Source organism: Protopterus annectens, chromosome 3.part0, assembly GCF_019279795.1.
Source record: "Protopterus annectens isolate FY-2018-M chromosome 3.part0, PAN1.0, whole genome shotgun sequence".
Lineage (NCBI taxonomy): Eukaryota > Metazoa > Chordata > Ceratodontiformes > Protopteridae > Protopterus > Protopterus annectens.
Window position 1 is genome coordinate 1,797,814,676 of NC_056731.1, and position 144,179 is coordinate 1,797,958,854.

Sequence of the window (144,179 nt, forward strand, 5' to 3'; positions counted from 1 at the left end):
ATTGGTGTGGTTCGGCACATAACGTGTTTGAGTGTGGCTGGCGCAGACCTACTGTGCACATGTCTACACAGTAAGCCTGTTCTACAGTAGCCATCGGTGATGTGCTGTGCACATATCATATCTGCACATTGTGTTGGTGTCTGTCTGTCCACGGGCCAGTGGTGGGACACACAGGGATATTGTTGAACATATATGCATGCAACCCTGTACTGCTGTACAGCTAGCTTCTCGGTGCTAATGTGTCATAGACATGCACACCGCATCTAACAGGTGGTAGTGGGTTGCCTCCTGTACCCATCTCCTCTTGTGGGTTGCTATCATCCAACACCCTCTTTGTATTGTATGTTCAGGCTATGCACCTGTGTGGGTCATGTGGGCATGCAATGCAGTACTACGTGCCTTTGCACCCATCGCAGAACATGTCACACAGGTACACTGGCAGCCGTACACTTCACAGCTTGATGACGGCACAACACATGTTGTACACACGTAACACATGTCCTGTGGGACATGGTCAAATGTACAGGCATGTCCAACAGTTACATGCCACTGCTACCCCTACATGACGGCTATGCAGGACATATGGCGGTACAGCAACTGTCACATGTACACGTGCAATGCCCCCCTACCTACATCACATGGTACTGCCTGTGGGGCATGTGCGTCTGCATCCATGCTATGGTCATAGATGACAGTTGTACATCGATATGTGCAACATACCTCATTGGGTGTTCTCATGTGTGCATGTTCAACATGTCTATGCATTGTTTGTGTCTGTCACACAGTCATTGTTGTGCATGGTTTACATGGCAGCCATGGCGTACTGTGTGTGATTCCAGGTACTTCATTGGGCTACCAGCATTGTACATTATCACGGCGTATTCCAGCCATCACGTAGCCATCCTAGTTGACACTGTTATCCAGCCAGTGGGAGGTGTTCTGCCATGTGCACATATGTCACACAGTACGAGGGTGGCTGACACCCATTCTTGGGACAGGGTTCTGACCGCTGTGGATGTGTGTGATGCTGTCGACGACCATGACTGCACCAGATGGTGACATCTGGATGTGTAACATTCACAACACACACCTACCTTCATGTAGCAACACATCATCCACAACAATGGACATTCCTGCCAGAACACTGTGTGCAGTATGTCTGTATGACCACTGCAGGCACCACTGGTGGCCACCAGCATGGCTGCCAACAGCACCAGTGTGTATCCTGTGTGACCATGGGTTACACCATTCACAACACACCTGTCTCAGATGACCCTGTTGTGGGTCACAGTGCAGTTCCACACATCATGTAACAGTATACATCATGCACCGATATGTTGCGGACGTGTGAACGGCTGTGCAACTCAACATATGCACACATGACACATCACCTGGTACAACATGTCTGTCTTACCACACGTCATTGTGACCACCCTGTGATGACATTGTACAGGCTACGTGGACTGGGACATGTGATGGCTCAAAGGTATATTCACCCTCCGGGTGTGTGTCTAGACAGGTGTACAGTAGGCAGTGGTCTGCACACGGGGATACTGTACATTGGCCTACTCTGTCACTGTGACTGTTGACTATGCTCATACTGTACTTATACAGGCATGTGGTATCTGTCCAGTATGACAGTCGTGGTCGACCACACTACTGTGGCACACATGACCTGCGGACATCTGCCTAGGGTGTGGAGCCCGCATGTACATCTTCACATGCTATGCTGCCTCTGTGGCGGTGTCACATGTCTGTCTCCAGCAGGGCTGTAACAGGCAGGCACGGCATGCAGTAATGTGTGACGATGCTTGCACCCTCCACTGTGCTGCACACAAGCACGGCACGCACAGTAGTGCACGCCTGACATTTATCTGCGGTGCCTGGGACCTGCCTCCATGCTCTGCACAGCACACCTGCCAGTCCAGATTGTACACAGATCATACCTCCCAGGAACATACCTGGACTGCAACACACACAGGTGAGGGGATCCCACATCACACAATGTTTTACACACATACTGTATATTTTCCGAACACAATGCATCATAGGTACTCCATGTTCGGATACCCATGTTTGTGACCGCTAGACACATTGTAACACGCAACAGAGAGTACACTGTACACCACAGGTTACATGCTGGCTGTGTTGTCATACTGTACATTGCACCTCGGACAGTTGCTACTGCCATGTGCTGACAGCAACCCACACTTCCCTAGTATGGACTCCCATGTACCCACACATGCTTGGCCATGCACTACACATAGCTGGGTGACACATTACACAACACATACCATACCTACACTACCCTCAGCATGCACCATACCTCCATGTGTCTGTGTGTTAAACCTAGGGATATCCCCCCTCTGGTAGATGAACATATATGCTTCGCGGCCCTGCTAGCCACACCCTGGACACACACCCATCGCAGCATACATGGTACATGTGCTCAACGGCCGGTACTACTGACGTCTGCTGACGGGGGTGGTTAATGGCATGGCACACCAGCAGCTGGACAGTGTACGTGACTATGCTGACACATATCACAGTGCACTTCCGCAACATGTACGCAATGGTAGGGACCATGCTATTCCACACAGAGACATGGCGCTACTGGCCTTTTCACAGACGCCACGGTGGTAGTCATGTTCCATGCACATCTGCTGTATGGGCACATGTGCAGGCTGTTGCACGGTGGGTATATTCACATGTGTGGGGTGCATCACTTGACAGTCATGGTGGGTCCTCGTGGTCCATCACATGCTCCAAAGCTAGCTACCTACACATGACTGCCGCACATTGCAGTGTGGGCCCTCAGGCAGTGTGGTGGTATGTCTGTGTTGTTTGGCTACATCCACATTCGATGTAGCATACAACAGTCACCCAGGCATTGCCGACTGAGATGTTGTTGGCAACATGCCAGCCAATGGGGTACATACCAACAATACATACTCTCACTCACTACAGGGTTCCAATCCATACATGGACATCGCAGTGTCCCTGTGGACACATACATGGTACTGCCATGCACACGTTATGTCCTAGGACACTGTCCCAATGTCACCTCCGATCTCCCTAGCTGTTATGTCCCGCCAACCTGTTTGGTATGTGTCTCCGCAGCAGCCCACTGAATTAACTGCTAGCCTGTTCATGGACGTTGTGTACCTTGACCACCACACTACCGCATCTATCACACTACACATGGGTGGTACTGCATTGCACATGTGGGACTGCATTCGTACACCCATGACTGGACCATTCAGTATGACACTGGGGCACATCCTCACATCCATGCTTCACACACTCATTGATGACCTCCATGCCTTTACTGGCACCCTTGTTGGGCCTCTGTGTGCCACAGCACGCCACATACACATGCTGGCCACCTGTCATACCATTGCATGGGTGGTTGGTGTGGTACGGAGGGTAACAGATCAGACATTGTCCCCACATTGCCCTTCAGCACCATTCCACATTCTGGTATTGGCAATGTACACATCCACCATCACATCATACCCTGTGTCTCAGGATGTTAGGCTATATGACTCCTGGACAGGACACACAGTGGTGCAAGCATATCATGCTACCTACTGCATGTCAGGTACATGTGGCATTACACAGTCCTCAGTCATGTGGCCCCTCATGTTCACTATTTGCTTACATACACAACATGCTGTCACAGAGTACTGTCCATGCCTAGATATCCCACATCTACATACCTGGCAGCATTGTAGCTCCACCAGCTCATACTGCTAACAACCGTACAGGTGTCGGTGTGGCAGATACATCGTGTAGATGTCATTGCGTCAGGATACATCACACATGGTGCATAGACATCACCTTTGCATAGCAACAGTCATCCACTGGGTATCACATGGATACTGTCCCCATACATGCATATCACATTGTACATGGTTGCTGTACACACACATGCCCCACATGGTGCTGTGGTTGCCATATTCCACTGTGGCGTGGGTACACATCTGCAGGGCCACACATATCTGTACTGTGTGTGTTGCTGGTACATAGGTAGCCTTTGTACCTGTGCCATACACACATCTACACACGGGCAGGGTTACAATAACACATTCGTGGTGTACCTTCCACAACGGCTACGACTTTACATGGCACGGCATAGTCATGCCGTTATGTATACCAGGCTCAGGCAGTTTACATATGCGGATGACAGACGGGGAACACATCTGTACTCATCTGCGTACCACTTACACAGGGGTGTCATCTACTCTGACATGGGCCATGTCCTCCGCATTAGTGATGCATGTAGTACTCCTACATGGCAATTGCAGTGGGCGGGGTGAATGAAGCACTCCTTCATATGTGCACACATGCCACATTGCATAGCCTGGGCTTCTGTGTTACTTCCGCAGACACGACACACACCATGCTGTGGAACGTAGGTCCTGTGCACATCCCACAGGGACACACTGTGGCACTGGCCATGTGATAGCTCCCTTGCTGATAGGGTGACACATAGTCATGGTACCACCACAGCAGCAGAACTGTGTAGACATGCAGTTGACATCCACCTCTGCTGTTCAGTGGACACTACCATGGGGAGGTGACACTACTGTGTACACTGCACATGTGTTTACACATGGACCTGCCGGACATCATTGTTGCACACATTGCACCTGCTACAGATCATTTGGACATGGTTACTTGGTGTTCCTTCCATTTCGGGTGGCTATTCTGCTACTACTCTGTCCCATATGTACAGGCCATACATATCCTGTTAGTGTACATAACACTAGGCCATACCTCCATTATGCATGCTATGCCTGTGATACTGTGTATGATGTCTGTCATATCCACCATGACAGCTTTACATTACACATTGACATAGTAACCCTACTGCGAGGCATACGTGCACGTCGTGCGCACATTACGTATGACATCGACGGTATATGCCCATACACATGTGTGCTGTGACAGTATACATACATGTCCTATCCCCTGCTGTGGCAATTCCTTGTTGGACATCCACTGCCAGTATCGGCGTGGGTGGTGGCATTGTTCTGTGTTTTGACCCCCTATGGCAGCCCTTGGGTTATCCCGCTGTGTACATGATGTCCCACTGCTGTGCACACGGTGTCCACAGTCGTTGGTATGCTCAGTGGGATAGCACTACATAACCACCTTTCACCACTCTCTCCTTACTTACAAACACCGTTCACATACAGTGCAGCTTCGTCATACATATCATGCGTTACACACCAGTACATCTCGTGGGTTCTACATACCTTTCCTGTGTTTACTTCCGTTTCCGCTCGAGTCTCGCTATATCGCTCACTCAGTCGAGCCGCTTTTAGTAGTGGTTCGGTATGAACATACAGTTTGAATATCCTAGGAGTCTTCCTTATATCCGTCGTCACCTGTGACATGTGGGTTCATCACACCAATAGCTGTTCCTCGGTGTGCACTTATGCGCATATCACCTGTGCATCTACTCCATTCGTACAGTACGCGTCGGAACTAGGGCATGGTTCATTCCTCGCCTGGGCGTTGGTTATTTGCACTACCTTCGTGGAGATGGTCTGTATTATGTTATGTTATGTTATGTGTGACTGCAGCTGCTATGTGTGGTGTCAGGTACATTTCGCAGTGGTGTTAGCCGTGGATTGTGTGTGTTGGGTATGGTATTATGTTCGACATGTGGGTGTCCCTGTCCTGGCGGCGTCTGTTGATGGCGTTTTGCATTCGGATGTGTAACATAGCTCTTGTATTCCTTTACACAACGGATGCAGGTATGCATCCGCTGCTGATACTGTTTCCCACGCGAGATGTTGCGGTTATGCCGCTGTCAATGACTGCCTGTATGTTTTTGCTGGCTTGTATCCCTTTGATATGTGCGATGGGGTATATCGGCAGTTGTGGGTGACGGGTACGGGTTGTGGGCCTTGCATTTCTACATACACGGTATGCTTGTGTGTGTGCTCCATCCCTGCCTGGGGAGCTGCAAGTTACCTGTCTGTTGTTCTGGGAGTGTAGGTTTTGTTGATGTCGTCTGGTGTCGGTATCGCCTGCATGTGTGCTTCCTGCATGTATTCCTCTGTCACATCGGTAGTATATCTGCAGCTGTTCGTACGTGCCGACTATCCCTTGGCATTTTGTCCCGGATATTTACGGCCATTGTGGTCCTGTACTTGGGACGGCCTGTATGCGACCGGTTGCCACCTATTCAGGTGGTGATTGCTTGTTTGACACTCGTAGAACACACAGCGGTGTTTACGGGCCAATACGTAGCCACGATTGGTGCCGGGGTAGCACATGCGTATTTCCGCGGTACATGACTATTGCTGTGTAACGTTGCCGATGTATCGTTTTGAAATTAACATATCGGTGCCATACATACGGTCATGGTTTGTACATACGTCCTTTGCATTTCATGTTGGCTATACTCCTGTGGTACATTCTGGGACATTTTCGCTTTGCATCGTTTTACGTCGCCACGCACCTAGCCAGGGAGGGGCTCTCAGTACTACTTTGGGGGTACTGCTGTACATACGCCTGTGGTTCCTATACTGTATGCCTACACATGTTATTCCACTCCGCCTGTCACATGTCACCTACATACACATTTTCCAGTGGCACACACATTACACTCGCACAGTGGAACACACGACACCCTCACCGCACACATACACATACTGCCGCTGTCACAGGGACGGTTGCACACAGTACCTACGTTGCCCGCATCACCAGCGGCGGTGTCTACCTCCGCCCTCATATCCTAATAATATTACCCGCACATGTCCTGTTACTGTACTGTGGCCTGGCGATCATCCCGACTCACGATTATGCATTTAGGTAGGTTGACCTTTCCATGGGTGGCGTTCCCTGTTCTGTCAACCCTCCTGGATACTCAGGTTGTCATTCACTATGTTTACTATGTAGAGATATCGCATCTTACTTCTCTGTCACCTTGCATCCCTCTGATTCCCTGTCTTACCAGTTGTACTTTATATCTGTGTATGTGTACATATATTTCTACGTGTGTAATGATATCCATCTCCATATCTGTGTATGCACATATGTACATATGTATACACCTTGCGGCGAACGTGGCAGCATACGGCAACGCCGTCTGCTGTAGGACCCGCATACGGTTGAGGTGTTGGCGTTCCATGCTCCACTGGCTGTTGGGTGTGCAGTGTTTGGGTGCTACCTATGTTGGAGTCACACATGGGACCACCCATACGGTACACATTACGGGCGGCCATGTTTGTGTGCCGTCCATTTCACTGTGTGTGCAGGTAGGGAGGTGTCAGTCCATGGGGCCTACGCTGTCAGAGTATGTGCTATACGTTCCCTCTTTGCCAAGGCATAGGCATATTGGGTACGCCTCCGTCTGCCTACTGGGGCTGGCACAGTGTGTTCATGGCACTGAACGCTCTGTGCCTGTGCTTGCCTTGGCAGTTGTGGCGGGCTTGGTGGCCCTTCACCATTATGTCCCTGCAGCAGCTGTTTCCGCAGGATCATATTATGTAGCATGGCACATACTATGAATATGTGGGCACATGTGCCTGGAGAGTACTGCAGTGCTCCACTGGATGTATCCAAGCACCGGAACCGTGATTTCAGCATCCCAAACACACGCTCTATGATTATTCTGGTTTGTGCGTGTGCCTCATTATGGCGTTCTTGCATGTGTGTGTGTGCATTTCTGATGGGTGTCATCATCCACGGCTCCAGTGCATAGCCAGAATCCCCCACAAGGTGGCCTTGTGTGATGTCCCCCCTGGCAAATACCTGATACAGCTGTGAGGCATGTCAGATATGGGAGTCGTGGTAGCTTCCAGGGCTGCCAGCACACACATCCATGATAATGCCCTGTGCATTGCACACGACCTGGCAATTGATGGAGGGGAATCCCTTGCAGTTTATGTAGTGTCTACCCTGCTCCTCGGGTGGTGACTTGATTTGTATGTGCGTACAGTCTATCACACCCAGTACCTCCGGGTATTGTGCCACATGGTGGAAGTGGCACATATTGCTAGCCAACTCCTCCTGAGATCTGGGGAAGTATATATACTCATGGGCATAAACAGAACATGGCATCCAGAAACTGGTGTAGTACCCTGGATGCTGATGCCTGTGAGATGCCCATTATATCCCCAGTTGGCCTTTGAAAGGTACCTGTAGCCAGTATTCGCAAGCTTACACATACCTTTGTGTCCACTGGGATGGGCTCCCCTCTGTTGTTTCTTGTTCTCAGGCATGGCCGGCACAGCTCCGCTATTTGCTGTAACGTGTCCCTGTCCACCCTGTAACACTCTACTATCTCCAGGTCTTGAAGCCCCTGGTAGGTTACCCTTGGTCTGAACACTCTCCTTCTCCTCTGAGGCCTACGGTAGTTGTCGGCACCCTCCTCCGCAACTCCGTCTGTCTCTGACACATGCTGATGTATCACAGCCACGGCGGCACCCAACATATACATTTTAAAAGTTCCTCGTGTGTTTACACCCTAAAGTGCGACGTTTGGGAATATGCGCTGTGTGTTGTGTGCATTCACACTTTATACTGTTGTGCTGTACACCCGGTGATGTCATTGGATGTGTCTGTGCAGCCGTATCTGTGGATTATCTTCCGTGTTTTACCGTTGGCACTGCAACGCTGTTGCCTTTGGTGTTACATTACACTTGCCTGCATTGGTTTAGCTTTAGACCTTACCTTACTGTTTCTGCACGTTGCACCTACTATTTCCTGGAGTGCATCCTGCAGGGACATGGCATATCATGCATTTTGTCTGCCGCTGCCGTTATGCTACCTCTCTACTTGGCTGTGCTGTATAGGTTCTTCGCTCTTTGCAATTCTGCTACATCCCCTACTTTCTTTGCATTCATATGCCTCCCTTTCCCGCTTTGGGATTCTGCATGCAGAGTTGTCAGCTGCCGCCAATTTCCCTTCGTGGGTTGATTGGTGTTGATTGCTCATTACGACTCCAATTACACTGCTTCCGCATTTCCTCATATTCTCCGCATCACCTTCCTGTATCCGTGGTTGTTGACGGCCAGGCCGTCACATGACTGAGTTGGGGAACGAGTCATCCTCGCACATGCATCTGTGCGCGCATTGTGTACTCTCAGCGCATCTATTTCCTCACACGCCGGTCCTGCTGCTGTGATGTGCATTGTACAGCCCATGTTTGCTGGGCTCCAATGTGCTTCCTCCTACAGTGGCACACCCCTCTGCGATTGACATGTATTCCCTCTGGGCCACTCCTTGGTGTATTACCGCTGCGCCGTTTGGTGCAGCCTTACGCCGGCGGGGTTTTGTGATTCAGTATTATCTGCCTCATTTGCATGGCATTGACTACTAATACATGGTTACGGCACCGAACACTGCCGCCACTCCTTGGCAACCCTTGAGCTGTGGTTGTGGCTTTCCATGCATACTATGGTGTATTGTGGCTGTGAAGATGATGTGTATTATACTGCTTTATGACATTGTCATATTATTTCATTGTTTCGCACCTTCCGCGGACATGTCCTGGGGTTCTGCTGTGGTTTCTGCGGACATACCATTTATGTCATTATTTACATTTTTGCATGTTTTCTTTTGACATTCTCGGTGTCTTTCGCCATTGGCATATTGCACCAGTATGATACCTGACGTTGACAGCCTTCCGTTACTCCTCTGTCATGTTTGGATATATATAAACCGTTTTTTTTTGGTTTACATTGCCGTGCCCTTATGCTACACCTGCGCCTCTTCGTGGATCGCTATATGCCTTCATTTGCATGGTGCAACACCGCACATGGGGTGTTTAACATACCTACGCCGGAGGCGGCGCAACTCAGGCACATGCCAGTAGTGCACGTGGAATTGGATCGTACCTGAATCGCTCGGCGGCCATGTCTGGCGTTGTGGCACCTACGCTATGCGTGCGACTGGCGCAAGGTTCATGAATCTCGGGGATACTCTATTTATTGACAAGTGTACACAAACAGATTAAGTAACACAAATTCTACCTGGTTCAGAGATTTATTTATTTATTTGTTTGAATTTGTTTACTGGGAAGCACTGATTAGTCCTGGCCAATTTCAAGTCTCAGCCCAGGGTCAATAAAATGACCAGTCATATAGTGTATAGAAGTAGAAAATAAAAATTATGTGACACTGTATTAAATACAGGGCTTTTGCTATGCTTAGAATACAAATGTGCACAAATATGTAAGGTGAGAGCAATAAAAATACACAGATAACAATACACAGTATGTACATAAACGTATAAGTCTCTAGCTTTGACTACATACCAGTAGAGAAATTAAAGTGTAGTAACTGAGCAAAGCCACAAGAAAAGCAGGTAGAGAGAGTGACTGCCCCATGTGCCAAATTGCAGGGGGCCATTGTACAATCTCACACTTGACATGCTGTCATTACGAGATTGTGATCACTATTGCTTAATGACAATTTATGAACTGTCAGACTGTTCATTTCTTTCAAAGGTAGCAATACATTATGAGTTACAAGATTGCTACAGAACTCACTGCTTTTTTTAAAAGTGTGTGACAGTGTACACACTGTCATTAAGTGACTACAACCTTTTAATGACAATTTGCAAACTGCCATACCATTCCTTTCTTTTAGGGTACTAATAAATTCTGTGGCTTTTACTTGATAACTTGTTACTGTATTTAAAAAAATCAATATGACAGTCTATAAGGTTTACACAATCACAGTTGCAATGACTTCTGTGTAGTAGGGGTAGCACAAATGGGTATGTTGCCAGAGACACTAAACTGCCTTGCTATATATCGGTATAATACTTGTTCGTACTTTGGTTACCTTACTTCAGCGGTATCTCAGGGTTCAGTAGTAGGCTTTATCCATTTCTATTTATTCATTAAGTCATGTATGCAGATTAGTTTCTCTTCTTTATTCATTCCCTCAAATGGAGCTCTGGAAGTTTGTATTCTAACATCCAATGGTTGCATCCTAAACCTTTAGACAAAATCAAATTATATCCTCATAGGTCAAGTATAAAGGGCAGACTGTTCAGCACAAACTAGGCCAGTATTCATAGTCAGTTATGCAAATGCGCTTAGGCTTTCCGAGTCATTTGTGAACATAGATGCCATTACACCAATGCGAGATGACCTTGAATGTGCTTATGCAAATGTTGAAATAATGAGATGGAAATAAGGAGTGATGTAAATCTTTTTCTGCTAATGAAGTATGCTTTTCACTGTTTGTGATTCATAGCGTTAAGGAAATTTAAAAATTAATGAAATAAATAATCAGTCTTGATAGAGTTTCGGGTCTATATTATCTTGTCGAAAGACGTGTTCAGCAAACACGTCTTCACTGACAAGTAAACAGTGAACCCTGTAATCATCGAATGGCCAAATCAGTGACTTTTTTCCCATGGGAAAAAAGCACTTGGCCTAATAAAAAAATCAAATGTTCAAACCCTACATAGTGGGGGGCTGTGCCCCCCACATTCCCCTAATTAAATATATGATCTCTGAGATCACACATCAGTGGGGAAAAGGGCAAATCCCCAAAGATGGCCAAGTGCTTTTTTCCCTGGGGAAAAAAGTTGCTGATTTGGCCGTTCAGCAATTACAGAGTTTGTTGTTTACATGTCAACAAAGACATATTCTGACAAGATAATATAAACCCAGAGTTTCAACATTTATTAGAAATCACACATGTGTGGGAGACAGAACCAGAGTCAGAAATGTCTCCCTGAACAAACATATCCAGGTATTTTTATAAGAAAGTACAAAGGAAAATAACAAGTGTTATCAGACCACTGCTAGTATCCAATAAAAAATTGTTTACTACCAAGATCTGTAAATGTAGTTATTCATTAGGACAGTACTAAATCTTTAAAATTAAATACGTCAATGTCCTAAAATAAAAAAAAATCAAAAAATAAATACCACCAAGCGGAGTGAATGCTCTACAAAAAGACAACAATAGGTAGAGAAACAAAATAAAAACAGACGTGTCTGTAGAGCAAAACAATGGAGGGTCCTCAGTCGGTGCAAATACTCGATGAAAGGCAAAAAAGAAGAACTGCAGGTCACCAAAAAATCCAAGTCTTCTTATTTGTACAAAAGGCAGTTTTAATTAAATAAAATTGGTAAGCGCTTTCACAAAAACAGCTTCATCAGACCATATAACATTTATCATTTAAACAGGAAGTTAATATATACTAAAAAAAGCGCCAAATTAAAATCATTTAAAACATATTTAAAGGTGTATTGTCACGATAATTCATTTTTAGAAGCATCTCAACAAATACATTAAAAACAACAACTCTCAAAAACATAAAAGCATATATACTGTAATGTTGAGTAACAAAATCTATAAAAGCTTCTAATATTTAATCTTAGGTCTCCTTGACTTCAATAAGGGGCGTAGTGGCACCTTGCCATTAATGCCCGGTGGTATGTCTGCTCTAAATCTAATTATCCAATTAATTTCTCTTGTTTCTGTGTGATTATCAATATCTCCCCTCCTGCATGTCCTCGAAATCTGTTCTAATATCCTAAACCTGAATTCATGACTAGAACCCAAGTCTCTCACATGTTTCGCAAGGGCATTATATAAATGTCCTTTTCGGATGTGATAAATATGTTCTCGCATCCTGTCCCTCAGCACACGGTTGGTCTTCCCTATATAATAAGCAGGGCATGCTGTGCAGGTTGCCAGATAAACCACATCTTTGGACATGCAGTTGCCAGTTACCTTAATAGTGTAACTACCTGTTCCATGGGGGTATTTAAACACAGGGTCAGTTAAAATATAAGAGCAGAAACTACACTTATTGCAGGCAGTCATATATGGTCCATCTAAATTTGAAACATTGATATGTTGTTTCGGATAGCATAACAGCTGTTTAATATTCTTCTTATTGCGGTAGATGAATCTAGGTTTATCACCAGTCAATTTCTTAATGGTAGGATCTACTGATAACACATGCCAGTGTTTCAGAAAAACATCCCTAAGTGTTGATATATCCCTGGTGTAAGAAATTGGAAAAATTACTTCACCATTATTCATAATGTCATCTTTTGATGAGTGTGTAGTTCCAAAACCAGAGTAGACATCTATTGCACCCTCAGAAAAATATGGAGTAGCCCTATCCTTTCTCAGCTTATCTATTGATTCCATTCCTCTATCAATATCTAATGTGCTATAACCTCGTTGCCTGAATCTAAAATCCAGGTCCTCCAGACCTGAATTGAATTCCTGATCTAAGGGTGTATATCTCGATAATCTCATGGATTGACCACGGACTATATTACGATACACATAGCCTGGGTGCATACTTGTACGGTGTAACAGGGTGTTCTTATGGGTGGATTTACGAAACAAACCTGTGTTAACTAACCCTCCTTGTAGCTTCTCAACAAAAATGTCAAGGAAAGGTAACCTGTTATCAGACCATTCCATTGTGAACTTGAGGAACCCCAGTGAACTATTAACATAATCAAAAAACACATTCAACTCAGTCAGAGTACCCTTCCAGACAAAGAAAAGGTCATCGACAAAACGCCGATAGAATGGCACAAGGGACTGGAACAAATGATGTTGAAAAAGATGTCGGTGTTCCCATTCCGCCATCACCAGGTTGGCGTAGCTATTGGCACATGAAGTGCCCATAGCCACGCCATCCTGCTGCAGAAAAACATGATCCTGGAAACTAAAGACATTGGACTCAAGTACCATACCCAATAAGGATAATGTCAACTCTTTATTCACTAAATGCATGGTGGTTATCCTGGATAAATATGAATCAATCATGGCTAGTCCCTCTGAATTGGGTATAACCGTGAACAAAGATTGAACGTCCATGGTTACCCAAAATATATCATCCACTTGACCACAATTGTTGATATATCCATAAAAGTCTAGCAAAAATTGTTTGGTATCCCTAAGAATGAAGGCATTAGCTTCAACATATGGGTGCAACTGAGCCTCAACATACAATGAAAGCGTTTCAGTTATCCATCCTCTCCCTGCTACGATTGGCCTCATGGGAGGGGCAACAGGGTCCTTATGAATCTTAGGGAGGCCCTGGATCGTTGGTAAAAGTGGGTACATGACATGTAAAAAATCATAGAGATCTTTATGCAAGACGCCCTTGTTGAATAAGTCAGACAAATATGTATGGACTTTTTCAATAATAGCATCTACCATCTGATTAGAAATTGGCAGATAGAACTTTTTATCCGCTAACAGACCCATCATGTCTCTATTATATCTGTCTGTATCAAAAACCACTATTCCACCACCTTTGTCAGCTGGACGTAATACAATATTATTATTATTACGTAAAGTCCTCAAAGCTTCCCTCTGTTTAAAATTTAAATTATGTCCATATTCATGAGTACTAGTGTGTGTAGAAGTCATCCTATAAATATCATCCTCCACTAATTTGCTGTATGCAGCAATTAGCGGATGTGTTGGAGGGATGAAAGTACTAGGTTTTTTAAAAATCATACCAGATTCCTGTGAAATTACGTCTTTAAAGAAAACTTTTAGGGAAAGATTCCTAATAAACAACTTGAAGTCTCTCAAGGTCTCTTCTAACCTACTAATCCTACTAGGAATAAAAGTGAGACCCCTTGAGAGTACTTCTGACTCATGTACACTCAATGAATAACTAGATAAATTAAGAACAGTATTTACTTCTTTTTCTCCCACATCCTCTTGATGCTTTGATTGGACTGTGTGTCCGGTGAGAGCTTTCTTTTGTGATGCTCCCTGCTGTTGGACCTTGTCCTCCCCTCCCTCAAGAATGTCTTTATGGGAAAAGGAAGTTTGTTGGAAGACAATGTGTGCTGCGTAGGCGGAGGGACAGTACTGCTTGTGCTACTATTAACATGGGTGTCATTCCCCCTTACTGTAATACCTGAAGTCTTCCTACGGACAACAGGTTCAGATGGTGAAGTGGTCATACTATTATTGCTGTCTGAGTGCAAAACAATATCAACACCCTCTGCTGTTGCATTGTCATTCCCCACCACCAACGAATTCACGTTAGTGGAAACAGTGGATACAGGGGTCTGAACATCACCAAGAGAAGTGTTGAAAACAATTCCTTTATCATTCATAGGATGACTTACATTGGGTCTAACCAAATCTGTATCATGTCTCACATTATTGTTAACAGTATTACTGCCCACTACATTAGTATTACTGCCAGTACCACTACCAATTACATTAATGTTGCTACCATTCACATTGGCATTATATCTCGGCCAAGTGAAGATATGACCAGAATTGAAATCGGAAATATCCCTCTGTAACTTCGCTCTCTTCTGATTCAAGAGGCGTTGTTCATATTGTGTAACATTGTCCAGAATACAACTAAAAGTTCTATCAACTGCAGACCCAGGAAACTCAGCATAAACATCAATTTGGCATTTCTTAATTTCGGTAGCAAGTGATTCCTCAATAGGCGAAAAAAAGTCATTCAACAACCTCATGTAACTGAGGCTTACCTCTATGTTTAATTGCTGCCAGTCATATAATAGTCCCGGGTATAGAGTGCCTGTGGTAGGCATTTTCAGCACTCTAAGACCCCTCGGTATAATCCGTCGTTGAAGGCAGACTTCAAAGTGCTGCCTTTGCGTCTGAAGACGCTTCAGTTTGTAGAGATTATGTTCCAGTCTTTCACTGGCTAGTCGCAGTCCTTCACGATCAAACACTAGCTCATTGGTCTCATTTATAGGGCTTTCTCCTTCACCAAAAGCTGCTAGCGGATTGTACTCCGTTCTCAGACAATCACTGAAGCGGTCGGAAACAGTGCGTGAGTTCAAAGGATGTTCCTTCGGTTTATTAGGTACGTACGGCAACTCTATCTGTTCAGGCTCCCCTCCGATCATGCCTCCGGTTGGAAGAATAGTACTGAAGTAATCAAAAAATAAATACCACCAAGCGGAGTGAATGCTCTACAAAAAGACAACAATAAGTAGAGAAACAAAATAAAAACAGACGTGTCTGTAGAGCAAAACAATGGAGGGTCCTCAGTCGGTGCAAATACTCGATGAAAGGCAAAAAAGAAGAACTGCAGGTCACCAAAAAATCCAAGTCTTCTTATTTGTACAAAAGGCAGTTTTAATTAAATAAAGTTGGTAAGCGCTTTCACAGAAACAGCTTCATCAGACCATATAACATTTATCATTTAAACAGGAAGTTAATATATACTAAAAAAAGCGCCAAATTAAAATCATTTAAAACATATTTAAAGGTGTATATGTGCTTATGCAAATGTTGAAATAATGAGATGGAAATAAGGAGTGATGTAAATCTTTTTCTGCTAATGAAATATGCTTTTCACTGTTTGTGATTCATAGCGTTAAGGAAATTTAAAAATTAATTAAATAAATAATCAGTCTTGATAGAGTTTCGGGTCTATATTATCTTGTCGAAAGACGTGTTCAGCAAACACGTCTTCACTGACAAGTAAACAGTGAACCCTGTAATCATCGAATGGCCAAATCAGTGACTTTTTCCCCACGGGAAAAAAGCACTTGGCCTAATAAAAAAATCAAATGTTCAATCCCTACATAGTGGGGGGCTGTGCCCCCCACATTCCCCTAACTAAATATATGATCTCTGAGATCACACTTCAGTGGGGAAAAGGGAAAATCCCCGAAGATGGCCAAGCGCTTTTTTCTCTGGGGAAAAAAGTTGCTGATTTGGCTGTTCGGCAATTACAGAGTTTGTTGTTTACATGTCAACAAAGACATATTCCGACAAGATAATATAAACCCAGAGTTTCAACATTTATTAGAAATCACACATGTGTGGGAGACAGAACCAGAGTCAGAAATGTCTCCCTGAACAAACATATCCAGGTATTTTTATAAGAAAGTACAAAGGAAAATAACAAGTGTTATCAGACCACTGCTAGTATCCAATAAAAAATTGTTTACTACCAAGATCTGTAAATGTAGTTATTCATTAGGACAGTACTAAATCTTTAAAATTAAATACGTCAATGTCCTAAAATAGGTTAGTTAAAACATCCTTTTCCCAACTCAACATTAGTAATGTTACAGTACAGTGACAAGCTTCAGAAATGCAGTCTTAAGCAGACAAGCTGATACATTGTAATCTGTTCACATGTTGCAGTTATCTAGCAGTTTCAGCAAAATATATAAACATGCGTAGACCATAATATGTATCGTTTACTGCTTAAAAGGATCTGCTGACATGTTTAAAGGTGCACCGACCACATAATCTTTCTTCTGACATGCTCAGTTCGTTCTACACTGTTTTAACTTTCTTCATATTTATTTATATTTACTTATTCCTCTACAATCCCCCCTTTGATGCTGTGAAAATATCACTTTTTAAACATTTTTGTTCTTTGCAAATACATTGTCATACATTTTCTCAAAATCTTTAAATACCAATTTATATTCCTGACACAAACTTTCTTTTAGTAGAACGTCAACATACAAACATTGCATTTCAGAGACTTTTCTTGCAGATGTAAGTTTTGTTATAAGCAGTTTAACTAAAAGCAATAATATGAAGGCTGCAAAAACAATGATAAAAACAAACATAATGAACTTTAAAATAGTTCCTTTCCATTTAGAAAATAAATCTGTTAACCATGACCACTGTGAACTATCAGCTTCTTTAGCATCTGCTAACTCGGACTTTTTTTTGTATTATGCTCAAATGACTTTGAATTATATTATCAGCATTCAGTTTTGACCAGAGCACAGGAAAACTATTTTTTTGTAGACAAAAAATGTTATGATACTTTTACCAAATCCTTTAAATACTGTTTTTTTTTCATCTTCATTTCTTGGTAACCATCATTAGCACATTTAGTAAATGGTATATTTTTTACACAGCAGCATGCATAGCACTCATTTTTACATTAATTTGACTGAGTCTCACGTGCAGGTAGTATACCTGCTCCAGAAATTACACCATGTGAGAAAGTCCTTTATAGGTGTTCGCTATACATCATGATGATGAGTCCAAGAAACATCAGCTTTTTCAACTGGATTGTTTACAGTTTGTGTATTTTATGCATTACAATTTTTATCTTTAGGCAAAGCTTGTCATATGGCTGGAAGAACTTTAGGAATGTTACAATATTCGCAGATGACTGCAAACTAGGAGCCATAATCGAAACTCCTAACAATGTGGACATCCTACAAAAGGTTTGAAACAAAACTGATAGCAGCCACAAATCACCAAACTTGCTATAAGCACTCAAAAAAGTGAAATCAAAGTGTGCAAAAACACAGCTTTATTTAATGCTTTCATCAGGATGTAACAAAGACTTCTTCAGAATCCTACAAAAGGGATTCAGTGAGACAGATGCCTGGTGTCAAAGGCATGGCCTCAAGCTCAGTGCCAAAAAGTGCATTGTCATCCCCTTTGGTAAAAACTCTGTACCCATGAACTACCACATAGGTGGTAGTCTACTTAACACAAAAAGTGTGATGAGACCTTGGGACTCAGGTGGACAGTAGTCTCTCCTTTGATAATCACATCACCACAGTAGTCAGGAAATCCTTCTACATGGCACACCTCATCACAAAAGGTTTCTCATCCAGGACCCTCTACTCATCACTCATTAGACCCATTATAGAGTACAACACCCTTTTGGTATGTACCTCACAAGACATCTACAACAACTGGAAAGGCCACGGATATACCTCACAAAGAGGATTACTGGCCTCAAATAAATGCTGTACGCAGACCGTCTAAAAAAACTCCAGCTTTGCTCCATCGCATATCGCCTACTCAGAGGCGATCTCTGCCTAACATACAAAGCTATGTCAAACCCAGAGCTGTTAGACATGCTCCATTTAAAGAAATCCCAATCCCTCTGAGCTACACGCTCTAGGGACTGAAACCTTGTCACCACAATAAACAGAACATGCTGGGGGGATAGATTCCTGTCCCAGAGACTTCCCATACTCTGGAACATACTACCTATCTATATCAAACAAAGCTCCTCATTAGCACTCTTCAAGAAAAACCTTGATGATTGGATGGGAAATAGGCAATTCACTTCGGAGATCACCCTTGTAGCTCTGCTCGACAGGGGCACAGGAAAATAATTTTCTTAGGTGACAAAAGCCAGGGTATCTTTTTGCTAGGTTTATATATGCCCTAGGGCCAATAGCCTAGTACCTACATATGAACCTATTAACAAGTCCCTGACCAATTTTCTGGCAGTCAGGGATAACATAATTGGCACAAATAAAATAATAGTCTTTAAACACAACCATGCCATTTACTGCAGGTCTACCATACATTTTGCTATGTCCAACTTTTACAGTTCAATTTTTAGCAAAGCAGGTATTGAAAAGTTATTTAAAATGAATGATGACAATCTTGTCTTGTCTTACCGATACTGCCGACTGCAGCTTCTGTGTTGGAGCCTAATTAAATGCAGATGTTTGTCAGATGTGCTAAATGCCTCATTGCCTTGTAGAAACAAAGTCTGGTTAATGCACATAGACTTTGCAAATTATAACTTTCTTAGCAGTATATTATTAACTTTCTTGCGTAGTACAGTACTTAATAACTTGTCTATATAACAGATGACACGTACAATACTGTACAGTTTGCAGGGTTTACTGTCTTCAAGTTTGCTAATCATACATCATGAAAGAGGTTCTCCATTAAGCAGATCTCACAAAAATTCAGATCTAAACCTCATACACTTTTAATGTCCTTTTTTATATCCTTTCTCATACCATTTGGATCTTGTCCATGAGAACAGTGTATTGTTTAATACCTTTGGAATTTGCAGTCTGTTACTTTGATATCCTCTGATGTCATACAGTTTGTTCTGTTTCAAGGTGAACAGGGAGTCTTTTTTCCTGTGAATGTTTCCGTATGAATGCAGCTTTCCCATACTCCTTGCATCTGTGTCTCAGGAAATTTCTTATCTGTCTCTTGAAGCTTATTACACACAACTGAATGCTTATTTTAAGGAGTTATCCTTATCAGCATTTTTCTCAAGCTGTACCAGAACCTGAACATTCATGTTACATTTACAGATTAATGCCATTTTTTATTTATTTGATTTTTAGCTGAGAACAGTTTAACCCTTTAATATATATATGCTAGCAAACAGAAATGTATGCATCTAACTGACTATATTATGTCTACATATATTATAGCAAACAGAAGTGCATATGCATCTAACCAGCAAACAGACGTACACATGCATTTATAAATCTCTAAATATATATTTAACAGGTATAACCTTTGACAACTACTGAAAGTTTTATTGCAATTTTACTAAATGTGTTACCATTATGTCAAGAAGATTCTCTGTATATGTAGCACAATTTCTGAAAATACTGTCCCCATTTCAGTTTCGGTAGCAAGGACTGGAAACAGCTCATAAATAGTTGTCATAAGTAAGACGTTGAACAGTATTTACAGTTTCAGCAGAGATCCATAAATGCAGGAGCATGAAAAGAATAATAAATGCAATCACTCCAGCAACAATCGGGCAAATTTGAAGTTGAAATGGATTAAAAAATTAATCTGTCTTGTGATCAATAATTTGCTTTGGTTGCTTGACTTCAGGGAAAATGTCCTTCTTTAGTTTTTGGTTCCATTCTCAGTTTTTCAGGAAAAATGTCCTCCTTAATTGTTGGTTTCATTTTCAGTCCCTCCAATTTTTAGTCTATTACATGTTTGTTGCCTGGCAAGTCAGTAGCTGGTGGGTTGTAGGGAAATGTGTTGGTCTCTGTCATTTGGCAGGACAGTTCTGATATTGGAAGCATGAGTCCAGGTAGTAGATCTCTCATGATGAACTGTAGTAAGCAAAACCAGGAAAGTTTGTCTTGAAAATGTTGTGACATATGAAATAATGTGGTGTATGGCTTTTGGATAGATGTGCTGAAGATATCTAGAAATTACAAGACTGCAAAACAGAAACATAAGTCTTTAAATATTGTTTATTGCCTACCTGCAGATCAATATTTGCTGGAAAGGAGGTAGCTGGCATCATACCTCTCAACCTCTTAGTGTAAGAAATCTGGGCAAAGCCTGACAAAATGGGGGGACAAAGGCCCAAAAGTAGGGTTAGATTTTAAATATTGCATTTATAAATTTAAAAGTTACTAAAGTAACAGGGTTTTTGTTAACATACATTTTTCTGAGGGATATGAAGTCTGAAACTCAAATGTATGTCATTATTTGGTGACTTCAGTCTTCAGATCATTTTAGTGATTTGCTAGAAAACCTCAAATTTTATGAGGAACAGACCAAAAATATGAGGCAAAAATCTGGACATTCTGCGAAAATCTGGACAGTTGAGAGGTATGGCTGGCATTCATGAGGGAAAAAAGTTTTAAGTACACATGTTGCACTTTTAATGGTAAATAAGAATAATGCATCTGGTCATTTAAGTCTTGTCTCAGCAATAAGTTTAGCTAGCTTAAATTTTTATGATCTAATTTATTTTCTTTACCTTTTCTGAAGATTATGATATATGTTGGCAGTAGCACTGAACAGCAGTAATCAAAAAGTTTATAAATCTGTTGAACAACAATTATAATTTTATTTTTAAAGAAAATGATGACTAGGTTCCTGTAGATGACGTTAACTTTATGCAATCAATACAGTGAAATAAACAATGTCTCGATAAATAGAAGTAGTTTACTGTATTAACTCTGATTGGTTAATGACAGTAGTCTGGTTGATAGTTGTTATTAATTCTGTTCTGAAACCTCTTATTAGACTGAAGGCAATATAGTACAACAGAAAGTATAAACTTGTAGGGAATTTCTTCGAAACAGTAATTGCATTGTTCTTGACACATGGGTATGCGTTAACCCATACAGACAGAAAAAATGTTAGTTAATATCAAAACATATTTAAACCTAGCACATACAAGTGTTGTTGTCTTTCGGCTTTTCCTGGTTAGGGGTCACCACAGTGGAACTCCGGTCTGCTAATGATTGGCAGTTGATTTTGACGAACGCCGAGGTGCCAGCTCGACGTTCAACCTTCACCGAAGGCACACCCATTTACACATGTCTTTTGAATGCCCACCCAACCGCGGGAAGGACATGCAGACTCCACACAGAAGGCACTCCCCGCACTCCAGCCGAGAATCGAACAGGAGAACCTCTTGCTGCGAGGCAACAATGCTACCGCTGCACCACTGCAGATGTAAACCTAGCACATACAAGTAACTTTACAAAATCTATCTGCACACAAGAAAAAAAAATCCTCAGGGTTTCTTGATATACTGTGCAGGGACATGTGCAGTTTTAGAAATATTATAAGACAAACAAATATAAGAGGTACTCACTCAGTGCTGAATAAATTCAGAAGTGTAAGGAGCATACCAATCCCTTAAAAGCTGTTTCAAGGCTGCATTTTTTCCTAGATAGGAAGGCAAATGATAAGCCTGTGCCAATTGAGATAGTAGTACTAAGTCTAGGGAGTGGCAGTATCTATCACAAATCTGCCTTACCTTTTGGAGTTGTCAGTTTGAAACAAAAAATTATTTGCAAAGAAACAAGTACATTATCAATTTAAAAGGTTACAAAAAGGAAACCTGAATAGGATTTAACTTTTTTTCACTGTCACAAAATTCAGTCACAGCAATACAGGAGGGTAGGAGCAAGGAGTCTGATAAAATAGTAGCAGACTGATTTTTAGTTAGTTTATAGGCTTTAGTAATACTTTAACTACTAATTCAGCAATTTGAGCTGAAATTTGTCCATGTAACTCCAGTCAGCAAAATTTAATTTTTAGCGCAGACAAAAAAACACTGCTAATAAGTAGTCCATTTTCATTTCTGATGCATGATTCATCAATAAATAAAATCAAATTCTCTAACAGATTGCCTTGTAGGTCTAGGAGAAAGCAAATGGTTAGTAATTAAAAGGCAGTCATGCATTTTTTCCCTCATTCTCATCTGCAGCATGAAATCTGCAAGGAAAAATTATTGTGTTTCAACAGTCTGGAAGGAGAAAGACACTGAGTTTTAATGGTTGTGGAATGTGGAACTCCAACAAAGTGGGTTTTGTTGCCATGAGAACCAGCTTGGCAATTATAACTACAGCTCTGAAGCATGGGGGAAGGGTGGCCGCCACTGAATTTAACTGTGTTTTAATATGCCATGGTCTGAATCCTTTATTATGCCTTTGGACTAGCAGTCCTAAAGCTCCTTTAACAGTACCACACTGACTTTGTGTACAAAAAATGCAGAGGTCTGAGAAAGTCATCCTTAGTTTTCTTTCAAACCTGCCAAAACAGGATAAAGAAATCCCTTTTTACTGGTCTGTACTACCTTTTAACTTCATTTGCCTGTTGCAACAGTTTTTATTAGCATCCTGTAACCCCTTTAATGCTGACTCCTTTTTTCTTTTAAGCACTTCAGTATACCAAGAATAAAATAGTGCCATTTGTTCCCCACGTCCATTATTTAATTTTTTAAATACCTTTCGATTTCATCAATTTATCATCATAAATTTCATTAAATGGAAATACCCGACAAGAGCAATTCTTAGTAAGCTGAAACCACTCAATTAAATACTTACACCTTTCTTTACCATAATTTGCAAAAAATATGCAGGTGTTCCCTTTTCAGGGATTTGATATTGCTTACTTATCGTTGTTCACATTTCTCTCTCTCTCTCTCTCTCTCTCTGCAGTCGTACATTACACAAACAACAAAGACATCAGTTGCACATTAAAGAAGTACAAAGCAACAGTAACAAGCAACTCAATCATTCAACAAACAGTAACACCATAAATGGGAAAAAAATAAAGGTTTTACTAAAGCCATTTTCCCATCTCTAGCCTAATATGTTTGTGCACCCTGAATATTTAACTATCTGATTTCTGACTATTTCATACAAAACAGTGTGGAGTTTACAGAATAACTTTTTTTTCTATTAACTTTAAAGCCTAATTAGCTAAGGTGGAAAGAATAAAAATAGCGTCTGACAAGCAGTCAAAGAATTAGAAACTAAAAGTAAAGGATCTACATACTGTATAGGTACAAAGCCACAGGGAAATTGTATTTTATCTCTCTTGTATTTCTCTAGAAAATAAAGTAGGAGACTCTGCATAACTCGGTGGTAAGTGTGTCTAAGTATATTGCTGCCCTCTATATGTGAAAGTGAACAAGTACTGGTTGGCTGTGTGATGCCCGTGCACTGGTCCAGTAATCAAGGAACCTCAATCCTCACCACTAGCACCAATGAGGGGCATCCACATTGGGAGGATAACAGGTACACACACAGTAAAGTACAGTATCCCTTAAGAGCACAGAGATCACAGTTTGGGACTGATTTCTCCATTTCTCTCCAGATCCCCAATAACACTGGCACAGCTATAGGGTTCAGATTTCAGCAGAGTGGACAAATCAAAACCTTCAGCACCCTCTCTGTCCAACCAGTGCTTTTTGTCCCTGCCCAAATATCTGACGCACACACACTTTGATATTTGAGTTATATACAAACACTGGGGAAGGCTGGCATAGGCCCTCCAGCTATGTCCCCTTCTGCCCAGACTATACGGTAGTACCGACTGCCACCAACCACTACTATCGGCTGCTATAAAGGCCTTTACGAAAGGGTGTCCAATTCTACTGTGCAATGTTATTGTTATTCAGTTGGTAAGTGTGACTGAGACTTAAAGGCTATTTATGAGTGGCTTATACCATATCAGCAAATTACATGCAAGTACTTTAAGAGCTTAAATTATCTCTTCATAAAATAGCCACGGTTAAAAGGTTTAAAAATATTTAATAATAAATAATAAAAACACAAGACAATACTCATTAATTCAACACAGTGACACTAGAAAGTTCAGAAATCACAGGAAATACTTTAAAACAACATTGTAGGACAGTCTGACATAAATATAGAAAACAGCTAGATTAATAAAAAGTAATTGTTAGAAAAATATGTATTAATGTGTGTATGCTTAATGCCAAATTAATAATCAAGTATTTTAATACGCTTTTCATTCTATTTTTCATGCACTGTGTTTTATACAAATTGAGTTTCATATGAGACTGAAAAAGATGCTTTTTGAAAACTGCAGTATGCTTTCTGAAACTTGCAAGTTGCCCTCTGACCTAGTAACTGCTAGCACAGCAATATTCTTGTTTATGCCTTGTGGAAATGTACTTGAGAAGCAGGTGTTTATCTGCTAGGTCAGAAGTGAATGAATGAACAATGCCTTATGTTATAAATGTAATGATTTCAGACAAACAGCTCTGTCCAGAGGATGGGAACCTCTGCAGCTGCAGTAATCTAGAGATAAAGTAGACAAAGGATTATTAGAGAAATGAACTGCTAGCATTGTGCTTGATTTAGCCGTAGTATCTTGAATGTAACATAACATGTATCTAACTGAGTGTAACCAAGGCCATGTTGTTTTCCTCAGGAAGTTTCACATAAAAATTGATAAATCAGCAGAAATTCATGGGAAAGATGGTCAGCAGATGATGATGAAAAAGGTGGTAATCTGTTACATCAGCATGGTAGGACATGATTAATTTAAGAATGTATAAAAATGAAAGTATTTCCTGTTTCTGGTTAGACAAACTCTGTATTAGCACGTTTTTGTCTCCTTGCTGCAAGATTAAAGTGCCTTAACCTGAGCCTACCATGTTTTGATCATTTTTAAAGTATATTTTTCCTTTGACAGATTGGTCCTTCGGACCGGAGAGTACCTCTCGCTCTAGGCCTAGGTCAGAATTGGGCCCGGTGGCATGCATCCGTATGGAGAAGAGGCCAAATCAGCTCTTCTGTTTTGAAATACCTCCGACTGAATTGTTGTTCGAAAGAGGCCAGCCACTGTTTCTGATCTGGGATTGGAGGACGAGTCAATGTCAACTCACGGAGGGTCAGGTAAGGAGGAATTACCTTATTTCTGTTTTAAGATCAGGGACTAAGTACAGAACTGTTTTTTGTCAGGAAGATTTGCATGTGCAGATCAGAGACAGAAAAAGGGGTTACTGTTTTTGTTATAGATCAGGGAAACAGAATAGGTAGGCAGTTATTCTAGATAAACTGTGAAAAGGTATAGTTTTGTGGTACCACGTGATAGAAAGGGTTACGTAACAATTTGCAGCTTAGCTAAGACAGCAATGGGAAATCAGTGCACAAAAAGTTCCCGGGACATGCCCCTAACTGAAGACACGAAGTATATGCAATTACAGCATGCCGATAATGTTAAGTACTACACCAAATGGGTTGATAAGTATAAATTCGAGGGTAACTTGCACTTATGAAACTTGTAAAACAGTTAAAAATAGACGTGAAAGGTCAACTAAAAAAGCAAAGACAATTAGGAATCCCTCAGGCGCATAGGTGGCTTGAGGAAGCAAATCACAGGGAGCAGAGAATTAAAAATTCAAAGACAATGTTCTTAGACAAAGAAGACAATAACTTGGTAATAGCAACAGCCCCTCCTTCGCCCCCTCCGCTTCCGTTACCAGAATATGAAGCGAGTGGACGAGCTGATCCACCTCCGCTATATCCAGCTGTCCCTGCAAAAGCACAACCGTTTGTCAGGGATCCTATCGAGACCAGGTCTCGAACACGCAACTTGAGGAGGGAGATTGAATTAAATGAATTAAATAGAAGATCACAGGCTATGAGTTAAAAGGAGATATGTCCGCTCATAGAAGTACCGAATCCTCAGGCAGGACAGGCAGGACAGGCAGGACAGGATCCGACTCTTTTAGTTTATAGACCGTGGACACCGGAAGATATCCGGAAAGCCACGGAGGGAATTCCCCACCCAAAAGTGAATTTTAGAAAATTTTTAGAAGACTTACAGAGTATGAGATTAAGTTACCATTTAAATGGAGAGGAAGTAGAAAAAGTAGTTAGACAAATTGTGGGTCCAGACTGGCACATGATCAGTGGCAACTGGAATCCTCATGATGCACAACTTAGACCACTCCCACATACTAATGCAGAACTGGATGGCAGAGTGAAAGGTCTGACAGACCGAATCTCTGAAAAGTGGAAGCCTGGGGCTGATTGGACTTGCATTAATCAATGCATTCAACAGGAAGGTGAAACAGTTGATAGATATTATGCTAGACTGTTAGAGTGTTTTAATAATCACTGCAGAATGCAGATACCAGAAAACCAGACACACGATTCCTCATATGAACAACAGTTAAAGAATGCATTCTTGAAGGGTAGTATAACTCCCATTAGTAGCTTTATTACAAAGCATATGGTAGATCATCGAACAAGTAGACTACATCCATTACTTGAATATGCTAGATATGCAGAAAGACATTTTAATAGTAAAAAGAAAAAGAAAACTCAAGTATTTTCGGCAGAAGATGGGTCAGAAGTATTTGTAGTACAAACTGGGAAAAAGGGTAAGAAAAATACCCAGGGAAATAAACAATCTGACAAATGATCAGAAGATTTCGAAGAAAGAAAGAAAAAGGGTAAATGTTTTAAGTGCGGGAAAAAAGGACATTTAGCGAGGGATTGTAGGTTAAACAAGAAGGCGACTACAGAAAATAAGGAGGATGATGAATGACTATATGATAGTCAGGAATCATTGGAAGGGAGTAAGCAGGGAAAAGCAAGTGCAAATATGATAGCAGGAGTAGAGGATGTGACACAAGGAGTAGAGGATGTATATGAATTCACAGACATAGAAGAAGATGAAATTTTAAACCTAGCTCTTTTGAGCTTAGAGCTTTACTTAGCAGACACAAAACTGGAAGTGACGCTTCTGGTAGGGGAGGGATGTTACATTTTTGTGTGACTCAGGGGCTTCACGGACCCTGATACACCCTTCCAAGTTACCGGAAGATACAGAATCACCAGATTATATACTAGTGAAAGCAGCCAATGGACAGCTGTATCGGGAGCCACTCTCCCATGACATAACAATAACAGACCCTGTTTCAGGAATGACCCAGAAAAGTAAAATTGTAGTTTCTGCAAAATGCCCAGTAAATCTTTTGGGTAGAGATTTGATACAGATATTTGGCATAGCCGTAGTTCCAACCATGCAGGATATGGAAGCACAGTGACAAATCGATACTTTTGTAGTGCGACCGGTGGGTGAAACATATTATTGGTACAGCCAGAACTTAGTTACGACTGGTCCAGGGGCAGTAACCAAAGAACTGATGAACATAGCCATCAGCAAGTCCCCCTCCCTCGACATTGACAAACAGCATTTGTTGCATTGTACTCTATATTACTGTAATAGACCAGGACCTGATAAAGATTATGAACAGGAATTGTTTCAGAACCATGCAAACAGGCTGATATTGCGAAATTTGTACTGGGATGCAGAGGGGAACAGTGTAGCAAGCTGTTCATTGCCCCAGGAATTTTTAGCACTTTACAAATCTAATCGACTGCCACATGTTAGTTTAACTAAAAATAAAACTTTAAAATGGGCAGACTTAGGTGAAAAAGTCACAAGGTGGGAAAAGCAGACAGAATTCGAGCTCTCCAAACAAGGAGTACAGAAACAGAAATTGAATTGGATTACACAGACACACCCAGCTGTACACTCACAGGCTAGTGAGAATAGCTGAGTATTACACTTATTGGATGAAGAGGAAAAAGCCTTGCGGGACATACCAGACATTCTCTGGTCAGCAGGGAAATCAGATGTAGGACTTATACGAACAGCAGGACCAGTTACCATAACGCCAAAGTTAGCATTTAGACCCCAGAAAAGACAGTATCCCTTGAGAAAGGATGCAGAGGTAGGAATCAAACCTATCATAGCAGCCTTACTTAAGGAAGGAGTCTTAATAGAATCTCCTGATTCACCATGTAACACACCTTTATTTCCTGTCAGGAAAGCAAACAGGGAATGGCGTATGGTCCAAGACTTACAAGCTGTAAATAACGCAGTTATATCCAGTGCACCAATGCTGCCAGATCCACACACCTTACTGAACGATTTAAAGGTAGAGCAAAAATATTTTTCAGTGGTAGACATTAGTAATGCATTTTGCTCGATACCGATACACCCTGACAGCCAATATTGGTTTGCATTTACATTTCAGGGAAAGCGGTACACATATACAAGATTACCACAGGGATATTGTGAAAGTCCAACAATATTTGCACAGGAAATGGCAAGCAACCTGGCGGGATTTATCCCACCGAAAGGTAGTCAGATTTTACTTTATGTAGACGACATTCTGCTGGCATCCCCCACCCAGCAAGAATGCAAAGAGGACACGATAGCTTTATTACAATTTTTAGCTACTCAAGGTCACAAAGTAAACAAAGACAAGCTACAGCTTTGGAAAAAACAAGTTAAGTACTTGGGATATGTAATATCCAAAGAAGGTAGAATATTAGATGAAGATAGAAAAACAGCAATTTTACAAGCACCTAGACCAACTACCAAGAAGGAAATGATGTCCTTCCTGGGAACTACTAATTTCTGTCGGAGATGGATACCGAACTATGCTTTGGAATCTGCTCCACTGGCCGATTTAATATTTAAAAAGCCGATGGCAGAACAGGATTTATTACAATGGACACGTGAAAGAAAACAAAAGCTGGATAAATGCCTGGTATACACCTCAAGCGAAAAAAAAGCAAAGACCAATGGTTAGATCACAGCTGAAGATAAAAATGGAATAATCCACGTCAGGAAATTTCCTGACATGGATTATTCCATTTTTATCTTCAGCTGTGTTCTAACCATTGGTCTTTCTTTTCGCTTGAGGTGTATACCAGGCGTTATCCAGCTTTTGTTCTTTCACGTGTTTCTTGGACTGTATTTAAAAGCTGGGACATGGCTGAAGGTAATGACAACAATAAGAATCAATGTGAACGACTAGTTGGACTACTACATATATACTCCAACCCCTTGATGCTAAACCCTATTTTTTCAGTGAATGAAAGAGAACAAGTGGACTATAATACGCATAAGAAGTTCACTGAACTGTATAGAGATCTGGAGAATAAGTTATATAGCTTTAAAAGGCTACAGTGGCAAAGGTTTCATCTAGAAGCATCATTAAAATATAAAATAGTGCCAAGAAGTCTCAGAGTATTAAATATGCCTACTTATGGTGAAACCTACCCTGAATTACTTCAAAAATGGCAGAACTTAAATTTACAGCTTAGCTATGATTATATGCATTTGCTTATAGAATTTTTTAAACCACAAGACAAAGAGCTAGCTGATGAGATAAAGAGGCTACAAGAACAACTGACTAATAATTTTCCTATAGAGGTACTAGGCAGTAAATTAGATGAACTTGCTGACAGTATACAGGGCTATGATAAGAGGTTGCAGAATACTAAAACTAAAAAATTGCAAAGGGACCTCAATGACTTTCAATGTAAAGAGGTCTTTTCGTGGCCAAGAAGAACAGCTGTGAGTACAGAAAATGTAGAAAAAATGACTACAGTACAGATTTCTGAAAATTCAAATATGCATAGTACTGCCCCTTTAAATCAGAATCCCTGTGAGAACAGTGATGTCAGCACAGAGAGAGTATGTATAGAACCTCCCACATTTGAAAATGGTGGAATGGCAAAAGAAACTTTCCAAATGGCTTGCACTAACAGAATGATGGACTCCAGTGTTAATTCTGATTCAGTAGCTTTTTTGGAGCAAAAGGAAGCTACACAAACCTCAATCCTTCCATTTGTGTTAAAGAAGGCACTGCCAATAAGGGACAGGTCGAGCAGCAGGAATCAAAGAGGGAGAATGCGATTACAGCAGAGAGAACGAGTGACTCCTGCATATATGAACACCAGGAGCAAGAACCAACAAAAAACTTGGTAATTAATATATCTAGCTTTTCTTTAACTGATGCACAAGCCTCGTTGTTAAATAGAGGCCTGAACTTTATTCCAGCACAGAAAACAGTATTAACTGATTTATTAAAAGAGCTGAAGTTATTTTCTCGTAACCTAACACATAAAACCATGTTTAAAAGAAATGTATTTGATAATATGTCTAAACAACCTAGTGCCTTTGTACCCAAGATACATCCCACAGTTGAAACTTTCACTAATGTGTGTGAACATGAAATTAGAGAGATGCATACTAAAAATCTTCCACCTAGATTTTATAACTTGAGTAAATCAGAAACTGAAGCACTGTCAGAACTAAAGGATTCTCACAGCATTGAAATTAGGCCTGCTGACAAGGGGGGCAGTGTAGTAGTAATGGATAAGGTTTTTTATTACAAGAAAATGATGGAACTTTTGAATGATACAGATACTTATGTTGAACTAAATGAGAGACAAGTACAAGGTATAATTGACAGGATATCTGTATATATTTTTGACTTATTGATTACTAATTATGTATCAGAGGAATTGTTTGACTACTTTCAGATAGAACATCCAACTATACCCATTATTTATGGTCTACCTAAAATTCACAAAGACATCACACAGCCCCCTATGAGACCTATTGTATCCAGTAAAGGATGGGCCACAGAAGCTATCTCAATTTATATTGAACAAAATTTACAAATAGTCCTAAAATCATGTAAGACTATACTAAGGGATACAAAGGCATTTCTGCGACTGTTATATAATAAGACCAGGAATATTAATAGAAATTATATGTTTGTGACAATGGATGTCACTTCACTGTTCACAGTGATACCGAATAAATGGGGTATTGAGAAAATATGTGATATTCTGACCTTGAAACAAGTTTTTCAAAGCACTAAGATTAATTTGATATGTGAGTTGCTCGATATTGTCCTAGAAAATAATGTCTTTATATTCAATGACAAGTTTTATCTGCAGAAAGTTGGTGTAGCAATGGGCACGGCTTGTGCTAACAGCTATGCCAACTTAGCATTGGCTGCATGGGAAAAAGAACATGTATTAAGTGTTAGCAATAAATATGCTGGCAAAATTGTATGGTATATACGTTTTGTAGATGACGTTTTCCTGTTATGGGATGGTACTAGTGAAGAGTTGCAAGAGATGGTGGAGTACTTACATATCACCACTGAATTTTTAAGATTCACTAGTCAACATTCCAGGGACTCTATTGAGTTCCTAGATGTTTTGTTTAAGAAGACAGCATTAGACAAACTTACAACAGGGATGTATAGAAAATCTACATGGAGAAATAGTATCTTACATAAGACTAGTATGCATCCAACATTTGTACACAAAAATGTAGTGAAAGGACAATATATGAGAATCAGCCGCTTACATAATACAGATGAAGGCTTTGTGAAGACAATGACTATATTAGAGAAAGACTTCTTAAACAGAGGTTATAGTAAGAAAGACATAAATGAAAGCTCTAAATATACCATTGAAAATAGGGATGGGAGATGTAAACCGCTCTTCTCAAATACTATAGAAGATGTTAAAAGCAAGGAAGGTCATGATTTTAAAGTTAGATTCCCTATAACTTATTCAAGTGACATCAGAAGGTTCTGTAATATTTTTGAGAAGAATTGGAATGTTTTATTGTCGGATCCTGACTTGAGAGAATTGTTAGAAGATAGACCCAGCTTTTCTTTTAGAAATAAGAGGTCCTTAAAAAGGCAACTATGTTACAAATCCAGTAACAATGATAGACAGGGGACTTTTCCTTGCAGAAATTGTACAGCATGTGACTATTTATATAATAAATCTACATATAAACATCCTACACTAGGATTTATAATTTATATACATTTTTATGCTGACTGCAGAACACAAAATTTGGTTTATTTCAGCTTCTGCACTGTCTGTCATACCTTTTATATAGGCAAAACCAATAGGTGTCTAAAGGAACGTATCCTTGAACACCTTAGAGATATAAGGAATAAAAAAGACACAAGTGCTTTAGCAAAACATGTGGAAGAAGAAGATAAGAAACATATTTTTAATTTCATGGTTTTAGAAATAATAAATAAAAGTAAGAGGGGAGGTGATATAAGGAATAAGGTAGAGGAAGCCGAACAAAGATGGATTTTACTACTTCAGGCAGATAGGTCTCCTGGATTGACCAATGCTGTTTCCTTGAAACCTTTTTTTAAAATCCAGACCACTAAGACATTAAGTAATATGGATTATTACATAAAATGTGTCTTTTATATGTATATTTTATTTCATCTTATGCAGAATATAAGGCAAATTAATGTACTGATGTATGCAATTTTAATAAGTCTATGTCATAGTTCCATATGTGTTTTCATTGGTTGAACCATATTTTAAATACCAATGTTTTAACTGTTTTTATGAGTCTGAAGAAGCGATCAACTGACTTAGATCGTGAAAGCTCTTACTCTTATTTAATAAAGTGGTGTGAAACTGCAAGTGAACCGTTTCCTACCTTGACTACTACATCTCAGTTACAACTTCTGGTTTTATAAAGGGCACTACTGTGAAGCTGCAAGTGATTTATTTCCTGACGTGGATTATTCCATTTTTATCTTCAGCTGTGGTCTAACCATTGGTCTTTTCTTTTTTTTTTTTTTTTTTTTATTGCAATGGACACCTGAAGCAGAAGCAGCTTTCTGTAAGCTGAAACAACTGATAACATCATCCTTAGTTCTAGGATTACCAAACTATCACAAGCAGTTTATTCAAACTGTAGATTGTAAGCAAGGTTATATGACATCAGTACTGACACAGCAACATGGGGACAAACAACACCCCATAGCTTACTATTCATCACAGTTAGACCCAGTGGCGCGATCCCTGCCCCACTGTGTACAAGCAGTAGTTGCAGCTGCAATGGCAGTGCAGGCTTCGGCCTCAGTAGTGCTATTCCACCCTCTCATGTTGAAAGTGCCACACGCAGTTGCAATTATCTTACTGCAAGAAAAAGTAGCATATCTTTCTCCAGCTAGGCATCTTTCCTGTATGACCATACTGTTGAGCCAACCTCATATGACAATTGAATGATGCACAACTTTGAATCCGTCAACTTTGCTTCCAACCCCTGCAGATGGCAAACCACACTGCTGCCTGCAGGAGATTGAGCAAAAGACATTACCTAGACAGGACCTTACGGATGTTCCCTTGAATGATGCCGAGGTGACATACTATGTGGACGGCTCATGCAGAAGGGGTCCTACAGGACAAAACCTAGTGGGGTATGCAGTCATTTCTGATACTGAAACTTTGGAGGCAAAATCTTTACCATACAACTTATCTGCACAAGCTGCAGAATTGATTGCCTTGACAAGGGCATGTACCTTAGCGAAAGGTAAGAAAGTGAACATTTATACTGACAGTCAGTATGCTTTTTTTACTGTACGTGTTTTTGCGCAACAGTGGAAAAATAGAGGAATGATAACATCTACTGGTAAACCGATTAATTATGCGCAATTTATTTTAGACTTTTTAGATTCAATTCAGTTACCTAAAAAAGTAGCTATTTGCAAATGTGTAGCTCATACGAAACAACAGGACAGGATTTCAAAAGGGAATGCACAGGCTGATACAGCTGCGAAGCCGGCAGCTTCAGCCTCAGAAACTTTTCTTTTGAGTGAGGAATTACAACCCTCAGAGACTTTAGATTTAGAAATGTTAAAAACAATGCAAACACTTACTACAAATATAGAAAAACAAAAGTGGATAAAACGAGGAGCAATCCTCGAAAAGGGACTGTACATCTCCAAAGAAAAGAAACCGATTTTGCCATCTAATTTGTTTAGATATGCAGCGTTGTTGAGCCATGGGCAGAGCCATGCCTCAACAGGGGGGATGGTACAGTTAGTGAATCGAGTATTTACAACCTATGGATTTACCAATTATACAAAAAATTTTTGTACAGCATGCCATGTTTGTAACAAGCATCATGCACAAGGGGCGTTGAAGCCTAAGCAAGAGAATTTTCCTACACCACCGTATCCGTTCCATTCTATTTGTATGGATTTCATAGAATTGAATAAATGTGAAAATAAGAAGTATTGCCTTGTTATTATAGACATGTTTTCCAAATGGGTAGAAGTGTTTCCAACTAAAAATCCAGATGCAGCTACTGTTGCAAAGGTCCTTGTTAAAGAAATTATACCCAGGTTTGGTATACCGGAAAAGATTTATAGTGATAACGGGACACATTTTGTGAACCAAATGATTCAGCAACTTAGTCGCTATTTTGGGATATCATTAAAGAACTACTGTGCTTATCACCCCCAGTCTGCAGGGTTAGTAGAGAGGCATAATGGGGTGTTGAAGAACAAACTTAGGAAGTTGATAGCAGAGACACAGAAAAACTGGGTGCACTGTTTGCCTTTAGCACTGTTGAGTATGAAAACTGTTCCAAATGTGAAGGGATTAATTCCTTTTGAAACTTTGCTTGGGAGGGCATATTATACACCTCAGTGGAAACCTCTCATGTCTACGGAGCAGGAGGCCGACAGTTCACTTGCAGGGTATATGAGGCGATTTTTGAATAACAAACTGTTGCAGTTAAATTCTGTTTCAGATAAAGAGCAACCGAAATCGGAATCACCAGTAGCCCCAGACACCTGGGTCTGGGTGAAGATTGTGAAGGGAAAGAATTGGAGTTCTCCGAAGTGGAAAGGTTCGTACCAAGTACTACTGTCGACACCCACTGCAGTCAAGATCGCAGAGCGAGCTTCCTGGATTCATTTGACGCACTGTAAACTGGTTAAAAACTTTGAACTGGACAAAAACTTTGTTACTGTTGCACAACAAGAACAAAATGGCCAGGTACAGAGTGAGTAGAGACATTGAGGAACCTCAGAAAACTTGTATGATCATTTTTATTGCAATATTAATCACACTGTCCTTTTTGTTGTGGCCACTCCTTTTTCCTGCAACAAAGGTTGAACTGATTAGATGTAATGAACCAAACATAGACTGGCATCTGAACTTTAACACTTATCAGGCAATTACACTTGTGTATGCAGAGACTTTTAATGTTTCAAACTGCTGGGTCTGTATGGCCATACCAACAGCATACGGGGGTTTATTAATGACTGCTATCCCTCTAGGGGTCAATGAGACCTGGGAAAATCTGTTTTTTGACACAGTTGCTATTAAAGCACATGATAAAGTAGCACTGTATTTGCCTGTGACACAAAAAGGAATTGTATGTTTCTATAAAAATGATACCATCCAAGTGGGATGGAGCAAGTGTAATGTTACAGTACAGTATAAATGTTATAGAAAACCAAATGATTTGAGTGGATCTTGTAGTACAGATTATGACTCATTTTTGAAATCTATGCATAAGACTCTTGATCAGGTACAACGCAATCCTGTACGTTTTAAACAGTTATCTGTAATAGATAGGAAAATGTTTCATGCAGGGCAGTCATTTCGTAACAAAGTGATAACTAAGGTAGAAGACTGTTATTTTGTGTGTGGTAAAAAAGCATATAAATGGTTCCTGAGAATTGGTCTGGCAGTTGTTTTTTGGGGTACCTGGTTCCGGCCATCCGACACACTGCAGCTCTGCCTCAGGGAAGTATTCGAAATACTCGAGACATAACCAAAAAGACTGTTAAGAAACCTGACAATCCAGTGGGATGAATTGAAGCAGGCTGGAAAGACCATCGTGATGTGGGAACCAAACTTGTGCACATGGACTTGAGTGATGCTGTTATATCCTGGGCAGGTATATCACCTATGTATGGCGGAGTTAAATCGATATGGGAACTGCAAAAACTGTCCAAACTTCTCGAAGTAATGAGTAATGCGACTTTTTCTGCTCTTGAACTGATAACTGATGAACTGAATGCCATGAGAACTATAGTGCTCCAAAACCGAATGGCTCTTGACTTCACCCTAGCGGCGAGAGGCGGAACTTGCGCTTTGATCAAAGAAGAATGCTGTGCATTTATTCCTGACCATCAGCATGAGATTAACGATCATCTCGAGGTGATTCAGCAAGTGTCAGCCATGACCAAGCCAGGCCCAAACCCTCTGACAGACTTTTTCCAGAATGCCTTTGGGGGGGTGGGGCTCCATTTTTATGAACATATTGATTGCTATTGGGGTAGGATTACTCCTAATAGGAGTTTGTATTTGTTGTGGAATCCCCTGCATGAAGAGATTAATTAAAGAATTCATAGATATATCCGTATCTGAGACTATGTATCAAAGTACTGAATTTGAAGAGCTGCTAGAATGCGAATCACTTTCATAAAAGTTTAAACTGAATGACTTTCTTAACTGCAAATCCTGAATGGAAGAGGTTAGGAAAAGAAGCAAGCTGTTTATTCTTTTTTGAAAATAGAATAAAAAAGTATTAACAGGAGGGAAATGTTAGAAAAATATGTATTAATGTGTGTATGCTTAATGCCAAATTAATAATCAAGTATTTTAATATGCTTTTCATTCTATTTTTCATGCACTGTGTTTTATACAAATTGAGTTTCATATGAGACTGAAAAAGATGCTTTTTGAAAACTGCAGTATGCTTTCTGAAACTTGCAAGTTGCCCTCTGACCTAGTAACTGCTAGCACAGCAATATTCTTGTTTATGCCTTGTAGAAATGTACTTGAGAAGCAGGTGTTTATCTGCTAGGTCAGAAGTGAATGAGTGAACAATGCCTTATGTTATAAATGTAATGATTTCAGACAAACAGCTCTGTCCAGTGGATGGGAACCTCTGCAGCTGTAGTAATTTAGAGATAAAGTAGACAAAGGATTATTAGAGAAATGAACTGCTAGCATTGTGCTTGATTTAGCCGTAGTATCATGAATGTAACATAACATGTATCTAACTGAGAGTAACCAAGGCCATGTTGTTTTCCTCAGGAAGTTTCACATAAAAATTGATAAATCAGCAGAAATTCATGGGAAAGATGGTCAGCAGATGATGATGAAAAAGGTGGTGATCTGTTACATCAGTATGGTAGGACATGATTAATTTGAGAATGTATAAAAATGAAAGTATTTCCTGTTTCTGGTTAGACAAACTCTGTATTAGCACATTTTTGTCTCCTTGCTGCAAGATTAAAGTGCCTTAACCTGAACCTACTGTGTTTTGATCATTTTTAAAGTATAGTTTTCCTTTGACAGTAATATATCCAGTAAAAATACTAAGATACACATCCCATCAAGCTAAACCTCAAAGGTTTATCAAACACCGACAGCTAACAAACTTTAATCCTGAAACTCAAATCTTTACTATCAAAAGTGAAGTGGAATCCCTTAAAACTACTCCCCTTGGATGAAGCTGTCCACTTTTTTAACTCCACTTTCCTTAGTATTTTAAATTCTCTGGCACCCCTTAGAACAGTCCGCATAAAGTCTAACATATCTCCATGGCTGACCGTAAACACACATGCAGTATTAAAAAAAAGACATAGCATGGAAAATTTGGACTAAAACTAATCAACCAGACCTCCAGAAATATAAAGAACTTAGAAATCTTGCCAAATGTCACATAAATAAAGATAAGAAATACTTCTATAATAATCCATCTTCTACCTTTAAATCCAACCCTAAAAAGTTCTGGCACTCTGTAAATCAAATACTACACCCAGGTACGCAAGCCTCCCCTAACCCTCATCCTGACAAAACACATGAGGAAACTACCTCCATATTTAACAACTACTTTATAGACTTAATATCCAAATTACTAAATCAAGACACAAACCATCCCACCAACAATAATAGACCTAATAGCTCAAACTCTTCCATCAGTAGTAACCTTACCACTACCTTCTCCCTCAAACCTGTTTCCACTAACTATATTAAAACTCTACTATCTAAATTAAAACCTTGCTCCACATCCGTAGACAACATTCCCTCCACATTCCTTCAGGCTGCTGCTGATGTTCTTGCTTTCCCAGTTTCTGTTTCTAATAAACCGCTCTATTACGGAATCCACAGTCCCTCCCATCTGGAAGCAATTTTACACCCTTCCAATACACAAAGGAGGAAACTCCACAGATATAACTAATTTTAGACCCATAGCCATACTCTCACCACTCTCCAAAATTCAGGAAAAATGTATACACAATCAAGTCTCACACTACCTTTTGCAAAAAAATCTACTCACACCTACCCAACATGGCGTTTGTCCCATGCACAGTACTACTACAGCTCTCCTGTCTTTCCTAAACTCTGTATCACTAGCTAGAGACAGTAACAAACTTACTTCCTGTCTCTTCATTGACCACTCTAAAGCCTTTTATACAGTCTCTCATAAACTTCTTCTCCTTAAACTAGCAAATTTACACTTCTCTCCATCCACCATATCTTGGTTTAACAGCTATCTCTCTGATAGACTCCAATCGGTCAAATGGCTCTCAGCTTTCTCCCCACTTCTTCCTGTTAAAACGGGTGTTCCACAAGGCTCCATCCTTGGGACACTTCTTTTTAACATCTTTACCAACCTTCTCTACTCTTCCTGTCCTGGATCCTCACTGATACAATACACAGATGATTCTACACTTATCACTATTGCTGAATCACCAACTCAACTAAAATCAGGCACACATTCTTCTTTTAACTCTGTAGAAAACTGGATATCTGAAAACCAACTTATCCTTAATCCAAAGAAAATAAAATTGCTACTCTTTCTCCCTAAAAGCCTTAACCACATAAAGTCTTCCTTCTCCATACTGTCACAAAATAATACCCAAATACAGGTGGACACCAGTACAAAACTCTTAGGTGTTACTATTGATGATAGACTAAAAAACACATCTCAAGCTAGGTCTCCTCTATAGAAACAAAAACTATCTTACCAAAACAGCAAAACTAACCCTTTCAAATGCCTACCTCTTACCCACTTTATTTTATAGCTCCCAAATTCTCACCAGCCTCAAAACTAGACTATTAAACAAGTTAGAAATGACTTATAACAGGATTCCCAGATTTGCTGCCCAAGCTTCTTACAAGTCCCATCACTGTCTCTCACTAAAAGAACTAAATTGGCTAGAATTATCTAACCTGCTTTGGTATAATCAGTTTCAGATTATTCATTCCATTCTCTAGAAACCCTCTTTCTATCCAACTATCTCATCTCTAATCTCTCATTACCTACCCACTAGATTACTCCTCAGTTCTGAACAAGGCCTATTAAAAATCTACAAACCAAGGACCAACATGGATCACCTAGTCTATAGCTTTAACCCTCCCAAGGCCTGGAATAGCCTACCACTAGATATAAGATTCCTTGAACATCCCAATCAATTTAAAACTGCTACAAAAAAAATACCTTCATGAAAAATGGACTTGCCAATGTAATTATCCCCTGTAAACATCCCCCTATAACCTTCTACTTCTCTTCTCTCTTCCTTCCCTTCAGTAAACAAACTTACTACTTTATCTTCTCCTCTTGGTACATCACTGTACAAATAGAACTAGTAAAACATTTCAGCTATGTAACTATTGCACTATTATGTATATAATATGTAATTATGAATGTATCCCTCTGATGAATGCATTTCTATGTATTTCACTTGTCACAGTTTAATGTATGACACTGTAATGCAATAATGTGTGGTACTGATGAATGTAATGTGTGGCACTGTAATGCAGTAATCTGTGGTACTGATGAATGTATTTCTATATGTATTCAATATGTAAAATTTCTATTTTCTGTTGGAGCTTTTCTCCTCGGGCCTCCGTTGAAAATGGGCATTTGTAGCCCAGTTGGACAAACCCGGTCAACCAATATAAAATAAATAATAAATAAATAATCTTACTATTTCTCTCTGTCTCTAAGAGAAATCACTGTTCTAAAGATCTTACTTGCAAGGCAAAATACTGCTGAGCTGAAGTGTTCAGGTTCAGACCCAAATACAAAATGCCATCTTTACTTTCTGAGATAGCCCTTAAATTGATAATACACATTACTGACGATGTATTTCAGATTACATCATTCTTGACACTTCTGCTTAAGTTTCCCAGGTTCACAGAACTTAAAATTTAACACTTATTTGCAATCTGCACCTGCCAAGAAGCCACAGCAATAAAAGGCAAGCACACGAGGATTATGGCTGACCAAGTTTGCAGACGACTGCAAACTAGGGGCTATAATTGACTCACCAACTGACACAGACATCCTCCAAAAGGGTCTCATTGAGACAGATACCTGGTGTCAAAACCATGGCCTCAAGCTAAATGCCAAAAAGTGCATAGTCATCCCCTTTGGAAAAAACAAAATACCCACAAACTACCACATAGGTGGTAGCTCCCTAAATATGGAAGACATAATAAGGGATCTGGGGACCCAAGTAGATAGTAATCTCTCATTTGATAATCACATTGCCAAAGTCGTTAGAAAATCCTTCTATGTGGCCCACCTAATCACAAAAGGATTTGCATCCAGATCAAAAGAGGTCATTGTGCCCCTCTATGCATCACTCATCAGACCCATCATAGAGTACAACGCCCCATTTGGGATGTACCTTACAAGACACCTGCAACAGCTGGAATGACCACAGAAGTACCTAACCAAGAGGATCACTGGCCTCAAACAGATGCTGTATGCAGCTCAATTGAAGAAACTCCAGCTGTGCTTGGTTGCATACCGCCTACTCAGAGGTGATCTCTGCCTGGCATACAAGGCCATGTCCAACACAGAAATGATGGACATGCTCCACCTAAAGAAAACCATATCCCCTCGAGCCACATGCTCTAGGGATCTAAACCTCACCACAACAATAAATAGGATGTGCTGGAGGGATACATTTATGTCCCAGAGACTCCCCATGCTCTGGAACAAGATTCCAATCTATATTAGGCAGAGCTCCTCACTAACACTCTTCAAGAGAAACCTGGACGAGTGGATGGGAAACAGAAAGTTTACCCCGGGGGTAACTTCAATGGCTCTGCTAGAAAGAGGCACAGGGAACCAATCTAAGGGGGTAGCAAAAGCCAACACATTCCGGCTAGGTTTATAAATTCCTTTGGGCAGATAGCCTAGTACCTACCTATGAACCTATGAACCTATATGTGAAACCCATTAATTATTTATGTCTTAAGACAACAGAAAAACATTTTAGCTGCAGACATCCTGTCTCCAAGCTTCAGATCACACACAGTCATAAATTCTTTACTTATCAGCATTTTGGCAACAGGGTGCACTGTGGTTACATTTTTGGAAGCTCAGACCATAACACAGTTTTCTTACATTTGTTACACAAGCCTGTGGATCATATTAATATTTACAATGACAGACTTATTTACAAAATTCTATCTAGCTGGGCTGGGAGCCCCTTAGTTTATCACAGGCTGGATGAAAGGGAATAGAGAAAGCTGAGGAAATTTTATAACCAAAAAGGTAGTGGCCGAAGGTGATATGGAGCTATGAATGGTAGAAAGTCTGGGGACAATAGGGAAAGAAGGTATAACTACTGAATTTACAACTTTAAGGTCTTGTACAAATCTATGTGTCTTTACTTAGTTTATTTACAGATAAAATAGGGGTATTATCTGGGCTTTTCTTGGGTATTATTATTCTTGCATTAGTAAAGCTGAAATGACTGATTTTATTGCAGACTCATCTAGGGTTACCACCTGTCCCACTTTGCGAGGGACAGTCCCTTTTTGGGCAGTTGTGTCCTGACCAACAATATTAAAATGGCAAATGTTCTGAGATTGTAGGAAATAATTATGTCCCATATTTCATGTAACAGTTGCATGAAATAGTTATTTCTGTATGTAAAATACCTAAATGTAACAAGAAACAGAATAAGCAACTAAACCGCTACAAGAATAAGCTTTCATTTAGGCAAAAAAGTAAAGTTCTATCGTTTTGTACTGACCGTGGGTATGTGTCGGCCTGTAAAATCTGATGTGTGTCCCGAAAATTTCCCACTTTGGCCATTTGAAAAGGTGGCAACCATAGACTCATCTACAGCAGAGAGGGGTACTGAGGTACAGCTGGGATACATTAGATTTTAAAGTTATTTGAACAGACAGTGTATTTTAATTAATACTACATCATTTTTTGAGTTGACCAGATGTGAGATGATACAGACCCCAAAGTTCTAATTCACTATTTTAATTTCTGTCAGTATTTTGGAAAAAGTATAGGGCAATTTTTCCACTAAAGTATCTGTGCTTAAGCAGAACTGTGTAAATGGAGATGTGACAGGAAGTTTCAAATATACTCTATAGCATATACTGCACTGTAGTTTGCAAAGCAAATGTATGCCTAAAAGATGTAAAGGTGCAGAAGTACAGACAAGGAAAGCATGATTTTCATTAAAGATCCTATCTGTATAGGGATATTTTCTGTTTCTTTATATTTTAAAAGGACTTTTGACACTTTCATAGCATGGATCTACTGGCACCTGTATCGATCAAAGATGGGACTTTACTATTATTTATTTTAATATCAACAAAGAGACCTTTTTGTTTTAAGGGAAATAGTTGAAATATTTTGTTAAATGCTATCTTATTTACTCTCTTTACAGGCAGAGGGTTGCCAAAAGGTATTCTAGACAGGTGGCTGTTGTTTATCCTCTGGTGAAGTTTACAACTGAACATGGCTCCTAAGTATTCTGGCATATTTCACAGGATTTGTTCTTACTGAAGGAAGGGAATCTAAGATACTCTGAAAATTCACTGCTGACCATGACCATACTATATTCAGCTGAGTTTTTAGTTTGCTGTATTGTGTTTTAAACTTTATACTATTAATATATATGTATGTTTTTTTAACGTGTCATGAGTTAAAAAGCTGACCAGCAGCTTGCAGGTACTTAACTACCTTTTTCTCTTAATCTCCTTTGGAGATTAGCTAAAAATGTCTTTATCAGAGCTTTCTGTACGGAGGAAAACTAGCTTTTCCTCATTTTCCGTTAATTTGTTTTACCTTTATAGATATTTGTAACTTTTCCTGTGGTAATGATGGAACATATATTTTGCTGGAGTGCTCTGTTTTGTTTCTTTTATAGTACAAGATTTTGCTCCCATTTTTAGAGAAATATGTAGATTTTAGAAAGCATTAGATGTTAGTTATTCACTTTCACACACAATAACTTTGTGTATTTTATTTGTAGAGTCCCACTCTCGTGCTTTTAGACATTCACATCAGTGTGCAGAATTCTTTCTTTTTCAAGACCCTCTCTTGTACCTCTAAAAACTACCTCTTGCAAAGTGAATTTTACAAGGAACCTGCTCACATTCCCATTCATACATTAGAGTTGCAAATTTCTTATTTGCAAAAAACCACTCTCATCCTCAACGATATATATTTTTTTCAAAAATAATTTCCTTCCCGCTCTCATTCTGTTAATTAATATAAAGACAGAGATGAAAATAAAAAAAAATGTACCTTTCAGGAGCTTGTTCTGTAGGGAAATAAAAAAAATTAGATTAGTTTATACAGCAGAAAGTCTGTCAAGACTAACACTGGTGCTGCTTCATGAATTAATACTATGGAGCAACCAGTAGACAGAAAACTGTCACAGGGCCCAAACTGTTTATCCACAGTACCAACCCCCGATTTACTTGGAATAATTGATACAAGTCACGGCACCACACTGTTAAGGAAATTTAAAAATTAATTAAATTAATTACATAAATAAATATACTTGATAGAGTTTCAACTTCTTCTTCTTTCGACTTTTCCCGGTTAGGGGTCGCCACAGCAGAACAACGGTCCGCAGAATGATTGGCAATGGAGTTTTATGGTGTCAAATTGCCACCCTAGTACCCAACCTTCCACAGAAGGCATGCTCACACTCATACCTAGGGCCAATTTAGAGTGTCCAATTCATTTACACCATGTCTTTGATATGTGGGAGGAAACTGGAGCACCCGGAGGAAACCCACGTGACTGCAGGGAGGACATGCAGACTCACACAGAAGGCACCCTAGCCAAGAATCAAACCATGGAACTTCTTGCTGTGAGGGGGCAATACTAACTGCTGCACCACCATGGCCACCCACTTGATAGAATTTCAACATTTATTAGAAATCACACATGTGTGGGAGACAGAACCAGAGTCAGTAATGTATCCCCAAACAAACATATCCAGGTATTTTTATAAGAAAATATAAGTGAAAATAACAAGTGTTATCTATCAGACCACTGTCAGCATCTGATAAAAAAATTGTTTACTACCAAGATCTGTAAATGCAGATATTCAGTAGAATAGTACTAATCATTTAAAATTAAATATGTCAGTGTCCTAAAAATAGGTTCGTTAAAACATCCTTTTCCCAACTCAACAATAGTAATGTTACACTACATTAACTTTTCTCATGACAAGCTTCAGGAATGCTGTCTTAAGCAGACTAGCTGATACATTTTAATCTGTTCACATGTTGTAGCTATCTAGCAGTTTCAGCAAAATACATAAACATGTGTAGACTATAATATGTATTGTTTATTGCTTAAAATAATCTGTTGACATGTTTAAAGGTACACCAACCACATAATCTATCTACTGACATGTTTGGTTCATTCTAGACTAAGTGTTTTAACTTTCTTCTTATTTATTTATTTATTTATTTACTTATTCCTTCACAATAGTCAATTTTTTGTTTCTTTGTGTTGTTGCAGATGCACTATATAAAGAGAAACCTTACCAAATGTATCAGAGTTGCAGTCGGTGAAAATGCTGCTACTTACTGTGAGCTTTGCTATTTCTAGGTCCGAGTTGCTTGCCTTGTGCCCAGTAGTGCTCACAAGTCAAGAAGGTGAAAATACAAGTGAAGGGTAATCATTGCAAATTGGGAAATCCTTGATAGTTTCAGAGTGGACAGGGACATTATTTATTTTTATTATTATTATTATTATTATTATTATTATAACGTCTTCGTGAGTATATTTGACCCTTACAGTGGCGCTGGAGGAATGGTTGGATTTCCTATCCCTGTGGATACAAAATTGTGAATAGCCCTCACTATACATGCTACAGGAACCTTCCAGAGATAGACTGGGGATCTCACAGGCTTCTGCCTAGAGGATACTGAAGCAGTTCCTAGATGTACTCTTGGCACATGCAGATCAGTACATCTATAATCCAGTGTTGCCTCAGGACCAGGCCAGGACTTTGTGTGCCTTTTATAGGCTGGCATGTTTCCCTGAGGTACTCAGTGTGATAGATTGTACTCATATTGCAATTAGGGCTCTTCCTGGTCCCCAGGAGGAGTGGTACCACAACAAAAAGGGCTACAATTCCATAAACTGTCAGGTAGTGTATGATGCATGGGGGGATACATTACCAAAGTCTCTGTTCAGCATCCTGGCAGTGCACATGATTCCCTATCTGGCACACTAACTCATTCTACTATCTCTTCCTGCATAGGAGGATGCTAAGTGGTCATTTTGTTGGTAAGTGGAAAAATATTTTTTATACTGTATTTAAGTAGCTGTTCATGTTAAACTGTATTGCTGAATACTCATTTTTTCTGTTTTGTCTGTCTGTCTCTCTGCCTCTCTTTTTTTATTTAATTTAATTAATTAATTTATTTATTTTATTTATTTACTGTGGTGAGGCTGGATATCCACTAGAGCCATGTCTCATGAGAAATCTAAGTGGAGCTATGGAGGAGACATATAATACATCCCTGCCCCAGACCCATATTGTCATTGAAAGGATCTTTGCCCTCCTGAAGAACTATTTCAGGTGCCTGGATGAGTTGGCAGGTGCCCTTCAGTAGGACCCAGCTACTGCGTGCAGGATGTTTACTACATGTTACATTTCGTATAACATAATCGTTTCTGGTCTGGTGGTGAAGTGAACCACACTGTCACTGCAGCTCCCAACTCCAGTCCCACTACAACTAACGATGACTGCCTGGCATCAGTAGTAAGGGACCCTATGTGGCAGGCTCGTGCATGGCATGCAGCTACACAGGTAAAGAGGCAGCATCTAGTCCACAACTATGGACCATGACATTCAGATTAGTGTTTCCTTTATTGCAAAAAATGATGCATGCAGTGATATACTGTGCGGTACATGTTCTGCCATCACTGTTCATCTGACACTCTCATCTTAAAATTTTTTTTATATTATCTGTTAGAATAATAGTGCCATGCCTGAGTGCTCACTGATTCCTGTTGATATTGAAAGGCATCAAATAGAAAATAAGTCACATTTTTGTCTGCTTTAAGGAATAACTTCTGCTTGAGTGACTACTTAATTATACAAAAGTAAGGAATGTTGACAACAGTGAAATATCTCCTGAGGTTATGCATTGCAAATGTATATATTGCTTTCTTTCTATATGCCATTTCTTTTTTAGATTATTCTGTTGTACTGCACATCAGATTAATTTTATGGTATCATACATGATAAATTCTGAATTTAGAAACTCATCATTTGTGCAGTGGAGAGGGTGTAGTGGTAGCAGTGGTAGCAGTGTCAGTTTACATTTCAGGATACTCATTTTATTGTGCCATTTGCTTATGATATACTTCTCCTGGAAATGTTTTTTCATTACTATTGTGATGTTTTAGGTACCTGCCACCTGTAGGAATGATAATCTATATAGCATTGCTTTATGTCAAATGTTTATTGATGGTGTATTTGATGAAATGCATACATATGCAAATCCACCCCCTCCGCATACCTATTAGCCTTTTTGCATAAGAAATCTGGACAAAGGTAAAAATAATGGGAGGACAAAGGCCCCAAAATAGGGACAGAGGTTAAATATTGTTCTTATAAATGAAGAAAGTTGCTAGGGTAACATGGTTTGTGTTAGCATGCACTTTCTGAAGGCTATAAAGTCTGAAACTCAAATGTCTGCCATTATTTGGTGATCTCAATTCTCAATGATTTTCCAGAACACACATTTTTAGGAGCAGAGAAAAATATGAGGCCAAAAAATCTGGACATTCTATGACAATCTGGACAGTTGAGCAGTATGGCCCCCACCCAAACCCCCATTTCAACTAAATAGAAATATATGTCAACAAAGCTGATTCACAGTAATTCAAGATCAAATGAGTCATATACATCCTCCATTGATAGGCTAGGTGATGGTACAACTGATTTAGATGAGGGGCTACCATGAGAACTGTAATGTATGTTAGTCTGATGTCATGACCTAAATGATATGGGTAATCCTGCTTTCACTGACCTGATATTGCTGTGTGACCATGATTGTGACCTCAACTGTAAGGTTCTGATATTTGTAGATGAATGTTGACATGGCCTGTGTGAAGTGTGTTGTGTTGTTCACTTTGACTACTGGCATTACTTTCTTGAGAAGCAGTGGTAGTATCATGTGATGTCCACCCACATGTCCTGACAATACTCTGTCCTCTTCTCCTTGCAAGACTGACTCCATGTCCTAACTAGTGTGTGAATGGAAGCGGTCATTAATGCTTTCTGTGCCACCATACTATGCATCAGTGTGATCATAGCATTACCCCTGCGCATTGCCATTTTGAAGTAGTACTGGAAACACATATCCTGATGTACTCTGATCATTTCCAGCTGAATCTCTGTGGCAATGTTCCTGAACCCTAACAATGGCATGGCACATTTCCTGTTGGTGAGCCAATGCTTTTCATGTTTCCTGTGTAGCTGTGAGAAATTTCTGTGTCTGGCTCCCCATTGTAAAGGTGTCACTGTGGACATTGTTACCTCTGAATTTCTGCCGTCATCCTTAAAATGTTCATATAGGTTTGGAGATACTGGTGTCGAGGTGCAGGTGTGGTCCTCAAGTACAACAGTGAATGGTATGTCAAGTTGTACTTTGAGTTGCTCTGTCACTTTCTGCAGTTACTAACATGCTGTGGGGTGAGAGAACCTGCCATTAAACTTGGGGACTGCCTGCCACTTATCTCAGCCTGCCTCATAAATATAACTATGTTATCATCCTCATCCTTATCATCAGCAGCAGCAACACCCATTCTGCTGCTGAGATCATCTAGATTTATTGGTATAGTTGAACTCTTTATTTCTTATGCTGAATCTAAAAAAATATTAGAAAACATTAATAATAATAATTATTAATAACAATAATGCAACAACATACAGTAAAGTATGCTTAAAAGGGGGTGAGTGGGACTCTACTTTAAACATTTCTTGTACATATTGTACTTTACTATTCATAGGGCTGGATTTACGAAAGCTTGCATGGAGTGTAAGAACAGTGTAAGACGGCAGACAAGCGATATGTCTGCCGAGTGATTCAGCAATAGCTGGCAGGGGCGTGCATGAGAGATTCTAAAGCTACTCTTGCATGGACAGTGTTATGGTATGCAAATTACCTCATTTGCTGCTGAAAGCTATGCAAATGAGGTAAATTTGTGATCCAGGAAACACTAACCTGTCCATGTAGGAGTAGTTGTATCTGCAGAAATGTACTCCGCTGGTAACGGAGTACTGTTCTACAAATAGCTAAATGGAGCTATGACAGCTCCAAATAAAGGATGCATCTAGTTGAGGAAGCATGCCAATGGCCAAATATGAGGCCATTGGCATATGCAAATGTTGTTAATCCTTAAAATCCCAATTTTTCCCCCGATCGCCGATGTCTAAGCGTAGCGCAGAGACGCACAAATATGCTGCACTTTAAATAAAATGAAAATAAGTGAAAAATAGCCACAAATATGCATTTTTGCTAAAAACCTTGTTCTACCATGCAGGTGAATGGCAGGCTGAAAACAACATGGCCACTGAGTAGTGGTTGCTAAGGGGGGAAGCTCAGTGTGAGAGATGTAACTAACATTAGTAGGCAATCCTATGCAAATGAGGATAAGGATAGAGAATCCAAATTTTTCCCGGCATATGAGCCATGTCCCTAGAGTGTAAGTGTAGGAGTAGGGTAGTAGTAGAGTAGAAGATAGGTGACATCATGAGGGGGTATGACTGAAAGACTGTAAGGTGATTGGAGCACAGTGGCTTGTGTTTGCCCTGAGTTGCTCAGGATTGCAAGAGGCATGTGCACAGTGCTACTAGCTGAAAGCAAGAAACCAAAAGTGTATACCATGGATATATATGAAATTACTTGCAAACGTCCACACAGCATGTGCACAGGTGTGAGCGCGTGTGCTCGTGTGTTCGCTGGTGTGCACTTGTTTGCGTGCCTTTGCCCCTTGTGGAAACAGAAAGGGAAAAACGAAGGAAAAGAAGTAGTAGGAAGTTAACCAAGGAGAACTAGCAGAGCTGCCAGGTGAAATATATCAGAATCAGCCAATTACACAGGCAGTAGACTAGCCCAGCCCAACCCAGCACTTTAAACTCTGCTAACAGCAGTCTACCCATTTTTTTTCACAAGAACTTTGCAACGCTGCAGTATACAAAGAGTGAAAACTTAAAAAGCTTAAGGCTGACAAAATGTTAGGGGCTGCTATAGCTATCATAAACGAACATGTGCAAGGTGCTGAGGGTAGTGATGTTGTGAATGCTGCTGAGCAACCCACAGTGAGGAGATGGAGAAGAGTGTACAGGCCCAGGGTAACCTACCAGGGGCTACATAAGCTAGAGATAGTGGAGCTCTATAGAGTGGACAGAGACCTCCTGCAGCAAATTGTTGAGCTGTGCCGGCCATGCCTCACACACAGAACCAACAGAGGGGAACCCATCCCAGTGGATACCAAGGTATGTGTTGGCCTACAAATACTAGCTACAGGTACCTTCCAGAGACCAACTGGTGATATGATGGGGTTTTCACAGGCATCAGCATTCAGGATACTGCACCAATTCCTGGATACCATGTCAGCACATGTCGGTGAGGATGTATATTTGCCCAATTCCAGTGAGGCATTGGCCAGCAATATGCATCTTTTCCATCAAATAGCAGAATACCCTGAGGTGGTGGGTGCAATAAACTGCATGCACATACACATTAAAGCACCACCTGGTGAGTGGGGTAGAGTCTACATCAACCACAAGGGCTTCCCCTCCATCAACTTCCCGGTTGTGTGCGATGCCCAGGGCATAATAATGAATGTGTGTGCTGGCTGCCCTGAAAGCTATCACAATTCCCACATCTGGCATCTGATGCAGCTGTACCAGAGATTTGCCAATGGGGTCATCCCTGATGGTCACTTAGTGGGGGATGCTGGATACGCACTGGAGCCATGGCTGATGACACCATTAGAAATGCACACACACCCAAACAAGAACTCCATAATGAGGCACACGCAAAAACAAGAAACATTATTGAGCATGTGTTTGGGATGCTCAAGTCACAGTTCCAGTGCCTGGACACATCTGGTGGAGCCTTGCAGTACTCACCAACTACATGTACCCAAATTGTCATGGTATGTGCCATGCTACACAATATGATCCTGCAAAAATAGCTGCAGCAGGAACAGCATGGGGCAGGGCCAAACAGACCCCCACCATTGCCAAGGCCTGCACAGGCACAGTGTGACTCAGAGGAGGAACAACCCGAGCCTGCTCCAGTTGGCAGAAGGAGGCGTGCCCAGTATGCTCTGGCCCTGGCAAAGAGGCAACGCATAGCACATACACTGACTCAGTAGGAACCCAGGAAAAGACACCTCTCTCTGACTCGCACATACAAGAAAAGGGATGCCAAACTTGACACTACCTGTTATCAAACATGTATAGGGAGTGTACCATGTGCATCTGACATAAGCAGCCTTGCAGCACCACCTGAGGCATGATTGCCCTATTTTAAGCAATATAAAGCAGTGCTAAGCACGTTTTACCACTATTTAGCATATTTAAGCACAATCGCGTGGAGCTGCATGCCGCGCAAACCAGTGCAACGTTGGGCAACATTGGGCAATGTCGAGCAAGGTCGAGCAAAGCCAGGTAAACACGCTCACACCTGCTTTACTGTTCCTTAAACAGTCAGGTCTGCCCATCAGGAAAATAAAAAGCAGTAACAGAGCTCTATAGTCACAGTACTGAACCACTAAGCCATGACAGCATTTCACTGGCACAGACACAGCAGGGCAATTGTAGACTAATGCAAACACAAATGCTGTATCATGCCCTCTGAACTTCCCCCCAGGCCTATGCAGACAGATAACAGCAGGCCAGGCAGTGTGATGTGGGTTGGGTAGGCTATGAAGTCACAAACTAATATATGTGAAATGGGAAGCTACGTTCTGTAGTACAGTAGTATGCCTCAGGCCAGTACGATAGGCAACAGTACAGACTGAAATGGAGTACCTGACATAGCAGTGCAGGCCTAGCAAATGTGTATAAGTGTCAGGTGAACCCCTCATCCTATGTACACCCACAGTAACAATCAGGTGTGCCCCCTGGTTAGAAATGTACAAATAATAACTGTCTGTCCCCCCTGTATGTAGAAATGTTGGAAGCCCTGCAGGCACAGCTTACTTCCTGTCGATGTACAGCACAAAGGTGAGCCCTGAAGTAAAAACCCACTTGATTTTTTACACACATATAGTATATATGTTCATACTGGGCATGCTCACACACTTCAACAAATATAGCAAATTTCAGTCAGCAACATACTGAAAGGTCATACTGGGCATGCTCACACACTTAAATAAACAAAGCAAATGTCAGTCAACAACATACTGAAAGGTCATACTGGGCATGCTCACACACTTAGGCCATGTCTGAGTACAGCGGTGGGCCACACATATCTGCCAGTTGCAGTTCATACCCCAGAAACTTGTCACTATTCACCAATCCTGCCTTGCGCACAGAGTTATATGAAAACAGACCCACATAATATATTGGAGTCCTGTCATAATCAAACTATGTATTACAAGCACTTAAGTTATTCAAAGAAAGTGGAAAGTCAAAGAAGATCAATAAATTTCTGATCAGTATCATCAATAAACAATGAGTACTCCTAACATTATCCAACCCATGTTCTGGCAAAAAATATTGTCAAAGAGTCCATAGAGAACCATGAAGCTTTCTTTCGCAATATCATATATATCAATGTAAACACATATATGTTCTGAGTCAGTGCAAACTGTAAAGGAATACATGTACATGACTGACACTGCCACCATCTTGTCAGACAGGTTCATACATATTTACCCCCCTCTCACTGACAAAAGGGCCCATTATCATACCTGGAGATTGTGAAAACACAGAAATCACATATACAATGGTTAAACAGCACTTTCCAAACCAAAAACAACCTAAAAATGGGATGACATGGTTTCCCTAGCTGTGTCATATGTGAACTCCAAAACAAACAGACCCTGCACCTGAACAGTCTGTTGAGACTCACCCTCTGTACAGGATATGAAACTGTTGAATGCGTTACAGCAAAATTTGGCACACTCCACAAGTGCTGTTGCACAACAGACCATAGAAACTATTGTCTTATAAGCCTATTAAGCCTGATATGCAAGGCCATGGAGTCCATCATGATGGAACTTATAAGAAGAGCTATTGTGAGCCTACAAACACCCAACCCTACCAATTCCGGTTTGGTCAGGGGCAGATCATGGTTCCCAAACCTGATAGACTGTTTTCAAGGCAGTCACCCAGGACATACATCAATGAAATGAGCTACACACGTCCCACATAGACCTTGAAAATCCCTTTTCCAACATCACAGACACATGTCGTATCCACAAAATCAACAACCAGTGCATAAATATGTATGTCATCTGATGGATTGCCAACTGGGGCACAGATAGATCCCACAAGGTAAGAATTGTGGTCTCCTGTTCAAGCTGGTAACAACCGCTGTCCCCCATGGCTCAGTCCCGGGACCACTCCTGTCTGGTGTATACTTTTCAGAAATACAGTCAAACACACGAGGACTATGTTTAGCAAGGTTTGTGGATGACTGCAAAAAAGTTGTCATAATCAATGTTTGGGACAACAGAGACATCCTTAATAAGGGTCTCAGTCAGACATATGTGGTGTAAAATTCATGGCCTTGAGCTACAGTCATACAATTACCACATAGGTGCAAACACCCTAAATATGTAGGTGATAATGAGGGATCTATGGACACATGTGGATAGTCATCTCCACTTCCAGAAACATATTCACAAAGTGGTTAGAAAATCATGCTATGTGTTCCCAGAAACTGCCAAAGTCTTTGCATGTAGGTCAAAGGAGGTTCCCTCCACACATCAGTCATCAGACCCGTAAGACAGTACCACAACACACTTGCGATGAATCTGACTATGCACCCTCAGCAGCTGGAAAGACCACTGAAGTACCTCAACAAGAAGATTACTGGCCTCAAACAGTTGCCCCATGCAACAAGACTGAATTTAACTCAATCTGTACTCTGTTGCATACTGTCTACTCATGAGATCTCTGCCCAACACACAGGTCCATGTCCAATGCAGAACTGATGTACACGTGCTATCTGAAGTAAACCCAAGCTCACTGTACCACATGCTCTAGAGATATCATCATCACAACATTAAATAGAACATGTTGGAGGGATACACTACTAACTCACTGACTTCTCTTGCTTTGGAACATGCTCCCAACCGAAATTAAGCTGAGACCCTCACTGACACTTCTAGAGGAGCCTTGATGAGTGTATGTGCAACTGAACTGTAACACCATGGATCACTTCATCATCTTTACTACACAGAGGCCTAGGGAACTAACTCCATGGGTGGTGATAGCTGCACACTCTGGCCATACTAATATATGCCTTCAGGCAGATAGCCTATTACCTACCTATGTACCTCTATATATATATGTAGGAGAACACAGTATAATAAGCCAAAGATGGATGGGCAGAGATGTGTGTAAGAGGGTGACCATGACAGGGAGCCATCCAGGAATGTCCCACCCAGCACACATCCCAATGGCATGAAAGACATGAGGTGCACATCTCTCCCACTGTACATAACAGCCACCAGTATCTGTAAGCATTACAGTGTATGTGGTCCATGTGCCTGCTGTACATCATGACTGTACAATGAAGTACACATCTACTATCTGTAGACATGTACCTGTCACAGAGGTTCATAGGTATGTAGTAGACTATCTCCACGAAGGCATATATCAGCCTACGCAAGTTGTGCAACTTCCACCACACCATTGAGTAGTCTCCCAAGGCCTAGTTCTAGTAGTTAGTACCCTAAGCCCCCTTCTAGTGGGGCTGCTGATGCGATGCCTGGCATGGATTGTCTGTTTTCCATCCACTCATCAAGGTTCCAATTGAAGAGTGTCAGTGAGGGGTTCTGTCTGATGTACATTGGGACTCTTTTCCACAGTAAGGCAAGTGTCTGGGATGGTACTCTATCCCACCAGCATGTTGTACTCATCATCCTGATGAGGTTCATATCCCTGGAATGAGTAGGGCGACTCAATGTTGTTATGTGTATATGGAGCATGTTCAACAGTTATGTGTTGGACATGGCTTTGTATATTAGACAGAGTGTGACTCTGAGAAGGCGGTACACAACGAAGAACAGATTTAGTTTTACCAGTTGTGTTGCATAACACAACTGTCTGAGGACAGTAATCCTCTTGGTGAGGTACATATGTGATCTCTACAGCTGCTGGATATGCTAAGTTGAGTGCATCCATAATGGTGCACTGTACTCAATGATGGGTCTGATGATGTAAGAGTAGAGTGCCAACACTACCTCTTTGGATCCTGATGCAAACCCTTTGTTGATTAGGTGGGCCACATAGGATCTCCCAATCACTTTGGCAACATGGTTGTCAAAGGAAAGATGACTATGTACATGTGTCCCCAGATCCCTTATCACCTTGTCATTTTCAAGGGGGTAACACCCATGTGGTGGTTTCTGGGTATTTTGTTTTTAACAAAGAGCATCACTATGCATTCCTCCACAGTGAGCTTGAGGCCATGATCCTGACACCACACATCTGTCTCACAGAGTGCCTTCTGGAGAATATGTCTGTCTTCCGGGGAATCTATTATGGCAAACACTTTACAGTTCCCAGCAAACTTAGTCAAACACAACTCTCCTGTGTTGGCATGTACATTTGAGAAGTCTATACCAAACAGGAGGGACCCCAGGACTGAACCCTGGGGGACACCAGTCATTACCGGTGTAGAGTCTGACATGTAGCCAGCAACTCGTAATGTGTGGGATCTATCTGTGAGCCAGTTTGCAATCCATCTTGTGATGTATGGATTCATGGCCAGGTTGGTGGGTTCATCTATGATACCTGACTGGGTAATGGTATCAAAGGCCTTAGCGAGGTATAGGCAGGCTGTGTGGAGCTCATTTCAATCATCTGTAGCCTGGCTAACTGTCAAACAAATCCTCCCAGTTCAGGAGGCGTGCTCTGCATTTGAAGAAGCCAAAATGGGTGTGCTCAACCGTGTGAAGGTTCTCAATCTCTGTATTGTTGACTTCCATTATGATTGGCTCCATTGCCTTACAGAACACACTCATCAGGCTCATAGAGCATGAATGCCAAGGGCTTTTTGTGGCCCCATACCTGTGGAGTGTGAAGAACGTTGCTGTGCAACATTCTATGGGCACATATCCTGTAGAGAGCATGTAGAGAGAGGTGTAGGTATCCCTGAGGAATATGGATACATCCTCACCCTATGTGCTATGATTCAGGATCTAATGCTGGAAGGTATGGAATGAGTAGTATCCTGGTAGTGATGGTGTGCTGTCTGGAGCCTTGAACTAGGTAACTGATACTGCACATATATCAATATTCTCCATAATGAGAAGTGCCTTGAGTGTGTGCATCTTGAGGCTGAGACTACTGGCAATGACTAGCATTTAGCTCACTTTGTGGTTATTTGTGTTGGTTACGGGGTTTGGTTTGTCTCGGGTGACCGGTGTTCCACACCTGACATCAGCGCCTCATTGGTCCCATCTGACCATAAGCTAATTACCCTACATATCCACATCCTGGACCCACATCCCCATTAAGGAAACCATGTTAAAAAATGTCTCCAAAGCCAACTTCATGCTTCTTAAGACAGAAGTGCTGAACTGCAGGACACCCATGCAGATGGACAATACAGTTACAACTACTGAATCCTTCACAATTGCACTTTATAAGCACTTACATGACTGCATGCATCGTACTATCCCAAATAGAACCAAGAAGCTATCCTCCAAGAAAAGCAAACCAATCTGGTGTTCCCCTGCCATAAACAAACTGCACAACAGAAGGAAAATACTGTTGCAAATGAGGGTACAATCCTATGAGGGGAGGAGCTCCATGGTCAACATCAGTAAGAAGCTGTGATCCATGATGAAATCCTCCAAAGCTGGTTCTGAAAACAAAATTGTCACTGCTGCTCTGAGTTACAGCACAATGGCACTGAATATACAGACCCAACTGATATTGCCAACATCCTGGCAGATAGGATCAGTGCTAACTTTATCCCCCTCTCACCCATGAAAGAGCACATCTCTATAACTGAAGACTGCAAAGTTGCTGTCATCACGGCTGCACAGGTAAAACACACTCTCCAAAGCCAGGAACACAGCATCCATGGGACCAGATAACATCACAGGCTGTGTTCTACACAAACTACAGAATGAACAGGCACCACACCTACGTACCATGTTAAGTCATAGCCTCACCTCAGGCTTTGTGCCTGCTGAATGGCGCACAGCGATGGTTATCCCACTACACAAGGGGGGAACCACCATGGACCCCAGGATCTAGTGCCCCATTAGCCTGATGAGCCTGCTCTTCAAGGCCATGGAATGTATCATCATATAACTTATAAAAAAAGACATTGGTAATCTCCAAACTCTGGACCACAACCATGTTGGGTTTGTAAAAGGCAGATCATGTCTCCTAAACCTGATAGATGTCATTGAAGCAGTCACCAGAACTGTAGACAAGGTTAAGGTGGTTCGCACAGCCTATGTAGATCTTGCCACGGCTTTCAACACCATCCCCCACTCTGGAATTATAGATAAGCCCACTAAACTAGGTATAAACTGCTATGTCACAAGATGGGTTGCCAACTGGCTAACTGACAGAACACACACTGTGAAAGTAGCAGACACCAAGTATGACTTTGGACCAGAGACAAGTGAAGTACCACAGGGTTCAGTCCTGGGTCCTTTCCTGTCTGGTATTTACTTCCCTGAAGTAAACTTTAACATGGAAGGTCTGTGGCTAATGATGTTTCCAGATGACTGCAAACTAGGAGCCATAATCAAAACTACTGAAGATGTGGACATCCTACAAAAGGGCCTCACTGATACAGATGCCTGGTGTCAAAGTCATGGCCTCAAGCTCAATGCCAAAATGTGCATTGTTATCCCCTTTGGTAAAAACTCTGTAGCCATGAACTATGACATAGGCGGTAGTATACTTAACACTGAAAGTGTAATAAGAGACCTTGGGTCACAGGTGGACAGTGGACACACCTGTGATAATCACATCCCCGCAGTAGTCAGAAATCTTTCTATGTGGCACACCTAATCACAAAATGTGTATCATGCAGAATAGATGAGGACATTGTTCCCCTCTACTCATCACTCACTAGATCCATAATAGAGTACAACGCCCCTTTTGCTATGTACCTCACAAGACATCTACAACAACCGGAAAGCCTGCAGAAATACCTCACAAATAGCCTGAAATACATGTCATACACAGACTGTCTCAAAATGCTCCAGCTGTACTCTCTTGCATATCACCTACTCAGAGGTGATCACTGCCTAACATGCAAAGCTATGTCAAACACAGATCTGTTGGACATAGTCCACGTAAAACACTCACAATCCCTCTGATCTTTGGCCCCAAAACCCAGAGTGAAATACAAAAGGAAGTGGTGTATCCATTTACCTTATGGATACCCACACCTTCAGGTTAGTGGCACAGCATGAGGCCTTGGAGACCATGCAAGTGCAACTAACATTGGGCAAAGCTGCTTATCAGATTGTAGCCTGTTACAGATAACCTACTTTGTCTCAGGAACCTCACTCAGTATTCCTGAGAACAGTGGAAAATATAAAGGTCCTACCAAACACCATTATATGAGGAGATTACAACTACCAAAACACTGACTGGGAGAATCACTCGTGTACAACGTCCTTTGCCCAATGCTTCCTAGAGTTTAAAAACTCAAACGCTCTGGAACAGCTGGCCAACACACCCACTAGAGGTGACAACATACTGGACCTGATCATCACCAACATGGGGTACCAGTGTTCCACAGCAGAGATAAACCCCTTGCTGATAATATCAGATCATAAAGTAATCACACTGGACATCCACATCACACCCCCCCCCCCCCACAGTCAAGGAAACCACTGTGAAGAAAGTTTCTAAAGCAAACAGCACTCTTCTCAAGACCAAAGTGAAAAGTTCAAAAGCACCCTTGCTATAGGATAATGCTATACAATCTGCAGAATCATTTACAAGTGCATTCTTTGAGCATCTACAGGGATGCATGGATCGAGACATGCCAACTAAAACCAAGATGCATTCCTCCAAAAATAGGAAACCAATCTGGTGGTCTTCACAGATAAATAAGCTAGACAACAGAAGGAGGGATAGAGCAAACTTCACAAAAGGAAAGGCATCACTGATCATTATTAGGAAGAAACAATGATTGCTCATAAAATAATCCAAGGCCAGTTTCTAAAGACAAATTGCCAAGGAATGTAAGAATAACAACCACAAAGCCTTTGTTAGCTATACCAAACATTTAGGTGGCAACTCTCAAATATGCTGTCAGCTACTGCAAAATGGAAAAAAGATACCCTCAACCAACCTACATTGCCCACATCCTGGAGAACAAGCTCAGTGCAAACTCCCCCCCATCACCCCCGAAAGGGCCTGTGTCCATCCCAGAAGAATAGAGAGCACCAGACTTCATGGACATGCAGGTCAAAACAGCCCTCTCCAAAGCTAAGAACAAAGCATCAATGGGACTGGATGGTGTCCCAGGCTGCAACTTACACCAGCCCCAAAAGGAACTACACCCTCACCTACATTCACTGTCCAGACTCAACCTTACCACAGGCTATGTACCCAGAGAATGGCATACAGCAACAGTCATCCAGCTCCACAAAGGGGGGTGCCGCAACAGAACCCGGAAACCATTGCCCTATAGGCCTACTCAGCCTGGTCTGCAAAGCTATGGAGCAAATAATCATGGAATCCACGGAGACGTTGAGGACCTCCAGACACTGGACTCTACCCAACTTGGCATTGTTAAAGGTAGATCCTGGCTCCTAAACCTAGTTGACTTATTTGAAACAGTTACCAAGGACATAGATGGATGTGAAAGTAGTCCACACAGACCACCTGGACCTCACTAAGGCCTTTCAACACCATTCCCCACTCTGGCATCATGGACAAGCTTACCAGCTTGAACATTAACAGCTATGTCACAGGATGGGTGGCCAACTGGCTCACAGAGCAAACACACATGTTCAGAGTTGCGGGTGCCATGTCCAACTCTAAAACAGTCACAAATGGCATCCCACAGGTATTGGTCCTGGGACCCCACTTGTTCAGTAGATACTGCTCAGAGGTACAGGCAAGCACTGGAGGAGTATGGCTGAACATGTTTGCAGATGACTGCTAACTGTGGTCCATAATCGACTCCACAGCTGACACAGACATCCTACAGAAGGGTCTTACAGAGACAGATACCTGGTGTCAAAACAATGCCCTCAGGCAGAATGTCAAAAAATGCATAGTCATCCCCTTTGGATAAAACAAAGTGCACACAAATGACCACATAGGTGTTAATCCAGTATGTACGGAGAATGTAATTATGGCCCTAAGGACCCAGGTAGATAGTAAACTCTCCTTTGAAGATCACATTGCCAAAATGTCTACATATTCCTTCTATGTAGCCCACCTAATGTCACCTAATGTAACCCACATTGTCTAGTCTGATGATGTCACCACCCTACAAATATACCTGCGGAAAGAAGAACTCACAGTAATGTGTATAGCGTGTCATGTAAATGCATACTGCTCTAGTATCATAAGGTAGTTAGGTAGGGGTTTGAATCCTACACTTGATGACTGTGTGTATCTCCTTGTAGAGGAGCAACCTTTTTGGAGACAACTACAACACCTTAAAAGTGGTATACTTATCTTTGTCAAGTCTGATGATGTCACCATCCTACAAATATACCTGTGGAAAGAGGAACTCCCAGTAATGTGTATAGTGTGTTGTGTAAATGCGTACCGCTCTAGTATCATAAAGTAGTTAGGTAGGGATTTGAATCCTGCACTTGGTGGGTGTATATGTGTGTGCATGACACAGTTGGTCACTGTGTTGTGGGTTTTGCTTTTACTACTGTATGACGTATCACAATGACAACAGCATGTGCATTGCACATCAGGTAGCTGTCGGCAAATATATATACGTACATGTGACCTCAATCATTTCATAGGTTGTAACCCTGCTTTCTACATGAACACATCTGTTATCTTTAGAATACAATATAACCACTGGAACAGTCTACTGATGAATAGCAATAAGCACAGTCAGTTCCAGTACTCAGCATCCGAAGCACCAGCACTCTGTATACACAAACCACAGATCACTTTTCGTGAACACCAAGAACAATTTAATGTATCATATAAAATATCATATAAAATTCCTGTTAAGCACTTTCATCTTTACATAAAGACTTCTTCAGAACAATAAAAACAGATCTCATCCAGTTTATATATACACACATGTGTTAATCACGTGTCGTATTCATTCCTAATACCTTTTTAAAGTGCCAGTGCTAAAATTCCAAACTCCCTCCAATACCTACAAAGAATACTAAATAATAGTTCTCAATTGTCATAAACCTTGTCTAAAACATGTTATTATAAATCTTGACAAAAATTAAAGAATAAAAATCTGACAAAATAAAATGATAAAATACGTCCCTTGTGTATGCCTTTTACTGTTTACCAAAAGGGTCAATATGAAGTTGAATATGAATTTAAAATCAACCTATTAACAATACTTCATAAGTTATTGCATATACATATACATATAATGCCCAACCACTAAAATTAGTATAACAGTCTACCTTTGATTTTCTAAAATGGGTTTAACTGATATATATTCATTAATTCCAGGATGGACTGATGCATTTAACATGATTTGCCACCTGGTTTCTTTTTCACCCACTGCCTTTTTCATGTCACCTCCTCTTATATTGTGCTTGACTATTTCAAGTATACCAAAAAGGAAAGTAGTACAAGCTTCATTGTCCTTTATATGCTTCCATAATGCATTATTTTCATCATGCTTCTTGATACTATAAAGGTGATTGGATATTCTGTAAACACCTGATAGTTTTCCCAACATAGAAACAAGCACAATGGGTACACTTTGCCAAATAAACCAAATTCTTGGACCTGGTTCTGCTGCCCTTCTGAAACCTAATAATGGTGCTATTGAAATTTTCCAGTGTGATACTTGAACAGTTGATAATATACTGACATTGTTGGCAAAACCCACACCTAGTTGTGCCCATATTCCCACCAGATAAATCTTTCTTGACAAATTTCTTTTCTAAAAGAATTTTCATGTTACAACCATTCATATAACATCTGTTATCTTTGCCAGAGTGTGCTGCCACTTTCCAGACCTTAGGTCACATCTGTATGCTTGTGACAAGCATAGCCACTGCAGTGATCCCTGGCCTAGGTCATCTGTGTCACACACACTCATTACAGTTTCTATTGAATAGTGTGAGTGAGGGTTTATGCCTGAGGTATATTCCAGACCATTTCAAATGCAGCAAAGTCTGTCAATGATGGCTCTTCATTATAGGTGTACAGCAACCTGTGTGGATATGCATGCAGACCCCTTATTGCTTATGTGATTCACTGAGGGATTTCAAAATACCTTTGGAAATGTGATTACCAAAGGAGAGATGATGTAACACTTGGCTGTATGTACACATCGGTACCTGTCAACATGTTGGGGGCTACTACCTATGTGGTACTGTGGGGATACTATGTTTTGTAAAGGTGGATGACCATGCTTTAGTTGGCTTATAGCTTTACAGCATGGGTTTGACAACAGGTATCTGTCTGTATGATACCCTTGTGGAGGATGTGTGTGTCATCTGGAGAATGCATTACAGGCCACAGTATGCATTCCCAGACGTGGACGGACATATCCCTACTGTGTTTGCTTGTACCTAAGTGACCTATATGGCAATCAGGAGTGGTCCCAGGAATGGGTGCTGGTGAACACCACTGGTTACTGGCATAGTATAGTTCCTAAAGGGTACAAATGTTACTGTGTGTCCTATATCTGTGTGTCAGTTGTCAAGACATCATCTAACGATTGTTTATGGTCAGGCTGTAGAGGTTATGTATACTACCAGAATGCAAACCAATGACAGATAGTAACAGTATCACCCACAGCACAGTGTTAAACCATGTCATACACACATGTGTACCCAAGTTCCAAAATGTGTGTAGTACAATGCATACTGGCCACCAATAGAAACTATGGAGTGTTAACACTGTGTAATACAGGGCATGTCACCCTGCCCATGTGTCCACTATGCACGTACATGCACACAGTGCACCTCCACCATGTTCACAAATGTACACCCGCAAACCTGTGCTGCACACATCTCACACGTACTGTCCACTCTCTAACATATGCTGCTAATACAACACACATCAGCCAAGTGGCACGTGGGCAGACAATACACTATTGGGATTAACACTGGTATAAACAATACTACATTGACAATCATAGCTTTAATGCATCATGCCTGCTCAGCTACACCTTCAAGGATAACATTACACTTTACTGCTGACAGCATGCTAACATTGCTGACAGCATGCTAACATTGCTGTACTGCCAAAAAATCACCCTGTGCATCAGCACCATGTTAGCCTGTTCCTGCATCAATGTTACAGATGACAGGAGGTGGCACAGGTTTCATCATATGTACAGGGTGTGTTGTTGGTTTGCCAGAGGCCTACACTGAGCCATACAATCGACATGTATGTGTGTGTGTGAGGGCCAAGAGTACTGGTATGGGCCAATGTCGATGTAATGTGTGCAGGTATGTGTCAGCCCTAGGTGTCTGGTTTATGTGTGTGTGTGTCTGCATGCACACAGTTCCACCATGTGGCTGCCATATATGGGAATTTGTGGGACAGCCGCAGACTGTACCTGCCAGGCTTTACAGATCACCATCTCCGACCACGGATACTGTGCCTGGCAGGGGTGCTTCTGACAGTATCAGGTACTAAACCAGACTGAGTACTATCCTCAGAGGTAGACATATGTACACTGGACCTAGGTACCTGCTGGGACTGTCCAGAGCCATGTGCACGTGGTCTTCTAGGACGGTCTATGGACAGCCCACCCCCAACATTGCTGGGGCTAGTACTGGCACTACAGGAGTGGCTGTGACTTGAAGGACATCCGCGGTGACTGCCAGCTGCTGATGTTGCTGGCATACATCCATGTCGACGTCTCACCCATCCCGTACTGTCCTGACACATGGACATGACATTGCGGAGGACATCTAATGTCTCACCCCAACGTCTATCCATGACCTCAGTGTAATTACGGATGGCACCTGCTAGGTCATGGATACTGTCATTTAAAGCAGTGTTATGTGCACCCTGTGCCCTTAGTCCCTGTCTGGTGTACCTTTCCATACATGCCTGTGCCTTCATGACAGCCTGGAACATGCGTGAGGTTGTAAGACCTGTGGCATGTCTGCCAAGGGCATGATGACTAGCAGTGCTCCGATGAGAACCCCTGGACACCTGCCTATGTGGTACCATTCCAGACCCCTGGGTATGGCTGCTGTGTCCAGATGCATGTGCCATAGGTACCACACTGTCCTGACCATTGCCGACTGTAGACTGTCCCTCAGCTAAGGGCATTGGTGATGAGGGATGTATTGGCAGTATGACTGTGTGCACGGATGGAGTGGACAGCTGTGTACTGATTGGTGGCCCAATGACAGACCCTGGAAAACATGCCTGTGCCTCAACACACCTATCCTCATTATCACTATTTGTGTCAGTGACATCAGATTCCCTGCTGCAGTGAACCAGCCCAACCTCAGCACCTGTGAGCGCAAGACAGGAAACACACTTTATGACCTGTACATGATGTCAGAACACATGAACAAATGCACACATGCACACATGAACACATGCACACATGCACACATGCACACATGCACACATGCACACATGCACACATGCACACGTGCACACATGCATACAAATACACTCCTCACTAAAGCATTGGCACACAACAGCATGCAGTGCGAGTGTAGACAGTCATTGATAATAACAGTATACATGGTTTTGATGCATGTGTGTTGTTGTTCAGTGATTGGCCTCACCCTGGAATGCAATGTGTACATGGACACACCATTGCTGTGCAAGTATTACAAGCTCTTCAATGTGCTGTGCACCATCACTCACAGGTATACAAACCATGGCTAGATGTTTATCTGTGTGTCACATAGATATCCGTTATTGATTAGAGCATCTGTGTCTTTAGTGGGTAATTGTGGACACAAGTTTAGCTCATGCATGCTATGTATACACACAGGATGAGTGGTGCGTGTGTACCTGATGGAATACCATTGCTCAACATAGCCATTGTACAGTAGTTATGATGAGTGTAGAACATATTGTGGACATGCCAGTGCCAGCCATGACATGGCATGCTACAACACAACTGCAACATTAAACATCACACATACCCAATCTGTGTCATGTGACCTATACACTCAATAGCATTGCAAGACATATTTGTGTCACTTTGTGCAAATAGTGATTGCTATGCATATTGTGTATAAGTGCATATGTTTGCACACACACAACATTGAGGTGTAGAGCAATGAATGCTATGTGTAGTACTGTGGTTACTGTAACTGGATGGCGTGTAGTACTATGAGCCATCATCATGCAGCATCATGTGGTCACTCAAGGCTACTAATGTGTGCCAGACCAGCACCTATCATGCTGTACCTGAACTGCAGTACCATGGCTACATTCACCATTTCACAATTAGTTGTTACATGGGTTTGTAAGGAGCCCAATAGGGAGCATTGCCTAACATGAATGTGTTGTGTGTTGAAGAGTGTCGCACTGCCCCATGATAGGCCTCTACCCCTCAGGTATATTATGTGTGCTGTGTGGAGGACATTTGGGATACTGGAGTGTGACCTTACAGCATGTGTCTGAATATGCCATGTGTAGCATATTAACATGTACTGCGTATGACGGAGTTGTGTATGTCATGTGCATGTGTATCGACTGCCTACCCAATGTACACTATAGTGTAGCCACAATTGTTTGGGATGCTCTGTGTATTGCATGTGTTTGAGGCAGCCACTCACGTTACTGAGATGTGCATAGTCTCACAGCAAACATGCACAGCATGCATTATGCGTAGGTGTGTTACATGTGTACATGGCCTACACCTCACCTATGACATGCACATTTTATTTGCAATATTAAATGTAGAACACACTCACCAGCATGGGTCTGCTGCCTTGCTGTCACACCAGAGGGACCTACAAGGATATGAAACAGTTTGTCAGTGGCAACAACTGTGGCATTGCTACTGTGGGTTTGCAATCCTACAGTAGCACAATGGTTGACAGTCACAGGCCTACACATCATGTTCCAAATTATCAGTATTGAACAACACCAGACTCCACATCTTTTAACTACATAGTACACATCTCACATATGCATGATCTAACAATAGAGGTAACAGTAGTCTACAGATATACCATCTTACCTGCATGCTCCATGTGAACTTGCTGGGGGGCTCCGGCCTCCATGATGATACATGTGTGCTGTTGTTGTTGTTGGCCGGGAGCCCCCAGGCTCAGGAGCAGCTCCTCCACTCTGGTGAGGGGTGGATGGGTGGCAACTCCACCACCTGTGGCAAGCTGTTGCCTACAGACATCAGATGCACACTGCCGGACATGTCTAAGTAAATCACTGCAGTGATGTCGTACTTGCTCATATGTCCGGTTATGCATGCCTATGTCATTTATCCTACGGACAACATCTTGCCACAGCGCAGACCGCTCATGCTGGTCCTGGCTGGTTCTTGAAAATAGCAGGGTGTAGTGTTGGATGAGACAGGTGGTTAATATGTCATTCTCTGCACGACTATAGGCAGGATTGCGATGGTGGGCCATGGCCCTGGAAGACAATGAAACAATATGTGTGAGCAAGTCATGTGGCACACTTAACATTCTACAGTACAGATATCACTGAACTGCCATAAATAGCAAACTGTTGTCTGTCAAAGGATACACACTTTCAATACCACATATCAGTGCTTAACCCACAACTGCCTGACAGTGCCTGACACGCTCCATATATTACAACATTTTCTGCACAGCAACAAAGAGAAACCACTCTGTAAGACTATGCAACAGTACATGGCACACCGTATGCGACACAATGCACCACCTAGCCACAGGAAGTATATATCAAGCTAATGCATAACAAAATATGTAATCCATTGCAATGATTGTAAAGTCCGGTTACAGTATTACCAGTATACCACACTAGTTGTTGATGGAAAACCCCTGCCTACAATATGTGCACATTCATGAATATAGGTGGCATACTGCTGTACTAGACTATACATGTTGCTAGATATGCACTTATATCCTGTAACACACATATGACCAAGGGCATGTTACAAGCATACCCACACACACATCAGACATACATACAGGACACAGAGGTATGGCAACCCAGATGAACTTTACGTGTGTACCATACAGTACTGTGTGTCAGTACTTACAAACCCTTATGCCTGAGGTATGTAATCTGTGAGGACTACAGGGAACACACAAAACAGTGTTTCCAAGCAATGTGGACATACACCATACTGTGCTGTTTAGGCCTACAGATTCAGGTAGTACTACAGTTCATACAGGGGTTTGATTCATCAGCAGTACCAGTCAATGAGCATACATGTACTGCTTTATCTTCCAATGGCACACCACAGTTAACACAAAGGGACTACGTCAGACCGTATGCCATACTGCTTTTTCTGGCTAGCAATAGCATACACATATTTTGCTGGGATCAGAGCTAGGACACATAATACCATGACTGAAACAGTTTCCCACTAAGCTATCCCACATATACACAACTGTGACACATTCACCAACACATTCACCATCACACTCAGTCAACCTCACATAGCAATTATTGCAACAAGTACATGTGGGTGTGTATTGGTTCATAGGTAGGTAATAGGCTATTGACCCTAGGGCCTATAGAAGCCTAGCCAGACTGTACCCTGGCCTTTGACACACAAGTAATTTAATTTCATGTGCCACTGTCAAGCAGAGCCACAGAGGTGATTCCCGGGGTGTATTTCCTATCTCCCATCCAATCATCAAGACTATTCATGACGAGTGCTACTGAGGAGCTCTGTTTGCTATTGATAGGTAATTTGTTCCAGAGTATGAGATGTGTCTGAGATAGGAATCTATCCCTCCAGCATGTTCTGTTTATTGAGGTGACATGGTTTAGGTCCCTAGAGCGTGTAGCTCATAGGGATTGTGATCTGCGTACGTGGAGCATGTCCAACGGCTCTTATTTTGACATAGCTTTGTATGTTAGGCAGAGGTCACCTCTGGGTTGCCGGTATGCGACACAGTCTAGCTGTGGTTTTGTGAGACAGTCTGCATAGGGCATCTGTTTGAGGACAGTATTACTCTTTGTGAGGTATGTCTGTGGCATTTCCAGTTGCTGTAGATGTCTTGTGAGGTACATACCAGAAGGGGCATTGTCCTCTATAATGGGTTTTGTGAGTGATGAGTAGAGGGGAACACTTAGGGTTGCCACCTTTTCAAATGGCCAAAGTGGGACATTTTAGAGACACACATCAGATTTTACAGGCCAACACATACCCACAGTCAGTACAAAGGATAGAACTTAACTTACATTTGCCATTTTTAATATTTTTTGTCAGGACACAACTGCCCAAAGAGGGACTGTCCCTCACAAAGTGGGACAGGTGGCAACCCTAGGAACACTGACCTCTTTTTCCCTCAATGACACAGCTTTTGTGATGAGGTGTGCCAAGTAGACAGATTACATGACTAATGTGGCACTGTGATTATCAAGGGGGAGACTACTGTCCACCTGTGTCCCATGGTCTCTTATCATACTTTCAGTGTTAAGTTGACTACCACCTATGTGGTAGTTCATGGGTACAGAGTTTTTAGCAAAAGGGATGCCAATGAATTTACGACATTGAGCTTGAGGCCATGGCTTTGTCACCAGGCATCTGTCGCAGTAAATATGAGTCTGTCTCTCTCTCTCTCTCCATATATATATATATATATATATATATATATATATATATATATATATATATATATATATATATACATACATATAAACATCCATTGGTGTACATATAGATATACATATAGGCACATATACAGTACACCTTTCATGGTGGGAATATCAATTATGCGAAGTATGTGAGGTATACAGTTATGTAATGATATTGCACAGTCTTGTGTGAAATGCATTGAAGGTGTTCTCAGACCATGTGGCTTTAGCAGGCCTCACTGGCTGCAACACTACAAACCAAACAAATCACACCCACAGCGTTTAACCACCACATGTCATATACGAGCACTGTATGCTGTCTTGTTTGCCACACACTGCTAACTACATACAAATATGCACATAACAACCTTCACTGACATATATATGACCTCCCTTCAGAAACAGTTGCAGTATGTCCCTTGCTCTATGCACATGTACAGATGCTAATATATCTGACACAGATATATCTCTCCGTATGTGTGTGCCATACACACACAAGGTCCACACTGTTGTAAGACTCTGAACCTCATGGCTGACCTGTTGGGCCTTGCTGCAACATGAATAGGTGTCATGTGTGAGCACACAGTAATATTAGAGGGTGTATACATAGCTGCAAAGGCTAGATTAGCATACTAGCCTGATACAGCAGTTGCCAATGCTAAGCTACACATTGATATGACTATCATGCATGTGTTACTCTGTCACATCCATGGTCATATAGCTGTATGCGCTACTCCCCCAACCAACCATTGTCCACACTACTGTACAGAACAGAGATAACATGGTTCAGATGTTTGACATTTAATGCTGAGCTACATACATCACAGTTATGTCCCACTGTACACAGCTACACACTGATTTGTCCATGGCAGTAGTTATGCAGGGCATCTGCACATAGATACATACTGCTGCCACATATTGATGTTTCAAAGTATGTAGAATTGTCTTCAAATACATCTACTACATGCCAGTAAATACATATCTGTTACATACCTTTCCTTTGTATGTGTTTGTAGTTTTCAGTTTGTTGTCCGCTGGTGTGGGTGGGGGTGTGTGTGTCTCTGTCTCTCTGTCTCTGTCTGTCTGTCTCTGTCTCTGTCTCTGTCTCTCTCTCTCAGCATCTGCAATGGGATGATTGCATGTGTGGCCAGCAAGTACAGCCTGCATTTATAGGTATCTGCAAATGTGCATGTGATGGCCTCTGCACCAATTGGTGGCCGCCATTTGGTAATTGCATGCAGCCTGCTGTGTGGTAATTGCAGTACTCACTGTCATAGCAACCCAATGCTATAAATTGTTATGTCAGGTAGGCGTAGCCCTTTCAGCTTTCCAAAGTGGGGCCCATGCTTGTTTGCTGTGTACACCGTTGTGTAAGTCAGAAGGTTAGTATAGTTCTTATATCTGAAGCTAGGGGTGTAGCCAGTGATTTAAATGTTGTACTCAGACCTGAATGTTGCCACTTCCACTACACAGTTGTCAGTGTAGAATTGTACTCACCCCTACAAATGCTAACACAAGATACATGGGAGTATGTAGTTTCTTTTCTACTTATACAATTAACTGCCATACAAAAGTAGTTATTGAGATGTATTCATTTGGCACATGAACTGTTTGTGAACTGCTATACTGTGAATATTAATTTACTCACTTTTGAACAGTTTGTGCTTTTTTAGTGTTGACATTACACAGGCTGCTCAAAAAAATTGGACAAATTCCAGTACTGAGTATGCCTACCTACATCCTTGATAGACCCTGAACACACAGGTATATTGGACATTTGGGTAGGGGTGCAGAAGGACAGAGAGCATTATGTATTAATGTGTGAACTTTATCTTGCTGGACTTAAAGGGTTGCTGTGTACCTGTTAGTTTACCAAGGCAAGTAGTCTGTCTGTGTAGCTCCCAACTGTGGACCTATCCAGATGGTAGCCAGAGGTTAGCCTGTTATTCTTTGTCTGTGCACCACACCGGTCTTTTCAGCACTGGAACAATGGCATTGTCACAGTTGGTTGTTACCAGTACATGGCTACATCCCTTGGTATTTCAGTGTCATACTCCTACATAAGGGTATGCTTCTGGAACTCCTTCCAAAGCTATTTGCACAGTGTGTAACAGCAGAATAGCTGATATGCCTGTGTGTTTCTGCCTCTGCCAGGCCTCTCAAACACTCAGATATATATTTGAACAGACTCAGGGAAATGTAGGTAGACGTGAGGTAAACCTTTACAATGTTAGAGACATTAAGTTGAGACTTTGAGAGAACCAGAGCATATGGATTAATACACATTTCCTGAAGTACAGGCAGTGTCGAACTCTTACTTATTGTCATTATTCATTAAGTGTAATTCCTCACCTTTCTGCCTAACATCAGTACCTTTCAGAGGGATTCAGAGGGACACAGCTAAAACCTGTCTAAAAATCAGGGACATGCCTGAAAATTAGTCACAGTTGGGAAGTATGGCGTCTGCCCTATTCAGATATGCTAGTGTTTGTCCTGCTATGATACTGTGTGGGGGTTGTAAAGTGCTGCTGTAACATTATTTCCTGCTAGAATGGCTGGTTCTCTTTTCACAGTCATGTAATGCAATTCCACGAGAACTGCTGGTAAAGATCCACAGAACAAGATTTGTGTTATGGCATTCCTGTTTTACCTTTGCATTCCTCATTCTGATGCATGATATATTTATTTCAGCACCAATTTGTTGTATGTCTACCATGGCTTAGTGGTGTTTCATGCAGTCTTGTGTGCATAAGGTCTGGGGTTCGAGACTGATGGAGGTGTTTTATTTTGCTGCTGAGCAGAACAGGGGCCCTGACATACAGGGCGACTAAGGCACTTTTAAGCAGTTGTAAGCGGGCTTGCATGATGTTTGGCTAAGCTCAGGTAAGCGCACACAGGTGCACACTTGTGCAAACCAGCTAACTACTGCTTAAAAGTGCTTACTCCTGCTAACCCCCGCGCTCATTTCTTTGAAAGGAAAGAAAATGAGGAGATAGGAAAGTGGTGAAAAAGGGGCACAAAGAGGGAAAGACAGTAGGGAAAACAGCTCAGGATGTGCAGGACAGGTGTAGGGAAGGCCCATAGCTGCCCATTTCTTTAACAGCAACAGCTGTGCATATGCAATCAATTTGGAGGTGAATTTGAAACCTTACCCCTGTGAGAGGGGTGAGAACAACAAAGTATGCTGTACTGCAAATTAAATATCAGTTTATGTGTCCAGCGGACATGTGTGCAAAATGGGCAGCTACGTATGGAGCGTATTTTTTTTGTGAGCAGATTGCCCTTTTTTTCTTTTTTTTCAGGTGAGAGTAGAATGTGGGGTAGGGGAAGTAGGTATATTTGGGGAGGTAAACAGACAAGACAAACAAGATGCATACAGGGGCAGAATATGACACATGTGGTGGGTGAGCACCATTGACGGGGAAGGATGTTTGGATATCGCAAGCCCATGAGCCCACAGATGGCAACAGTGGAACTGAGATCCCCACCCATGGGCAGTCACCACTGCAACTTCACAGCCCAGAGGGTGGCTGTGCTGTGGGCTGCGTAGGAGGGGCAGGCTCACCCATGAGTTGTGCCACTCGTGCCTCAAGCTGACATAGAGGATCAGCAACAGAACGCTCGATCTCCCTACGCACCACAGCCTGGACCATTCAGAGGGTGATAGGTGGCCCTCCTCCACCCATGCTTGCACGGGGGGGGGATCGAGCCCCATCCCCTGCAGCACTTCCACCTGAAGGTGGCACAGGGCCAACGGAGGAGGAAGTCCCAGGCTGGGCACCGGACCTGCTGGTGCCAGGTGCCATTGCCAGCTGAGGTGGGACAGGTGGGTCTGCTGGGACCGGCCTTCCCATACGTTCTATGTTTGTGAGGATTTAATGGAAATATGGTTTAGTAACAGTCAACATCATTCCCAATTAGTTATAACAGCATGCAGAAGTATTCCCATTAACCCAACACACCAGAGTTCCAACAGCTGAACAGCAAGCATGACACATGCATATATGGAACAGCAGTGGACATTACAACAGCATGCAGGTTTAATTGATGGCAACAGGACACCAATATTGTGGTATTGGAACAGGGCACATGCATTGAAATAAATGCAGATATTTATAAACCAATAGGGCATATGTCCCAACAAATGTTTTGAGATTAGACATACCCATTGAGGTGTGGAATTGCATTTTTTATGCACATACAGTAGGGTGGAAAATGATAGCTCCATTAACAACTTATATATCCTTCTAGTTTACACTACATTCCTATTAACTGCAGTTATATGTCCCCTACATGTATTATTACACTACCCAATTGTCCTTATATCGTGAAATGGGTTTTGCTAGATCTTTATATACATGGGCTGCATCTGACATACAAACTGACTGGGATGCAGATGTTACTGCTACATATTGTGTGAGTTGCTCAGACACACTACTGCTGAGATGGTACACTGACAGCTCTACTTTCCTATACTTATCAAGATATGTTTAGGTGGAATTATCAGTTATATGTTAACAGCTCCCTACATTTCTGCCAGCACAATGATATATCTGGGGAACACAATACCAAGCTACTCATGTGCCAGATTAATCTGTACATGCTGGGCATGAACCAACAGTTGAGGACTGTAAATATGCTTAAAAGCTACTGCCACTCCCTTCATCCACTTTATATGGGCCTACCCAACTGTGTGTTAACAGCACTTAATATAACAGTACTATTTCTATAATGCAAGAGTACAACAACATATCAAAGAAAATTACACAGACACACTCCAGGAATTATACCTTTATTAAAGACTTAAAACACTTTTCTAGAGGCTCTCTCATTTATTTTTATATAACAGTACATGCAGAATAATTATTAGAGATTTATTATACTTTTATTTATTGTGTTCAAACACTTTTTTCAGGCTCTCTCATTTATTTTACATAACAGTACAAACAGAATAATTACTAACCTGCCTGGTGGCGCAGCCTTAGCAGCCTATCTGCATAGGCTTGCTGATTTGTAGCACGGACACCTGCAGCTGTGAAGTAGATGAAGTGATATTGAGGCATACCTATCCATAGTATACACTAGAATAGCAATTCTTACATACTTAATTCCATGGCTACTTATTCAGTAGTGAGGCATTTGCCATCCCACAGGCCTCCTGGATCCACTGGTCCAGTTGATCCGCCTTGTGTCTCTTCAGGTCTGCATGGTGGTGTCTGACCTGCTCACCAGTCCGGAAGACACCTGTGGCACTGGTGAGTTCATGAGCTAGACTGTCCCAGGCTTCCGCTTTGTATTGGGTGCCCTGGTACTGGCCCCGCAGGAGTCTATCCTCATGATTATGGACAAGGAGCCAAACCATAACTTTTGACTCCTCAATGCCCCAACGTTGTGCTCGAAAACGAGAGCACTCTCCAGCACCGGCCATTGCTGCCTGCAGATGGGAGCTACAACCAGTTATGGCTAGTATTCTTCCTATGGAGCTTAAATATGCATCATTTCCCACACTTATTTGTGATTGGCCGGTTTTGAAAAAAAAACACAGCTGAGTATACACCTGCTTAGCAATGGGTAAGCTTCCATTGATATGTATGTGTGTGTTGAAAGTGCATACTTATGAAAAGCTGTCATGGCTTAGTGGTTGAGTCCTGTGATTACTGTGCACAGTATCCCGGGTTCGAGGCCTGTCATTGCTTTTTATTTCACTACTGGCCAGACCGGCAAGGAGGTGTAGCTATGTTTTACAGACTTTGCTCTACGTTGCCTGATGTTGCTCGACGTTGCTCTACATTGTGCTGGTTGGCGTGGTGCACAGCTCCACGCAAAGCTATTGTGCTAGTTAAAGCAGTGCTAAGCTATGGGCAATTATACTGTAATGTGCTTAATACTGGTAAACTTTGCTTAGCAGTGCTTCACATTGCTTAAGATACATTACTTATGCATTCATCAGTATGCAGAACCATTTCACTTTCTTATATATATTTAAAATTTGTTCACTACTACATAGGCCATTTCAATGCTTTTTACTATAATTTCAATGATAAATCTCAGGGATTCTTTTCATATACAGATTTCCCAACAAAAAATAAAAAGGGGAGTGGTGGGACTCAAACCGGGAATGTCTCCTCTTTGTGCGAAGGTTCTACCACTACACTAGTGCTGCTTTCCTTCATTTGCATATAGGTTTCTTATTATCCTCTTCGATGTCTTGACTGCTAACTGTAGCTAAGCAATTGGCAAACCCGCACAAACACGAGCAAATACGGGCAGCTATATCGGGAATAAAAAAAAATTAAAAGTTTTACATTTTATAATTGTACTGTGGTTTAGAATGTGGGGGAGTGTAGTGTTGGCTATGTACACATTTGAGCGGATTCGCACATGTAGGTTGACATTTCCCGATTGGGAGACTTGCAGTGGTGTAGATTTTTGGACTGCTCGGCAGTCTGACGCCCCTTGCACTTGTGCATGTTCCGTGTTAGCCTTAGAGTTATGGCAGCATGCCCTTATTAATATGCATGGCACGCTGCCATCTTACTCTTACACTGGCGTTTCCGTGTAAGACTACTCTACTCTTACACGGAGGATTCGTGAATCCTGGGGATAATCTTTTTCTGAATTCTTTCTGTTTCTCCTTTTACATTTTATTTCTCTCATTACTCTACCATCTTCCTTTACTAATCTTCTTAAGTAACTCGATATTTCTTCTCTTTTTCCTTGTAAAAATATCTTTGCTTTTATAACAATGCTTGTATTTTTTCTTGATTTGTTTTATATAATTATTTTCTTTGTCAAAGTACTTTCTATCATTATTTTCTAAATCTTGCAATGCATTGTTATATGTTCTTTTATAGTTTTCTTTCTCTACATTTCTCAGATCATATTGCCACTGTAAAAAAATATGGGGGAAATTTAATAAAGCTTACACAGACTTTTTTTCTGTGTGGCATCATGGCACTCTGTTTACATGAAATTAAGCAGGTTTGAGATCCAGTAAACAGACCTGGGTGGCAAGCATGCACGCACCAACATGGATGTATCCGTGGCATGCAGATCACCTCATAAGCAGGCGATTCTCATACAAATTAGGGAGGTAGAGTGATCCACCTAGCAGTGTTGGTGTCTGTAGTGTAGATGGAAAAAGTCCATGTACAGGATTTTAAACAGGCAACAGAGGCTGTAAAGGTATAGCTAGATGGACAGAAATAGTATAGCAGATATGAGCAATGCTATCCACCTTGTGTCCAAAAACATATGGGAAATAATTTAAAATAATTTTATTTTTTTAATGATGTGGGTATGTTTGCACGGCAAACATGCTTTTATGAAAAATAAAACTAAAAAAAGAGTGTGAAAAACAAATTTATTAGTATGTGACAGTAATGTATTATAGGACCCTGCATGGGGCATCTACAATGATGGAATGGTGCTGTTGCTAAAGAAGCAGGGCTTGGAACCATGAAGTTTCCAGGTTGTGTGATGGATCTCTATGCAAATGAGTTGGGGTTACTGAATAGCACAAATGGGTATCCATGTCCGCAGATCCTTTCCACATAGCCATAGAACCATGCTGATGTCCAGAGAAGAGATAGCTGACATCAAAGGGGGGGGTGTCTAAGGACTTATAAGCTCATTGGAGCTCAGTGGCTCCTGTTTGTGCAGTATGCTGTTGTCCTGAGCAGGGTGTGTGTACAGTTTCTGGTAAGCTTTGTTTACCTTTGGGGCATGTGTTTCACTGATTTCCACGTTTGCATGCACACTACTGCACTGAGCATGACCTTTCATGGGGGATGTGTGCAGTGTTGCTGAGCACTGTTTACCTTCATGTTGTGTGTTTGTGCAGCATGCCACAGTGCTGAGTGAGGAAGACTGTCCAAAAAAAAAAAAAAACTGGCTGAGAAAGCCAATGGTATATTAATTACTGATGACCCCAGTTTCACTTAAACTAGGGCCAGTAACAGTCCTTAATTATGTACTTTTCAGGTGGAATGCATCATAGGTAGCCAATCACACAGGCTGCACCTACAGCAGAGCACTATAAAGGTTGCATACACCCTACAATCTGATTGTATCCTCATACTCTGTATCAGTGAAGTACAGACTTGGGATCCAAAGACCAACTGGGGACATGATGGGGGTCTCATAGGCATCAGCATCCATGGTACTCCACCAGTTACTGAATGCCATGCTACCACATGCAAGTGAGCACATTTGTTTTCCCCACACCCCTGAGGAGAAGGCCAGTAGTATGAAACACTTCTACCATGTAGCACATTGCCCTGAGGTACTGGTTGCCATAGATTGTACTCATGTACACATCAAGACACCACCCAGTGAGGAAGGTAGAATCTTCATCAACTGCAAGGGGTATCACTCCATCAACTGCCAGATCATGTGCAATGCCCAAGGCATTATCATGAATGTGTGTGCTGGCAGCCCTGGCAGTTATCATGACTCCCATATCTGGCACACCTCACAGCTGTACCAGATGTTTGCTAGGGGGGGACATCCCACATGGCCATTTACTGGGAGATGCTGGCTATACACTGGAACCGTGGATGATGACACCCATCAGAAATGCACACACACCCATGGAAGAACACCATAATGAGGCAGACGCACAGACTAGGAAAATCATATTGCATGTGTCTTGGCTGCTGATGTCAAGGTTCTGGTGCCTTGATATATCTGGTGGAGCACTGCAGTACTCTCCAGCCACGTGTGCACAGATGTTCACAATATATGCCATGCTACACAATGTGATCCAGCAAAGGGAAGGGATACACAGCCCCCCACCAGTGCCTAGGTCCCCACAGCCACACCCACAGGGAGACTCAAAGGAGAAACCTCCTGAAGATGTCCCTGTAGGTAGACATAGGCATGCCTAGTATGCCCTGGCCTTGACCAAGAGACATTGCATAGCACATGAGCTGACAACCTAGGGTCCTAGGGAATGACACTTTATTCTGATTCGCATACATATAGTAAAAATAATGCCAGCCAGCCCACTCAACCTGTACCTAACCAGGTATTAGCTGTGTACTGCATGCATCAGACAGAGTCAGCCCCGAACTACAGATCTGTCAACTGCTGCATTCGCAAGGTAAGACACTCACCTATGCACCACTTGTAAGGGGTACTAGAATATGGTAGCATATGTATGGACCTGCTGCATGTATGCAAGGGAATATAGTGGGCTACTGGGCTACTTGGAGAGATCTAACAGCCACTTGGGACAACAGGTACTCTGTCCAGTAGTATGTGCTCCATAATATTCACTAGGCCACATGGTTGGAAAATCCACTACATTATTCAAGGGAGATAGCAAATTGTGGGGTCTGATCATCTCCCACCCCCAACACATCAGTGTTCCCATACAACTGCTGTAACGGTAAGTCTGCAATGATATATCAGCAGACCAGCCAATTCCAGAGCTGTGACATTGAACCTGGCCACACATTCTATGTCTCACATAATGCAGGGGTGACAATGTATGTCTGTATGCTGTTGATTGTGTGAGGAATGGCACCTCTCTGTCTGATGGCTGGTGTGGCTCACTAACCTAGGGATGATAGCATGGGTGATGGTACTGATGGTTTAAATTTGACAGCATCCACATCTTTTGCATGTGAGGTGCTCGTATGGTGGTATTCCCACAGACTGTCATACCACTCAATCTGTTACGCCAGGAAAGCTGGACAAAGTCAGAGAGAATGGGGGGACAAAGGGCCAAAACTACAGACAGACATTACACATGCTCTGATTAATGTAGAAGGTGACTAGTATAACAGCAGGTTGCAACAGAAAAGAATAGCTGCAATATGTAAAGGCCATCACTTAAATGTGTCAGTTCTTAGTACAATTCAGTGACTGCATTATACCATATTTTACTGGAACACCACAAATGTATGTGGAACAGACCAGAGATATGGGGTGAAATGCTGGACATTCTGCAAAAACACGTACACAGAGAGGTATGCAGACTGTCACCCTGTGCATGGTGTTAGGTTATGTACCCCAGTCACATATTAAGTACAGCACACAGCTGGGGAATGCCGTGGAAAATTTCAGGGAAGTGGTGTACTGCGGAAACAGGTGCAGCAGCCAATGTCTGCAGCACACAAAATCCCGGACTGGAGTGCAGGTAGTTCTGACTTGAGTCAGCTTGTATGTACTGACATTCCCACTGGGCATGCTCCTATACTTAGCTAACTTGAGCACAAGTATGTTGCCTCTTCATCACAAAGATCTGCTATGTGGAAATATGTCTGTATATACAGACAGCTACATATACATATCTGTCTGTCGCTATCCTCCACTAACGTGATTAGTGTATCTGTCAGTATTTTATTTATTTGCAGTTTGTTAACCAGGAAAGTCCATTGGGCCAAGATGAGCCCTTTTTCAATGGAGACCCGGGGGGGGGGGGGGGGCTCCACAGTATATATGTACAAAATCAGCAAGAAGTAATAACAAGAGTTAATACAATAACAGCTCAATTGTAGTACATACAAGAGATCTAAAAAAGGTAATATCAAGAGTTAATACAGTATGTTCCAGAAACAAACAAACAGTAGTTAATACATAATGTTATACAATAGAGTTGAGTTACACAAGTAGTATAGAACCCTAACAAGAGAATATGCATTTTATCTAAGGTAAGCCAGTAGGAGTAGTGGGAGGGAGATTAGGACGGGTAGGAGCAGGATCATTCTCAGGTAGTGGAGAGATATGAATCGAACAAAGACTTAAAAGAGGAAGGATTTTGTGTAGTACAGAGGTGGAGGTGCAGCGAGTTCTATTTTCGTGCAAGGGAGAACGATAGAAGAAGTTGCCCAGGGGTACGTGATGGCTTGTGTACTTCAAGGAGGTTTTCATTATTGAGGATTCACTCAGAAAGGTGCATAGTAAGGATAGAGGAGAAGGAGGGGCATTGATAAGTGTTGAAAATGAGTTTATTGGCAGTGGAGAGCTGAATATAGGATAGATAGTTAGGGAGCTCCAGCCAGTTTAGGGAGTGTAAGGAGTCACAGTGGTGGGAAGAGGATTTTGAGCTGGTAGCAAATTTAGAGATTTTATTGTAACAGGATGCTAGTTTAGCTATGAGTGTTGCTTGCAGGTTGGTAAGGAGAGGTGCTCTGTAGCTGAGAGAGGGGAAGAGGTATGTGGTAGAGATGGCTTGCAGGTTGGTAAGGAGAGGCGCTCCATAGATGAGAGAGGGGAGGAGGTATGTAGTAGAGATGTTAAGCTTAGTTGAAGATGTCAGGTAAAGACTGTGTCAGTAATGCATTCCTAGTTTCTGGTGTTTTTTTTTAATGTTGATTTGGAGGTGAAGGTCAAATTTTAACTGTTCATCAATAAGGATGCCTAGAAGCTTAGCTTGGGAGACTATTTTGATGGGATTTTTAGAAGGGGTAAAGATCACAATTTTGGTTTTGGATGCATTAAGAGCTAAGTGATTATTTTACATCCAAATCTCAGTGCTGTTGAAGGAAGTTTGTGTTATTTGCATGAGTTTAGGAAGAAATTCTGCAGAACAAATAATGGTTGAGTCATCTGCATATTAGACAAGTTTGGCATTAGGGATGCATTGATGGAAGTTGTTTATGAAGACATTGAATAGAAGTAGGCCCAGGATAGAGCCTTGGGGGATGCCAGTTAAAGTGTTAAGGTAGGGGGTGGTGGAATTATTCCATTTGGGAGCTTGCTGTCTATCAGAGAGATAACTAGAAAACCAATTCAAAGAGGAGGGAGAGAGATTAAAATGGGATTGACAGAAGTAGGCTATCGGATATTGTATCAAAGGCCTTAGAAAGGTCTAAGAGAAGAGCAGATACAATATTACATAAGTAACCGGGTCAGTTAATGTTTTTCAGAAAGGATAGTAGGGCTGTGGTGGTACTATGTCCAGGGCTACATCCATGTTGTGTCGGAGTAAGCAAGTGGTTATCTAATAGGTAGGATAAAAGCTGATGGTGAATACATTTTTCATTAATTTTTGAGGTAGGGGAGAGGATGGCTATGGGGCAGAAGTTGGGGATGTCAGTGTTGCTGCCTCCTTTATGTAAGGGAATGATAAAGGCTTTTTTTCCAAAGGAGGGGTACATAGGATTCTTGGCTTGAATGGTTGATTAGAATACAGATGGGAAGTGGTTATGCCATCTGCAGCTAGCTTAAGGAAGTTAGTGGGAATGTTGTCGAGGGCATTGGAACATGGTTTTAGCTTTTGGTGGAGTTTTTTTATAGTGGAGACTGGAGTGGGTTTGAAGAAGAAGAGAGAGTGTGGGAAGTATGTGTGGGAAGTATGTGTGGTAGAGGGAGAGGAGTTGTGGGTAAGACAAGTGGAAGGAGCGATAGAGTTCTGTGGGAAAGAAGTGGGGAGCTTGGCAAAAATGTCTATGAAGAAGGAGTTAAATTTGGTGGCTATGATATGGTCTGGGGAGCTAGGGTCAGGGCAGGGATTGTCTTTTTGGCCAGGACTGAGGAGGGTAGGGATACTATTCCAAAACTTTTTGAGATTAGATTTTTGGTTATTTTGAAGTTTAGAATAGTAGGATTTGCGGTCAAAAGCAATTAGTTTTTTTAACTCTATTACAAAGTTGTTTGTATTCAGTAAGGGAGTTGGGTATTTTATATTTTTGGTAGAGTTTCCATAATTTGTCACAAGTATGCATGAGGGTTAATGTTTCTTTGGAAAGCCATGGGGCAGTAATGTGTTTTGCTCTTTCTATTCTGGGAGGGGCAAAGTAGTTTAGTAGGTTAATAAAAGTAGTGTTAAAGTAAGTAACAGCATTGTCAAGAGAAAGAGTTTTCAGAGGGTTCCAATTCATCTGTTTTAAGCTATTGGAAAAGGATTGTAGGTTAAGTTTTTGAGGTTGTAGGTTAAGATATAGTTGTGCTGTAAGTGTAGGGAGGAAGGGGTGTGACAGATGAAGGCAGGAAGGTGATCACTGAGGGAATCAGACAGAGTGCCGCTGTCAGAAATATTTCTATGGTGGGAAACTAAAATCCAGTCCAGAAGGCTGCCTGAAGAATTGTCTTTGTTGGATCTAGTAGAAGGGTTAACTAATTGAGAGAAGTTGTATAAGCTGATAGTCTGGGAGAAGGTGGTTGAGTGAATAGAAGTCCAGTTAATGTTAACGTCTCCTAAGATGATTGTTTCATTGGTAATATTAGCTGAGAACCAAGAAAGTATATCTTCCTAAAGGTGGATGTTATTTCCAGGTGGGATATATAGAGTGGTTATGGCTATGTTTCTATGGTTGTTGATTTTCAGGAGGGCGAGGGTTATTTCAGCTGTACCAAATTTAGGTAAATTGTTGGTATAAGGAATTACTGTTAGAGAGGAGCAAAAAGTAGTGCTACTCCACCTCCTTTCTTTAGGGTTCTGTCATTTCTTATGATTCTGTAGTTGGGGGGGGGTGATTTTGGAGTCTTTCAGATGTGGTTTGAGCCATGTTTCAGTGACTAATACTATGTCAGGATGGTTATGGGCCTGCCAGGCATGGAAGGTAGGCAGTTTGTTATATAGGCTTTGGGCGTTAATGGTAGTGAAAAGTAGAGATTTGTGGGGAGAGGGAGTAGCGGTTGGAATTTGATATGGAAGCTGGTTTACAGGGAGACCTGGGTTGGGGTGGATGTTGCCAGAAAGAAGGATATAGATAAGTTTGAGAATGTTGCTTAGAATCCAAAAAACGAGTGCCAGGGGACGTTGTAACTCGGTTCAAGCAGTTTATTCCACAAAGTTTAAAATCACATAAAATGTTGAAGCAACCAATATCTTATCTCTTATATTAACACTCTTACAACAACAGTTCAGTTATGCGTTTTCGTCCTTATACGTAGGACTTCATCAGACAAATTTTGTTAATTAAAACACCTTTAAATAGTAAATCAATTCAATTTACTTATATAAATTAACCATAGACCTTTCTCTATTGTTTCAAACAAACCAATCATTATACATGAATTCATGAATATTAATGCCTATCTGATTAGTGTGCACATTGCTTCAAATACATCTATTATCTGTTCTTTATAAAAACTGTCATGATGTTCATCTTCAAATGTTAAATAGATAAATAAATAAATAAATAATTATTTATACAATAAATAAGTATTTAATTAAAAGATTTAAAACTTTAAACTTTATACATTAAAATTTCCTTTATTGTGCTTGGGAACTGGTTTTATATATGTATATATAGTGGATGGGTGCCATCTAGTGTCCATAACAAAAATTGCACTAGGGCTTATTAGCTCTTATTTTAAGTAAGGGAGTTATAGTTAAAAAGTCATTCATCCCTGGTTTGGTGTTAGAATCTAAATTGACCTGCCACCATAACTCCCTACTTTCCAATATTTCCTCCCATAACCCACCCCTGATATCTGGCAAAATTTGATCCAGAACAAAAAAATGAAACTTATATTCAGAACAAATAGTGGTATGTTTATATAAAGCATTAGTATTCTTTGCTTTCAGAATGTCATAGTTATGTTCATATATTCTCCGTTTTAAACATCGTTCTGTTTTACCCACGTAAAACGACTGACATTTCTGACAAATAGCAATATAAACAACCCCTTTACTTTCACAATTATAGTACTTACTACTTTTTAGCCATCTCTTTCTGCTTTCAACATAAATTTCTTCCTTATTCATAATATATGGGCATTGTTGACATCTGCCACATCTATATGTCCCAATCCTCCCATTGTTTCCTTTACTTATTCTTCCACTACTCCTTTCTAAAATCTTACCTAAATTTGATGAGTTTTTATACACTAATTTTGGTTCCATTCTGGTTATTTCTTCTATATCAGTTAAAGAGCTAAATTTGCTCCATTCCTTTTTAAAAATTTCTCTCAGTTTAAAATTCGAGTTATTATATTCAACTACCATACTTCTCATATAGTTGTCTTGTTCAATTTTATTCTTCCTACAGACACTAGTGTATGTATCCATATCTGCATTGATGTCATTGCCCTTTTCCAAAATTGGTCTAAATCTGTCCAACCTTCCACCCTCTACCTCTTTCCTTAACTTCTCCACAAAATCCATAGGGTATCCACGTTCTAAAAACATCTTGTTTAGGGTCTTACATTCGTCTTGGAAGTCCATGTCACTTGATGTCATCCTTGAACCCCTTACGAATTGTCCTTTGACAATATTTCTCTTACTGTGAATGGGGTGGGCAATGTCGTAATGTAAAAATGAATTCACATATGTATCCTTTCTAAAAACCTTACTCTCAAATTTACCTTCTTTTTTATATATTTCTATATCTAAATATTTCAATGAATCAGTGCTTATGGTATATGTGAATTTCAAAAATGTGGTGGTTTGATTGATGTATTCCATGAAATCTAAGAATCTTGCTTGACTCCCTGTCCATAGGATGACAATATCATCCAAAAATCTGTAATATATTGTCCAAAATTCCTTGAATCTGCAGTTAACAATGAATTGTTCCTCCCATTTGGCTAAGACAATATTTGCAAATGTGGGGGCACAGACTGCCCCCATAGCCACACCCGTCTTCTGTTGATGGTATTCACCATCAAACATAATAAAATTATATTTTAAAACAGTGTCCATGAGTGTCACACTTGCTGTTTTGTCTTCCAGACTCAAATTTCCATCACTAAATACCATCTGCTCAAACATATCCATCCCCTCTGAAAAAGGAATACATCCAAACAAGTCAATGACATCTATAGTGATGAACAACATATCTTCCCTGTACATATCCTGATTTATTGCCCCCAAGAAGTCCCAAGAATCTTTGAGAATCAGATAGGCATTAATATTCATGAATTCATGTATAATGATTGGTTTGTTTGAAACAATAGAGAAAGGTCAATGGTTAATTTATATAAGTAAATTGAATTGATTTACTATTTAAAGGTGTTTTAATTAACAAAATTTGTCTGATGAAGTCCTACGTATAAGGACGAAAACGCATAACTGAACTGTTGTTGTAAGAGCGTTAATATAAGATATAAGATATTGGTTGCTTCAACATTTTATGTGATTTTAAACTTTGTGGAATAAACTGCTTGAACTGAGTTACAACGTCCCCTGGCACTCGTTTTTTGGATTCTTGGTCTTTTGAAGTGCTGGTACTATTTAATGTTGCTTAGAAGTTTTGAGGCACCAGGAGAGTTGGGGTTGAAAGAAAGGGTCTATATTATTTATTTGACAGCTTAGAATGTCGAATGCTTAATGATCAACACCTAAGCGTCAAAGTTTCAAAATCGCGAATGGCCATATACGAGAATTCTTTCCTCGAGAAAGAATTCACTAGGCCGTCCGGAAATAAAATTAACTTTTCAACTTAAATATACTTAGACATATATACACCCCCTACCTAAATACGCCAACTCCGAGATCGCTCTACATTGGGAAAAGGGCAAATCCCTGATAACGGCCAAGCAAATTCTTTCCCGAGGAAAGAATTTGTGTATATGGCCACTCACGATTTTGAAATGTTGATGCTTAGGTGTCGATCATTGACCATTTGACAACCTAAGCTGCTGAAGAAATAATATAGATCCGAAAGAAAGGATGCATATGGTACAGGGATTGTGATGGATGGGGTAAATAGCTGGGTAGGTGAAGAGCTTTATGGTAAAGAGGAGAGAGTCATTGGTTTGGTAGAGGTGAGGTGAAATGTAAGAAGTGTAGGAGGCCTCTTTTATGAAGTGTAAAGATGTGTGAGCAGAGGCACCCCAAATACATATGATACCTATATATATATATATATATATATATATATATATATATATATATATATATATATAGCTATATAAATGACAATGATACATAGACTCTCCCCATAATAACACAAATACATAATGTACACACACAGCAACATTTAAAGAAACATCCCTGGTTATACACACACACACACACACACACACACACACACACACACACATATATATATATATATATATATATATAGATATATATAGATATATATATAGATATATATATGTTGTTGTGTCTTTTGGCTTTTCCCAGTTAGGGGTCACCACAATGGAACTCTGGTCCGCTAATGATTGGCAGTAGATTTTTATGTGCCAAGTTGCCAGCCCTGACGCACAACCTTCAACAAAGGTACGCCCATTCACGCATGTCTCAAGACAGAAGACGCTCTAGCTGAGAATCGAATGGGGCAACATCTTACTGTCAGGCGACAGCACTACCGCAGCACCACCACCACAGTTTTATACATATATATATACACACACACACACACACACACACACACACACACACACACACACACACACACACACACACACACACACAAGGCCTGCTCATGTCATCCACCTTAAGAGCACTGGCTGAGAGTTTGATATCAGATAAACTCTGTGGCGCATGTGATGCGTACTGTGAGCTATGGTGTGCAATAGTTGATAGGTAGGGGTTCTAATTTCACAACAACCAACTCTGTGTGTGTGTGTGTGTGTGTGTGTGTGTGTGTGTGTGTGTGTGTGTGTGTGTGTGTGTGTGTGTGTGTGTAAATATATCTCCTTGCAACACTACGGACATGCCCATATGGGCTATCTCCATGCAATGGTTATATATATTATGGCCCTGTAACTAGCTGCTGGTCCTAAATTGCCATCATCTACATAATCATAACTGATGTCCACCACCTGTCTGACCCAGACCAGGATATTTATAGATGTGTCAACTCAATCACCACATGTTCTAGATTTGTAAGTTCAGAAAACCCAGGTGACAAGGATCAAGGGTAGCAGACCTTATCACACAGTATGAATGCATGATTTCACTGACTGTCCCCATTGTCCCTGATACACTGTTCTACACATATGCACCTAGGCAGCCATGCACGTATATTGCCATATGTTGCTGATGTCATATTTCTGCTGTGCTGCCATGCCATCCTATGCCGCTGTGTTGCTGCCATGTGTCCATAGTTTATCCCCTCAGACTGGTGGAAAAGAAACATACACAGGTCTATGACACTCCTGCCATTTTGTAACACTATCACCATTCCAACATTATGCAACAAAGATACATAAAGTTTGATGTTTAGTCATGACACATAGCATACAGTACCTGTTGTGGCCCACAACAAGTGCCATGGCAAAACAATACTGCACTACACAAGTACATGTCAAGTAATGTAGTCACCCTGTGCATCAGACACATATTTGCATTTCCCTGCATCGATGGAATGGATGGCAGGGATGTGGCACAGGTATCATCACATGCACAGGGTGTGGTGTGGGGGTGACAGAGGCCTAGGCTGTGCCAAACAGCTGACAGCATGTGTGTAAGTCAGGAAGGTGTGAGAGTTAGATGGGCCAAGGAGAGGTGCTGTGTGTGTCTGTTGGTGACCTGCATGTGACAGTGGTTTTGAGTGTGTGCATGTACACAGTCATACCCCAGTGCTAGCCCTACACATATGTATGTTGGATAGCTGTGGGCCATACATGGTAGAGTGGACAGTTCACCATCTCCAGCCATGAATACAGGAACTGGCTCTGCCAGGAGTGGCACCGGCACCACCACCATGCCCAAGGTCAGATGAGGTGCTAGTAGCTGATGATGACTGCTGTCGGTTGGGGCTGTGTCCCCCACAGGACCTCTCAGGACCACATGCCCATGACCTGCCACATTGTTGTGTGAACAGCACACTTCTCTCTGTAGCACTGGAGGTACTGTCACTATGGGACCATGACTGTGCATAGCCACCTGAACTTTTAGCAGATGTTGTTGCTGACCTACATCCATGTGTCCAGTGCCCAGCTCCAACCAGATGTTTCAGCACAGACAATGTGCAGTCCAAGACAGACACTGTCTCAGCCTACTGTCTGCCCAGTGCATCAGTGAACTGATCCAGGGTGTCCCCAATGTGGTGGAGGCAATCACGGCTGTCAGACTGGACTGCATCCATAACCCTAAGCATCCACTGGGTGTGGCATTCAGAATGTGCCTGTGCCTCAATGACGGCCTGAAACAATTGCCAAGTGACCCGTGATGTAACACCTGCAACAGGTGATGTATGGACAACAGTCCTCCTATGAGCATTCCTGTCAATCCACCTGTGTGGGACATCACCAGCTGTCTGCCTATGGCCAATGTCTACACTGACTGATGCCATAGTTGTCACACTGTCCTGTTCAATGTCATCACCCTCTGACTGTCCAATATCTGTGGGCTCTGGGGACTAGGTATGTGTGGGCATACTGACTGTGTGCAGTTACAAAGGGGGCAGTAGACTGATGTCAACCTCTGGGAAGATTCAGCCCCCAACAACCCCACCTGTGCCTCACTATGGCCACCATCATCATCAGAGTCTGATGAGACACTGAGATCAGGTTTTGAGGGGGACAGACTCAACCCCCCCTCTTTCACCTGTGAGAAGCAAGACAAAAGCAGTACATTACCACCTGCACTATTATGCATGGTAATCCACACAGAATCATACAGATGAGGATCTACAACTGCATTACCAGTCCCACATCTTCTTATCTCCGCTCCCATACACAACAGACCACCTCACAACAACATACACAGATGAGATGCTGCTCAGACAAGCTCCTCGTGGTTCTGCAGAGTGGTCCTAGCAGCAGGGAACTCAGGAAAGCGACTACTTTCTGGATTTAAGTATCTTTGCTTTTTCTTCACTTGGAATAGCTTCTGTAGCTTACCCTGAACTAGCTTGAACTGTTTTTTAACTGTTTGCTGCATTATTTTAAAATCTGCACTTAAAGTTACATTTTAGTCGAATTTGATCGAAAGTTTGTTTGTTTGTTTGTTTAATTTAACTGTGGAGGCTGCCCACTAAAGTGTGCTAGCCTGTGTAACTAATTTATCACTGTTTCTGCATTTTCTGTGTGTTTCTACCAAAAAAACAAAAAAAAAATCCTTGTTTTCCCGCCTCTCCTCGACTAGTTTAGACCAGTTTACAGGCATTGCTGTATTCTGGGCTGTGGTGTAGTTTCTGTGTTGTCCATTACCTTACTTGGATAGAAGGAAGTTTCTTTGCTCACCAGTGGGAGTGGGGAACCTTGAGCAGCCTACCTGTCCCTGTAGGAAGTGACCTCAGCACAAGAAGCTGTAGTAATTGGTTGTTTTGAACCATTTCTAGCTCTTTTGTAGTTCACTGTTTAAAATCCGCCTCTGGGCATTTTTTTCTGGCTATACTGCTCAGTCAAGCTCCTCGTGGTTCTGCAGAGTGGTCCTAGCAGCAGGGAACTCAGAAAAGTGACTACTTTCTAGATTTAAGTATCTTTGCTTTTTTTCACTTGGAATAGCTTCTGTAGCTTACCCTGAACTAGCTTGAACTGTTTTTAACTGTTTGCTGCATTATTTTAAAATCTGCACTTAAAGTTACATTTTAGTCGAATTTGATCAAATGTTTGTTTATTTGTTTGTTTAATTTAACTGTGGAGGCTGCTCACTAAAGTGTGTTAGCCTGTGTAACTAATTTATCACTGTTTCTGCATTTTCTGTATGTTTCTACCAAAAAAACAAAAAAATAATCCTTGTTTTCCCGCCTCTCCTCAACTAGTTTAGACCAGTTTACAGGCATTGCTGTTTTCTGGGCTGTGGTGTAGTTCCTGTGTTGTCCATTACCTTACTTGGATAGAAGGAAGTTTCTTTGCTCACCAGTGGGAGTGGGGAGCCTTGAGCAGCCTACCTGTCCCTGTAGGAAGTGACCTCAGCACAAGAAGCTGTAGTAATTGGTTGTTTTGGACCATTTCTAGCTCTTTTGTAGTTCACTGTTTAAAATCCGTCTCTGGGTGTTTTTTTCTGGCTATACTGCTCAGACAAGCTCCTCGTGGTTCTGTAGAGTGGTCCTAGCAGCAGGGAACTCAGAAAAGCGACTACTTTCTGGATTTAAGTATCTTTGCTTTTTTCACTTGGAATAGCTTCTGTAGCTTACCCTGAACTAGCTTGAACTGTTTTTTAACTGTTTGCTGCATTATTTTAAAATCTGCACTTAAAGTTACATTTTAGTTGAATTTGATCGAAAGTTTGTTTGTTTAATTTAACTGTGGAGGCTGCCCACTAAAGTGTGCTAGCCTGTGTAACTAATTTATCACTGTTTCTGCATTTTCTGTGTGTTTCTACCAAAAAAACAAAAAAAAAATAATCCTTGTTTTCCCGCCTCTCCTCAACTAGTTTAGACCAGTTTACATGCATTGCTGTATTATGGGCTGTGGTGTAGTTCCTGTGTTGTCCATTACCTTACTTGGATAGAAGGAAGTTTCTTTTCTCACCAGTGGGAGTGGGGAGTCTTGAGCAGCCTACCTGTCCCTGTAGGAAGTGACCTCAGCACAAGAAGCTGTAGTAATTGGTTGTTTTGGACCATTTCTAGCTCTTTTGTAGTTCACTGTTTAAAATCCGCGTTTGCACGGCTTTGCGTGGTTGTGCGCATAGCGCAGCGCCGGTTAAACAAGGTTAAACTTTTTCTGGCTCCACCAAGTCTGCTCTTCAAATTTTCCCTTAAGGAAGCTCTACTCTTAGTATAACCAGACTGCCCACTATATTATAAGCCTAGCACTTGTTCTCAATACTTCTCTACTAAGTAAGCACTCTCATACTAAGTAAAGCACTACATCTACTTACCACCCCTGTGAATATCCACTTCCCTTAAAGGTACAGCACTCCCTTATACTGTTCTAGCATGTCGAGTGGTAGATTACTGGCATCGTCTCCAGTTCAGCTGGTCAATCTGGGTATCTTGAGACAATGCTACAATTGTCTCATGTACACAAACAACCCTCTCCTCCTCCCAACAAACACAAATACATGTGAGAAATGCAACTATATAGCCAAACTTGAGGCTGAACTCTCTCAACTCAGGGCTGGCATGACCAGAGAGGAGGAGATGGCAACCACACACACAACAATCCCAGTCCCACATAGACCTACCACAACTGCAAACCAAACACATAAAAACACAAAGACATACTCGGAGGCTCTAATAAAAAACTTACCAAAAAAACAGAGGCTCCCAAAGCAGACATCCAAAAATCCACCACCTCAAAACAAAACACATGCAACACATACTTCAATAAATCAGTGTGTCAACCAATCACAGCCCTTAAGGCCAAACACCTTGCCTGATACACTAGTAATAGGTGACTCTATAGTCAGACACACTGATGTCCCGCTGACCAGGCTGAACAAGGAGAAGGTGACTGTGAGCTGTCTATCGGGAGCTAGGATCCACCCCATAACACATGCACTCAAGTCACTCCAAAGCAAGTACAAATATGAGTCCGTCATTGTCCATGCTGGTGTGAATGACCTGAGATGTACCTCCCTGGACTACATGAAAAGAGACATAGAGGATCTCTCCGATTATGTAGCCCAGGCTGGTATGACCCTGACCCGGAGCAGCATCTTGCCCTCACCAAGAATGATACCACAATACAAAGACAAGATGATCAGCTTTAACAATTGGCTCAAGTACTGGTGTCATTCTAAGGGGATCCAATGTCTGTCTGCCTGGGATGACATGTTGGACAAGCCACGCTGCTTCGCAAGGGATGGCTTACACCTGTCACCACTGGGCTTCCAGATATTGGCTAAGGCTCTTGCCACCCCCATAGTGCCTTTTTTAGGCAAGGCTCAAAAGACAAACCCACCTCCTTAGAAAACAAAATGTAAAAAACTAAGGGTAATGCTGCTCAATGCCAGAAGTCTAAATCTCAAGATGCAGGCACTTGATGCACTCCTCAGCATGGAGAACATCGACGTCTGGGCAGTAACTGAAACCTGGTTCAAGGCTCCTGAGAGCACCCCTGCACTACCAGGCTATACCTCATATCATGCTTTTCGGCCCCAAAACCCAGGCCAAACCACAAAGGGAGGGGGAGTGTCCATATTCATCAAGGACACCCACACCTCCAGGTTAGTAGCAACACATGAAGCATCAGAGACCATACAGGTGCAACTAACCATAGGCAAAACTGCTATACAACTGGTAGCATGTTACAGACCACCCTCCCAATCTCAAGAACCCCACTCAGCCTTCCTGAAGACATTGGAGGATATGAATGTATCACAAAATACCATCATACTGGGAGACTTCAACTATCCAAACATAGATTGGGTACATTATTCTAGCCCTAATACCTTAGCCCAAAGGTTCCTGGCATTCATAGATTCAAATGCACTGGAACAACTAGTCACCTCTCCCACTAGGGGAGATAATATACTAGACCTGATCATCACAAACATGGGGACAAAATGCTCCACACCAGAAGTATACCCCTCACGAGTGAGATCTGACCACAAACTAATCACCCTGGATATACATATCCCACCTCCACCCCCAGCACAAAAGACCACAGTGAAAAACTTCTCAAAAGCAGACTTCACTCTTCTTAAGACTGAGATGGTATCCTTTAAGCCCACTGTGCCAGTGGATACCACATCCCACAATGCCGAATACTTCACAAATGCTTTCTATGGACATCTCCAAGAATGCATGGACCATGCAATCCCAAACAAATCTAAGTCCCTCTCCACCAAAGGTAAGCATCCTGTCTGGTGGACCTCAGCCATAAACAAATTGTATAACAAAAGAAGGAAGCTACTGCACATCAGAGCAAAATCCCATGAAGGGAAGACATCTCTGATCAACATTAGCAGAAAACTACGTTCTCTCATAAAAACATCCAAGGCCAACTTTGAGAGAAAAATCGCTAAGGACACTAAAGATAACCACAAAGCCTTCTTCAGCTATGTTAGAAACCTGGGCGGAAACCCTCAGATATGCTCAGAGTTGGTTCAAAACAACAAAAAATAGACTGAACCCACAGATATTGCCAACATTCTGGCTGACAGGTTCAGTGCAAATTTCTCCCCTCCTTCACCCCCAAAAGAAGAAATACTTATCCCAGCTGAATGTAATCTCCCTGTCATCTCAAATGTCCAAGTGAGAACCACCCTAAACAAAGCAAAAAACACAGCATCAATGGGACCTGACGGTATCCCGGGTTGCGTGTTACGTGAACTCCAAGTGGAGCTAAACCCACACATAAAAATGCTATTTAACCTTAGCCTTACTTCGGGATAGGTACCTGAACACTGGCGTACAGCAACAGTGGTCCCACTCCACAAGGGGGGTGCCTCTACAGACCCTGGAAACTACCGTCCCATAAGCTTAACCAGACTGGTCTGCAAAGCTATGGAAAGAATCATTATGGAACTCATAAACAGAGACATAGGGGACCTACAGACACTTGACCCCACCCAGTTCAGCTTTGTAAAGGGCAGATCCTGCCTTTTAAACCTGGTTGACTTTTTCGAAACAGTCACTAGAGCCATTGATGAGGGCAAAGCAGTCCATACAACATACCTGGACTTGGCTAAGGCCTTCGACACAATACCCCACTCAGGCATCATAGATAAGCTCAACAGCTTAAAAGTAAATCCTTATGTCACTAGATGGGTTGCAAACTGGCTAAAGGACAGAACCCATAAAGTTAAAATCACTGGAGCAATGTCAGACTCAAAGCCCGTCACAAGTGGTGTCCCACAGGGATCTGTCCTGGGACCCCTCTTGTTCGGCATTTATTTCTCAGATGTTAAAGCAAACATGGGAGGGCTGCGGCTGACAAAGTTCGCAGATGACTGCAAACTAGGCCATAGTCGATACACCAGCAGACACACACATCCTACAAAAAGGCCTCACAGAAATGGACAACTGGTGCCGGAGTCACAGCCTTAAACTAAATGCCAAAAAATGTATAGTCATCTCCTTTGGGAAAAACAAAGTACCCACAAATTATCACATAGACAGCAACCCACTGAGTACAGAAAAAGTAATCAGAGACCTAGGGACCCAAGTCAACAGCGACCTCTCATTTGACACCAACGTTGCCAAAGTGGTTAGAAAAACATTCTACCTTGCACACCTCATCATGAAGGGATTCACATCCAGATCCAAGGATGTCATTGTACCCCTATATTCCTCCCTCATCAGACCCATGATTGAGTACAATGCCCCATTTGGTATGTACCTCACCCGGCATTTGCAACAGCTGGAGAGACCACAAAAGTATCTCACCAAGAGGATCAAGGGTCTCCAACATATGTCTTATTCTGCCAGACTAAAGAAACTTCAGCTCTATTCAGTAGCATACCGCCTGCTCAGAGGTAATCTCTGCCTGACGTACAAGGCCATGTCCAATCAGGATCTGATGGACATGCTCCACCTCAAAAAATCCAAATCCATCAGGACCACTAGAGCTAAAGACTTAAACCTCGGCACAAGTATGAATAGAACATGCTGGAGGGATAGATTCATAACCCAGAGGCTTCCCATGCTTTGGAACAAGATCCCAGTTCATATTAGGCAGAGCCCCTCACTGACTCTCTTCAAGAGAAATCTTGATGAGTGGATGGGAGATTGTAAGTTTACCCCAGGGGTCACATCTGTGTCACTGCTAGACAGGGTCACAGTAAACTAATTCTATTATATAAGGGGACCTTCATTGTGTCACTACTAGACAGAGGCACAGTATTCTAAATTTATTCTGTACATTTTTTGTGCCATTTCATGGGGTGGCAAAAGCCACATCACTATGGCTAGGCTTACAAATGCCCCAGGGCAGATAGCCTAGTACTATACTATGAAACTATGAAAACAGACATGTCAAGCCCTTTATAACATGCACTTCAGCTACATCCAGTTAAAGTGGCCAGTACAATACACCTGTAAGGTATGCAATATGACATTATACGTGATAGAACTTCACATAAAACTCAGTACATCCATCTTGATAATGATATGTCAGTACTAGTGTCACTGCATCAGGTATTTACCATTTCCCTTTTGTGTTTGAACAGGCTTCTTTGAGTAATTGCCTCATGTATACCAGACTGTGTAGTCACTCATAACTATAAGTGCAAACTTGTTAATGTTCTTTCAAATACACAACTGTGATTACCCAGTCTATGAACTGTAGTTAACTGCTCCAGTATGGAATATACAAATATTCTACTCTGGTTAAACACAATAGTTGTGCATAAGGAAATATGACAGCCCTTAGCTTTCATAGGGTATATAAGATCCATAAAATAACAATATCACACATACCAGGTACAGGACCTCGGACTTGGGCCACACCTGATGGACCTATGAAAAGGTGATGGAGAGGTATTGTCAGCACTGCCAAATGTTGCAGCACTACAAGGTAATATATGCTTATATCCACATGTACAGCAGATACTGTGATAATGTCTATATTGATGACATTCCGAGTATGTGTGCACAATTGAGCATAAACCCCAACTCCCTCCACAATGCAGATAGACCTGACACCCATGTATTGGTATGTGCGGCCTGCCACAGTGACTGATACAGTATTACACTGATGAACACAGTAAGCTTACCTGGATGCTCCTCTGCTGTGGACAGTATGGCACCCACCTCCACGATGTATGGTGTGATGGATGCCTGGGAGTTCTCAAGTGTTCCTAGGTTCACCAGGAATTCCTCTGTGATTGACAGTGGTTGTTCCATTGCAGGCCCTCCACCAGTGGTGGCATGATCTCTGGCAACAGCAGCTGCCCTTTGTCATGCAGTATTCACCATGTCTGTGGCCCAGTGTTGGACCTGCTCATAGGTCCTGTCCTGTTGGCCAATCTGATTGACATCCCATACAAGGTCTGCCCACAATGCTGGCTGCTGTACCTGATTATGCCTCCCCCTGGACAACAAAATCTGATGGTCCTGTCTCAGTCCATCCACTATTATGTCATTCTCCACATTTAAGAAGGGGGCTTGTCTTCTGTCGTACATAGTTCCTGAAAGACAACAAAAGGTGAACACATTACAGGACCAGATACATAGACGTCCACACAGATCCAGCATACCTATAATGGCCTGCACTATCCACTGCTCCCTCACATGTCATACCCCACAGTCTGGCAGCACACTAAGTGTATGGATACCACCAAGATAGTAGCAATACTGGGGTATGTCCTTGTGTGCTGTGACAGATTCTGCTGTATGTTCCTACACACAGCACTGCAGTCTACTGTGGTGTGTCCCCTGTCAGGGAACTCCAACTAATATGTCATATGGCCATTGCCAGACAAATAGCAGTGTGCTATTACATCCACTATATGGGGACAGTCCAGCAACACCAGTGTGCCACAATGACAGAAAACCAGGAAACCTGCTGTAGTATATGTTCCCTGTAGGCATCATACCTCTTAACTATACAGATGTTTGCAGAATGTCAAGATGTTTGCCTCATAGTTTTGGTCATTTTCACACAAACCTGTGGATTTCTGCAAATGGTTGGCCAATCATTGATGGCTGATGTTATTTGTCTGGTCAGGATGAAACAGACGAACATGCATGGGTTTAATTCAAGCAGCTTTATTATATACAAACACATCAGAAATAAGCTTATTAACTTTAACTTACATAAACTTATGTGCAGACTGACTATTTCTCTCATACATGTTCACTGTCTGGCTGCACTCTCAAAATGGCATTGAAGCTAGCACATGCTTGCTATTTATATGCAGGTTCAGTCCTTAGAAAAGCTTCTTAAAGATACAACACATACATATTCTACATCCTCCCTCTTTGAGAAATAGGTCATGAATCATTGACGACATTGACTGAAATGCAGTTGGTACAAAATAATTATTTGATATGCATTTATACAGAAATAGATACATATATACAATCACGTCTAAGCTGCTGTATATTTCACACTAGGTTTAGAAATATGAGCAAAATGTGTGACATAGAAATTAGACCTAGGTATAGCAACTGGTTTTGTCTATGCAAAATGTTCAACTTTGGGGACATCAGGAACATCACCAGGAATGAAAGTAGGAGTTGAATCACGTTCTGCAACAGGAACATTGTCTAGATTGTTCTGAGATTTAGTGTCTGTATTACAGGAACAAGGCTGTGATATCGATTCTGATACAGGAAGATCTCTGGGATTTCTCCTGTGCTCCACACGGTCAGATTCTACAAAGTAGGATCTCGGCTCGGCACATATACCTGTTACTTGATAAATCCGGTCAAAACCTTTCACTGTTTGTATCCTCACTGTCTCTCCTTCTTTCAATGAATGAAGAAATCTGCTCAACTTATCATAGCTGGACTTCTGGAAAGAATGTTTACTGAATAGTTGGGCTTTGATTGCTCTGTTGTTTTTAACTTTAGGCCTCAACAAACTGGAATGGATAGGCAGTGTTGTTCTGGTTTGCCTAGATAGAATTCTTTGAGCAGGTGATCCAAGTATATCATCACAGGGTATGTTTCTGAGACTGAGTAAGTTTAAGAAGACATTGGTAGTATCATGCTTTGACTTTTCTCATAATTGCTTTGCATTCTGTACTGCACATTCAACTAAACCATTTGACGGTGGGTGTTCTGGACTACTAGTAACATGCACAAAGTCCCATTCTTTGGCAAAATTCCAAAACAATTGACTTGTAAATTGAGTACCATTGTCAGAGATAAGCTTCTGTGGACTGCCATGTACTGAAAAATTATGTTTCAGCTTAGTAATAGCAGTAGTAGATGATAGGTTAGGTAGCAAATCAATCTCAAACCAATTCGAATAAGAGTCTACCAACACTAATTAATGCTGATTGTTCCACTCAAATATATCAGTGGCTATGATGACCAAGGTAGATCAGGAGCTTGACTTAGCTGAAGTGGTTCTCTTTGTAGATATGGTTTACTACTATTGCATACTGAACAAGTAGAAAGTACTCTATCAATGTTGTTTGACAGAGAAGGCCACAATACTAGTCCTCTCACCCTTCCTTTGGTAGATTCAGAACCTGGATGACCAAGATCCAAATTCTGGATATATTCATGTTGTAAGGAAGCAAGAACAACAATTTTAGGACCTTTGAAAATAATGTTATCTTCCATCAACATTTCATCTCTGTAAGGAAAGTACGGTAGTACTTCTGGTGGTAGATTAGAGTTTTTTGACAGCCATCCTACCTGGATGTAGTGGTTGAGCTTTTGCAAAACAGGATCAATCTTTGTATGCTCTCTCAGCTCATCAGGTCTTATAGTAGAAAAATTACACACTTCCATAGCATAAAAGTCAATTTTTTCTGTGTCTAACTCTTTGTGGTATTTCTGGGCAATCTGAATAAGGTATCAGCCAGATAAAGAAGTTTGCCTTTTGTATAGACCATTTTGAAATTGCACTTTTGCAATTTAAGCATCATTCTTTGTAATCTTGCTGGAGTGGAATGCATAGGCTTCTTTAAAGTAGTAACTAGATGTTGATGATCATTTTCAGTCTTGATAGCTCAACCATAGCTTGGCAGTGGTGCAGTGGTTGTGTTGTCACCTCACAAAAAGAGGTTCCCCAGTTCAATTCTTGGCTGGGGTACCTTCTGTGCAGAGTTTGCATGTCCTCCCTGCATTCATGTGGGTTTTCTCCCACCTTGCAAAGACATACATCTGGAGCATTTCTCCCTGGGCCTCTCCTGAAAACTGGCTTTGTTCCAAGTCATATTTTCTTGGTAAACAAATTTAAAATAAGATAAATGTAATTATGAAATTTAGAACATGCAAACACAATTGCCAAAAGTTCTTTCTCAATTTGAACATACTGCATCTCAGTTTGGGTAAGAGTTCCAGATGCATAGGCTACTGGTCTGTTCTCATGAAGAACTGCACGAAGACCAAATTTTGAAGCATCACAGGAATGAGTTACTAGTTTGTGGATATCATAGTATCTTAATGTAAGTGGGGTAGCAATTTTCTGCTTAAGGTTTTCAAATCCTCACTGGTGCTGTTCTAACCAAGACCATACATTTTTGCACATCACCTCTCTTAAAGGAGCTGTCAGCTCACTGAAGTTTGATATAAACTTGCATAAGTAGTTGAACATGCCAAGAAAACATAGAGCTTGAACATTATCTGGTGCTGAAATCTCAAGAATGGCTTCTTGCTAGGATGTATCAGGTCTCAAGCCAGTGCTAGTAAATAAATGACCTACATATGTAACTTCTGGTAGCCTGAATTTGTAATTCAGAGGATTGAGCTTTAAATTCAATTCACCATTCTCTGTCTAGAACTTTCGTAAGGTTTCTGTTATGCTCTGCTTCACCATTGCTTCTGACCAATAAATTACTTACTATAATGGCACGTGGAAAACCTGAAAAAAATTGCTCCATTGCACACTGAAAAACTTCACTTGCAGAATTTATTCCAAATGGCATGCTGAGAAATCTGTATCTTCCAAATGGGGTACTGAATGTAGTTAGTAATGAAGATTTGTGATCAAAGCATCACTTGCAAAAATGAACTCTTTGCGTACAAGACAGAAAAAGCAGTGGCATTTGGTATCAGGGCTGCGACTTCTTCAACTGTACGCATAGGATGACGATGATGTCTTTTTAATGTTTTTTTCAAATCTCTTGGGTCAATGCATATTCTGATTTCATTTGAGCCTTTTTTTGTGAGCTGTTACCATAGACGACACCCATTCAGTTGGTTCTGTGACTGGACAAATTGCACCTTGCAGCACCATTTTATTCAACTGAGCTTTGACCTTGTTCTACAGAGCTATTGGAACTCTTCTTGCTGGTCTGACCACTGGTTGACCTCCGGGTCTAATTTCATAGTATACACAACTTGAAGCTTGCCTAACTTGTCATCAAAAACATCAACATATTCTGAGAAAATAGTATCAATGAAACTGGAACGGAGACACGTGCTTACATGATGAAAATCTTTGGTAAAAGATCACAAATTCATTCTCAAACTATCTCTGAGACCTAATAATGACTGCAAAGGTCTTCAAGCTACATACAATAACAATCTGTAACATTTCCCAGCCAAATAACATGAAAGCACTACTGAGCCTTCGGTTTGAATTTTTTCACCTCCATATGCAACGAGTTTCACACAACTAGCCAGATTAAGTTGCTCACCATCTCTCACCTTAGCAAACACATCTGCTGATATAACTTTACACTTTCAGCCAGTGCCCACTTTGAGCTTATGGGCTTACCATTGATCAGGACAGTACAAAATACTTCATTATTTATCAATAAATCTACTGCATTAATCTTTTCACTGACTACTGATACACCATCTACATCTTCCGGCTTTTCCTGATTAAGGGTCGCCACAGTGGATCATCTGTCCGCTCATGATTGGCAGTGGAGTTTTACAGTGTTGAGTTGCCAGTTCAGTGCCCAACCTTCCACAGAAGACACACACATGCACACCTAGGGCCAATTTAGAGTATCCAATCCACCTACAACATGTCTTTGGGATGTGGGAGGAAACCGGAGCACCCGGAAGAAACCCACATGACCACAGGGAGGACATGCAGACTCCACACAGAAGGCACCCCAGCCGAGGATCGAACTGGAGAACCTCTTGCTGTGAGGTGGCAACGCTAACTGCTGCACCACCGTGGCCGCCCTGATACACCATCTACATAGAAAGTAGAATTACAGTTCTCTGTATGATCAACTTGCTTTTTCAAGTGACCTTTCTTTGTAACTGAGAGAGGTTTACTTGATTTGCAATACTTTTGAAAGTGGTTCAATTTTTTAGACTTATGGCATTGTTGACCAAATGCTAAGCATCTTTTTCTTTTAGACTCATGGTTGGCACCACAATTGTGACAGTTAACAATAAAGTTTGACTTGGGTTTTGCTGATTCACCCTTGAGCCTACATATTTACCTTTGTAATGCATTGAGCATGCTCCTTTAACTGAACTAGTCTTAGAACTTGCTGGAAAACTAAGAGTTCTTCCTTCCGTGTCCATGGCAGTTGCAGCTACCATGTGCTTAGGCCTGTTTCAGCTAGCCACATGTTGCATACTGTACACATTTGGTCTGGAGCCTGCTGAAATCATGCTCTTGTCACTTGCACACATACTTGTGTGCCTTTCTGTAACTTCATGGATTTGACAGTCTCAATAGCTTTGCTCAATGTTAAATCACTGTCACAAAACAAAATCTTTCTTACAGCAGCACAATTAATACCATACACAAGCCTGCCCTTTATTGTCATCTTTTAAATCACCAAACATGCAGGTTTTAGCTTTGTTTCTCAGATCAGTACTATGAGCTGCAAATGTTTCTCCTTGCTTTTGAGCTCTTGTGTAAAACAAATGTCTCTCTAATGTAACATTTGTCTGGGGGTTACACATTTCTCTGAATTTGCATTTCAAACACTCAGGATCTTCCTTTGATTCGGCCTGAATAATAATCTGGCAGTCTTCACCTTCACCTTCACCTTCATATACTGCTGGTGCATAGACAAATGAACACTCTCTTTCAATAGCCTCTGGCCCAGCTAGATTTAGTAAAATGAATGCCCTGGTGTGTGCATCTTTATCTGAGTAAGGTGTTTGTATGAAAATATCATACACTTGGTCAAATATTTTCTAGTTTTCTGTAACATTCTGATCAAATACAAGTGGTGATGGCCTTCAAAAACCATCTGCCATGTCAACTAACTATAGTAAAACACAATGCAACCCAGATCCACTTGTAATTACACAAACATGCACACATACGTATATACCAGAAATTTATGCCAGTACTTGTAACTATGCTTAATAGCACAATAAGCCTCTGAGTAACTGAGCTCTACAAAATACTTTACAGACTCTGAAATACTTTGCAAAATAAGTCTTCTGGGCACTGTAATACTTGAAAATCCCCATACTTTGAGAAATCATCCTTTATCAGTGTAAGAAACATTTCAAATAACTGTACTGTGTGAATAAACTGGGCAGAAGAAGCTCAGAGTAAGAAACATTTCAAAGTGACTGTACTTGGCAAATAAACAGTACACAGCACATTGAAACACTCCCAAAATGGCTGTACTTTGCTAAATAACTATTTACAGTATAAGAAACACTCTGTAATGGTGGCCCCTTTTACGAGAAGACACACCCATCACAAGAAACTTTTAAAAATGGCTGTAATTTGACTGCACTTACGAAATAGTTGCACTTTACACACACTGTACTCTTTGGAATAAATGCACAGAAATAAGCACACACTCTAAGCAGTTTTACACACTTTGAGATATTTTGAGCAACTTTAATTACATGATGAATAGCTTCAATCAATGAAAAATAACTGTTTGTGCCAAAACACTGTAATTCGCCAAAACACATGCAGTTGCCTTGCCTTATTTATGCTTAATATGCTCTTTATGCTCTTTGTTGTATTAATTTTGCCTATTTAATCTCTTTTCCTGCCCTTTGTACCTTTCTTGTGCCTGTTTTACTCTAAACATGGTTTCTTTGCAACTCCAAAGTAACACTGAACCCCTTATGTACTTTTCTGATAATCTTTTTATCAAATTCCTTAATTCTGAGCATTTTGTTTAATTAATAATTCTTTTTATGCTTGTTGTTTGCTTAATAAACATCTCTGTGCTACTTGTTTGCTTAAATAATGTGTTCTGGGCCCTTCTAATACTCAGTTTTACCTTTTCTAATAAATAAATTGTTCATGTAAGTTTTCATTACCTTTGGTTCACTTCTGGCCCTTTTTTGCTCTAATTTTCTTATTTTACTTTTACTGCTAACTCTGAACCTCATAGCTTTGGAAAGCAGTACCTTCATCCTGGTTCTGACTCCATGCCATTCATCCGGTCAGGATGAAACAGACAAACATGCATGGGTTTGATTCAAGCAGCTTTATTATATACAAACACATCTGAAATGTGACTTAGTAACTTTAACTTAGATAAACTTATATACAGACTATTTTTCTCATACATGTTCACTCTCTGGCTGCACTCTCAAAATGGTACTGAAGCTATGCTTGCTATTTATATACCCATTCAGTCCCTAGAAAAGCTTCTGAAAGGTACAACACACACATATTCTACAGTTGATGTCAGAAAATAAAGACAGACATCCGAGTTTCAGACATCATACCTTTCAGAACACAGTTATGCTACAGTAATATCTGTTATTCTATTCATGTCTTTGTCCTCCCATTAATATTGGCTTTGTCCTGATTTCTTGCTGTAAGAGGTTGACAGGTATAATAGGCATAGCTCTCAACCAAACAAGAACAAATGTCAACAGAAACAGGGACTTAGCCAGTGTACAACAGGGACATTCAGGGACACTTTTAAAATGTTAGAACTACTTATGTGGGACATTAACAGAATGAGAGGAGGTGAATTACAGTACATTGTTTGATGTTACAGGAGTGTACACCCTTACTTAATGTCACGATGTATTATATGTAATCTACTAGCTTTCCTACAACATCCAACCATTGCAGGAGAGATTGACAGGGACAGAGCTAAGATGTGATTGAAAATCAGGGGCAGTTGAGAGGCACGCCTGTAGGTGTAGGACAGCTGTGTCTCAATGACATGTCATTACCATAGATCTAAGACAGGCTTACTGCTGTAATCCCTATTCCCCATACCTCCATCCTCCCATCTGCATCCTGTTATATGGAGAAATCTATTACATACCTGGTGGAGTGCAGTACTCCTTTGTTGAATGTTGCATCTGGTAATCGTTTAGAAATACACTCTCTGTGTGAGTTAAGTCTCATACAGACCTGTTCTTCATAACCAGCTGCTTGCCTTTTTAAGGTACTGCTCAGTAACAAGTAATTGCCTCTGCACCAGTCTGTGGTTCACAATTGCTAATTATAGCCAAAACAGCTGAATTGCACTATCATTAGCCAATGACATGCCACCACAGTACAATATATAAGACCTTCATTGGCCCCTTTCTTAGTTGTTAAGATGGGCATTACTGAGGTGTGGAGACTAGAGCATTGCAGAGGGTAGGTACCATAACTGTCAACTGTAGAGATTTATGAAGTATGTCCACAGTTTCTCCTCATGTGTGTGGTCAATGCCCCCTGACATTGTGGCCATCTGGTAGTTCACTGTCAAATACTGTGGGTTGAGGTCAGTAAGGGAAGAGACACATTTGAGTGGCAGACTTCAACCCCATCAGAATATGCATGCTAATGCAATAGCTGTTATTCTATCAACTTAATATCTTTGTAGGAGCGAACTGTTAAACATGTCCCTATCTCTGGCCCTTTGCCCCCCTCATTATGTATGGCTGTGTCCAGATCCCTTGTTCTAGTGGGTTGGGAGGTATGGTAGGTCTGTAGCAGCTACCTTTACATACAGCTGTGTATGCTACAGGCTGCAACTGTTGCTGCAGCCTAGAACACATAGGGGGGAGTTTGAAGACTTTGGAGGACAACAAGCTGTACATGTAACCGTGGCAGCTGTGGCAGCACTGTCATTGCATCAGAGCCAGGGTAAGGGTACCCTTTACAGTCCAATCAAGGCATGTGATCAAGGTATGACTGGTATGCAACAGTGCCAATAACAGAGTAGTAGGCAACATATATTTAGGCTATACAGATATGTGCAGTGTGTCACTACCTGCAGGCCTTTGACTTGAAAAACTGTCTAGCAATTCATTATTTAGCAGTAACCTGTGTGGATTAAGATTGCATGACTCAGTCATTACTTGCTGTCTTCACAATAATGTAACTGAACTGCAACACAAAATTGGATTTGAATCCTGGACTGTGTGTGGCAAAATGCACTGCATGCAAGGCATTTAACAAACTGAGCTGCTGAGTCAGTGCTGCAGCAGGTGTATTTGCAAAGTATATGTGCAGACATACAGGCTGTGACACACATTGTCTGCATCCATCAGTATGTGCATGGCTTTCAATGGCTGTATTTCTGCACCAGGGTCCCAGATGAACATATGTACTTTGCTGCTTTGTCTTTGAAAGGTTGAAAATCAATCTACCGAATGGCTCTTTGTATGAACCGGAATTATATATATATATATATATATATATATATATATATATATATATATATATATATAGTGCACCTCGCACCAAAAATGCCGAATCTGCAATGAGTGAATGTTACTGTGCATTCGCTCATTGCACATTCAATGCATTCTATTTTCGGCTTTCCGAAAACTTGAAAAAGTCTTTTTGGACTTTTGAATTTCATCCATGTGCATTACGCACATGTAAAGGTAAACTCCCCTGCCACTGATGCCTTGGCAGGTGTGTTTAAACATGTTGCTGATAAAAGGGCACATTTACCTGCTGTCATAGGCCTCACTTACATCCATTATTATGTCTTTGGCTGTCTACTGGTGTATTATTGCACCAGAGTCTAAGGTACACTCCCATTTATCCCATTAGTATTTATTTCAGTTTGCACAGTGTGGTGCGACATGCTGCTCCGCTGAGGCACACCTAATGACTGTAAGTGGCAATCGGTATGTTTTGCTGAAAACACCTATTTTAATTATGATCTGTGTGGCATGGCGGGTTAATGCAATGTGCTGTAGGTCTGAGGGGCTCAGGTTCGAAACATAGTAGAACTGTTGATTTTGTAGATGTGTCTGACAATGTAATAAACACATTTAATTAAAGCTCCATTTAAGCTTAGCTTAGCGAAGCGGTGTGGTGCACCGTGCTGCTCAGCGCAGCTCCACTCAAATCTGCAGTAAAAAAATAAAAATAAAAGAAAAAGGGGGTGATAGGAAAGTAGTGAAATGGGGGCAAGTAGGGGGGGAAATATAGTGAAAGGCAAGTAGGGATGTGCAGGAAGGGTGTTGGAAAGAACCATAGCTATCCATTTCTTCCACAGCAACTGTGCACTTTGACAGATTTTGCAGATGAATTTGGACTCTCAAACCCCAGAGAGACGGGTGAGGACAACATAACTGCATTGTCAAGCCAATTGGACCAAATTACTTATATTCAGTGGGCACATGTGCAAAACAGAACTATGTATATGGCAATATATATATATATATATATATATATATATATATATATATATATATATATATATTTTTTTTTTTTTTTTTTTTGGGATTTTTTTTCATTTTTTAGAGGAGTGGAAGAGGAAGGAAGACACAGATACACAGGAAGGGAGTGGGAGGCGGAGGGAGAGGGTGCATTAGCAGACAGACAAGACAGTAGACTGGGGCAATGAGTGACACATGAGGTGGGTGAACACCTTGGATGGGAAGGGAGTTGTGGAATTCAAGTTGCACATGCCTCCAGATGCAGCAGCATGACTCACGTTCCCACCCATGGGACTGTCGGCACTGCTCCTTCATTGCCTTGAAGGTGGTTGTGCTGAAGGCTGGGTGCCAGGGCAAGCTTGGCACCCCAATAACAGTAAATTAGTGATGGCAACAACATTGTAAATAAAAGAACAGTCGGTTTGTTTGATGCATGCCCCAATAACATTTAACAGCATAAGTACAGAAAAAGTAAGGTATTAACAAGATATGTTAAACGCAACAGCAGTAAAACATGACACAATAAACACAAACAAATAAAACTTTAGTTAACAGCATTAGACAACCATTATAAACCATAACACATGAATAACAATAATAAATAAATAATAAACAAATGGAACAACATGAGAGAGAAAATATAAATATTAGAAACACTGCAGCTTTGAAAATTTGCCACAGTACTACTATCTATATAACACACAGTAAGCAGTACAATGACTACAAGTCTCATATAGCTACTCCATAAATACCTACAACAAGTATAAAATAAATGACTACAAGTCTCATATAAAACAACAGATGCTCTAACGCCATTTGGACTAACAGACACATATCAGGTATAAATAAAGCACGTAAAAACACGTACAACAGCTTCTACCATAGGTCCTTTGCAGTACATATAATCATTTATATTATAATCCTGTAAGAACAGATGAATTCTATCTAGGTAACTGCATACAATTTCTGTTGTGACAAGATGCCAGTCATGTTATTGTATACATAATATTTGGGACACACACCTCATGCCTATGAAGCTATAGCAGAGGTTAAACACAGCACATGCAATTTAGTTGGTATTACTTGCAGTAGATGTATTAACAGACTGCAGTGCATTTTCACAGGCACTCCAGGCATACAACTGACTAAGCAGATTAATAACAGATGATCTTGCTGAACATTGTACCAGAACACAAACCTGCTACTTCTGACTGAACATTTTTGATTTTCACAACACAATAATAATTCACTTATATTGTTGCATTATCACAATAATTCCTGTGAAGTTCCAGTGGAGAGAGAAATTGTCATTTTTTGTGACATGCAACTGTAGTATTCTGCACCATATACCACTGGATTCAACCTGGTCTGTGTGCGGTAACTAACTTTATATAACTGTGTACATTACAGCTAAGCTACTGAGTATAATTAGTATTTTGACTGAGGAGATACTGACTCAGAGCTGACCTGGAACCAACTACTGATCGTGTAGTACAACTACATATGATGACTCAGTGACAGTACTAGTACAACTACATGCACGTGAGAGACATCAGTAAGCAGGTAAATAACATGACTTAATAGTCAGTATCATGCAGATATACTCAACTGCAGCATAAGTCAGCTCATGGAGTATCCTAACTCTTTCATTAATCAAGCTTTATTCATGGATGCCCGTAATGACACAGAGATGAATGTGACCAATACATCTGTAAAGAACCTAGCATGTGGTACTATATGTATTATGTGACCAATTGCAGCCATTAGATTTATTTTTGTGAATGCAATCCTAAGGGCTACTTGTTTGTCAGCTATTATAGCTTCCCTACTGCAATGGTTACTGTCTCAACAACAATATGTGCAACATGTATGTGGGCCATTTGACATGGTTCTGTTTCAACATTTTTCTACTGCAAATATTTTGCAGGTATTAATTTCTTTGTACATTTTTTTTTGGCATTATTTATATTTGCACATTTTATTGTATATGTATTATTGCAATAATTTATTTCTTCATGTTATATTGCAATACAGTTGGTATTATTCATCTCTTGAAATGTTAATTTTGCTCCACATTTATTGCATATACATTTTTTTTTATTTACATATATACTATTGCAGTTTTATCTCACTACTTACTTTTTTTATTTCATCTTTATTGTACAAATACAGTTGTACTTTGATTACACTTGCATTTACTCCATAATACATCTGTACTCACAACTCACTAATAAAGCTCCTCTGCATAACAGCTGTTGGGAGAGAGTTTGACATGCATGTGCATACATTCAGCTATATATCTATTGCAGCATATTGGATTATATGATTACAAATTATGGAGATACTTTGTGGGGCATACTTGTACAGTTTGGTAATACACCTGTTACATCCAAGTCAACATCTTCTGTTTTCAATCATGCTTTGTCCAACAACACTGCTCATCTATGTGGGGATCATCTTCTGTGGGGAGAAACATCTCATCCAGCCAGTCCCAGGCCAGCCAGGCTACCCTTCTGCATGGAAACCTGGAGGCAGCAGTGCCACTTCACAGCCAGCCTGACAAGGACTTTGCAACCATGGACCTGACTCAGCTTGCTTCCAATCTTTCACCCAAGTAAAACCACCTATACAACAGTCAACACCACTCCACCACCACTAGTCTGCTGCACACCACTAACCAAATGGTAAATGCTGTATTCTGCCATTTGGCTTGTCTCAGGTTGTTGTCCCCACCCCTACATGTCATATCAGAACCACAATGGAGTACATCACAACATTGTTCACAAAACCAGCCAACTGAACTAAGACCATTGAAAGCCCACAGAATCACACATTAAAGGACTTTAGCCATCACTTAACCAGCAAGCAGAGCAGAGCAACGCGATGCAGACCAGCAGTTGCCATAAGTTTTCACGCGGACAGTTAAGCAGAGCTGAGCTACTGACAAGAGCTTAGCAGAGTGCACACAAGCCATATTTTATTTATAGTTAAGTGCAGATATACTTATCTTTAACTAAATAAGCATGGATATATTTAAAGTATTCAGAACCTAGCACCTACTGCATAGGCCAGAACTGTACCCATTTAGTATTAGGACATTAAGAATACATACTTTACTTCCAGATATTATGAGCTGACCTACTGCATTGCTTGCCTGCTGTGTACCTATAATATTTATTTAAACATGTGCTTATATAATTAATAACATCTATTGCTATACTCTGAGCGTCATGCACATGAAGGATATCTTATTTGTATGTGAGTGCACATTTGCAATATCTTCTTGGTTGCTGATGCTTCATGTTGCTATTTTAAAAAAAAATAAACAATGCTTTATTTAAACATTGCAAAGAGCTAATAACTCATCTGTTTACATGGTTAGCACTCTTACTCTCAAAACACCATTTAAATAACTATACATCCTCAGTTGTTGCGATTCAACACACCTGTTCCTATGTGCAGCACTCAACCACGATGGAGATCCGTGACCACTATGCCATAAATATTCCACGTAGGCACCATGACATGCTGCCAGAGGCATTTTATTGAATCGATATACTACAGCTCTTAAATATCGCCACCATTTAGATTTTTTTAAATACATGAAGCTATATAATAATATTATTAATCATTTTCATGCTATTAATCTCTTCTATTCTCTACATTATATCTTCTTTTATAAGTTTTATTATATTCCTTTTTTTCCTATATATTCTCTTTCTTTTTTCTCTATGGCCCTTTTCTTTTATCAATTCCATTGTTTTCCTGACACTCCCATGATCTTCTACAGCTCATTCTGATATCTAAGCATCATTCAATGAGTGGGTGGGTATATGATCTTAACTACCCATGGTTCATTTGATTTGACTGCCAGTTATTTGAAAGATAAAGTGAGCAAACAAAGCAAACCATGATAAATCTTCAGTATACCCACAGTCATTTACAAGGCCAACCCATGACAAATTAATGACATCATTTATCTTCATCTTTACTTAACCCAAATGTCATATATTTTTGTGAAATGGTGTTATGGTGTTTTTCCATGTTGTTTCCTTATTTGTTTCCATAAGTTTCCATGTGAAATGGTGTAATGGTTTTCTGTTCTATCTTCTATTCCACACGAGCTAGGAGTGTGCTTTGGAAGCTTGTGTTTTGGACTAAAGGACATGTCAGACTTCTATTTGTTTTCCTTTTAAAATCATAACAGTTTAGGAGGTATAATATTTAGGGAAAATCGTTTAAGTTCTTTTTTAGTTTTGCAGAAGAGACCTGGCCTTCTTATTATTTGTTCTTGTTCTGTATCTTTTTTGACCTTTAGATCAAAAAGAGACGTAAATATTTTTAAATAAGGTTCTTCTGGGGTCCCTGTTTACCCTAATGCTCTTGTAAACTTTATAAGCTGAGAGAATAGGCCATATAATGCTACTGCTAAATGCTTGATTGTTTTAAATTGAAAGATCGATGTTAAAATGTTATTTGCAAATTTGGTAGAATCACCCTCAGAAACCACAAATTGAATGAACAACATTTATAAAATATTTTGCTACATTTTGGACAAACGGATTTACTATGTGATTGAAAATTATACCTAAAAGTATGAGTCAAATAGATGAACCACAAATTTACAAACTCAGCAAAATATACTTAAATATACTTTATATACTCTGGTTACAATGGCATGCTATTGTATGGTGGAAAGGCACACCAGGTTTACAAATAAGAACACTAACAAGCTATAAAATATAAAATGCTACAAATATATAATATAAAATTAAAATACTCAGTTCTACACATACCTATTTTGTAAGTCCAAGTTTTGTCCTTTTATCTTAATCCAAAATTCATAATCTAACATTTTTAATATTTCATTTTATGCTTGTATTACACTTTTTAACTTTCTTCTTCTTTTATCTAAAGTTTTCTATTTATTATAATAATATCTATTATTACTTGATTCTCAAATATCTCTTTGTTAGTTCTTATTCTTCTTATCAAGTGTATGGTATATATATATATTATCTATATATATATTTATTCCATTATAGTCTAATATCTGATGAAATATTCTTTCCAATTTATTTAATCTATCTCTAATATCTTTCTGTATTATTTCTATTCATTTTTTTTCCAGAACATCTCTCATTTCCCAAATTCCAGAATATCTTTTCCTCTCTTTTCTGTCTTCTATTAATCTTCAACATGTAAAGTCACCATCATTCTTCTTTTACATTACTATCACAACACTCCCATCCCAAAACCCAATCTTCTTCTAATATTCTTAATACTATGTCATTACTGCTAATATGCTACAGCAAGCTTAATTTTTCCTAATTATTCCAGATTTATGGTTTCCTAACAAATTTCACTGCTAGCTTCCTTAACCTGCCATTGGTAAGCTTAAGCCTTTTTTGTGTGCAGAGCGTAGGTTCAAATCTTCCCCCCCAGAATCCTGAAAGCCTTGCACCTTGTGCAGGATTAGTGCAGGAGCTCCAGCAGGCAATATGTCTGCCGCGTCTGCACAGGAATAGCAGGAAGTGCTTTCCGTCCAGCCAGCCTGCAGGACTCCTGAGCTCTTCTTGCATGACTCAGTGTTCGTAACAGATCCAGGCCATTTGCATGAAAATGTCCTGCAAACTCCTGCCAAATTACTGCATGAAGCTGCAAACCGCTGTGTAGGAGATGTATCTGCAGAAAGTGTACCCTGCAAGTAGTACAGTACATTTACCCAAATTCGGAGCCGGAGCTAATCCAAAGCTCCAAATAAAGGGGTGTATAGCATGCCAATGGCTACATATAAGGCCATTGGCACAGAAAAAATTGAAAACAAAAAAAAATCAAAATTTTGCACTTTATTGCCAATCTCAGCTGTTTAAGCATATAGCACGTTATTGAAGGATCGGGGGACATAATAAAACTCCAAAAAAAAAAAGCAAATATAAAGCAAAACTAAAATCAATATTTATACATAATAAATGGCAGTGCAGGCAAAAGACAGAGAAAGTGAGTATTCTAGGGCTAAGGGGAGGTGCACCATGTGACATGATGGCATGCAGAAGCAGGATGAAGTATGAAAATATGGGGTGAACCAGTGAATCATGCACATGCAAGAAATGCCAGTCAGCCCCAAGAAGCAGAGAGGTTTGGAGCAAGCTCGCCAGCCCCCAACATCCCAGGAGGTCCCAGGGGATTGGTCCAGGGAACTGGAAGCGGACTGGAGCCCTGGGGGCTGGGTTTCATTCTTAGCTTAGCACAGCTAGGCAAGGGTGCCTTGGAGTCTGCCTACATTCTTTTTGCTACCTAAGAGGGCCTGTCTGCCATGCATCGTCTTTAATGAAAAAAAAAACAGCCCAATAGCAGCTCTCGGGTTTTAATGAATTTTAAACCAAAAATTTGTGCAGCGGCAGCAAAAGGAAGGCACATGGGAAGGGAAAATTTACCCAGAAGTTAATAGAAAGGCAAGTTAAAGGAAGCAGGTAAAATGTAAGTACTGACCCAAATCAACATCAGATAGCACACAGAGCAGTTGAGCAAACCCACACCACCCCAGAACACAGCACAGGCAAGCCCTCTCTTTTTTCCCCACTATACCACCACACCGGTGTATACAATCAGGGAACTTTTAACAAAACAAACACAAAAATGATAAGGTCTACAGACAGCATCATACAACACACAAAAATTGTGAGGCATAGCAGAGGCTGCAGGTTGTGACATGTATGAATGCCCACCCAGAGTGAGGAGGAGAATGCTGGACAGACCCAAACAGACCCAGGTTAACCTACTAGGGGCTACATGAGCTGGAGATATGGTACTATAGGGTGGGATAGGACTTCTACAGCAAGTTGAGCTGTGTGCTGGCCATGCGACACAATCAACTGACAGAGGACAGAGGGGGACCCAGGGACACCAAGGTATGTGTATCCCTAGGAATACTAAACTACAGGTACCTCCCAAATCTCAACTGTATGGGTAGGTACAGGGATCCTCCCATCATCATCCAGAGGATTATTCCACTAATTCATGATCATCATGTCAGCACAGCTTCCACTGATGTGTATGTTCCTCAACACCTGTAAGTGTTGGCCAGCATCAACACATTCTTCGCACTGCCAGCAGAATATTCCTGAGCGTGTGGTGCTTATAGACTGCACGACATATGCATCAAAAACACCACCCCATGATCAGGGTAAGGTCTACATCAACCACAAGGGCCTCCTCCATCAACTGCCAGGTCATTCATGTGATCCAGGACATGTTAATGAATGTGTGTGCTAATTGCCCTGAAGCTATAACGATTCCTATATCTTCCCATATCTGGCATCTGACACAGCTGTACTAGAGATTTGCCAATGGGGGACATCCTATAGGGGGGAGTATGGTACATGGTGGAGCCATGGCTGATGACACCACCTAGAAAAAATGAGAAATGCACACAAGAATGAAATACACAGGCAGGCACACACACCAGACAGATGACAGACACACGCATGGATACTCAAGTCACGGTTGTTTTTGATACCTGTTGGTTCGGTGGGGTCTTGCAGTACCTCACCAGCTACATGTAGTATTGTTGTAGCTACATACCCATGCTTATGCTATGTCCTGATCCTACAGAAACAGCAGCAGCAGCAACAGGAACAGCAGGAGCAGCCACAGCCCCCACCAATGCCAAGACCTGCACACAGGCACCCCGTGTCTCAGAGGAGGAGAAACCTGAGCCTGCCTGGAGCCTGGCAATGCAGGCATGCCCTGGCCCCCCCATTATCTGACAAAGAGACAAAGAGGCAACGCATAGCACATACACTGACATAGTAGGGACCAGGGAAATGACACCTGTCTCTGACTTGCACATACAGTAAAAGGGATGCCAAACATGACACCACCTGTGCTCAGCCATGTATATGGAGTGTTCTATGTGCATCCGACATAGGCAGCCCTCAGCACCATCCTCAATACTGGCACACCCACAAGGTAAGCCAATCAAACTACCAATTGCCGAATGGAGTAGAATGACTTATTACCTGTATCTATGGTATGGATGTGAGCATGCAAGGGAATTGGGTGGCTGAATGGTATGGCAGCAGATAGTAGACACCCATAGTGGCACCATGACATCTGTAACAAATACTGGAGTCACCATAGTAGCCAGTAGTACACAGGGTGACAAAACCCACTGCAGGAAATGTGCTGGGTGACATGTGTGTCTATATGACTCACACATTCCAGTCAGGGATGTTCACATACCCAACAACAGTCTCAATCAGCAGGACAGGTGTAGACTATCACAAACAGAGGCTTTGCTATGGCCTCTAAATGATGCCTATGGGTAACCTTCCCCCCAGGCCTACACAGACAGACTACAGCAGGTCAGACAGTGGGATGTTAGTTCTGAAGGGTAGGAAGTCAGACACTAATATGTAGGGTAACCAAAGCTAAGACCTGTAGTACACTGATATGCCTCTAGTCAGCATGATAGGTTAGAATACAGAATGAAATGGAGTACCTGACATACCAGTACAGTCATAGAAAATGTGTACAAGTCCTAGGTGTGCCCACCCATCCTATGTAGACATGTAGAAACAGTAAAGTGTGCCCCCCAATCATGTGTAGAAATGTAGAAACAGTAATGTGTCCCCCCAATCCTGTGTAGAAATATAGTAACAGTCAAGTGTGCCCCCCAAACCCTGTGTAGAAATGTAGTAACAGTCAGGTGTGTCCCCCCCAATCCTTTGTAGAAATGTAGTAACAGTCAAGTGTGCCCACCACTCCCATGTAGACATGTAGAAACAGTAAGGTGTGCCCCCCAATCAGGTGTAGAAATGTAGAAACGGTCAGGTGTCCCCCCCCAATCCTTTGTGGAAATGTAGCAAAACTGAAGTGTGACCCCCCCCACTCCCATGTAGACATGTAGAAACAGTCAGGTGTGCCCCTACCCCCAATTCAGCGTAGAAATGTAGTAACAGTAAGATGTGCCCCCCCCACTCCTGTGTAGAAATGTAGTAACATGTATGAGCAAGTATAATATGAGTGGAGCACAGATGCCCAGAGGTGGCCAAGGTAGCAGGATAGGTTGTAGCATTTGCACAATATGCAGATCTGTGTGTGTTAGGATGGTGTGTGTTTCAAATTGTGTGAGAGCGGTCAGTATGTATGCATGTTGAGGTAAGACCTGGTGGCCATTGCCCACTACTGCTGATGACAGGGACAAGTCCTCACAACTGCAGTGCCAAAGACAATCCCCACCAGTATAACACATGCTAGCAGTAAGCCATTGTAAATGTATGGTGGTAATATGTGTCACCATCTGAAAGCCTGACATGGCATGGCTGTTGGGCTAGATATGTAAACAGACACAGGAGAAAGTACCCCAGATATACAGTATATATTGTGTCACTGTGAAATGGAGACACCCTTGGAATTGTACATACAGGTATGCATCACAGTAACTGGTCCTGTAGTAGGGGATACTGGTGATGTCTGCCTGGTCACTTGCAGATCATAAAGGAGGTAGGACTGATGTATTGAGAAACAGCTGATGTACCTGCACATGCCAGGATAACTGGAATACCCCATGCATATCTGTGTGTCAGATGCAAGTAGTGTCCATAGCACACATGCACCCAGCGTACACAAACATCACCTACAGATACCTCTCTGTTTATATCCCTGCTGTGTGGAATGGGTACAGTAAGACCCCACCTGTATATGGCAATAGCAGAAGAATGCAGCATGCAGTGCAGGTGTCCCATGCAGGTGTGTCCCTAGCTGTAGGTAGCACCCTGCCAGCATCCACACCACCTGATCAAGACTGATAGAAGGTATTGGCATGAACACCTATCACACCTACCCTGTCACCCCAGGGGAATATACTGTATGGTGGTCTGAGACCATAGGACTGACAGAATGCAACAGCCTGCCACATCTGGCCTGCAGCAACACCTAATGCCCCACAGGCATCTGCCAAAGGTCTGTGTCTCACAAGTACTGTCAGTGCATGTTATGTCATGGACACCCAAATAATAACATGACACACTCCACATAAGCCATATGCAAGGCCATGTGGACAATACTAGGACACACCTGTGATGGGATGATACCCTTAGGGAAAGTATCAGAGAATGTATGCATAATGTGTGGAAGAGGTTAGAATAACAGTGGTGGGAGCATGGGCGGCATAGAATGTGCAAGGTTTGACACCAAGCTGTGTGCACACACTATCCCTGGCTGCAAACACATAAATGGGTGGCTGCACACCTGCCCATATACCACAATAGGGTTAATGTCGTGACCCATGGTCCCTGCCTCTGGGTAACCCGTGTGAATCTGTACAGCTGTGAGACATTGCCACAGCAAGATAAGCCCATACTGTCATATCGATGGGTGTACAAGTATGGGATCCTCTGCCAGGACTGTACCAAGGTGCTGAACTGGACACACAGACCCAGCAACAAGTGTCTGCAGCTCCTCCTCCAGAATGGCATAACTTACCATGAATACATAGGTGTCTGCCCACAATACTGGACACAGCTGCAGTCACCCTTGTCCCCCAAGACATCACTGTGAGCAAGAATGTCCACCTGACAGTACATGAGGTCAGAAAACATCACTGTGCATAACAGTACACATGTCTGAATATCTCTGCTAACAGCAGTACCATGCAGCTGAAGCAGCACAGACACAATCACCTACAGTGCACACCATCCCCTGCACACTTTGCCCCCATATTGCCAAATGATCAATGGATACCCTGTAGGAACAGTATGCTACCTGTAGGTGTACAACACAAAGGTCTGCACTACAGTACAAACTACCTGGAATTGATCCACACATTCAATACAAAATGGCATACTGGGCATGCTCACACACTTAGAGAAATGAAGGCAATGTCAGTCAACAACATAATGAAAGGTCATACTGGGCATGCTCACACACTTAAACAAATGAAGCCCATGTCTGCAAACAACAGTGGACCAGACATATCTGGCAGTTGCAGATGTTAGTGCAGACACTCCTCAGTATGCACCACTTATGCTTTGCACACACATTGGATAGGAATACATGCATATATCCAAGGACAACACACTATAAAAAGCCAAAAGTAGACGTACATAGATGTGTGGAAGAGAGTGACTGTGACAAGGTGCCACTCATTATGAGGCCTATCCTACCCAGTACACAGCTAAATGGCTACAACCACATAAGGTTCATATGTCACTCACTGTAGACATTAGCCACTGGTATCTGTCAGCATTATGGACTATGTGGTGTAAGTGTTAGCTGTGTAACATGACTGTACAAGGAAGTAACCATCTAGCAGCTGTATATATGTACCTGTGGAATATAACCCTGTGTGTGCCTGCATGTGGTGTTTCAACCTCTAGATGAATGAGTTATGGCCCACGCACACACACTGCCCTCCCCATAGCCCTACTATAACAAGCCTGCTGAGGTCATCCACTTTGAAATACACCCTTGAGAAAGGTGTAAGCCAGTAATCTCCGTGGCATGTCCTCTAACTGCACACTGCTGTAGTGTGATAAACTAATTAGGTAGAAGTTCTAATCTCAGACATGGCAAGTGTGTGTGTGTGTGTGTGTGTGTGTGTGTGTGTGTGTGTGTGTGTGTGTGTGTCTGTCTGTCTGTGTAGAAAGCAATGCTTTTTAGGCTAGTCACACTCACTACAGTTCAAATGCCCTACCTTGGCAAGGCTGCTGATGTCATACAGTGTGAAATATACCTTTTGGAAAGTTACAGCCCAGTAATCTCCATGGTGCATCCTATAAGTGCGTACTGCTGTAGTGTGATAAACTAGTTAAGTAGGAGTTCTAATCCCAGACATGGCAACTGTGTGTGTGTGTGTGTGTGTGTGTGTGTGTGTGTGTGTGTGTGTCTGTCTGTCTGTCTGTGTAGAAAGCAATGCTTTTTAGGCTAGTCACACTCACTACAGTTCAAATGCCCTACCTTGGCAAGGCTGCTGATGTCATACAGTGTGAAATATACCTTTTGGAAAGTTGCAGCCCAGTAATCTCCATGGTGCATCCTATAAGTGCGTACTGCTGTAGTGTGATAAACTAGTTAAGTAGGAGTTCTAATCCCAGACATGGCAACTGCATGTGTGTGTGTGTGTGTGTGTGTGTGTGTGTGTGTGTGTGTGTCTCTGTCTGTGTAGAGAGCAATGTTTTTTAGGCTAGTCACATTCACTACAGTTCAAATGCCCTACTTTGGCAAGACTGCTGATCTCATATACTGTGAAATACACCTTTCGGAAAGCTGTAACCCACTAATTTCTGTGGCGTGTCCTATAACTGTGTACTGCTGTAGTGTGATAAACTATCTAGGTAGGAGTTATAATCCCAAATATGGCAAGTGTGTGTGTGTGTGTGTGTGTGTGTGTGTGTGTGTGTGTGTGTGTGTGTGTGTGTGTGTGCACACATGTGTGTGTATCTCTGTCTGTGTAGACGGCAATGCTTTTTAGGCTAGTCACACTCACCACAGTTCAAATGCCCTACTTTGGCAAGGCTGCTGATGTCATACACTCTGAAATACACCTTTCGGAAAGATGTAGCTTAGTAATTTCCGTGGTGCATCCTATAACTGCATACTGCTGTAGTGTGATAAATTAGTTAGGTAGGAGTTCTAATCCCAGACATGGAAACTGTGTGTTTCTGTCTGTGTAGGGAGCAATGAATTTTAGGCTAGTCACACTCACTACAATTCGAATGGCCTACTTTGGCAATCCTGCTGATGTCATTCACTGTGAAATACACATTTGGGGAAGGAGTACTCCAGTAATCTCCGTAGCATGCCCTATAACAGCTTCATGCTGTAGTGTGATATAGAATTCTGGTAGGGGTTCTATTCCCACACATGGCAGTTGTAGATGTTTTTGTGTATGTCTGTGTAGGGAGCAATGCATTTTAGGCTAGTCACACTCACTACATTTCAAATGCCCTACTTTGGCAATCCTGCTGATGTCATTCACTGTGAAATACACTTTTGGGGAAAGAGTAGTCCAGTAATCTCCGTGGTGCATCCTAAAACTGTGAAGTGCTGTAGTGTAGTAAACTAGTTAGGTAGGAGATCTAATCTTAGACATGACCGGTGTATCTGTCTGTGTTTGTCATTCATATCCTGTGTGGAGGTGGATGTGAGTGTGTAACAACTGGACTCAATGTGGAGTGGGTTTTTCAAATTTCTATTATACATCACAATGTCCGCCATACAGGGATAACAGATGTGAAATAGCCAAGAGGCTGGGGTGCAAATCCATACCTCTACATGTGACATCAATGCCAGGTGAACAAAGTTTACAACCCTTGTATTACCCAAAGAACACTCTCAACCCATGTCTCATACATGCACACACTAGCCTAGGCAGTAGCTGCTATGTTGGTAGTACCCTGCATATTGCCCACTGATAGTAACCATGGTGTGATTGCAGTGGGCTACAGAGGGCATGGCACCCTGTCCATCAGTCCAATAGGCACTTACATGCTGACAGTGCACCTTCCCTATGTTCCCACTGGACACCTGCAACACCTGTGGTGCCATCAAATGTGACCCACAAAGGACATACCATGCCTGAAAAACATGCCCTGTATGGGCAGATGCCACTGACACCAGGGAATACCAGTATCATGCTATCAATGTAGGTGCAGGGTCAACCTGCTGTCCATTAACAGTTCCCGCCACATGAGGCCAGGACTGGCACATCTGTTGATAACAATCTGTGTACACAACATGGGCCAGTCACCCCAGGTACAGTTCCACATGTCACTGTACATGTATGTGGGAGTTGTGCGTATCCCAGACACCGTCCATGTCATGGACTAAGGAACACATACATGGCAAGTAATGCACAGCATTGGCCACATGCAATAGTTACCCAGCTGACTGGATGGTGAATACAATACCCACCTGTGTGGGCAAATCCAGACACTACACCCCTGAGCCCCAATGCAAACCATTGTCATGTGGCCTGATGCCAAGGTATACCCAAGACCTAGCCTTGTATAGCCGTCTGTCACAATCGACCTCTACACACCCGTGAAGCAATGCACCAATGTATGACAGTACTGGCACCCTGTGTCTGTGTGTGTGTTGTACAATGCCTATGACCACATTCACACTCACTACAATCCCCATTGGCATACTAAAGCATGCTGTCTGATGTCAGACACTTCCACATACCCTTTGCCCATATAACCTTCGTATGACCCTTGTGGCGCATGTGATACCTGCACAGTATTGTGTTGTGGCAATCTCACTAGTGATGAGTTGTATTCCTGGCCCTGCCAAGTGTGTCAATGTGTGTGCACCCCTATGAGAGTGTAGCATAAAAAGCTTCTCCAAAGCCAACTTCATGCTACTCAAGTCAGAAGTGACAAACTTCATGACACCCATGCAGATGGGAACTGAATGTTCAACTGCTGAATCCTACACTAAGGCACTGCACAAGCACATCCACTCATGCATGAATCATGCCATCCCAAATAGATACAAGATGCTCTCATCCAAAAAAATGGAAGCTGATCTGGTGGTCCCCTGCCCTAAACAAACTTTACAACAAAAGGAAGAAACTGTTGCAGAAAAGAGGAAAATCCCAGGATGCAAAAAACTCCCTTACCAGCCTCAGTAAGAAACTGAGATCCCTCATAAAATCCTCCAAAGCTAGTTACAAAAATAAAATTGCCAAAGATTCCAAAGACAACTACAAGGCATTCTATAACTATGTCAATAATCAAAATGGCAATGCTCAGATCTGCTCTGAACTAAAACAGAATGGCATTAAATATACTGATCCCAAGGATATTGCCAATATCCTGGCAGATCGATTCAGTGCCAACTTCACCCCCCTCTCACTCCCTAAATGGCCCATCTCAATACCGGAAGATTGCCAAATTCCAGTAATAATGGCCACACAGGTAAAAAACGCACTCTCCAAAGCTAAGAATACAGCATCCATGGGACCAGATGACATATCAGGCTGTGTACTACATGAACTACAAAATGAACTGGCACCAGATGACATCTCAGGCTGTGTACTACATGAACTACAATATGAACTGGCACATCACCTAAGTGTCATGTTTAATCATAGCCTCACCTGAGGTTTCGTGCTCACTGAGTGGCACACAGCTACAGTTATCCCACTCCACAAGGGAGGATCCATCTTGGATCCCAGAAGCTACCGTCCCATCAGTCTGACAAGTCTTATCTGCAAGGCCATGGAGTGTATTATCATGCAACTTATAAACAAAGACATTGGCAACCTTCAAACACTAGACCCCACCTAGTTTGGGTTCATGAAAGGCCGATCTTGTCTCCTGAACCTGATTGACTTCTTCAAATTAGTTTCCAGAGCCATCGACAAGGGTAAGGTGGTCCACACTGCCTATCTAGACCTTGCCAAGTCCTTTGACACTGTCCTCCACTCTGGAATAATAGATAAACTTACTAAGCTAGGCATTAATCCCTACATCACCCAATGGGTTGCTAACTGGCTTACTGATAGAACCCATACTGTAAAAGTAGCCGACTCCAAATCCAGATCCAGACAAGTGACAAGTGGAGTACCCCAGGGTTCAGTCCTGGGCCAGGGGCCAGGGAAGTAAATAGTGTGGGAAGAAATAGCCAGGGAATTGTTATGGCTAGGCTTGTATAGGCCCTAGGGCTGATAGCCTAGTACCAACCTATGAATCTATGAACCTGTGTTGATGCTGACACCTGTTCATGGGGACAGCCATGTGTACTACACCTACCGTATAGGTACCATATTACTGTGCAGATGTCACTCACCATCACATATCTGTTTGGAGGGCTCCTCAACATGAAACCTATGTGGTGCATCTAATAACTGCATAGACATGTGCTAGCACTATATAGTCATCAGGGATTTGATACCCTGTACTGGTAGGTGTGTGACACAAACCTGCTTATGTTTTACTCTCCCACCCCTCCTTGACTTATCTTTGCCTCTGTCTGCCTCTTTCATTCCCTCTCTGGTGGATGTTGAGACTTACACCTGCGTTGCTTAGGCAGTAGCATGTGTAGTTTAAGTGATGCTCATGATCAGCTGAATGCCTCTGCATGAATTGCAGCCCTCCTCTAGCTGATTGCATGTGGAACAGCTGTGGTAACATTCCCACAGACAATTGCATGGTAACACATTCCAATATCTGGGAACATCATGTTGATGTTGGGCCTTTTCATTCACTGTGGGCAGGAATTCGATCTGTTGTTTGGCAAACAACATCACAGATGGATTGGGGACTTACCTCTAACAACATACACTGTGGAAACAGGCCAACACACAGGAGGGGGATGTGCCTGACCTGACTACAGACTGTAAGTGCTGCTATACTGCATTTAGAGTAATTTTGGTTTAACAGGGTGTGTGCGGATATGGCTGTCCTGCATGTTTTAATACCTGTCATGTCAGTGCTATGTTTATGAAGAAACCCCCATCTGTAGGGTCATCTGCAGACTGGGCAGTGTGTGGTGCATTTTGTTTCAAATGTTACCCACAGAGCACCTATCTGTGAACTGCAGAAGGTAGTGTGAGGATTGCAGTCTGTAGATGGTGACAGCCGTGAGAGTTATTGACTTCATATCCCTCATAGGACATATGTTGCAACAAACCCTGTTACAACAGTAAATGTATGATGTTATCACAGCAACATGTCAATATTGACCCTGTGTTGTGCCTCCAGCCACAACTCTGTCACCCTTTGTACATATGTCATGCAGTAAGAGGTGCATAAGTGCTATAGACCATATTTAGTGACATCATATCTGATAAGCCAGTGAGACATCAGACTGCTACACATGTTATGTATAGTAGGGTTATATTTGATGACATAACCTGGACATTCTGTGGTTGTGTATACAGTACTAAGGTTTGTGTATATATATATAGTGATTGTCGACAGTGTGTGTATTGTTACTATATAACTTGGCCTGTGTACAGACTGTGGTAGATGTCATTGTTCTTGGTCCTGGTCTATCTGATGTTACATGCTGCTCCACTGTATGTTACCCTATCGGCTTACATGTTTGTAGGGCCAAACACACACATAACTCATACCACAGACAGGCATCGGACCACACTGTGTAGTGGGCCAATATGTAGGGTTAGTGTGTGAATGACACATATGAGGATGGTGTTGAACAGATAGTCCATATACTGTAATATTACGGTAGCTTATCATATGTGGCTGTGGCTGTGTTCACACTGGTTGTGGTTATGCACTTTCACACAGGTGTTTGTTACTCTGTGCTGTGACATGCCTGTACAGCCTGCTATATATGCAGGTACATGTGTATTCCCCCATAGGAAATGTTGGCCAGTGTTGAGTCTGTAGCCTGCACAGTGCTTTGTTACATGCCTAGCAGCTTAGTGTACTTACCCAGTAAGATGTCATGTCCATATACTTGTCAGATGTACTGCTGCTGGGCCACCATAACAGTCATGTATGTCAGACAAAGCACTGGAATGCAGTACAGATGTATGTCAATAACTAGTGGGTAGTATGTGGCCATGACACTCTGTACCAGTGGTAATTATGTGTCAGGACAGACAGGGGTGTGTGAATGCATAACCTATGGGGGCAAATGTATACCAGTAGGTACGTGTTATACCCATCTACATGGCTGTTAACATTCACATTGTCAGGCTTGGTCCACATGTTTTGCACTAAGGGGTTCTGTGTATACCTCTGGACTGTCCAGAGTGTGTCAGACTGTCCACATATATTGGGCAATATCTCTGCTGTAGTCCACAGCAGCATTACTGTGCTAGCAGTGGTACTGTACTATGATGTCCTTAGGATGTTTGTCAGTAGCCAATGACGCACATGTTAAAAGCAGATGTGACCTCCCACACACACCATGTCTGTGAAGACAATCCCTATTACAGTAGCAATAGTCTACAAATATACCTGCAAAAGATACCTGACATCCCCTTGCACTACAAAGTTGAGACTATAGGGGCTGAGGTAGGGCTCCACTCCATGTTCAGGACATATGGTGAGCATATATGTATATATAATTCTCCAGATATCTATATATCGACATACATAGATGGATATGTATATGTACATAGATATACATATAAACACTTAGATATATACATATACAGAGCAATATATGTGTACACATATACAGACAGAGATACATATGCACATATATGTATGGATATTTACATATATATTGACAATAGTAGGTATATCAGAATAGATATGTTTGCACATATAGTTATAGATATCTACATATATACCAACGTAACTAGGCATATCTGTACACATAGGATGTGTATACATATATAGTTATATATGTATGTCTATATATACATATATCTATATATACATAATGTACACACATATATATATATATATATATATATATATATATATATATATATATATATATATATATATATATATATATATATATATATATATATATATGTACATGCGAAGAGATGTACACATGGCTATATATATGTTGCACTATACAGATGTCTATACAGACCTATGTATGGGTATACACGCGCATGTACATGTAGATATATATATAGACCTATTATATGTATACAACCATATTCTTGTCATGAGTAAACCTCACGGTTGTGTATACCCTACCAGATGTATCTCACCGTATGTATCTGCTATGTGTACATTATGATAAAACAACATATGTGATGCAACAGTCATATTAATAACAACGACTACACAATTTAGGAACTAAAGGCAATTGTTCAATACTACTCAATATGTGTATTGACAGCTATATTAGTAAAACAAAAGCTGTTTTCACAGTGGTCATGGCGTAGTGGTTAAGTGTTGTGACTTCAGTGTACAGGGTCCTGGGTTCAAGACCTGCAAGGGCTGTTCAATTTTTTGCTGGGCAGAACAAGGGCTGTCAGATACAGAGTGGTTAAGGCAGTTTTGAGCAGCTTTAAGTGGGTTTGCGTGAGTTTGTGCAAAGCTACATGGTGCTGAACTATGGGTAAACGTACGTGCGCTTACACCATGTAGGTTTCGCTTACCAGTGCACAAATCAGCTCAGCTGTTATATTGCAGCAATGTTGATACTTGCTAAGCATGGCTTAGCCCTGGTAACCAGGTCACATAACCCAGTCTGATAATCTGTAATAAATGTATGTAATTCCATGTACAATACATGCGCCTATGTGCTGTCATTACAGTAGCAAGGGGCGTGAGTGTCATTTGTGGGACACAGACATATATGAGGCCTGTACAGCAATGTTATCCATGTGAATGTGTCACATGCAGGTGTAGTAGCCCAGGATATGGGCTGTCACACTGGCATGTAGTGTATCATGGCAGTACTACTGTTGACAGTGCTAACTCAGGCAAGAGCAGAGTGCTAAATATAATACTGACAACAGGCACACCTGCGGGCATAGCTGGACACTGATGCCTCCCTGTTGTATCCCTGGTGTGTGAGCTGTGTTGCAGTATATACCCCTTACTGGGTAATGAACCGTCATGTGAAATGTAACTGTAGAGTACCATCTGTACAGCACATGTTAGTGAAGGCTTCTGACATGTAGTTATGGCATACATATTGTTGTCAGACGTCTATCTGTCAACACACTCATGCTACTGCATAGCTACTTGCCAATCTGATGACTGTCAGTCCCTGTACAGATGTGCAGATGACAGGAATCCAGCTGGGATACATACAGGCAACCTAAGTTTGATTGTCCCTGACATGTCTGCACAGCTGTGTAAGAACTGGCACATATAGGAGATGTCACCCTGTATGCAACACATGCAAAGGATTCCTCCACTGCACTACCACAGTCAACAGAACATGCTTGGGTACAGGTCTCCATCACAGACACTAACCATGTGTTGTAATGCATGTTGCATACATGTCAACTTGATCATCACAGTGGCCATGTGCAGGAGGCACCTGGAGGATTGGCTGATGCATGTCATTCTCACCCTGAGGGTCACCGCAGTAGTGTCTGTTGATAGATTGCCTGCTGCCACCTGGCAGGTGCCAGGATACCACTGTACCCACAACCCCTACACAACCCATCTTCCCTTGGACAATAGCTAGGTACACTGCTATGACCAGCCGCTGTGATGAACCCCTGTACTGACATGTGTATGTGTGCATGACTAAGTATAGCAGTGTCTGTGTGTTAGCACACCTGTACTTGGGAATTCCAGGAGGGCCTTCACAACCAAGGCAACACCCATTGCCATAGTCAGTTGTGGCTGCTGCTGTATGGGACATTACATGTACCCTGTTAAGCTCCCCCCCATACTGGCTACACAAGCCTTGCAGTACCAGCACAACAGTGTTTTACAAATGAGTTGATAGGCATGGGATACCCACTGTGTTCTGGCATGTGTGTGTGTAGTTGTGCATGTCCATATATCTTTAGGGTACAGCATTACGAAGCCACATACTCCTATTACAATACCCATAGCCACACAGTAGTACAGATAGGGTTGTTGCTGCCAATAGGTGAGGCATGACAATGCAACACCCTACTACGCATGTGGCATGTGCATTAGATGCATATCCCTGTAGTACCACTGTTGGGGTATACTATGGGTTGTATTGCAGTTGCGGCCAATGTGTGATGGTGGGTATGGCAGAGTGTCATCATGGGTTTCAGGGAGTACAATATCCACTGGGGATGTGGGTGCCATGTACACTGTCATTACACCAAGGTGCACCCGGTATATGTTCCATGTACCATGTTATGGTTACCACTGCCACCATCAACCATACAGGTGACTGATACCATAACCCAAGCCAGTTATGCATGTGCTGTGTGCTGTCTACCCATAAAACCTTGGACACATGGCCAAGTTAGTTAGCAGCTATAGGCCCTGGTATTTTGGATGTGTGTCTGGCTGTTATGTGTCTGTTAATGTGTATATGACTGCATGTCACATTACGTATTGTCCATATACACCCATTACATCCCCCATTAGCATGCTGTACATGTCTGGGGATGTTCTGCATGTATCATGTAACCTGGAACACACCTCACCCTAAATGCTGTGGGGTGTGTGCAATGTAAGCCACGCACTTTAGTATTACTACATAGCTAGGTAGGGGTCTAGTCCCCTTGTTGCCAAGTAACAGTGTGCGTGTATGTGGATGGGTCTACATCAGGTTGCAGGGTATACATGCCTCCGCGGGTCACCTGTCCATGTGGCATAGGCAATAACCGTTTTAGTAACCTGTGATATATGTTCAACTGTACCCCAGAAATGTCACAGCCATGGTGTCACCATAGTGCCATACCCCATTGTGGAATATGACTGTGGACAATCCTCGTGCTGACACATGTACACCTACAACACAAATGGATAACATTATAGGGACTGAAATCAACCCGTGTTACTAACAGCTATAATGCATCATTGCTGGATGGCTACACTACCTGCCATTTATGCATCACACTTTACTCCTTACAACATGTTACACTGCAGTACTATGGTACACTGTAGTACAGTCCCCATGTGCATCTGAACCATATTAGCTTGTCCCTGCTTTGATGGTATGGATGACAGAGATGTGGCACAAGTATCATCATATGCACAGGGCATCCTTGTGCTGACACATGTACACCTACAACACAAATGGATAACATTATAGAGACCACAACAAACCAGTGTTAATAACAGCTATAATGCATCATTGCTGGACGGCTACACTACCTGCCATTTATGCAACACACTTAACTCCTTGCAACATGTTACACTGCAGTACTGTGGTACACTGTAGTACAGTCACTGTGTGCATCAGAACCATATTACCCTGTCCCTGCATTGATGGTATGGATGACAGGGATGTGGCACATGTATCATCATATGCACAGGATGTGATGTTGGTTTGCCAGAGGCCGAGGGTGGGCCATGCATTTTCAGAAGAAGTTTCTGAATGGACAGAAATGAAAGTGCTTAATTCAACCTTAACCAATTACGTTTTTTATCTACAAGGACCAGTATTGGTATTGTGGAGTTTTATACAATTATTTATTTCTGTTTTGCACAAAAAACAGCATTGGTATTGTGTAGTACTGTGTGTTTTCCATTGGATTAAAGAACATCTTTTTGAGTCTACCTTCAGCGCGCTATTTTCTTTACAAGTTTGGACTGTGCTTTTTTGTGACATCTGCCTATGTGGTGCCCTGTATGCCTGGTGCGACTGGACACAGTAGGCATGGTTACCATACTTTCCTGTGCACTGCCACTGAACGCCAGCTGTCTCTCCACTATGGCCACTGGTGATGGGGTGTGTATAGGCACTGAAACTGTGTGCAGGGTTGGGGTGGCTAAAAGGGGGATGTCAAATGTTGGTGCAGTGTCGGCCCCTGGCAACCTCACCTGTGTCTCAACAGTACTGTCATCATCTTCAGTGTCTGTATGGACTCCACCATCAGATTGCATGCAGGAGGGACCCTGACCCACCTCACCACCTGTGGGGGAAAGCAATAAACACACTTTAAAACCTGTACAGCATTGCTTAACAGTACACACACACACACACACACACACACACACACACACACACACACACACACACACACACACACACACACACACCTGTGTAATACCTATCTGTCCATGGCTTTACAGACAGTCCCACCTATATGTCCATGTGGTACCCCATCCTGCATCACACTTGTTAACATACACACATTGATACCACTCATTAACACATCAGTCCTCTAAATGCCTACACAAGCGGTCACAACACAAGGCCTTTTGCTATCTTACCTGCCTGACGTGTGTAGTGGTTTTACATTACCTCACTGCTGTCATTCGGTATGCACCCTCTGTATGTCCGGACATCATGAGCATGGCCCCTATATGTGTGGGCTACTATGTTCTAGCCATAATATCACACATTGGTGTGTCATGTGTATGTAATGCTCAGTACATGCCAGATATGCTACTCCTTCAGCCTATCATGTGACAACTGTAATATTTGGATACACTCCCTGGTATTGACTAGTACTTCCCCAAGGGTCTATATTAGATCACCAAATGCTTAGGGTAGCGAATGGTGATCAATCAACCCCATGTAAACGAAAGATTACAAAACTGTACTGTCAGAACAGCGATTTTATTCCAAGGGAAAACAAATCAGTGTTCCAATAAAAAAAAAAGAAAACACTTTAATACATGATATTAAGTGGGGGACTTCGTCTCCCAAATCCCTGATGTAGGGGGCTGTGCCCCCCACACCCCCCTACTTAAATATACCAACTCCGAGACTGCACTACAGTGCCAAAAATGGCAAACTACTGAAGTGGCCAAGCAAATTCTTTCCCAGGGAAAGGATTTGCTTACATGCCACTTCAATATTTTGCCATTTTAGCATTTACAGCTTGACCAAGCCACATTCGCTAACCTGCATCTTCAGTCAGCTGATAGGAACCCCTTCCTCAATACATCTGTAGTGCTGCATAAGTGAGTTGTGGGTGAACTCTCTGCTGAATGCGATATTAAGGATGTACCTGGTGTCTACCTTCCCTCTGGATGCCTGTTCCATGCTACAGACCATATTATACTATCAGCTGTCCTGTGATTACACACATGACAGGTATTCCTGGTGTGTAATGTGGCAGTCCATGTATATGTACTGCATGTTCCCGGAGGGAAGTACTGCTGTATGAACACCCCACAATCACACATGTGCATACATGGCCAGCCACACAAACACACACACATGCACACAAGCATCCTATATGCATCAACCTCCCTCCACTTCACCAGAGTGACCCTACAGACAAACTGACTACCCACCAGGATGCACACACACATACAGATGAGGCTGCACAATGAAAGTACACACAGTCCTCATATTACCCCTCTGTCAACATGCAAAACATATGGTACCCGGCAGCATGCAGTGCAGCTATAGTCAAACCATGCTGGCAACAGTATACATGTGTGTGATGCATGTGCTGTGTCACTAGGTGAAGCCCCTTCCCCTGTATACCACGGCACCCATGAACACAGTATTTCTGTGCACCTGTTCTGCACCCTGCCACGTACTGTGCACCACACTTCACAAGTGTATGGCCCATTGCTGAATGTGTACTACTGTGCCGGGTATGTCAGCTTTAATGCTCACAGCCCCTATGTTTTCCAGCAACACATACCTGGTATGATATGTGGACAGATGTAATTTGTGAATGCCTGATGTCTGATGCACAGGTCTCAACATCAGCAGACCATGTATGACCAATCCAATACTCTTACACTGACAACCATCAAAGCATACCATGGCTATGGGGGAGTGTACACACCTTTATTGATTTGACGCACCCATCCTTGATCTGCCATAGGACCACATCACCACATATTTTAGCAGTACATGAGCCCAATATGTGACATATGTCCTATACTTTCACATGCAGTGTCTATGGATTGTGTTAGGTGTGCAGCTGCTGACCATGATGCATACACACCATGTGGGCATATGTGTGCACACCCTTATCATGACAGTTTATCGCACCTCTTGTTGTGTGTACTACAGCAGCCACTACTCCTGGCACTGGTATATCAGTGTGGGCCATCTGCATTTGCCAGTGTATGTTTAGTCTGCCCTACACATGCCCCCCTATTCTGCATGATTGTAAGGTCTACTCATGTGCACATCTCATGGTGTTCACACACTGCCATCACTATTGCTGTGGCTGCCACAGGTCCTGAACCTGACTATGCGCAGATAGAGCCATTCCTAGCATCCTTAGGATCCCTGCTGCAGTGCACTGGTATGTCATGCTGACACCCCCCCTCCTTCAGCCTTTCTGCAGATGCATGACAAGTAAGCCCTACACGTGTGTCACTTTGCAGTGTCCCATACACTGAACACCACATGTTACGGCCTAGTCCCAGCTGATAATGAGGAATACTGTAATGCCCTATGCCATAGTGTATCTCTGCAGCAGTTGTCATTGTCCTACAGGTATATACACTGGTGTTGCACTGTATATGGGTTTTGTTCCGAACATGTCCCTACTGTAGGCCATGTCCCCCACCATTATGTTACTCCCTGTGGACACATTCCGGAATGACAGGATGTTAGTTATCATGCAGGTATCTGACATACCCTTCCAATACCCCATCATGGTCACCCCTGTGATGCCATGCATTTTACAGCAACAATACGTGCACATGTACAGCATGCATTCAAGGTAGGTGTGTTAGATGTGTGCATGGAATATACCATCACCATTACATGCCCAGTGTGTTAGCAAGCATCTGCATAAACCACACTCACCAGCTACAGACTGTTGCCTTGGTGGTATCCCTGAGGAACCTACATAAGAGGGTGAGAGATGCAATGTCAGTGGCCACACCTGTGGCAGTAGTACAGGGTGGGTGCAGTATTACAATACATCAATGGTACATTTCCACAACTACCACATCTGGACATCTGTTTATCACTACTATGCAACAACACAATATATCTATGACATGTCAGATATGCATGATCTACCTGTACCGATGCAGATATATACACAGCAGTGGTCTACTGATGTGCCCTGTGTCCTTATCTGCAAGCTCCTCAGCCGGTGTGTGGCTGCCACCCACCTCCACAAAGGTGTCTGGCAGTTGGTGGCTGGCCGGATGGGCAGGTGCCACGAGGCTGGCCAGAAGCTCCTCCACACATGTCAGGGGGGTGGATGGCATGGCCCTCCTGTGGTGAGGTGATCCCCCCCAGACTGCAGCAGCACACTGACGGGCATTGCAAAGTAGGTCAGAACAATGATTCTGGACCTGCTCATAACTGTGGTTGTGCAGTCCGACATCATTGACCCTGTGGACTAAGTCGTTCCACAGGGCGGTCCACTCCTGCTGCTCATGGGCTGCCTGGTGAAACAGGACAGGGTAGTGCTATATTAAATGAGTGAGCATTATCTCATTTTCAGCAGCTGAATATGATGGTATCCGTGCATGTGACATCTTGGCTGAAAGTCATAAAGATGGAAATAGATCTGAGAAACTCATACAGCAAGTTTACCACAGTTCTTAATATACATCTCTGTCACCCCCCCACCATATTTGTGACAACAAGCTGTATACACAACTCATTAGGTATAGCTACAGCTTACCTACCAGTGGGACAGATATTGTATTGTACCACACTTTCTGCAATGTGTTTGTAGCCATGTTCCCTGTGTGGACACTATCATTGCTGGCAGGTTATAGACTATTTACCTGCATGCCATTGTCAGGGCCACCATGGTCCCATATATGCCTGTGGTATGGCTGCTTTGTGATTGCTGCACATCTGAAATTCTGTGTTATTGGGGATATCTATACATGCTATTGGAGATGTTCCAGAATTGTGTAGACTATTACTACCAACATATGTTCTATAACGGTGACACAATAGCATGTATATGTACTATTGTCCAACAAAACCACCTCTCCAAACCCATTTGCCCATGTTACCCGACCACATCACATGTGTGTCCCACCCAGGGTTCTCCTCATGTACTGGTCCTGCAATACCGTCAGGTGGAACCAACCCAAGGGATGTTGACCCCCTCGGGGGCACACACAGACATGTTCCTGTCCCCTGAGGTCAGGTCCAGGGTCTGTTCCATAACGGGCTCCACAGACACATGTGGGATGTGCTACATCACTCTGAGGCACCCAGTACACATTCACAGGACCAACATGCTCTTCCTGCTCAGACTTCAGGCCAGGCACCTTCAGGATGTGGACTGCTGTTGTGAGTAGCAGTGGGTGGGGGCTTGTTCCCATTGTGTCCATATTGGGGCCCATGGGGTGTCCACATCACAGACAACACACACCATCCAGGGTGTTTACCCATAACATGTGTTACATACCACTCCTATAGACTGTCCTCAATATCTACCAACCTTGACCACCTCCTCAATTATACCTGCCATACTTCCCCATATTCCCATTCCATACTTCACAGATGAGAGCAATGTGGTCCCAACAAGTGGTTCACATGTGACATACCCATCCATGTTGCACACACTGCCAGCTGTAGATATCTGTGTATATTGCTATGTGTGCTGTTTCCCCACACATAACATGCGGCACTGTGGTAGTAATATAGGGGACATGTATTTACATACATATATGTTTGTGTGTGTGTTTGTATATATGTAGACATTTGCATATAAGTATATATATATATATATATATATATATATATATATATATATGTATGTAGATATATGTGATGCATATATGTGCTCATATATATGTCTACACATGGGTGTCTATACATTTGTGGACATACATATAGGATTATATATATATATATATATATATATATATATATATATATATATATATATATATATATATTTTTTTTTTATATATATATATATATATATATATTATATATGTGTGCATATGTGCACATATGCATACCTATATGTGGGGTACATTCAGATATCAGGTCCACAATCTCGCAACACCTTCCTGCACAGCTGCAGTGTTCTGCCTTGCTACAACACAGACAGGTGCCACATATGGACACAGCCTGACATTAGGGGGGTATATGTAGGACCAGATTGCAGGTAACCTTATTACACACCTATGGCATTCCTGCATACTACATTACAGATTAATCTGAGTATCTTGCAAGGGGTGGGCTGTGGGTCCCATGTGTCCATCATAATGGCTTTATGTCCACCACCAGCTATTGGCCACATAATATACATACTTCCCATTACACAACACACACTATGATGGTTTACATCTTGCCAGTCAGTGCTGGTCTGCACAGTTGATGGTTATGGCCCACTACACACAGGGGCAGACACTATTGTCCATAGCAGTTGTTCAGTTGAACATCATTACAACAACACCTGATGGTATGTATAAATCATTCCACATGATCTATCCCATTATTATGGACCAGGTACTACATTCAATTACATGCATATATACTTCACATACCTGTTGTGGGGATGATGTCTGTTCTGGATAGTTTGTTGGATGTAATTATAGGTTTACTTTTCCTTTGGCTTTTGCTTTGCCTTTGCCTTTGGGTTCTTTTTCTTTTTTTTTTCTTTCTCTGTCTATCAGTCTCTCTCCAGTAAATGGATTGAACTGCTTTGCATAGATTGCAGCATGGATTTTGTAGGTGATGCACATGATCAGGTGATGGGCTCTGCACCAATCAGTGTCCTCCACTTGCTACCTGCATGCAGCTTGCTGTGTAGTACTTCAAATTACCACTGTCATGGCAACCACCTACTATAAATCCCTACAGCATGTGGGTGTGGTCCCTTTACCTTTCCTCTGTGATGGACATCCTTCCTGTGTGTGGGCATCAGTGTTACAGACAGCAGGTAGGAATACCTCTTACAAGAGAACCTGCACACTCAGGCCAGCTACATATTTGTAGGAGGTTCCAGAACTACAGACAGTGTGTGAGTAGAGTTGTTGTATGCATTGTATAGTACTGGTGTTACAGGGTTTGTGTGTACATTCTAGTTTACCTTGGAACGCAGTCTGTCTGCATAGCTCTCACCTGTAGGTCTATCCTCTTGATGGCCATAGCTGTGCCTATCATGTTTTGTCTTTCCACCACACAGGTCTTGTGTCAGATATTTCACTGGCATTGTGTGTGTTGAGTGCTATCAGTACATGGCTACATCCATTTCTGTTTCTAACTTCAAATCCCTGACTAAGGGTATGTTGCAGACTATCCTGTAATGCCAGCAACTTGCTTAGTGTATGACAACAGTTTTTCACATATGGGCCTGTGTTCCAGCCTCTGTCCTCCACCTACATACCAGGCTTTGCACATATGACATGATGTCAGGGGTTGTTATGTAGTGGGCTGTGAGTGTGTCATGCTGCCATTCCTGCCATCAGTCCACTGCTATTGTGTCCACACATATGGTGGGGTTGGGGCCATATATGTGTGGGCTTCACCTGCACAATACATGTGTGCCCTTATGCACTCCAGAGGCCAGTGTAACAGTGGTATATGGCCCTGTATTACTGAGTCTAGGGGGGGATGCACCATAACTAACCTAGGCTGCTACAACATGTGGGGGTAGCAGGGGTAAGCTGCTTTAAGGTATCTGGATGTACATTACCATAAAATCCACATTGGGTAAATGCAGGCCTACTGCCTCCTGCCATACAGACTGTTCTGTTTGTCAGTGTGCTTGTGATGGTGTCAGTTATGCCTTATTATGTAACAGTTACATCCCATTGTGCCAACTGAGGTCTTTACCCCTTAGGGATTATCTACAGAGTGTAGATAGGGGCTGCTGAACTATACATCTGCATTACTTAGTGTTGATTGTTTGTATCCTGTGGCCTAGTCAGTCTTCATTATTGTACTACTTGAAGGCGTTGGCCTGGACAGCAACATTTGTAAACCTTTCCAGACTACTGTATTAGTAAACTTGTTTCACAGTTGCATTACTCAGTTTATATGGATGTCTGTGTCTAAACAGCTATATGACATGGCATTTGCAACTGTAATAGTACACAAATAAAGCTTTCCCATTTATGCAAGCCTGTGTGTGGTGTTATATCCTTTGACCTCTCTGTGTGTATATGTTGCAGTCAACAATTGTCATTTGTATGGGTGGCTCATACATTATCCAGTTAGTAAGGTGGTAACTGCAGGCATAGTGGCTGTTACATATTGTGTGCACCTTCTACATATGTATCTTAATATACATATCTCTGCGTGTGTATGTGTAGTTTTATATATATATATATATATATATATATATATATATATGTGTGTGTATATGTATCTGCATATATGTGTCTGTGTATATGTATCCTAGGGATGTTGATTGCTTCCACATTGTACATTCCCTATGGGAGCCAGACTGCACTGCATGATATGTTACTAATACCAGCCTGACATCATACAGGTGGGAAGAGGTACTGGTAGCATCTTGTGCCCATGTTGTGTCAGGTCCTGGTTATGGGATCTGCAACAGTTGGTAATGTAGTGCAGGGCAGACATATTTGGCTGTGGGGGGGGATACCTATTCGTATGAGACATATATTGTTTGGGGCCTCCCAACCCCAATAACAGTGGATGTGGGCAGATATGTGTTTATGGTATGTTCCCATTGTTACGGTGTGAATGACCTGAGACGTACCTCCCTGGACTACATGAAAAGAGACATAGAGGAGCTCTCTGATCATGTAGCCCAGGCCGGTATGACCCTGACCCTGAGTAGCATCTTGCCCTCACCAAGAATGATGCCACAGTATAAAGATAAAATGATCAATTTCAACAATTGGCTTAGCTTTTGGTGTCATTCAAAGGGGATCCAGTGTTTGTCAGCCTGGGATGACATGCTCGACAAGCCACGTTGCTTCTCAAGAGATGGCTTGCACCTGTCACCCTTGGGCTTTTGAATACTGGCCAAGGCTCTTGCCACCCCCATAGTGTCTTTTTTAGGCAAGGCTCAAAAGACAAACCCACCTCTGTAAACAACACAAGCAACAAAAAACTGAGGGTAATGCTACTCAATGCCAGAAGTCTAATCCTCAAAATGCATGCACTCAAGGCACTCCTCAGCAAGGACGGAATTGATTTATGTGCAGTAACAGAAACCTAGTTCAAGGCTCCAGAGAGCACCCCAGCACTACCAGGCTATAACTCATACCATACCTTTTGGCCCCAGAACCTGGACCGAAATACAAAAGGCGGTGGTGTATCCATTTTCATCAAGGATTCCCACACCTCCAGGTTTGTAGCACAGCATGAGGCCTCAGAGACCATCTATGTGCAACTAACAGTGGACAAAACTGCCTTTCAGTTTGTAGTCTGCTACAGATCACCCACCCTGTCTCAAGACCCCCACTCAGCATTCCTGAGAACACTGGAAAATATGAAGATCCTACCCAACACCATGATAATGGGTGATTTCAACTACCCAAACATAGACTGGGAAAACTACTCAAGTACAAACTCCTTTGCCCAACGCTTTCTAGAGTTTATAAATTCAAATGCCCTGGAACAACTGGTTACCACTCCCACAAGAGGTGACAACATATTGGACTTGATTATCACCAATATGGGTGACCAATATTCCACACCAGAGGTAAACCCATCGCTGGTAAGATCAGATCTTAAACTAATCACACTAGACATCCACATCCCGACCCCACCCCCAGTCAAAGAAACAACTGTAAAAAACTTTTCAAAAGCAAACTTTACACTTCTCAAGACCGAGGTGGAAAGTTCAAAGGATAATGCTGCCCAAACTGCAGAATCCTTCACAAATGCATTCTATGTGCACCTACAGGAATGCATGGATTGAGCCATCCCAAGTAAAACAAAGACTCACTCCTCCAATATGAGGAAACCAGTCTGGTGGACCCCGGCCATAAAAAGCTCTACAACAGAAGGAGGAAACTACTACATGATAGAGCAAAATCCCAAAAAGGGAAGGCATCCCTAATCAGTACCAGCAAGAAACTACAATCCCTCATAAAATCATCCAAGGCCAACTTCGAAAGAAAAATTGCCAAAGATGCTAAAGATAATCACAAAGCCTTCTTTAGCTATGCCAAGAATCTAAGTGGCAGCTCTCAGATCTGCTCTGTGCTTAATTCGATTAAATTTGTATATTTTTACTGGGTGCTGTCTCGTGGTTCCTGCCTTTGTTTTAGTATTCATGGATAGAACTCACATGGTCAGAGTTGCGGGTGCTATGTCCGACTCTAAACCGGTTACAAGTGGAGTGCCTCAGGATTTAGTCCTGGGACCCCTCCTGTTTGGTATATACTTCTCTGAGGTACAGGCAAGCACAGGACTATGGCTGACCATGTTTGCAGATGATTGCAAATTGGGGGCCATAATCGACTCTCCAGCTGACACAGACATTCTCCAGAAGGGTCTCACTGAGATGAATACCTGGTGTCAGAATCATGGCCTTAAGCTAAATGCCAAAAAGTGCATAGTCAACCCCTTTGAGAAAAATAAAATGCCCGCAAACTATCACATAGGAGGTAATCCACTAAGTACAGAAGATGTAATTAGGGACTTGGGGACCCAAGTAGATAGCAACCTCTCCTTTGATAACCACATTGCCAAAGTGGTCATAAAATCCTTCTATGTAGCCTACCTAATCACAAAAGGGTTTGCATCTAGATCAAGAGAGATTATTGTGCCCCTCTACTCATCATTCATCAGGCCCATAATAGAGTACAATGCCTCAATTGGGATGTACCTTACTCGACACCTGCAACAGCTGGAAAGACCACAAATGTTCCTCACCAAGAGGATCACGGGCCTAAAACAAATGCTCTATGCAGCCTGACTAAAGAAACTCCATCTTTACTCGGTTACTTACTGCCTCCTCAGAGGAGACCTCAGCCTTACGTACAAGGCCATGTCAAACCCTGAATTAATGGACATGCTCCACCTAAGGAAAACCAAATCTCTTAGAGCCACATGCTCTAGGGATTTAAACCTCAGCACAACAATAAATAGGACATGCTAGAGGGATAGATTCATGGCCCAGAGACTTCCCTCGCCCTGGAATAGAATCCCAATCTATGTTAGGCAAAGCCCCTCACTGACTCTCTTCAAGAGAAATCTTGACAAGTGGATGGGAAATTGTAAATATACACCTGGGATCACATCAATGGACCTGCTGGACAGAGGCCCAGGAAAATAATCTAAAAGGGAGGTGAAAGCCAACACATTCTGGCTAGGCTTATAAATGCCCTTGGGCAGATAGCCTAGTACCTACCTATGAACCTATGTCCGTATATACCTATATGTGTGTGTGTGTGTGTGTGTGTGTGTGTGTGTGTGTGTGTGTGTGTGTGTGTGTATATATATATATATATATATATATATATATATATATATGCTTACATATATATATATATATACACATACACATACATCTACATGTTAGACTACATTCCCTGTACTGTTGTATGACTGGGCTGGATTATATGTTTGTGAAAATATCAAGGTTACATATATCTGACATGGCTTAGTGGTAAATCACTTTGGCTATGGTGTGCAGGGCCTTGGGTTCAAGCCTAGCAGATGCTGTTTATTTTGTTGATAGGCAGAACAAGGGCCATTGGATACAGGATGAATAAGGCACTTCTTAGCAGTTGTAAGTGGGTTTGCATGGAGGTAAGCAATGCTAACTTCTGGTTACAGTTTCTTATACTCAGCTTTTAAAATGCTTAAACTGTGTAGGCATTGCTTACCCCTGCGCAAACAGGCTTAAACCCACTTACTTCTGCTTAAAAGTGCTTACTCCCACTTACCCCCACACTAATTTCTTTAAAAGAAAAGAAACAAGGGTTGATAGGAAAGTGGTGAAAAAGGGGCACAATGAGGGAAAGACAGTAGGGAAAATAGCTAGGGATGTGCAGGAAGAGTGTAGAGTGTAGCTGCCCATTTCTTCTACAGCAACAGCTGTGCATATACACTGAAGCTGGAGGTAGATTTGGACACTCAAACCTCTGGGAGAGGAGTGAGGACAATAATAATAAGTTGTGATGCCAATTAGACCACATTACATATGTCCAGTGGACACATGTGCAAAATGGACAGCTATGTATGGGGCGAGATTTTTTTTTGGGAACAGTTTGCCCTTTTTTTTCAGGTGAGAGTGGGATGTTGGGGAGGGATAGTAGGTATATTTGGGGAGATAAGTTGGGTAGGTGAACAGACAAGACAAACAAGATGCATAAAGTGGTGTATATGACACATGTGGGGGTAAACACCTTGATGGGGAGGGGTGTTGGGAAATCGGAAGCCCATGAGCCCCCTAGTGGAAACAGTGGGACTGAGGTTCCCATTCATGGGCAGTCACCACTGCACCTTCACAGCCCCATGGTGGCTGTGCTGGGGGCTGAGTCGCAGAAAACAACCAAGTAGACCAGCAAGAGCAGACGTGGAGGTAAATGATAATCCTTTATTGTATACAGACCGGTTTTGGCAAATATTTCCTTCTTCAGTGTACTTCAAAACAACAGAGTCCCATCCATCAAACATTAAATAGAAATTGTCAGCCAATAAGCAAACAGAAGTCATAAATATTAATGATGTGTTGAGGTGTAACCATAGCCCCAAAAAAATTTTTTTAAAAAGCTAGATCCTAACTAATAACAAACATTGCTTTGAGGCATGAAATAACAGAGTAACCCCCAAATCCCTTAAATTGCCAAGAACCAACCAATACAAAAAATAACAGTAAACATATATTCAATAAATAAATATATGTTGAAAAGGAAATACATACAAATAATGAACAAAGAAGGAAACATGAACTATGTGGTGCCCCAAAAACATCCTGTGTCCTGACTTCATATTATGTATAATACAGTCAGCCATCAGACATCCAAAATAGAAAAAAACTCTACAGTTTGTTCATGGACAAAGATAATAAACAACAACATCATCATCATCATAATACATAGCAGTATGATGTACAAGCCATCTATATCAGGATGATCCATTGTACCTATTGTGCCTAGAAGTATGATTATGCACAAAGCAGTATTAAACTAGTCATCCACATCAAAATGATCCATTCTACCTAAGTTACCTGGAAGATAAATTGTATCTTACACATAAATAGTCTGAAAACTACATAGCCATAGTATAGTATAATACAGGAACAACCCATCAGTAAAAATAATAAAGGCTCTACCATAGCCAAATAGACCCACACCCATCCGATATCTATACAACCTGGGGATGAAAAGACATTAAACAGGAATTGGGACCCGTACCTAAAAAATGATATAAGTATGGCCCAAGAAAATTGTAGGTTCATACATAAGGAACCAACTATAAATGATCATTAAGCCCAGGGTGAAAAAGACCCCCTAGTGTAACTATCCAATATCTTTCTTTATGATCTAATAGGCCATGCCAACCCTGTTTATGACATCTGTCACCAGTGATACGATCTATGATCATAAAATTGAATCTGGCCTGTGGATGTTTAAGAGTATGTTGATACAAAGCACTAGTCAATTTGTGATTTCTAATATCACTGCGATGTTCATTCATTCGAGATCTAAAGGCCCTCGAAGTTTGGCCTACATAGAATGCACCGCAATGACAAGAAGCTAGGTACACTACCCAATCACTACTACAGTTACCAAATATTTTAATGTTAAATATCTGGGTGGTATTGCAACTTGAAAATTCCTTTGATTTAGGCATATAGGAACACGATCCACAATGGCCACAGGGAAAAGAGCCAAATAGCTCATCACCTTGTAAAGTAAGTTGTTTATGAATAATCCCTCCACTAGCCGTATGTTTGTAATGTGACAAATACGAACCCAAAGTTTTGCCCCGCTTGTACGAAAACCGACATTGTTGTCCCAGAAATGACCTCAATTGGTCATTGGCCAGTAAGATGTTCCAATGTTTGTTAATGATATTCCTGACCATATTGATGTTTCTTCCATAAGTCGTAACGAAACGTACGGGAGTACAAAATGTATTATTGTTCCTTGTTTTGTATTCTAATAGTTGTTCCCTGTTCATTTGGTTTACCCTACATCTGGCTAAGTTAATGTCTTGATGGTCATAACCCCTACTAGCAAACCTCTGGCTCAAATCAATACTAGCTGCTTGATATTCCTCCTCCTTCGAGCTGAGGCGTTTGATACGTATGAACTGTGACACTGGAATGCTTCTGATAGTGTGGCGTGGGTGCATGCTTGAAGCATGAAGCAAGGTATTATATTGTGTGTACTTGCGAAACACCTTACTGGATAATGTATAGTCATGATTTCTCGAGACCGTAACATCCAAAAAATTGATTGTATTTTGGTCATATGTTACTGAAAATTCCAGTCCCCATATATTGCTGTTAAGATAATCAACAAATTCGTGCAAGTAACCCAAATCCGCACGCCACACTAACCAGCAGTCGTCCAAATAACGTCGCCAGATATCCATCTCAACCTGGTAAATGTTATGTGAATTGTCATAGATCATGTACTCCTCAAAATAAGCCATGAAAAGATCTGCGTAAATGGGAGCAAACGATGCTCCCATAGCCGTGCCTTGCAGTTGCCAATAACACTGGCCTTGAAAATATAGCACATTTTTGTTGAGTACATGTTCTGACATACAAATAAGTAAGGTATTAAACCCTGGTGTATAGAGATTTGCCCTATCAAGCCAGTATTGAAGGGATTGTAAACCTGCCCAATGTGGAATACTAGTGTATAATGCTTTTACATCTAAAGTGCACATATACCAACCTGGTTCCAACTGGGTATCTTGAATAATCTGTAAGAATTGGGTAGTGTCCTGCAATCTTGCCCTAATCAAACCTAACAATGGCTTGAGGTATTTCGTGAGAAATGCAGATAAAGGTTCGGTAAGAGATCCTATTCCAGAGACAATAGGTCTACCAGGAGGTTTATTAAGAGATTTATGAATCTTAGGTAAAAGATACAAAATCTGCTTAGAAGGTTCAGACACCATCAATGATGACAAACATTTTTTACTAATAATCCCCTCCTCAAAGGCTAACTTCAAAAAAGAATCAATTTCGTCCTTGAAAATGGGTGTGGGATCTATAGACATATGCATATAACATGTTTTATCCGATAGTTGTGACAACCCTTCCTGTATATAATCAACTGTATTGAGAACCACCACAGCTCCCCCTTTGTCAGCTGAAACAACAATAATGTCCTTATTGTTGCATAATTGGTCTAAAGCCAACCTATCATCAGTAGTAAGATTACTTCCTAGCATAACATGCCTGTGGTTCTCAAAGTGAAGATCCCTCAGAATTGAATCCATAAATATGGAAACATATTTATTCATGGGTGGTTGAAAGGATGACTTACCAAACCTAAACTCATCAGATGTTCCTAAACTATCCTCAGCAAAAAACAATTTTAAATTAAGAGTACGGCAAAAAACATGTAAGTCCTGAATGATGTGATATTCCTGAGAGAAAAAAGAGGGAATATAGTTCAATCCCTTATTCAATAAAGCTATTTGTTCCTGAGATAATACAACACTAGACAAATTTAATACATTCTGATTTGGAGTCTGAATGGACACTAGCTCAGAAGATTGTTCAGTAAACCCTGAAACGAAACCTGTAAGGGTTCTTTTCCGGTGCTTCTTGCCCCCCCGATGTCCCTTGCCCCTTCTAAAGGGAAATTTCTGTTACTTTTCTTTCTATTGGGAGACCCCCTGTCAGAGGTCCCCTCACTATCAGTTACTGAGGAATCATCCCCTGATGTACTATTAAAGGATCCATCCCTATTCTTCAAAATGGATCGAGGTCTCTTTTTGGTATGACTGGGCCCCGTCCTAACCTGATTAGTGTCAACGAACCTGACAGACCGACTAAAGTCAAAAGGTCTGCCCCGTTGATAATCCGAATAATCCCTGTGAAACTTTTTGATCTTACGTTCCTTAATAGTTTTCTCATGTTCCATCAAATCATGGGAAAGTTTCTTAATATTATCTTAATATTTAGGAGAAGATTCGAACTTACTGACATCTGAACATAGTGTCTTGATGTCTTGTATATTCAAATCAACCGTTCTTTCATAGTATTGTAGTAAAATATTCACAAATGACATGGACCCCAACTGTAAAGCTTCCTTCCAATCTTGATTCAACTTATCATCTGGTCTCCCCACTAAAGGTTGGAGACGTATCCGAAGTCCCCTGGGAGCCATATTCTGAGTAGAGTAGGCTCGAAACAGTTTAAGATGCCAAATATTGGATCTAAGTGTTTTAAATGCCTTAGTGACAGAATGAAAAAACATATCACAATCCACCATCAGTGGTTGTTCCGAGTTATCCGGATCATTGCTTGGTGGGGTGTCGATCCCAAAAACACCTATATCCTGCCAATCAGCACATAATCCGGACAAAATATTGTTGAGATCCATGCTGCGAATATGGGATCAAAATGCCCACCCTATGAATATAATGAAACACTGGAAAAAAATATTGAAAAAAATATACTAAAAAAGCTAAGGACCAGAGGTCCAAGACGTACCAAAAATGATGATTCCCCAGTTATACCAAATTCCAATTTCTGTTTAATCCCACTATAAGGGGCACTGGAAGAACCGGATCAGCAAGAAGCACCAGCAATTCACAACCCAATTGTAAAAAATTACATGGTCCAAAACCGTAAACACCAGAGGAACAAAATTGATTAATAAATCATATTGGTATCATAAGAATGAATCATCCAAAAACAAAATTCAATCCACCATATGTTAATGAATAGAAATATATACATTTATTCTGTGGGACCAAGCAGTGGGTGTAAATTCAATTTCAGAAGTATGAATACTTTAAACTGCAATGATCAAGATGCGT